The following is a 121896-nucleotide window of genomic DNA, read 5'->3' as shown; positions in this document are numbered from 1 at the left end:
GCCTTTGGCACAGCCAAAAGGTGTGAGTCATTTGTTGCTGTTCGCTGTTTGGTGATGTTACAATTCCTGTATTTCAATCTTAAACTCACTAGCCCCTTTATAACCTGTACCCAATTTTCCAACTCTAACTGTGCATGAAATGTCTGTTGATTAACTGTATAACCTCTCTTCATTTAATGTAACCATGTATTATCATAACTCTGTGCCCAGGGCATACTTGAAAACGAGAGGTAACTCAATGTATTACTTCCTGGTAAAACATTTTATAAATAAATAATTATTAGGGGACTGAGTATTGCTAGTACTGTATATTGATTTAAACTCAGCCTGTAGTGCTTATTAGGAAGCTACTCCTCTTAGGCAGTGATACCAAAAATCGCCGGCAACGCCGTGTGGTGCCGCGCAGCTGGAAAACAAATTGCTGTAATCCGCTGATGGTATACATACCAGCGCGCCGCCTGTAGCTGCAGGGCGGCAGTCTCCTGAAGAGATTTGTAAAATTGCTTCTGGCAGACGACGGCCACGTCACGTGAGCGGTTCAGCCAATGAGGGTGAACCGCTCACGGCCATGCATCCACCATTTGCAGAAAATCTGTCCTGCGCTTCTGTGTTTAATACAAGTGCCACCCAGTGGGTGTATGTCAGACACTGGAGCTAAATGCGAGGGAGCTTGGCATGGCCAAAGAGTTGACCGGTTGCAGGGGGGATATCAATCTTACCTCACCTGCTCCTCCGGTCTGGAACCCGCTCTCCTCGCCAGCTCCTGCGTGCCGCCGTCTGGGACGTCAGGAAAGAAGAAATTCGGCGCAACTGCGCATGTCTGAAGAATGAAGCTCCCGGATGTATCTTCAAAAAAACTTTATTGCACACACAAGGGCTACACCGTGATCTCCCCCTCAACGCGTTTCACCCTTACACAGAGGGCTTCGTCTTGGAGTCGACCTCCAAGACGAAGCCCTCTGTGTAAGGGTGAAACGCGTTGAGGGGGAGATCGCGGTGTAGCCCTTGTGTGTGCAATAAAGTTTTTTTGAAGATACATCCGGGAGCTTCATTCTTCAGACATGCGCAGTTGCGCCGAATTTCTTCTTCTTTCTTTTCTTTCATGCATCCACCATGCCTCCTCTGCTACATTCTCTCTTGTCTCCCCGGTATAATCAAGATGCCGTCTGCGGCAACGCGGGGTGACGTCACAGGATAGCGCTGCCGCCCTGCAGCTCTTGGTATAGTCGAGGCATTAGAGATTGTAGGCGATCTCTGTCCTTGAGACAACACTATAATTTGTAATTGTTTATTTATTACTAGTAATTCCTTTTTATTTTTCATTTTGAGTTTCACCCCTTCCTTTTAGATATTGATTATCAATAAAGATTTTAGTATTATCACCAAATTATTGGCAGTACATATTTGGGATCACATAGTGCTTTGTGGGATCCTTTTGTTTCTTTGTGTCTACATATATTGCTCTCATTTGAGCATCTTCCAAACCATACTGTACATGTTAGGCCGAGCAAGGTGCTCCGTTTTTGTTTATTGATACTGTACATACAAAAAACTAAGGCTGAGTCCATGGTGTGGGAGACCGCGCGGAAGCGTCCGCATGGGGCGCGATCAGATTGCCTGAAGGCAGTGATCGCGCCCATAGACCGTGTGGGCGCACACGGGCGAAGGCAGGAGGGGGCACGCGTTGCGTAAGAAATCAATTGAAACTGATTTCTTGGAGCAACATGCGGGTCATGTGTGCGGTTCGCCCGATGAGAGCCCCTAGGAACGCCCCCATGGCCCATTGACCATGGCCAGGGAAAGCACCCGCTTTCCCACAGTCTACGCGCGGGCGTAGGCACCATGGCACGGGCCTAAGTTAACTAACATGAGGTGGGAGAGGGGTGAGGCACTGCTGTTTCTTAAATCTTGTTACATAATAAAATGTATCTATTAACTTGTCTTTAATAAAATATATAATGTATCTAAATAAAAAAGATTCCACTTACCACTGGCATAACCAGCGTCCCACTAAACCCCTCAATGCAGGGGGGTTTGAGATCATGGGGGGGGGCAGCTGGCCAGTTGCTGGTACTGGGCCTTCTGTTTGCTGCGGGGCCCTCACTCCTCCTCGGGCAATTCCTCCCCCCCCGTCTGTTTCCCTGCCCAACCACACGCCCGCGTCACCCAACAGCATTGTCGGCACCTAGCTCCTTTCTCCCACTGTCCTACAATGACGCAGCCAGGGCCGGAGAAGACCTATCTACACTCCCCAAGGTAAAATTCATTCTTAAAGGGGGTAGGAGAATTGAGTGTGGGGGACGGGCGGGGAATTGAGTGTGAGGAGGGGGATGTGTGAGATAATGGGATTGAGAGGGAAATAAATAAATAGGGGGTGAGAGAGTGAGGTGTGTGAGAGGGGGAAGTGTAGTAGAAAAGGGGGGGGGAGGTTGCAAGACCGCCTCAGTGAAAACTAGATGTATTTTTTGTTATTTGGGGGCCCCTTTAAAATGTTTTCAGGGGGGCACAAAAAATGTAGTTATGCCACTGCCACCTATTATTGTAATATTAAAATTCAGGCTTAGAGTGGGTGTAAAGTAAACAAACATCCAGCAGCGGATTTCGATATCCGCTGCCCCATGGCACTTAAATATACCGTCTGCCTCCTCCTTCCGATTCGCGACGTCTGACATCACCAAAGTGACATCACACGGCGTCTCATTGCCATGGTAACACGACATCACTTGACGCCACAAGGTCACGTTGTCATGGCAACAAGCAGCTGTCTGACGCCACGTTGGTGACATCCGTGCCGTTATGTGACGCTGCGAATCGAAAGGACGGCAGAAAGTAGACAGCAAAGAAGCGCATATGTAAGTGACTTCCCATTAGGTCCGATAGTCCTGAGAGCCGGGCAAATGTTTATGGGGGCGGACATTTTTGCCGACCTAGGCCCGGACCTAACGGGAAATCTGCCACTGCAAACATCTCCAGTAGTGTAGCAAGCAAAAAAAAAACTAGTAAAAGCTATGTAAGTGCATTTAGCAATTTTCCACAGGGTCCCAAAGCCTGTGTCGTTTCCATTGTCACATCATACAATGAGTACACTGCAGCTGTGAAGTGCAGATGAGCACAGCGTGCCAGCCTGTGACACTTTGCCAGGACTTCACATTGACCACGGGCCGCGCTCTTTCCGCCAGTGCTCAGCAGCTCCCGTGCTCCCTCTTCCGGCCGCTCCCCCGCACTGCAGCCCGCGGTGACGCGCCTGCAGGCGGAATGTCAGGGCGGCTTTGTGACGCTCATCCGGTGTGTATGCGCGTCGGTGTGTGCGGGACAGTGCGCAGCCGCCACCAGGGAGGAGGCCGTAGAAGTGTGTGTGTGTGTACGAGGGATTTGCGGGGAGGTCCATCCGGGCCGGGGTTGGATTCTGGATCAATTACAGAAGGAGGAGGAGGGGCGGCCGGGAGAGGGCACCAAGCCTGCACCCCGGGGTCCTGCATCAGCGCCAGGCGCAGCCGTGTACAGACCTAGGGAGTGGGCACCCGCACACCCTGCACCCGGAGTGTGTGTATCCGCACATCTTGCACCCGGGGCACCGCCAGCATCCACAGCTGCAGAGTGTGTGCATCCTGTGGCGCTCTTTCCCAGAGTAGCAGAGGGTGCATGCCAACACCTGGCATCCCTGGACCCTGCTCCCGCCCGCAGAGCAGCAGCACAGGGTGCATACTCGCACCCTGCACCTGTATTCATTGCAGGCTTTTGCACACCCGCATACCCCGCACTCTTGGACCCTACAGCACTCTTGGCTGCAGAGCTCGCCCCCTTGCACAGGGAAGCCGAGTACACCCACCTCTATCCTGTGCCCTTGTACCCTGTGCCTGGATACAGAGGAGCCGGCAGTGCGCCCTTATACATACCAGAAGAGTCTGTGTCCATATACCCTGCTGCCCCATCACACAAAGCGGCAGCACTGCTGGTATCCTCAAACCTCACTCCCACCCCAGCAGCGGAACCTACCCCTGGCTGCGAGCCAGCCCTGGGGCCCACCCTGGAAGGGGCAGCTGGAGGTCCCCTGACAGTGTCCCGAGTATCGGTGGTGACCGCGGCCAGTGGGCAGGATGATGACAGCAAGCTGAGCCAGGAGAAGAGGGAGAAAAAGACCAACCACATCATGCTGGTCAGAAGGATCATCATGAAAGTTGGGAGCGCGGTGAGTGCAGCTAATAGTGTGCCCAGGGCTTTACAGGTTTGGTGCCCAGGCGTATGCAGTGCATCTGTTCCGTGGTTAAGAAATATAACCATCACCTGGTATATAAAGTGCACGGTGTAACTCCTGCTTTTAGGATCTCACGTTGGGGGCAAAATTGCTATGTGGTGTTCTGCCTAGGGCAGGCTAAATATGGACTGTGCTCCTAAACTGTGCTATTCATGTACTTGCACCCATAGGTGAGCAGCACACCGGGGATGTGCAGAACACAAATACTTCACATCTTGCAACCACTTGCTGTGTTTGCTGATGCTTGATTCGGTAACATGATATTTTAGGGGTAAGGAGATGCCCCAGGTATGTGTGCCAGGCAATGTCTTTCCCTCAGGTGCTCTGACAGCCCAGCCTATGCACGAGACGCATTCATATGTAAAAGAGGCATCGCATACTGTACGTAATGGGCATAATATGTCTTCACTTGTCAAGGCTGAACTCTAGTAACCTGCTCACTGCCCGGGGATACCTGCAAGTATGTCGCTGATATGATGGAGCCTCTGTACCATGCTCAGTTTGTGCATTGGAGGGTATATAGTACATGGTTTGTTAGTTTTACTTTCATATTAGAATAGCTGAAGCTTGTGAGATTGTCTGGTGCTAAGGAAATTTCACATAGTGTGTGTGTGTGTGTGTGTGTGTGTATATATGTATGTGTATATATCACATGTGTTGCGTAATGAAGCATGTATGGATGCAGTTTGTTAAATAACTCTCTTCCTGTACTAATGTATTTATGCCAGTTCAGTGCTCAGTGTGACATTTTTGGGTAAAATCTTGTACATTTTAGAACGAACAGCACAGTTTTGCTAGAAATAGGGGGACAAAAAAGTACTTGGCAAATCAAATGACCCCAGATTCCCCCATGATTCAATTTACTTGAACCTTTGTAAAGGAAGTAAACTGCAAAAGTGCAGAGCAATTGATAAAAAAATTAAATAAAAAATGGATTCACATTTTATATAAGGAATACCTGCTTAAATAATATTTATGATAAAAAATACATGACACAGTCGTGTGGGGGTGTGTGTAAATGTGTTTTACTCCAGTGTTACCAGTAACCGTTATTGAAAGTTATGTTGTGCATCTAAAACTAGTTTTTACTATTCTGCCACATTAATCACCTTGTCTCTATAATTGAATAGATGTAAACAGCTCAATGTATAAATGCTAAACTCAAAATAATAATATATATTTTCACAATGTTTTGAATTTCGACGCAGCCACTTAAGTTAGTACATACAGTATAACGGATATAAAAATGCAAAGTGACATTTTCACACGCAACCAGCCTGGCAGGTTCAATTTAGGATACATAGCCCTTTCTAGCATGAATTAGGATGTATTTTACTTTAGAAAGGATTTCTAAACACCACACACACATTACAGCGGCGCGAAATCGTTCTTTTCCCTGTCTTCTCCCCGATTGGCCTGCTCCACACTCACTGCCGTGCGCGCTCGCGGCCCTTTTATAGAAAGGCTGACTAACCACAGTCAACTAGAACTGCCACGCGTGCGGTGGTTAGTCAGGCCCACTATAGAGCAGCCCTAAGGCCGAGTCCATAGACGGACAGGCCGCGCTGAGCCGTTGCGGACGCTCCGCGCTGAGCCCCTGCATCCTCAATGAGGATGCATTGAGAGGGGGCTCACGCGAGCGTCCGCAGGCGTGCTGACGAGATGGAGTTTTCAGCCGAGCGCCAAGCTGTTTTTCAGCGCGCTGTCGGCTGAAAACATCCAATCAGCGCGAAGCTGCGTCAACGTCACAGCGCCGTGACGTTGACGTCAGTGTGTCGCGGGTGATTGGCCCAGCGACGTCACTGCCCCGCCTCCCACCACCTCCCCCCGCATCCCTATCGCTCCCGCTGTCTCGCCTGTATGTGCATAGAATCGCACAGCTTCAGCAGGCGAGCCTCAGCGTCAGCGCTGTTCAGCACGGCTCCCCCCTCTATGGCCCGGGCCTTAGATGTGTGAATCAAATCTTGTGGCCACCCACCACAACACAGTAAGGAGACAATTAAGCAATATATCTACATATACTCATCAAAGGCTGAACTTGGTTATTTTCAACATATTCGCGTGTGTAGATATATACATTTTTTTTTGGCAGACATTGTCCTGTGACACTGACTAAATCCCCTCCAGCAGTAAATTGGTTCTTTTTTTTTTCTGAGGATAGGCCCGTACACTGTCATGAGCATCTTCCCACAAGACATTCATGGTGCGTCCCCAAAAGCTGATGCGTTGGTGCTGTGCAAACATTGACATCAAAGTGACATATTTCCCGCTGGGTTCTCATTTACCTGTGTCTGTCAATGCTTCATTACTTCAGCATTGTTATATGTTTGGTTAGTTTTGAAGCTGGATATTGCAGTGAAACTAGCAATTGAACTTTGGTTTCCTAGTTGTCTCCTGTACAGTTACTTATTTCATATCCACTGGAGACTGGTGGCACTAAAAACAAATTCCAGTTATTACTTAATCCTGAATTAAAAATAGAAGTCCTTTCATAAGCACAGGTTATGTGTAGTTAATCCTAGTTAATGCATCTTTTAGCAGGAGTGGAGGGAGGGATTAAGGCAGCAATTCTGACTGCATGTTTATTTAATCTCACTTCGTGGGTCCCCTGAATTTGGTGGTCTCCCAACATCTGGGCCTCCCTGATTTCGGCAGCAGACTACAAACATGGTTGCTGGGATCACCAGTAAAAAATCAGTTGCAGCTTTTGTATTGGCTGCAGGAGCGGGCCCCGAGTCCGGTGGCCATTTTGTTCTAGTTTGCCTGGTGGAGCCTTGGTCCATCCTTGGATCGCCGCTGTGGAACAAGGTGGTCCTCGTATGTAAGGGGCACCTTCTTTTATCAAGATTTGGTTAAAAAAAAATAAAAAACATCTTTAAACCCAGGATTGCTGCTTTCAATTGCTAAATATTAGCAGATGTGTATTGTTTTTTTCAAAGGGCTCAAATCTCTTAAAATAATCTACCCTCCTGCAAGCCTCCTTCCCCCTCAACTTTCAGGAGCTTTGATACAATAAAGGGAAAAAGGTTCCTTCGAAAACCTTATTGCGTGTGATACAAAAACATGGCAGAATAGAATCGGATGAAGCTTTAATTTCAGTCTAATGGTGTCACCGCCCTCCGTGTGTGCAGAATTACTGTGGAGCTTCCAGAGTCACTCCCCAAAATGTCTTGCCACGGTGGATGCAAAGCATTGTGGGGAGTGACTTTGGGAGCTCCTACTGTAATTGACAGCTATACCACGCATGCTAAGGTTCAGATGGGGGCCTTACTAAGTGTGCAGTCCTCCTACGGGGTCAGGAACCCACTATACTGCCTGGTATCCACCATTACCATTTTTTTTTTGGAGACCCCTCACGACCCCATGTTCCGAATTATTCTTCTAGATCAGTGTTTTTCAACAGGTGTTCCTAGGAACCCTTTTGGTACCCCGGGCATCCCTGAAGGATTCCCTGCAATTTTCAGGTCACTTTAAAATTGTACCAAATACAGAAGAAGTTACAATGCATCTGATCTCAGACACGCTGTTAGAGAGGGTTGAAGTTCTTTAAAATGAATCTGATCTCTGACACTCTATTAGAGAGGGTTGGGGTTCCTTTGGCTGCGCTTATAGTGTCTGGCGATGCGACGTCGCTCCAAAACAAATAACAAATACATTGACTCCGTCGCAAGCGCTTATAGTAAGCGCGACCGAGCGGCCAAAAATTTTGAAGCCGGGTAAATTTGATTTTTTAGAAACCTTCGCCACGTGACTGTCTCTAACCAATCAGAGAGCCTTGCCAGCCTCCTTCGTGACGTCACTGGCCTTGTCGCCAGCGACGTCGCTTAAAACTAAAGTTTAACTTTCGCTAGTGGCGACGGGTGACGTCATCGGTCGCGTCACGTGCACTATAAGCGTGGCCTTACAATGCATCTGATCTCAGACTCGTTATTAGAGAGTAATTTCACAAAATAAATATAGGGCTCCTTAAACAAAACATTAAAAAAAAATATATATATATATATATATATATATATATATAATATAGTGCTGCTGAAGTATTGGATGCAATTCTGCTCCTTTTTTTAGGGTGTGTTTTTTTTAAAAGCGGTATAAAGTGCTAATAATAGAAAAGTTGCTGAAAGTCACGGTGCTGTAGTCTTCGTGATTTTTGTTGGTAATATCTCTGCTCGTCTATAAGAAAACAGGCCACCATGGAAGTGAAAGTTCTATACTGTAGCTGGGCACATCTACAGTATGTAATTTACTTCCTTAGAAAGATTCACCCTTAAAATGCAATGTTACTTCTTTATATTCTGTAATCAATTAAAAGTTTTTTTTTTTATTTTTGTTTTTTTTTCCAGTGGGGCTACTGAATTCTGGCTAATTAGCTGCTTAAGTTTCTGTTTATAAAGCCATTTTTATACCATTATTATTCAAACAAAGGACAACTAATAAAACAATTTACCTGTAGATGTGAGGATTGTCTTATCACCAAAAGCATTAGTTTATCATAGCAGTATTACAATTTCATTTGGTATGAAGCCCGCCCCCCCACATCATGGCCATGCCCCCCCACATTATGGCCATGCCCCCCCCCCCGACCCGTTTTGGCCATGCCCCCCCACGCGTGAAAAATGTCACTGCAGACCGCAGATTACGGTGCAGTGACTTGCACGCGCCGCCGGCAAGCAAGGCGGCCGTGTGCAGCGGGACCTCGGCCTAAGATAGAAAGCTGTGAACAAATCTACCTAAACAAAAGTCAAGGCTGAAAGTGGGCTCGTTATTTATTATATACACAAGTGGCTGACAAAAACAAAACGAATAATAAAGTATAGAAAGGGAACCATAAATTGCATTACAACCGGATTGTAAATATGCTTTCACCTTTTAAAGCCATGATGTGGGGGGGCGGGGCCATCACACAGACACAAACGCACAACAAAGCCCCAGCTGGTGTACCCTCAGTTCATCATTAGCTCTGTTTGGGTTTTCCAGGTGGAGGGTTATATTTGTAATATTTCATTTTGATACAGCCTGCTCCCTTCTGCCTACGTAGCCTTTCCCCTGCTTCCCATCACATCCAGCGAGCTCTGTATGTTGTCCTCCCTCCCTCTGCTCAGGGAAACCCTGTTCCGGCGCTACCATTCCTCTGAAAAAGGGGGGGGGGGAGACCGGCGAGCGCACTTTATAGTAAACCTATATCCTCAACCCTGCGTTGGCCTCTGACATCATGACTACATCTACTAAATTAACACAAAATCAAATGCAGTGTTTACATCTCGCTATTTAGTAAATGTATGTGCGTGCATAGTCTTTTATTCTGATAACACCCCCGCTGCAATAGTGAACCCTCCCGGGGTTTATTTTGTGGACGTCAGTGTGTTTGTGATGTAATTTCCCCCCCCCCTCATTCCCTCCTCACCTCCTCATTGGCTGACTCGTGCACCACGTGACGCGACAGCCATTTAATCACCAGAAGCTTGTAGCTTCGGCTGGGTGATGCGTTACAGCACTCAGTCAGCCACGACGGAAGTAGCCATCGGGGACGTCCATACTGGAGGCAAGGTACTGGTGGCCCGCGTGCGCCGCCGACCGCAGCGGCTCCTTAGCCGTAGGCTGCGGCCACGTGACCGCGCACTCTCGTCCATGTGCATGACGTAACCCGCTTTTTAGCTCCAGTGATTGTTTCCAGGGTAGATGCGACGGAGAGGCGTGTCGGGGGACTTGGCTGTGACGTCACGGAGCCTGGTTCACTCTCATTGGGCGGACCGCTCACGTGATCTGGCTGTCGCGCCGTGGAATCAAATGTAACCGATTCCTCGCGCACCGCTGTCATACACGAGGGCTATGGCTGCGACCATTGCCATAAGGCATTGTGATTGCTCCGCGCGCACGCCTCCGCGCTGTTTCCTCGACTGCGGCCGCGGCCTTAATCTTGAATTTGGGCATTTTATGAGACTATTGTGTTTTTTTTGTTTGTTTTTTTTTTTTTAAACCATTTTAGTTCCCGGTAGATTTTTAATGCACTGCACCCCTTATCATTTATTTATATTGCGTCAACATATTTCTCGGCACAGTACAATGGGGTGGGGAGACAGTAACAACACATCCTAGCCGCTGCACTGAAAGGAGTAAAGGTGTCCCATAAATGTACTTCATACGGTTGGCATTCATTGGAGTTTTTAGTTCTAAACAGGTCATTTTTATGCAAGCATCTGTATCCAAGCAAGTATTGCAAGAAACCAAAGAGCAACAATATACCAGTGTAGTGGTTGTTAATTCTTTATGTACATATTGTTTTGTGTGGTGCAGAGGTGATTCAAGTTTAATGTAAATGAAATATTTTACAATTATCTCCAGTCCTAGAATATCCTCTTGAGAAACATTTTTTTTTCCCCTTCATTGTGTTTTTTTTATGATTTAGGGTTATATAAAAAGGTCAAATTTGTATATTTTGTAAAGTATACTGTGGCTGGTAAATCTAAGACGTACAGACACATTTCTGTGTGAGCCTTCATAATAACAGTCAAAGAAAAAGCGAGTGTGTTTTCATTGATGGAAAAGGGCTCAATCTCTGACACTTGCTTAGCAATGTTTCCTTATCACATTCAGCCAGTTGTTTGAATGTCTGTTAACGTTAGTTTCTGAGAAATAGCGCGCCAAACTGTAATATCATTGAGTAATTGGGAGTGAAAGGGATATTCATCATACTTCTCTTGCCAACCCTATTGCTTTAATTACTCATTTTTATATTATTGTCTCGTAGGTTAACCTACCGATTGGCAATAATGGGTTCCTGAAGGGTTCAGAAGATGCGTGAGATGCCTCTTGTTTTTGAGAGCTGTAGCGGCATGTCTTTGAGTGCCTGTTGGGTTGTTGTGTCATGAGGCCAAAAGAAAATAGGTCATTGGAGAACTGTCAGTCTAGTTTTACCCTGGCCCACATTCTTCAAAAGGATTTGATGCTCATGTGACTCACTGTCAAATCATTCCCAGTGCAGGATAGATGTGACGTTGCACACAGAAAATGAATAATGCTCTCAGTGCTGTAGGCATTATTTTAATAAACACAGCAAGGGACCTGGTAAGATTGAGGCCCAGATTGAAAACACCGGAGTACTCCTGCATGACTTTCATTGCCTTTATAAGACTGTTGACCTGTGGGAATATTTCAGTGTAGAGTAATGACGGCTTCCAGATCCCTTCCCATGAACTTCCATAAGGCTTTAGCTATGCGAATATCAAAGCCTGACCTACAGATGTGTTTTTCCACTGGAATGTCCTAAAGAGTTTTACGATACAAGGCGCCTGGTTGAAAGAGGGGAAACGCTGAAGTTCACAATAATACTGGCTATCCCTCTGATTTCTCCCATGTTAGGATGAGGACCCACTGCGGTCAGCGGCGCGCGCGGGACACCAGCCCTTACCTCCAGTCTGGTTGTCCCTGCTCCCTCCTTCCGATGTGGCTCACTACGTACTGTGACGCGTCAGCCGGCCAGAGCTCCAAGGCTCTGGTGTTTTGGAGCGGTGACGTGTCACGTGGTGTCGCAGTGAGCCAATGAGGAGGAGAGCTGTCTGGAGTTATGTGAGGGAGGCTTCAGGGAGGTGAGGGGGGGGAGGTGCAGCGATTTTTCTGGGTATTTTTCAGAAGATAGGGAGTGCTTTAATTTGTGCGCACAAATCCACATGTAGTAATGAGATAGTGAACACACTAAATGTCCTCAGATCAGTGTACGATGTGACAACCCATAGATTTCCAGGGCTGCATAGTGTCCTTGACTGTGCTGCCTTGGTACAAATGAACTCTGCAGCACCAACAAAGGGAGCCCCCCTGCTCCCTCCCAGGCCGAGGACAGACTCTCTCTCCTCATTATGTTACTGTGTGAGCCGAGCTCCTCTGCAGGGCGAGGGAACCCCTGGCACAGAAAGTGTGATGGCCCCGCACCCTCATGTCATTGCCGCGCCCACCCAACCCATTTTGGCCACTCCCCCCGCTACCAAAAAAGTTTAGCGCAGATCGCGGTGCAGGGATTTGCACGCTCCGCCGGGAAAGCCTTACAAGCCAAAGCTATAGGCACAGACCTCTTGACCGCACATTTTCTTTGTGAGGACCCAATTAAGATTTATTTGAGCGTTAAGTCAGATATTTAGTGTGTGCGTACAGTATTGGATTTCACATAAATCCAGGGAGAGACTGATGCCTCGCCTCACTAAATTCATGATGCTATGCCCCTCTTTAGTTTAATTAAAAACAAAAACTGTAAGCGAGGAAGCTTATTAATATAGAAAATAATAATAATGCTTTGCCTTATTTGTTCGGCCAACTCTCCAACCATGGTTGTTGCCTCTGTGCCTTTTTGTCTCGGAGAGAAACAATTTGTGTGATCCCTCAAGAAAAAAGGGAGAGTGTTATCACATGGTTGCCTGTGAATGAAAGAAGGAACAGTTACAGTAGAGGAAGTGATAAAATAATAAACAGGAGGGGGAGGGGGGTGGGAATGGAGGGATATGAGAGGAGTGGAGGAATGTTGGTGTGGGAGGGAGAGAATGGACATTAAGCTCCTTTTTGAGAACACCCGAACCTTCTCCAGATTGGGGGGTAAAGACGACTTTTTTTTTTAAATCTATTCTTGATAGTCCTCTTAAAGGTGCAATCCAAGCAATAATACTATGTGTTTTTTTTTTTATTTTATTTATTTTTTTAAATTAAAGCAGTTTTGTAGTACAGACAGTCTTCGCTTTTCCGACAGAATGTGTCCTGCAAACCCATGTCGGAAAGCGGGACCCCATGTTAACCGGCGCCGGATAATGCGTTTTTGGACTGCATTATGCGCCGTCGGAAAACGCATCCGACGGAAAGTGGAACGTCGTAAAGCGAGGACTACCTGTATTAGATAAAACTTACTACTTTTTTTTTTCCATACAACTCTTAATGCCATTTTGAATAAGTTTTAATATACTCTTATCAATATAATCATTTGATTTCAATAGCAGGCTTTATCAGTGCAAGAACTTTCACACACTCCTGTTTTGTGATCATTTTTTGCCAATATTCCCAGCAGTTTGAGGTGTAAACTGTAACATTAGATAATGGCAGCATAGATAATTAATTTTCAATGAAGGCAATCAAAGCCTGCATATATTAAAACCCCAAATATCTTTTTTTATTATTTTTTTTAAACTGCTTGTATTGCCACCTTTAAGTTTTGCTGGTTGCAGTATTCCATATTTAAATCCAAGAGATTAGAATTCTTCTCTCACATGTTTTGCAAGGTCTGCTGTGATTGTAATTTCCTTGCCCTCCAAGGAACTTATGGCTTTGATTTTTAGCTTCTTTTAATATCAAACTTGTGGGTGTCCTAATATGTTGCCGATTTTATTGGACAAAGTCTAATCTGCCATATTAAATGCAATGTGTACTTTTTCTATTTCAAATGGTTTGCTAAACTGTATGTCTAACAGTTTAGGTATTAGATTTTCAATAAAAGAGGTGTAGTCATTCCTTTCAAGACCTTTGATGCCTAACTTTTGAATATTAGAGCACTGGTCCCTCTATTTTCAGCATCTTCTGTGGCATCCACAAACATTTTGAGGTCTTTAATAGCTGCTGACCAGCTGATTAGTATGTCCTCCAATTTGCTTCCTACTTCACTCACCCTGCTGTTGAAAGAGTTAACCTCTGATCTTAATTTTGATATATCCTCTTTAATTTCAAGGAAGAAAGTAGAGAGATTCATTATGAATGTTTTCAAGCAGTGCAGCTCCCTAAAGATTGCAGACTTGGAAGAGATCAGAGAAGATTGTAGATAGGCTTGCTTTTCTCACGTAGATGAACTAGCTCTAGACCTTTTGGGTCGGGTTTTATCCATGCGTGTGCCATCTGACCTGTGTTGCTTGGCTGAAGTCATCTTTATAAAAAAAAAGCTGTGTGTGCTGTGCACGCGCATAGTAAGTGAAACTTCATTGACTTTTGTCACAGAAATTGACTTATAACGCGCGTGCTCGGCACACATGTGTCAGTGTGTCAGTCAGTGAGTATGTATGTGTTTGTTTGTGTGTGTGTGTGTCAGTCAGTGTATGTATCTGTGCCGGTCAGTGTATGTATCTGTACCGGTCAGTGTGTGTATTTGTGTCAGTCATTTTGTGTGTGTGTGTGTGTGTGTGTGTGTGTGTGTATGTCTCTCTCTCTCTCTGTGTTGTGTGAATGTCTCTCTGTGTCGGTCAGTGAGTGTATGTGTGTCAGTCAGTGTGCGTGCGTATGTGTGTCAGTCAGTGTGCGTATGTGTGACAGTCAGTGTGCGTGCGCGTGCGTCAAAGTGTGCATGCGTCAGTGTGTGTGTGTGTGTGTGAGTGTATGTCTCTCTCTCTCTGTGTTGTGTTAATGTCTCTCTGTGTCGGTCAGTGAGTGTATGTGTATCAGTCAGTGTGCGTGCGTATGTGTGTCAGTCAGTGTGCGTGCGCGTGCGTCAAAGTGTGCATGCGTCAGTGTGTGTGTGTATGTGTTTATTGGCAGCAGTACCAGCATCATGAATGTTGAGCGGGTGGGGGAGCTCACAGTGGGGGGGAAGGAATAGGCACATCATTCAGGGGCGGTGTTCGGTACATCACTGGGGTGTGCGTGCGTGTGTCAGTGTGTGTCAGAGTGTGCGCGTGCGTGCGTCAGTGTGTGCGCGTGCGTGCGCGTGCGTCAGAGTGTGTGCGCGTGCGTCAGAGTAAGTGTGTGTGTGTCAGTCAGTGTGTGTGTGTGCGTCAGAGTAAGTGTGTGTGTGTCAGTCAATGTGTGTGTCAGTCAATGTGTGTCTGTCAGTGTGTGTGTGTCTGTCAGTGTATGTGTATCTCTCTGTGTGTACCGTATGTCTCTCTGTCTGTGTCCTGCCCCCTCTCTCCTGACTCCCCCCACCCCCGACGGAGCTGCGGACCCGGGGGGCTCAGTCTAAGTCTTGTGAGCAGATACCCCCCCCACCCCCCGGCGGCGCGCTCAAGCTCCCCCCTTCCCCACCCCCCGGCGGCACGCTCAAGCTCCCCCCTTCCCCACAACCCGGTGGCGCGCTCAAGCTCCCCTTCCCCACAACCCGGCGGCGCGCTCAAGCTCCCCCCTTCCCCACAACCCGGCGGCGCGCTCAAGCTCCCCCCTTCCCCACAACCCGGCGGCGCGCTCAAGCTCCCCCCTTCCCCACAACCCGGCGGCGCGCTCAAGCTCCCCCCCCGTCGGCGCGCTCAAGCTCCCCCCTTCCCCACCCCCCCCCCGGCGGCGCGCTCAAACCACCCTATTCCCAGGCGCCGCTGCCAGCCGCTTCTGCGCATGCGTGGCGCGCGGCATGGCAGTGGGCGGGGAACGGCGCCGCAGAGGAGTCTCCCGCCCGGCGGCAGAGGAGTGTCCAGCCCCGCGGCAGAGGACTCTCCAGCCCGTGTATCCTGTGGCAGCAAGCCCACCTGCGGAGGTATGTGTATGTAATTATGTGTGTTTGTTTGTGTCAGTGTGTTTGAGTGTGTTTGCTCCGGGGGCAGGGGGACTTGCAGGGTGACAGAGGAGTGCAAAGCCGGGGCCATGAGTGTTTGCTCCGGGGGCAGGGGGACTTGCAGGGTGACAGAGGAGTGCAAAGCCGGGGCCATGAGTGTTTGCTCCGGGGGCAGGGGGACTTGCAGGGTGACAGAGGAGTCTGTATGCTTCTGACATAAGAGGAATAACAGCGGTGGGACCGGAGCAGCTTCAGACAGCTGACGGAGTTCCCCCACCAGCGCCTGACGTCACTGGGACGTATAGTAGCGTTAGGAGCGGCGGCGGCGGCTATCGGCGCCGCCGCCGCATATGTCTGCGGCCGTGTGGGGGGAGCGGGGGCCATTAGGAGCGGCGCCGGCGGCTATCGCCGCCGCCGCCGCATCTGATTTGTGGAGCGGGTGTGATGTCAGTGTTGGGGTCGGGCTGAGCCAGAACACAGCCCGGCCTCAACTGCCAGCACTGACGTCACATCCGTTTCATTTCTGTCTCCACAATTCTTTTTTGCCCTAGTTTGAATGAGGTGCCACTAAGGAAGTTTCACTTCAAAAAGTTGTAAAGTAAACCTGTATCTGCAGTAAATAATGTTTATAGCACTTTTTTGTGGATTGTTTTGCTGCAGCTCTGTCTCTAGACATCCATCTTGGCGCTGGCTCACTAGCCTCCCTCTGAATCTACATTTGAAAGTTGTGTTGGCACACTCAAGAACAAGGAAGGGAACGCTGTGCTTGGGGTCCAACGAATCAAATCGCGTTATAAGCGGATCGCTTTAGAAATAATTTACAATTGTATGCATTGTACAATAAAGTATTTAAGATACCAATAATCGTGTTGTAAAGTATTCATAGATACGGAAATTTGGAGCCACGCTTGCATCGCGTTGTAAAGGATCGCGCTACAACTGGGTTGAGCTGCATTAGTACTTCTAATGCTGGTTCGAGACTGGCAAACCTATGTGAGACATGGGGGATGGCTTGATTATGCTCTTGGCAAGGCAGTCATAGTAAAATTGAGAAAATGTCACCCAATCGTGCTTTCACTGTTATTGTATATTTATGAAACATGATTATCACAGTGGCTTTAAAGGTACTGTCTCCGGTAGCTGACCTATTTACAACATTCTGTAAAGAATGAAACAGCTTAGTGGTCTTCACACTTCCTTAGACAAATGTAACCTTGCTTAAAGCAAACACTTGGATGTTTTCTGTTTCTTTAGAAACTAAACATGATTTATTTTTAATTTTCCCTCTGAGTGGGGCTATGTCTGCCAATTAAGTGGTTCCTCTACCATTATGCCACCATGTCCTTCCGAAAGCAAATTTTAGGTAAAGCAGCAGGTGAAAATGGGCGCTTTTTGTTTTGTTTGAACACTGACATCAGACTAAGGCTGAGTCCAGCGCTGACCCGTGCTGAGGCGCGCTGACGCTTGTCAGTGAGCCCCTGCAGCCACAATAAGAGCGGCTTTAGCAGGGACTCGCGCAGGCGTGCGGAGGCGTAGCTCTTAATTATTTTTTTAGTTTCGCCGCTCACGGGAGCGCAGGGCCGGTCACATGAGCGGTTTGCCCAACTGGCACACCCCTAGACACGCCCACGGACGGCGTGCGTACCATGGCCATGGAAAGCACCCGCTTTCCCTCAGCCTCAGCGTGCCTCCGTACGGCTGGAGTAATTTCATCCGTGCAGAGGCATGCAGAGGCTGAGGGAAAGCACGTGCTTTCCATGGCCATGGTACGCGCGCCATCTGTGGGCGTGTCTAGGGGTGTGCCAGTGACGTCACAGGGCTGGTTCGCCCTCATTGGGCGAACCGCTCACGTGACCAGCCTGACACGCCAAGAAATCAGTTTCAACTGATTTCTTGCGCAACACGCGCCCTCTCTCGCTTCCGCCTGCACGCTGCATAGACGCGAACACTGCCTAAAGGCAGTCTGTTCGCTGAGCATGCGGACGCGTCCGCACGGTCTGCCATACCATGGACGTAGCCTTAAGGAAGTAGCCAGAAGATAACAGACCCCTCCCAAGTCTAAGCTCCAACGTGTTTACAAACTAGCTTTAAAAATGATTGAATACAATTTATTGGTGTCTGATTTCGATAAAAAGGTATTAATCACCCAGATTTACTCCCGTAACACCTAGTATTGCTACTTCGTGTACACTTTGGTCCTAGGAGTTAATGCCCCTTTAAATAAAACCCACCAGGGTAACATATATTTGTGCCTAATAAAAAAGGGAAAAGCTTGTGTCTGAGGGATTAGCTTTATTTTCATAAATCCCTGTTGAAATTTAGATCTAAAGACTTTAAGAATGCAAAGCTGTTTTGTTAAAGGCTCCTTGGGCTAGAGTTAGTGGTGCAAAGCAATAGGACAAGCAGGGGTCCATTCACTAGAAGTGGCTATCAGGTGTTTTATTGCACAGTGTCTTATGGCTTAGCACTGCAAATAAAATCTAGCAGTAGTGCAAGTCCTGGCGGCAGTGAACAAGTTAAAACATTACATTTTATTTACATAGACAAGGAATCGCTATCAGGATGTAGTGGTCTAAACGAAATAAGTGAGTGCTGCATGGATGAAACTGTTCCCAGTTTCAGTTAAGTAGTGTCCATAAAAAAACGGCACACCTCAAAAAATGAAAAAGAAAAACACAATAGTGAAGCAAGTTCAAAAAAGAAAGCTCATATACTGGCAAAGGTGTGATATGCCTGAGCCTAGGCACTGAATGGTATCTTTTCCTCCTTTTCTCCATACAAAGTAGGTATGTAAGGAAAAATGTAGCCTCTTCATAAAGGTAAAAAAAAGAAGCTTCTTTATATATGTAACGGTGTTTCCCCCCACCCGATGGGAGATTTGTCCATTACTACTACGGTGTGTGTGTGGTGCATATACCTGCTGGTAACAGGAGGGCTGAATCGTCCGCCGATGGTAGTGGGGAAACAGGAACAGGCTTCTGGGGTTCATACTCCACATATCTCTTTAGCAGTGCAGCGCCTCCATCTGCCGTAGGCTCCAGGAACTGAAGGTTCTCTCCCACGGTAGAACTATTACCTGTTCCCCCAGTAAGGTCACGCACCAGGCAGGAGGTATAACAGGAACGGTTTATTATCTCTTCTGTACAGCACAGTTACACGGCAAGCTTCTGCCCGATGCAGTACTCTCAGCTCTCACTGAAGGATGGTCCCGGGACCGCCACTGCAGGCTAAGGGCACCCGCAGCCATCCTAGCTCTTCCCCACCTCCCTAGCAGAGGCAGAGGGTATGGTCCACACTCGCTCTCTCCCCCGGAGGGAAGAGGATTGGAGAAGGCCCAATCTCTTTTCCACTGTGTAACCTGCCTTCCTCACTGGGTGAAGGACACCAACGAATTTGGGGTGGTACTGCCCTTAAGTACTGCCAAGAGGAGTGCACCAGGTCTGGCTCATGATTGGTCATGCCCAGGCCTGATGTCACCGCTTCCCGCTGTCACTCAAGTGCAGCTCCTTGGAGGGGGAAAACCCCATATCAACTACTGGCAACCTGATTGTACCAGGGTTTACTGCCAGCCCGAGGACAGAATAGTAGCCATCAGGTGACCTGGCTACATATATAAAAACAAGTTTTAAATTTTTTGAGGTGCGCTGTTTTTTCCTGGACATTCAAATATTAAATGACTGATATGGAAGAAAACTGTTTAGTATTTCAGAACCGGTGCAGGCAGTTTTGGCTAAGATTTTGAAATACCAGGAGAAGGACGCCTTAATATTTGTTTTTCTTCTTTGGTTCGCTCTTTAGACTGGCAGGTTTGATGGAATTTGTAAACCCTATTAATGTCTGATATATTTCAGTGACGTGCTATACTAAGATTCTAAACCTGGTTAACTTTTTTTATATGTACTCTAGCATGCAATATTGGTATGAAGTACCTCTGCGCACTGCAAGACTGGCCAGCCCGCAGCCGCATGATTTTCATATTTGAGTGATGTTTGTAGCAGACGAACAGCCAAAAATTGGCTGCAAAATGAAGTGTCATGTCTACACTATTGTAGCCAATATTTTGCAACCTAAAATTATTATTCAGCAACCTTTAAGGCTTTGGCCATGGTGCCTTCGCCCGCGCTGAGGGGTGCGGAGGCTGGAAAGTGACCCACATGAAGCACCCCCAAAAGAGCAAACAAAGAACAGCACTCAGTCGTAAGATGCAAAGAAAATCCTGTATTAAGGTTCCGCAGTACATCCCTGAGGAAGGTCCTTTCTGGACCGAAACGTTGAACTAAGTGTGCTCGTGTACCATCTTAATACAGGTTTTTCTTTGCATGTTACGACTGAGTGCTGTTCTTTGTTTGCTCTTTTGGGGTTGACAATTTTTACTATTGATATCTACAATATATATATATATATATTTATTTATTTATTTATGAAATATTTTACCAGGAAGTAATACATTGAGAGTTACCTCTCGTTTTCAAGTATGTCCTGGCACAGAGTAAAACAAATAATACATGGTTACAAGTACAGTTACATAAATGAACAGGGTATACATTATATACAAGACATTGCGTGCACAGTTAAAGAAAATATATATTATGAGCGTACGAAACAGTTACAGACCAGGTTAAAATGTGAGACGGCCTTAGATTTGAAAGAACTTAAACTGGTGGTGGATGTGAGAGTCTCTGGTAGGTTGTTCCAGTTTTGGGATGCACGGTAGGAGAAGGAGGAACGTCCGGATACTTTGTTGAGCCTTGGGACCATGAATAGTCTTTTGGAGTCTTATCTCAGGTGATAAGTGCTGCAAGTGGTAGGGATGAGGAGCTTGTTCAGGTAGCTGGGTAGCTTGCCCATGAAGAATTTAAAGGCAAGACAGGAAAGGTGAACTTTGCGCCTAGACTCTAGTGTTGACCAATCTAGCAGTGATGTGTGTTGTAGTTGCATTGGAGAACATATATATGAATCTATTTTAGTGTTATGACCCTTGAGACCTGGTCTGCCTTGGAGGGGCTCAAGGGCTTACAACACTTTGGCCAAAGGGCTAAACTAAAAGACCATTTTATTCAAAAGAGATATATATATATATATATATATATATATATATATTTTGGCACTGTACCGTGTATTGGTGTCTTTGGATGTAGCACTGAGCTCTGTCTGTGTTTCATGTTTCGTCTCTGGTTGAGAAAGGTCCCACTGGGGGACCGAAACGTCGTTTTTTGTGTCTTCTATCAAATATAGAAAATTTATGATTTACTTACCTGCGTGCTGTCCCTTGATGTCGTGTTGCAACCGGTATCGTATGGTCTATATATCTATGGTCTATATCTATCTAGATATATATATCTATATATATATATATATATAGATATATATATATCTATATATATCTCTTTTGAATAAAATGGTCTTTTAGTTTAACCCTTTGGCCAAAGTGTTGTAAGCCCTTGAGCCCCTCCAAGGCGGGCCCACGTCTCAAGGGTCCTAACACTAAAATAGATTCTTAATAACCTGTACATTACCAGGAAGAATGATTTATAATAAATCTGTCAAAATTAGTTGCAAAGTTCTAAGTCTGATTGAAGCTTTTATTAACCTGTATAATACCAGGAAAAGCACTCTGTATTAGATTTGTCGCAATCATACTGGATGCAAGTTCCCATGGGTGTGGAAGGTGCAAAGGAGTGAGCTTTTAACCAGAGACACATCTATAGATATCTCAGGCTACCCTTTATCATTTTGCTGCCTGGAAAAGATGGCTGCCATTTTGTAATGAACATAACCAGAGTAAGACTAACATATTAGGTGATTAGACTAATAATTTATAAGGAGGGTTGAAATCAAATGTCGAATCTATTTAAGAGTTTTAGTACTTTGCGTCCGTGGAAAAAAAGATATAGATGTGTGTATAATATACTGTATGTATACTGTATTATAATTTGTAGTGACTGTTGCTTGAAGTTTGTACAAATGTCCATATGTTTAAAAAAAAAGTAAAAAATGAACCTGTCTGAATTAAGGTTTTAGCAAGATCTTAAGTTTTCTGATGTCTAGTGGGGTTCAAGTCTGTTATGGCACCCTCTCTGCTGAAAGCTCCCACCTCCCATCAGAGCATCGTGGAGTAAAGAAAGATTAGCCTGGATTGAGTCTGTGCATCTTCCTCCTTGTTGACCCTTTGTGTTTGTGTTTAGTGCATTTAAGTTCTTTATTTCAGTGGCGATGCCTAGATCTAAGTAGTATACCAAGCAGTTCATTTATCAAATAAATACAATAATCCTCATACTGTAAGTTTGTGTTGTGATGTTATTTCTTAACTGATATATTTGCACTTTGCATCTGTCAACCTGTTCAATAAGAGGTAGTGCTCATAAACCCTTAGAAATATTATTTGAAGGAACTAGGACTGGCCTTCCTACAGTACACCTGCCATAAATTGGACACAATTTAGAAAATCTATACAAGTGTATTTTATAGCTGAACACCTTATGTTATATAAAAGAATATCATTAACAAAGGGAACAAAAGGTGACATGCGTATGTCTTTCCTGCATCATCTGTGTTGACACAGCCCTGCAGAGTTAATACAGCCTGACACAGTTTTGTAGGTCAGAAGTTGCTGCTTAGCAACAAACCACGTCACAGGTTTCTTTAAAGCAGCAATCCCTCCCCAAAGAAGCCTACAGTATATACGGTTACTGCATCTACTTTAATGTTAGTATCTTGCCCCCTGAGCATGTCGTGCTTCTAAAAGAGAAGGTACTCCCTGCTTTTATTTTTATTTCATTTCCTCCCCCACTTCCGGCATTTTTATAAAAAGATAAGAAGCATGGGATTTAGAGCTGAACAAGGTTGATTTTGGCTCTAGGGACCCTCTTGTTCCCAGAGATGCATATCTGTAAAGCTAGCGTTGGTACGGTCTCCTCCACGGGAAATAAATTGGCGGTTTAATTAAGTCTCCCACGTTACGTGCGCCAATAGAAAGCAAACATCTTATAAATGTATTTTCTTTCGAATTTTTTACTTCTACATTGAAGATGAAAATCTATCCATAAGAAACTATGTCCAAATAATGATGTATAGACAGTAGATAATTGGTAGTACATGACCAATACATTATACAAAAAGTATAGGCCGTAGGCAGCACTGAAGGTATGATTATAAATAACAAAAGACAAGTATGGTGCACAGGGAACAATGGAGGGACCCTAGACCCTCCCAAATTCTAAATAGAACACCCAACTGGGTTCACTGCACTCAACAGTAAAAAAATCCTTTATCATCATAATTACAAGCCTGGCTTGTATGCAACCATTTATTGTGGTTGTGTTGCCTTACACTTTCTTGGGTAAGCCTACTGCCTGATACGCCTGCCAAGTGTGTCACCGCTTCCTCTTTTGGCATTTCCCACCAAGATTGATCCTAGTACTGCAATCTATAAATTTACACATTTTGGTCATAAGATTTCCCTCATCTCTTCAGTGGTACATTCATTTTGCCAGGTCCTCCCGCTCTAGTCTCTTTCAGCAATATTTTTAAAATAAATTCTCCCTAAAATAATGTAGAAAATTGGTAAAATGTCAGTCACTAGACTAGTGTTTTTTAATTCCTCTCCTTGGGACATGTTAGCTAGGTCATTTTTTCCCGACAAGGGGGGGGGGCAATATTTTGGGGTAAGGGTGTGAGCCCCTTATGGCCCGTTCCCACAGACCAGGAGGGTGAATGGTACTTCCCTTTAACCTTCCACACACTATATTCCCTATACAGAAAAAAATGTATAATACACATTGTCTAGTGTAATGTCTAGTAAATGTGTTGACACAAAAAACAAATCTGAATAAATGCAGATGAGGATGAAGTCACACTGACATAATCTGAAACAGTGCAACCTCCCACTCTACCATGACCCTGTAAATGAATGCTGATATAGAAAAAGCAGTCACTATAAACTATCAGGAGGATACAAATCCCATAAAGGGTAACAAAGAATGCAAAGCAGAATCAGTCAACAGAACAATGTGCAATGCCAGCCAACAATAGGTGTCTTTAGCAGCACTGGGTGGTCTAGGAAGGCATCTCCCTTCCATTGCACCTTGTTCTGGAAAAGGAGTCCCTGCCCGAAATAGCGTACAACCAAATTGGTAAGAAGGAAGAACGCACAGAGACCGTAAGAAGGGGCTCTGATAAATGCGTCTGCAAGGGGCCAAAGTCGAACATAAGGTCTTTAGGTGGACATAGTTGCTTATGGATAGATTTTGATGTTATAAATGTATATTCTTTAGGATGTTTTCCTTATACATTGCATTTTAAGAAGTTACATGTTGATTAGTTTACACCAGCACACTCCGGCGTATACATATTCGATTTTTATAGTTAATATTTGTTATTTGTTATATTGGTAAACACAGCACCAATAATGTTTTTTTAGAATGTAATACATTATTCAATGTATTACATTTTTTGTTGTACTCTTACTGCACAGTCACAATGTTTTTACACTTTGTTGCTAAGTAACTCTGTTACTTAACAACGTTACCTATAGAAGGTTTTGGCGCCAAATATGCCTGTTATTGCATCCACTTCCTAGGTAGGCATGTCTTACATCCTGATTGCTGTGAGATTTGTATACATACGTACATACTTACTGCACTACAGGCATACCCCGGATTAAGGGCACTCACTTTAAGTACACTCGCAAGTAAGGGAGCGCAGACACCAGGATAAACATGAAATGAAAAAAAACATAACACAAATAATAGTGCAATACTGTATTGCACTATTTATTCGTGTTATGTTTTTTTCCTTTCATGTTTACCCTGGTGTCTGCGCTCCCTGACTTCTCGACACTGCAACAAGTTAAGGATCTACAAGGAAGATCCATTGAAGGTTGAGCTGCAATTGAACACTGGTTGTATATTTTCATTTTAATATTTTTATTTCAGTTTTATTTGTTGATTTATTACAGTTTGTAATTCCCCCAACCTGGAACACCCTCAGGAGCGCCTGGTGATTTCTGTGTTCTTACTCGTGAGTAAGGCCATATCGCCCAATAGGCAAACGGCAGCTCACGCATGCGCCTGTCAGCATGTCCTGAACAGCAATACCAGCTCCCTACCTGTACCAAAGCTGTGCGCAAGCGGGGAGGCTATAGAGCCAGGATGGGCAACCCTGTCGCCATTCGCCACTTGTGGCGAATTGGCCGTGAAACTGTGGCGAACAGGCCCGCCGCGACTCCTGGGGGTGGGGGGCTTTCTATCTTTCCTATCAGGCGGCAGGGGGAGATGATATGGTGGAAGATGGTATGTGGCGCGGGAGATGGTCTGCGGCAAAGTATTAGCCTGTAACATAATTACTTGAGTCAGAGCAGGACTGCAGGGTAGGTGCGCCATCTAGCAGCCTGACCCGGAACTTCCTGTCTGCTGCTACCTCACTGCTCCTCTCCCCGTGCTGCGCCTGCTCTGACTCGAGATTCTACTACCAGACAAAGTAGGCATGGATGGGAGGACTGGGAGAGATGTGAGGGGGTGAGGGAGAGATGTGAGGGGGTGAGGGAGAGATGTGAGGGGGTGAGGGAGAGATGTGAGGGGGTGAGGGAGAGATGTGAGGGGGTCAGGGAGAGAGGTGAGGGGGTCAGGGAGAGAGGTGAGGGGGTCAGGGAGAGAGGTGAGGGGGTCAGGGAGAGAGGTGAGGGGGTCAGGGAGAGAGGTGAGGGGGGCTGGGAGTGATGTGAGGGGGGCTCTGGTCTCTCTCCCCCCCCCTCACGCAGTCCTGTTCAACTGAATAAAAACATAAATATAATACATAAACACAAAACATCTCCCCGTCTCCCTTCCCCCTCCCCCCCTGGTGGGAGATAATCTGTTACTAAAAATTTTGAATCCCACCACTGGGATGGGGGGGGGGGGGGTGCTTGATAATGGAGGAGATCAAGGGTGCTGCGGGAGATGATGAGGGGGGTTAAATGAGATGGTGATGATGAGGGGTTGAGGAGATGATGAGGAGGGTAGTGGTGGTGGCGTAAGAGGGGGGTGAGAGGATGAGGGGGGTTGCAGTCTGAGGGCCGTTCTATAGTGCGTGCGCTTGCTGTGCCGTGCGCGCACGTGGCAGTTATAGTTGGCTGAGGTTAGTCAGCCTTTCTATAATGGTGCCGTGTGCGGCAGTGAGCGTGGAACCAGCCGACAGGGGGGAAGATGAGGAAAATAAAGATTTTACGCCAGTACCACCACTGAAGTGTGTGTGTGTGTGTGTGTGTGTGTGTACAATGTTAATAAATAATTTATTAAAGCATTTCTTTATTTATTTCAAACGTATTTATAACACACACACACACACACACACACACACACACACACACACACACACACACACACACACACACACACACACACACACACACACACACACACACACACACACACACACACACACAAGACTCGCTCACAGTATACACACAAAAAGCATGCGCCATGTGCACGGGCGCACACACTATAGAACGGCCCTGAGAATTTATAGACTTGTTCAAACAGTGTGTCTTTAAAATTTTCGCATGCGCAACATAATACCTCAATTTTTACATTGTGTGGCTATTTTCACTTATAATTCGCCACACCTGAGCCTGTTACAAATGCGTTATTTACATCAGTTATGCACGTATATGACATGCATCGATTAAAAAGGTAGTGCTTCACTTTAAGTACATTTTCGCTTTACATACATGCTCTGGACCCATTGCGTACGTTAATGCGGGGTATGTCTGTAGTTCACTCTATTTGTATCTTGACAAAGGTCCAAGACAGGACTGAAACATCAATTGTTATCCCCTCCTTGCTGTCTCTCAGACTCCTCCCCTCCTTGTTCCTTTCCTTGAAAAAGCATTTCGGTTGTTGCAGAAATCCTTAACTATAGATAGATATTTCAGAATGTTTGTGTGTCAAATCGGCCACTGAGTGTTTTTAGCGGAATTACCAAGCGCTGCCCGGGGTGGGGGGAGGGAGGATGTCCTATATAGGGAATTTTTTGATTTATTTTTTCAATTTCTATTAATAGCTGGACTGCTTCAATCTATGTTCAAGTAAACTACTCTTGTTCTTCCATTTCAGAATTTCTCACTGCTGTACTCGGCGCAACATACGCCGATATAGCAGATCTTAAAGGTTATTAATTAAACATTCATCATCCATGTGCACCTAGACCTGTCCCCCATCTTCAGTGTGCGCCCTAGAGCACTCCTCTCCATCGCTCCTACACCTCTCCTCTATCGTCCCCTACATCTTTCTCGTCCCCTCCTTGCTGCCGCTCGTCCCCTCCTTGCTGCCGCTCGTCCCCTCCTTGCTGCCGCTCGTCCCCTCCTTGCTGCCGCTCGTCCCCTCCTTGCTGCCGCTCGTCCCCTCCTTGCTGCCGCTCGTCCCCTCCTTGCTGCCGCTCGTCCCCTCCTTGCTGCCGCTCGTCCCCTCCTTGCTGCCGCTCGTCCCCTCCTTGATCCTTTCCTTGAGAATGCATTTCGGTTGTTGCAGACATCCTTATCTATAGATAGACAAACATTCTGAAATATATGTGGCAAGTCAGCCACTGGGTGTAGTACCTACTAGGCTGTATACCTTGCATGTGGCATCATACTTGTGACATAATGAGTTGCAGACATCCTTAGAGATATAGATATATTCTATTCACACCAACATCCTATCTGTAAGGCAGGGAAAGAAATATTGTAACAAAATGTATGTATGTCTTTATACAGCGCCATTGTGACGGTGGGGGTAGCTGGCCTTCTAAATAAAGGTCCAAACCCAGCTGGCTGCCCCTAGGAACCGTGGGTAATGGGCCATGAGGGTTAGCTCTTGGGCCCAGTATAATAATACACTATGTTTCCATGTGATCATGTTCCCATATACGGTACCCTGCAGGGTTATGGGCTGGGGATACCATGTGTGGTTATGATTCCCCATAGAAGATAGCGGCAGGAAAGGGACTTTGGGAGCGGGAGGTGAAGGGTGGATGTTGGGGAACACATATAGTTAGCCCCATGTGTATTTGGGCAGCACTCCACTGCCCCAGAATGTATTACCAGTATTTGTTGTGATTTTTCCCTTTCCGGGCATGTATTTAACCAGGGATTTTGGGTGCATGAGTTTTAAAGGGGATTTCACGGGGAAACTGTTGTCAGAATGTGCATACAGGGTCGGGGACCAAAGTGCCGGTTCCCCAGGAATATGTATCCTACAATTAGGCATGTTTTGTGGATACATGTGTGCACATTGGCCCCATCAATATCTCCCCTTAAAAACGTAACCGTGACTCACCACTAGGGTACCCTGCTTCAGCACATCCCAGGAAGGAAAGTGAGCCATGGTGAAATGTGTTATAGCAGGGTTGAGCAAACTTTTTATGCCGAGCCCCCCTTTTCATCAATGATATTTGTCGGGCCCCCCCTTCCTGATGTGAACAAAAATCACATGAAAAAAAAAAACTAGTTTAAACGGTATACAATACAAATGTGACTACAAATACATATAAATACTTACATATTTCAACATTATATCGATATGTACGATATCATGTGTGACAATCTCAAATAGATTCTCATAATCTCCTCTCCTCAACCCCCTTTGACTGCGGCCCCGCTGGTGCTGAGCGCGCAGTAATTGCCGCTTTTACTTACATAAATCTATATGTGTAAGTCCCTGCTCATGTGCTGTGCGGGCACGCACGCTCACTCAAGTTAGGTGCTTGAGTAAACAAAAAATTAACTTTCAAGCGTGCTCAACTTGCCTGCAACAACATCCCCACCTCCACGCGCGCTTGCGAAATAGCCAGGACACCCAGCGCTCATGCTTAGAGAGCTGGTGACATCACCACTTTCAAGCATGAGCGCGGTCAGCGCCAGCGGGGCCGCAGTCTTTCTATTGACGTCTATAGACGCCTGCTGCAAATGCATTCTTTAATATTGTTTACATTTTCAATGCTTAGTTAGGGACATTAATTATTATCCCCCATGGACTGTAAAGTGTCTGTAGAACTGCAGGGTTATAGCGACCAGAAGACAGTAGGACAGGGATGAGAGAACCATGAATGCACTACAATCTTATTCTCAAATTCATTGCACTTATCATAACATTTGGAGCTGTAACATGTTTATGAGATGGATCACTATCTGTTTATTTGGCTGGTATCTGGTAATATTTGTTTCTTTTGGTGCACTGTCAATATCACACAGGCAATTATTTGGGGGGGGGGGGGGGGCATTCATTCCAACCCATATCTACCTCCCTTCCCTCTTCCCCCCCTTTTTGTCATCCACCCTCCTACTTAGCAGTATTATTTTGTATACCTTTTTTTACTGTTATGGGGTGTTTTTCCTTGTGTTTCAGTAATATTAGAGTACATTGGGTAAAATTCAGATAGCCTACCCTTTCTTGCAATTTCAGCTGTGCCTCCTGTCCTGTGTTGCTGAAGAGAATTGCAAAGCAGGGTGCCAGGTCAGGAGCATTAGTGCTACAGGGCAGACACAGGAAGCAGGGACATTCCACGTCAGACATGCCTGCCCCTCCCCTGCAGTCCTCCTGCATTCTTGCCCTCTTCTTCCGATCCACCAGCTACTCTAACAGGGTTCTTTTGCAGCTGGCTGTCATGCCCTCATAACCAGACTAATATATCCCCCCTTATAGACCAGGACTACAAAACACTGTGAGCCAGAACATACAGCTACATACATATAGAGAGGGTACATTCCCTGATATATGAAAAGTTAGTAGATGTTTCTTTAATCCTGAAACAATCGGTGCACTTTGTGCCTGTTGAGTGATTTCACTTTATTGTAGTGGATCTCTGGACTGTGACTGCACCTTTAACTGGATGCCGTAAGGGCGAGGGGGGGTGATGGAGTTTGAGTTTATTTATTAGCAGTCTGTGCTCTGTCACTGACTAAACAACTCTTCCAATTCCACACAATGTACACAGAATGCTGACCTACCTTATGCAGCAAGCTCAGTACACACAGCCCTGCTACACACACCTGACCAGCCCCTGATCTGTCCTCTTCCTGCTCTGTCTGCACAGCGCTGCTACAGGGCAGACACAGGAAGCAGGGACATTCCACGTCAGACCGCTGGGGCCTGCTCCTCCCCTGCAGTCCTCCTGCGATCTGGCCCTCTTCTTCCGATCCTCTAGCAGCTCTGACAGGGTTATTTTGCAGCTGCTGTACCTCCGCCCCCCCCTCCATCATGTTCTGCCGCCGCCTGCACACAGCATGTTTCGCCGCCCCCAGGCTGCAGCGGCCCTGCGACCCCCTTAAAAGATCTTGCGCCCCCCCAAGGGGGCGCACCCCCCAGTTTGCGCACCACTGTGTTATAGTATACTTAGTAAAGGGGGTCCCTGGTTTAGGGGGGTAACACAGGTACTGCTATGGCCCCCACGAACAGTGTGGGCTTTGTGGGTACCCGTCTGGGACAGGGTGGGCTATGGAAGTAATATGTAAAAGTATAGCAAATACCTGACCTGTTGAGGGGCTTTTGGGGTTCCCTGTGTTGTAGAGACATTAGCTTTTGGGAGTGTCAGTTTTAGGTGGGATATTTGGGCGAAAATGTATTAGTTTTGTTTGCTGGAGTTCGGGGGGGGGGGGGGGCAAGATACTGGTAGTCCCCTGATTCTCCCCGGCATGCAGGCACTATTTGTGGGTACGCGGGGTGAATTACATTGGGACTGCAGTGTCCCCCAGACTCCTGCTTTTCGAGTCTAGGTATCCCAAATTAATTTCCCACACATACTGTATATAAGGTTCCCCAAGGTTTATACTTCAATAAAGTATGGTTTATAGTGTGTTATACTGTATGTATAAATATTTATGCAGTCAGCCTGAGCATTTACATAGGTGCCAGAGTATCTGCATAGACATCTGAGCTCAAAGGAGAACCAGGATGTCCAGAGGTGTCGGACCGTTTGGGGAGGGGCAGAGGAACAGGCCCAAAAGCCATCTTTGTTCTCTGAGACACTGTGGGGCCTGCCCAGCAGGTGGCCATGAGTAGGCTGGGGGGCAGGTGCAGCTTGGTGCGCCCTTCCTCTGACATCAGCAGCCAGATGTACCTCCGCTCTGATTTGCTGGTGGGAAATGTTCCCACGCTCTGATTGGTGGGAAGTCCCTGTCCCTGTCCATGTTAAACATAGGACATAGAAGTCTATGAAATGGGCTACCCGAATCAGAGCTCTCTTTCTCAGTCTTCAGACTTATAGGTAATCTTCGGACAGGTCCAGTGAAGTGCTTGTAAGGCTGCGTCTATAGACACTTCGCCCATACTGAGGCTGAGGGAAAGCGGGTGCTTTCCCTGGCCATGGTACGTGCGCCGTCTGTGGGCGTGTCTAGGGGTGTGCCAGGGGGCTGACGTCACGGAGGTGATTCGCCCTCATTGGGCGAACCGCTCACTTGACCGGCCCGTCGCGCCATGAAATCAATGTTAACTTATATCTTGCGCGTCCACTTCCGCACGCCGTATAGACGCAATCACTGCCTTTAGGCAGTCTGATCGCTCAGTGTGCTGATGCGTCCGCGCAGTCATCCATACCATGGACGCAGCCTAAGGGTACCCAGGGGCTTTCCTTACTATAGCAAAGCACTAGGCATTGAGGTGCCAGGGAATCCTAGTCTAGCTTAGAGCCGGTTTTGAGGAATAAGGTTACTTGTTCCATGCATAGACCAGTGACGTGGAGCGGACTGGGTAAGCATTTTGCTGAAGTACGCGCCCTGCAACTAGGAAAGTCTAGTTTTCAACCCCCAGACCCCAGTAAGTGTGTATATTCCATCTGTATTTTGTATTTCATTGTGTGTACGTGGGTTTACCCAAAATAAACCTCATTTTATTCCACCATCTTGTTTTGTCTAGTGAATGATCCCAGATATAAATTTAAGTCCTGGTCTCCCGTGACAACCATTAATATTCATAGCGCTTCATAGTAGTAATACACATGCCAATCATATATAACAAATACAAATAACAACATGGGAATAAGTGCTTCCGACATAAAAATGAACACTTGGGAAGAGGAGTCCCTGCTCCAAAGAGCTTACAATCTAATTGGTAGCTTGGAAGAACGTACAGAAACAGTTGGAGGGCATTCTGGTAAGTATGTCTGCAAGGGCCCAAGTTTTATGTATCAGGTATATAGTATTAGCCACAGAGCTACTCATATGCTTCGTTAAGGTGGATAGAGAGGGTGTTAGTCTGGTATTGAGGGGAAAGGCATTCCAGAGGTGTGGGGCAGTCGGTGAAAAAGGTTTAAGGCGGGAGAGGGCTTTAGATACAAAGAGGATAGAGAGAAGACATCCTTGAGCGGAACGCAAGAGTCTAGATGGTGCATAGCGAGAAATTAGGGCTGGGATGTAAGGAGGAGCAGAAGAGTGTAAAGTTTTAAATGTGAGCAGGAGAATTGAGTGTGAGATGCGGGATTTGATAGGAAGCCAGGAGAGGGATTTCAGCAGGGGAGACGCTGAGACAGATTTAAGAAAGAGTAGAGTGATTCTGGCAGCAGTGTTTTTTTAGGATAGGTTGTAGGGGAGACAGGTGAGAGGCAAGAAGGCCGAACAGCAGGAAGTTAAAGTAATCGAGACGGGAGAGAGTGAGGGCCTGTGTCATAGTTATAGCAGTGGAGCAACAGAGGAAAGGGCGTATCTTTGTTATATTGTGGAGGAAAAAGCGACAGGTTTTAGGTACGTTTTGAATGTGAGAGGAGAGAAGAGTGTGACCCCTAGGCAGTGTGCTTGCGCTTCAGGGTGAATGACAGAACTTCCAACAGTAATGTGGAAGGAGGTAGTGGGGCCAGGTTTGGTTTGAAATATGAGGAACTCAGTTTTTATCATGTTGAGTTTAAGTCGGCGGAGAGACATCCAGGATGATATCGCAAAGAGACATTCAGAAACTTTGGTCTGTACAGCAGGTGTAAGGGCAGGGGTTGAGAAGTAAATTTGTGTGTCGTCCGCATAGAGGTGATATTCGAACCCAAAAGATGTGATTAGGTCATACACATACACGCACCTCCAATACAGCAACCTCCTTCATTGTGGTCCCTAACTGAGCCGGAGTGCAGGTAAGGGGGAACGGGGAGATCGGGCGCGCCATCAATCAGCTGCTATAGCAGTGATTCCGCCCGCACTGCAGCTCCTGGCTTTTCTCCCTCCGCTCTCCTCCTCCACCCTCCTCAAAGCTCCATCTGGCCTGCTGCTGCTGCTGCTGTAGAACGGAACTTTGCATGTGAGTTACAGGCTACGGGGGAGGAGGAGGTGCTCTTCTACTGCATTCTGTGCTTGTGTGTGTGTCTGTGTGTGTGTCTGTGTGTGTGTCTGTGTGTGTGTCTGTGTGTGTGTCTGTGTGTGTCTGTGTGTGTCTGTGTGTGTGTGTGTGTGTGTCTGAGTGTGTGTGTCTGTCTGCGTGTGTGTGTGTGTGTGTGTGTGTCTGTCTGCGTGTGTGTGTGTCTGTCTGCGTGTGTGTGTGTCTGTCTGCGTGTGTGTGTGTGTCTGTCTGCGTGTGTGTCTGTGTGTCTGTCTGTCTATCTGTCTGTCTGTCTGAGTGTGTCTGTGTGTCTGTCTGAGTGTGTCTGTGTGTCTGTCTGAGTGTGTCTGTGTGTCTGTCTGAGTGTGTGTGTGTCTGTCTGAGTGTGTGTGTGTCTGTCTGAGTGTGTCTGTTTGTCTGAGTGTGTCTGTTTGTCTGCGTGTGTGTGTGTCTCTGTCTGCGTGTGTGTCTGTGTGTCTGTCTGTCTGTCTGTCTGTCTGTGAGTGTGTGTGTGTCTGTCTGAGTGTGTGTGCGTCTGTCTGCGTGTGTGTGTCTGTCTGAGTGTGTCTGTCTGAGTGTGTCTGTCTGAGTGTGTCTGTCTGAGTGTGTCTGTCTGAGTGTGTCTGTCTGAGTGTGTCTGTCTGAGTGTGTCTGTCTGAGTGTGTCTGTCTGAGTGTGTCTGTCTGAGTGTGTCTGTCTGAGTGTGTGTCTGTCTGTCTGAGTGTGTGTCTGTCTGTCTGAGTGTGTGTCTGTCTGTCTGAGTGTGTGTCTGTCTGTCTGAGTGTGTGTCTGTCTGTCTGAGTGTGTGTGTCTGTGTCTGTCTGTGTGTGTGTGTCTGTCTGTCTGTCTGTCTGTCTGTCTGTGTCTGTCTGAGTGTCTGTGTGTCTGTCTGAGTGTGTGTGTGTCTGTCTGAGTGTGTGTGTGTCTCTGAGTGTGTGTGCGTCTGTCTGCGTGTGTGTGTTTCTGTCTGTCTGAGTGTGTGTGTGTCTGAGTGTGTGTGTGTCTGAGTGTGTGTGTCTGTCTGTGTGTGTGTGTCTGTCTGTGTGTGTGTCTGTCTGTGTGTGTGTGTGTCTGTGTGTGTGTGTGTCTGTGTGTGTGTGTCTGAGTGTGTCTGTCTGAGTGTGTCTGTCTGAGTGTGTCTGTCTGAGTGTGTCTGTCTGAGTGTGTCTGTCTGAGTGTGTCTGTCTGAGTGTGTCTGTCTGAGTGTGTCTGTCTGAGTGTGTCTGTCTGAGTGTGTCTGTCTGAGTGTGTCTGTCTGAGTGTGTCTGTCTGAGTGTGTCTGTCTGAGTGTGTCTGTCTGAGTGTGTCTGTCTGAGTGTGTCTGTCTGAGTGTGTCTGTCTGAGTGTCTGAGTGTGTCTGTCTGAGTGTGTGTGTGTGTCTGTCTGAGTGTGTGTGTGTGTCTGTCTGAGTGTGTGTGTGTGTCTGTCTGAGTGTGTGTGTGTGTGTCTGTCTGAGTGTGTGTGTGTGTGTCTGTCTGAGTGTCTGTGTGTTTCTGTCTGTCTGTGTGTTTCTGTCTGTGTGTGTGTGTGTGTGTCTGTCTGAGTGTCTGTGTGTTTCTGTCTGTCTGTGTGTTTCTGTCTGTCTGTGTGTTTCTGTCTGTCTGTGTGTTTCTGTCTGTCTGTGTGTTTCTGTCTGTCTGTGTGTTTCTGTCTGTGTGTGTGCGTCTGTCTGTCTGAGTGCGTCTGTCTGTCTGAGTGCGTCTGTCTGAGTGCGTCTGTCTGAGTGCGTCTGTCTGAGTGCGTCTGTCTGCGTGCGTCTGTCTGCGTGCGTCTGTCTGCGTGCGTCTGTCTGCGTGCGTCTGTCTGCGTGTGTCTGAGTGCACGTGCGTGCGTGACTGAGTGCGTGCGCGACTGAGTGCATGCGCGACTGACTGAGTGCGTGCGCGTGCGTGCGCGACTGACTGAGTGCGTGTGCGACTGAGTGTGTGCGCGTGTGCGACTGAGTGAGAGTGCGTGAGAGATTGTGTGACTGAGGGAGTGCGTGCGTGCGTGACTGAGGGAGTGCGTGCGTGTAAGCCAAGCTGATCAAGGACCTAAGTAAGGCCGTGCGTATAGTGCCGGCGATGCCGCCCAAAAACAAACACATTGCCGCCGCCGCGTGCGCTTATAGTAAGCGCGACAGCGGCAATGCGACGGAGCGGACTTTGGAAGCCGGGAATATTTGATTTTCAAGGGCTGTCACCTCATGTGACAGCCCCTGAACAAATCAAATGTCCGGGAGTCTGCGATGCCGCCGCAAAGCGAAATATAACTTTCGCTAGCGGGGATGGGTGACGTCGCCGGCACTATACGTGCGGCCTAAGCAAGCACAGCATTGTAAAACAATGTACTGTACAGTATTGTACTGTACTGTTTTCACCAAAGTCACAAAAAATAAGTCCCAAAAATATATCAGTCAGTCAAATAAATGCACCTCACCTTCATGCCCTTTCAGTAAAAATACTGTACAGTAGAAGATATGCCCTCTCCTTCATCCTTCCTACATATTTTTAAAATAATTTTCCATTCATCCATGTTGTATCTGTCAGCACATAAGAAAAATCAGCTGACATTAAAGATTTTATTTCAATAAAGCCTACTGTATTTATTTTGGTTACAAATGCATTATTTACATCAGTTATGCATGTTATGACGATTGCAGTACAGTACATGCATTGTAAAGTGGAAAAAAGCTGTGTGTGCTGTGCACGCGCATAGTAAGTGAAACTTCTTTGACTTTTGTCACAGAAATTGTATTTGTATTGGTGATGTTTTAATTAAAAATCAAAATACAATTTCAGTGACAAAACGCAAATACATTTGACTTATAATGCGCGTGCTCGGCACACATCCCCTGTATTAGCTATTTGCACCAAGTGTGAATTCCTTGTGTGTATGTGTCTCAGTCAGTGTGTGTGTGTGTGTGTGTGTGTGTGTCAGTCAGTCAGTCAGTCAGTCAGTGTGTATGTGTATCTGTGTCAGTCAGTGTGTGTGTGTGTGTGTGTGTGTGTCAGTCAGTGTGTGTGTGTATGTGTGTCAGTCAGGGTGGGTCAGTGTGTGTGTATGTGAGTCAGTGTGTGTGTATGTATGTGTGTCAGTCAGTGTGGGTGTATGTGTGTCAGTCAGTGCGTGTGTGTGTGTCAGTCAGGGTGGGTCAGTGTGTGTGTATGTGAGTCAGTGTTTGTGTGTGTGGGGGGGATGTGTGTGGTGTGTGTGTGTGGGTGGGGTGTGTGTGTGGGGGGGTGTGTGGGTGGGTCAGTCAGTGTGTGGGTGGGTCAGTCAGTGTGTGTGGGGGTGGGTCAGTCAGTGTGTGTGTGGGGGTGTGGGTGGGTCAGTCAGTGTGTGTGGGGGTGTGGGTGGGTCAGTCAGTGTGTGGGGGTCAGTCAGTGTGTGTGGGGGTGTGGGTGGGTCAGTCAGTGTGTGGGGGTGTGTGGGTGGGTCAGTCAGTGTGTGGGTGGGTCAGTCAGTGTGTGTGGGGGGGGGGTTGGGTGTGTCAGTCAGTGTGGGGGGGGTGTGTGTGGGTCAGTCAGTGTGTGGGGGTGGGGGGTGTGGGTGGGTCAGTCAGTGTGTGGGTGGGTCAGTCAGTGTGTGGGGGGTGTGGGTGGGTCAGTCAGTGTGTGGGGGGGTGTGGGGGGGTCAGTCAGTGTGTGTGTGGGTCAGTCAGTGTGTGGGGGTGTGGGTGGGTCTGTGTATGTGTCAAGCTGCAGCCAGGGGCGGGGGTGTAACATTGCGCACCACCTCTTCTCCCCCCCCCCCCTACGCAAATTCTGAGCGCGCGCACACACACACACACACACACACACACACACACACACACACACACACACACACACAGACACACACATCCCGCATGCAATCTGCGCACACACCCCGCACGCAATCTGCGCACACACACCCCCCGCGGGGGTTACATACGCCCGGCACGGGCATGAGTGACCGAGGCCCTGTGCCGCGCGGGTTGCGCCCGGGTTTGCGCCGTGTGCCACCGCTTCCTGCGGGCGCAAGGGGCCCGCGAACGCCCGCGGCAGTGGAAGGCTAAATGGCGCCGTGAGGAGCGTGTGGGTGGGACGCCGCCGCTGCCAGCCGCTTCTGCGCATGTGTGGCGTCCGTCAGCGGCGCCATCACAACTGCGCATGCGCGTCATGGCAGCGGTCGTGGAACAGTTGGGCATATTTCAGCAGCCGGGTGTGTGTGGGGGGGTACGGCGGAGTTTAGGAGCGGCGGCCGCCGCCGCCACATGTGACATGTGACAGGGGACAGGGGACAGGGGACGTGTGAGCGGAGCGGCGTCCATTAGGTGACGTCACTTCCGTTTCACATTTCGCCCCCCATCTATCCAGTTTTGCTCTATCAGGACTAGGTGCCACGAAAGAAGTTTCACTTCAAAAAAGGGAATGCTTCACTTTAAGTACATTTTCACTTTACATACATGCTCCGGTCCCATTGCGTATGTTAAAGCGGGGTATGCCTGTAATATGTATACTGCATTTAACACAGCAGGGCTCTCCAACTTCTGCAATATAACCATTGTGAAACCCTTGAATAACGCTATGGTTTCTCTGTCACTTCTCCCTCTGTTAGTGGAGTATTATCACAGTTGGAGAGTAGTGGTTGAGGCAGATGAGAGAAAAGTACATCAGTGGAACACTCGTAACAAATCACATTATTTGTTCATACACCACTAAATAAACTATTTTTATTTTAGTCTTTGCAACTTTGTTTTAATTACAAACAATTGGAGTTACTCATCATAGAAAAAAACGGTGTTTAAAGGGGCAATCCAAGCAGGTTAAAAAAATTATAATAATCTCTTTCTATTATTTGAATGCAGCTTTTGATTATCTTTATTGAATTCATTCACGTAATTCTCAGGCTTGGTGTGTGATTGCAGCAGTTTGTCCTACTGTTCTAGTACTTTTATTAGACATCAGTGCCGGAGTGAAAATATATGGAGTTTTGGTACAGCACATTATTCTTTTTCTTCATAATGATTTTTGTATTTTTCTTTTCTCATCAGCAACAAGGCATCGGAAGACCTAGCGTGTATCATGCTGTGATTGTCATCTTCCTAGAATTCTTTGCCTGGGGCCTATTAACAACTCCTATGCTAGTAGTGAGTATGAACATCCTTGTATTCCTATTAAATGCTTTCTTTTATAGCACTACTGGGCTTGCATGTTTGTTCTCAGATGTTTCAATGTTAAAGTTCTTTAAGGATTTTGCCATTAAAGAAGCGGAGGTGATGTATCTGTAGATACCCTTTGTGTTTAATGGCAGCATGCTTTTGATATTTCAGTCACTTTCATACATGACACCTACTTGATGCCACAACTGCTACTTTCTTGTCCAATTCTGCATTATAGCAGCAAACTAAATTACCCCAAAAATACATCCTCTGTAAATCTTAGGTTTTATGTTCTTTGCAGGATTTTTCTTATTATTGTGGCTCTTGTGGTTGGTTTTAAATCTTCTGTAATTTTGGATTTTGTTAAATCTGGTTAATCTAGTTGGAAGAATCTAGCTGCAGAAGATAGTTTTACTGATGGAAAGTACACCTCAGCTTTATAGTCCTGTTGTTATCTTATGGTGTGGAATAATAGTCCCATGGTCTTTGTCATCCTGAGGAAAAGCACTGTTTGTGCCCACAAGTTTAAAAGTTATTTAAGGTTCACTTTTTTCCTTTTAACTCGTACATTTTAAAGTTTCTGTAAAAGGTCACAGCCACAGTACGGACAGCTAAATTGTACTTAAATAGCTTCACTTCAGTATAACCGTAACCACATTTTTCTCCCGTTGATAGGGGGAAAAAAACTAAAATAAATCATGAAAATATTCGTTCATTTTCACCAGAAATACAGAAAATTGCAGTAACATCTTACTGTATGTGAGTTTCTTGTTGAACTAAAACATTTTATTAAATCCTATCTAGTTTTTACTAATCTAAAAATGTTAATCTATGCTGTGTACGTGAGTCATATCAAATATTCCAGTTATGTTAAAGAGGAACCGACCAAGGTCAACTTGTCATAGTTAACAAGTACAGGATCATTGTTCCATATCTGGATTGGATACATTAATGATGTATTGCCCTGATTGCAATAATTTGGAGAAACAATTGAATTTGGAGAAACAGCCAGTGTTATTTGGAGGTTATTCAAAAGTCCGCCTTCACTCCCTTTTCTGTAAAACATGGAGTTATGGAGTTGAATTAGTCTAGTGCAATCTTACTGTAAGTGGCTCCATATGTACTGGCCTGTGTTGTGTGGTGGCATAGTTAGAGCTGGTAGTTTGAATGTTTTTAAGTGTACTACAGAAAGCTTTCGTATGAAGTTGGATTATGGTGGTGTAATATTAGTTTTGCATAGTTTGTACAGTATGTTCAAATACCTTTACATCTGAACATTGGAGGCCAAAAATAAGGTTTTATTTTTATAAAATACTAACATTTCTTTAGAGAATTAAGTGCAAAGCTTTGCTGTTATTAAGTGTCTACTTGTTTTGAAGGGCACCCAAGTTCAGCCCGAGGGCTACCAACAGGGTAGACTTTCATCATAATACATACCTCAGCAGGTTGTCTTAGGGTTACTTAAGGCTTGGATAATTGGTTATTTATGTATTAATTATGGATATCTTGAACCCAAAAGAGAAAAAAGCATAGTACTACATCTAACTTGACGTATTATATAGTTATTGGTATATCTTCTCATAAGCAAAGGTCATTTAGTTAAATTCTGTGGCCAAAATATTTTAAGCCTACAACCACATCACAGTATGGCCCCTCTGTAGGTCTTAACACTGCTGCACCTGCTAAAAGCTTTCATATCAGAAGTTATACCGATGTATTTAACTATATAATATGCCACGTTAGATGTAGCACTCGGTTTTTTCACTTTTGTTCTATACATGAGGTCACAATCCTAGTAGCACTCTTTTTAACACTATGGGGCCTATGCAGATACGTTTTGACGTTGGCGAATTTAATACAACATATGCAGAGAGGTGGGAAACTTGAATAACAAGGCTAGAGCTGAAGTGGCGAAAATTTGTCCGTTTTAATCTCGCCATGTTCAGCGGAGTGACTGTGCATTAGCGATTTTTTTTTCCCTTCTACTTGTGGCACTGTGTTCGCGCAACTCTCGCGCGACTTTGAAACCATTTGCCGCCGAAAATTAAAGTTACAGGAATCCATTCCAGTCACAGCGAAATCACCTACGTGCACTGGTGGGAGGGAGGGGGCGGGGTTAACAGAAACGGAATATAGAATAGTGGCGCGAGCAAAGTAATTGGATTGCAGAAAGCGTTAGACGGTAAAGAAGTGTTTATTACAATTTTACATTTACATTTCCACAAATCTTCCACATTAGCAATTACAATAATACAATAATAATAATAATAAAGTACACATAACATGTAACTACACAGTCAATGCCAGTATTTTCTGGCGATCAATTTTGGCGTTTATAGCGCACATAACGGAGCTGAACGTGGCGGAAATGTCCAACATTGCGTCCCTGCATTTGGCGAAACTGGGAAAATTGCGAAATGCCTGAAAATTGTATAATTCGCCACCACATTTGCTATCTCAGTGAACCTAGCGCATTTTTTTGGCGATATACTGGAAACTCGCCACTAGTACACTATTCTCTGCATAAGGGAAGCTAATTTTGGCAAATACATGGCGTTATTACTGTTAAACGGCCTCTCTGCATAGGTCCCTATGTATTTGTATATGTGTATATGTGGTGTGAGCTTACAGGAGCTGTATATGTCTTGAATCTAGGCCTTTTGGTAGCCCTTGATTTTAAAGGTATATTGTTAAAAATGCGCTTATAATATTGTTAAAAAATGCTGGATATTTTCACTACTGTCTAATGAATGACCCTGCAAGTGTCTGTTGTGTATATATATTTTTTTTTTGTGCAGACAAATGTCAGGTATGAAATGAGCTTGTGAATCTTGAATCTGTGTTCTATAATTGTTTTAATTCCACTGTCTGGGTAAAAAAGTGATCAGACTTTGATAGTGGTGCCCTTGGTATCAATATATCATTTAAAAAGACTTTATAGCGCAGATGTTCATAACTCTTGGTGTATTTCTGACGTCATTCTGCTTCCAGTCCACATGCAATCACTTCTGGCATGTAAAGTTAACCAATAATATCAGCCGTCTGATGCTCATCACCTTTTTATGGGTCATCTGCTTGAGCTTTCGGCCCTTTCGGAGGCATTGCATCAACCCCATCCATCCCCATACCTTTTAATCATGAATAACTGCAAATGTTCATCAATTATCCAAGGTCCCAGGAGGGAAAAATGCTGCAAGCCAACGTGCGTTTTGCATCCCAACCAGGGGTGCTTCTTTTTACACCTCACCCAGCAGTGTGGCCTAAATTCATTAGAATATTCAACGATAAAATCTTTACTGTAACATCTCTAGACTGAACTGATTATTGTGCGCTGTTCTTTTTCCCCCCCCCCATTAGTGTAAAGCAAATGTAAAAGTGACAGTACTATTGCATAACACTAAATTGTCCCTGCAGCTGAGGTTTGGATCTCAGATATCAGATATCCAAGGCGGCAAACCTATAGCACAAAGGGTAAAGAAAATAGAATAGTGTGACCTGTAAGATAAAGGGTCAATGTCCACTCTAATCCACACTCAGAAAATCTTCTTGTCAACCTTTTGGATAAAAAAAGATCAGGCACCGATACTGTTGGGTTTATCCCTTGATCGGATGTCATCTCTGAGGTTGGTATTTGTATATATGAAATGATATGGCAAAAGGCAAAACCATAGTGTAACCTGAGACAAAAATACCCATTGCTACATTCAATGTGACAAAATATATAGTTAAATACTTCAATGTCAGTATTCTCATGAGTAAGGGTCATTTAGTTAAACTCTTTGGCCAAAGCGTTATAAGCCTGCAAGCCACGCCAAGTCATGCCCAGTAAGCAGGTCCAACACTACCTATGCAAGTGTAACCTGGTTTTAATATAATTTAAAAAAAAACTTAACAAATGAACATTGCACTCACAGATTTGCGATACATATTGCGCAGTTAGAGTATGCTGAAAAGGTCTGCTCTGCTAGTGTGCTCTGGCGCCCATGGCATCTAGCGCACACACCTTCCGCGTCACGTTAGATTCAAATCTCGTCTCGTGATATCTCTGTAGACTCGCTGGTTTAGGGTCTCGCACTCTTGCGCAGTCTCACGCTATAGGTTTGCTTTCTTGAACTGATACCTTTTTTTTTTTTATTGGGTATATTGATTTAACTGGTTGATAATTTGCATACAATGAGTGTGATAATGATGTTTGTTTACTGGCTGTATATTGCCTTTTTAAATTGCTGAAGCATTTTATTAGCAAGGCAAAATAAAAAAAATGTTTTGCTTGTAACTTGCCTGTTTTCTCTTCTAGGTTTTACATGAAACTTTTCCTCAGCATACATTTCTAATGAATGGCCTAATTCAAGGAGTAAAGGTAAGGAAATATTTGAGCCTTGTTTTGTTGTGTGTATTATCTACTCATTAAAGAAAAAAATAATTTGCTTATTATGGTTTTTATTTTTAGAAAGTGGACACTGTAGATTGTATGTAATGCAAATAAGGGAATACATGGGCCTTTATTCAACGTGCTGGAAAATATCTGAGTCCCTTTCAATATACTGTAGCTGTACTTTTCTCCAGCATTGACTCACGGCATATTGAGTAGGGAGGGGCCTAGAGCTGGGGAAAACGGTTCGGTAAAGCAGTGGTCTCCAAACTTTTCCGTACGAGGGACACGCCGTATATTCTACACATTTTCGCGGGCCTAAGAAAAAAAATCCTTTTTATATATTTTATAAATGAATGAATACGTTTTATTTGGGTCTTTTTGGGGTAATCGGCATGGTATGATTCAGAACATAAGAGAAATGTGACATTACAAAGAGGATGCCGTGCTTACACTGGGAAATGAGATGTAATGAGCAAAAACAGTTGCTGCGAGCCGGATAAAATATTGTGGGGGGCCTTATGTGGCCCCCGGGCCGTAGTTTGGATACCCCTGTAGTAAAGGTTTAACCATACAGTAGTTTCACAATGTGCTTAATGCAGCAATTCAACGTAAAAAAAAAAAGTTATACGTGATTCGATTTGCTCAGTCTTTATCTTTTAAAAACATCAATCACCTATATTTTGCTCATTGAACATATCACAGCTGATAGTTACAGCTGATAGTTACAGAATTCTGGAGCTTTCTACTTTTAAAGGGTATATCTAAAGGGGCAGTTTCTGTACCACTATTTTGTTAAGCCTTTCAGCAAATCTGTTTTAATGCTTTTTGTTCCATTAATATGGTGTGGCAGAGATTCTTGCTTTGAAATTCACATATATATTTGGCGACTCACTTTTAAAAGAACAACTTTCTTCTCATAGAACTAATAGTAAAACGGATTAAATCTTTATTCAGTTATATCTAAACTGAAAGTGAAACAATATTGCATTTGTTTGTCTCTGGCAGGCAATAGAAAGCAGGAAAATCATCAGTAGATGGCCTTCTGGCTTTCAATTGGGTGACCCCAGCAGCGTTGGGTTATGGTGCCGCTTTGTCATCAAGATGGAATATAACCATTTAAAAAATATATAATAATACAAAAATAACTTGCTTGTCCGCACATTCACATGTCTGCAACCCTGCTTTTCACCATTATCTCCTAACAGTGTTTCCACTGCAGCCAGGTATTCTGGATAATGACCTGCAAATGACCACACAATGTCACCTTTCATGCCCATTTTAACATGGATCCCTATAAGCTTTTTCCTGACAAATATTACACAGACTTTCAGCACAGCCTTGGTTAAAAGACGTGCGTTGCCAGTAAAACCTACTCACAGGCAGCTGTCACATTTTTTTTTTTTAATGAAATCATTGACATCTGGCATCACATTTTTAGGTAATGTATTTTTCAGGAGAAACATAGCTGGAAAGAATGTTTAAAACAAGTGAATGAATAAACTCTCCAGAACATCTGCTGCATAATTCTTGGCATACATGCTTAAGAAGGCACTGAGGAACGATACTGGTTGAAATAAATTAACCACTGACCAACTGATTTATTTATTTTATGGTTTAAAATGTAGGAGCAAATGTATAAAAGTATTTACATCTTTGTTTGTGTAAAAGAATTGCTTGCGCAGTTCTTTTGTGTGCTAATATTTAGTGAAAATGGGGAAAAAAACTAGCCAATTCAACTTGGTTTATTTTTATTTTTTAAATAAAGTTAATGTTTCCTGTAACATTTTGTCATTAATGTATTTTCATCAATGACTGATAGAGTAAGTTTGTAATATTTGAGAGAAATTAGATTGGGAAGTTATAGCAGCTGTTTGCTAATGAATGAGAACAAAGGCATTGGTTGTTTTATGGTTCATGTTGTTGACTTTCACAAAGCTGATATGCACAGTGTTGTAATTAAACAGGATGGTTTTTATTAGGACCATTTCAAGACTGGGGATTATTCATTCAACTGCTACAGTCCTGACCGACTTATCTATTGCATGGAAACTCCCATTGAAGGGAATAGGCGTTTACATGCGATAGAGCCCCAACCGGCACGATCACAGTTTAATGAATAACCCGCTCTGAGTTTCAATTCAGCCTGTTGATGGTGGCATCAAGTCTACAGCCACTGACCATAGTCTAGTTTATTTTCAGCCGGGGAAAATGTGCACTGCAGCTTTGACTTTGACTACTTGTAAAGCGGTTGTAGGTTTAAGGATGCAGAATATCTCGATATATTTCATTGGTACCCAATATATCTTCTCCCAGCCCCCCTCACCCCCCCCCCCCCACTCTAAAGTAAGTAGAATTTAAATCCGCTTTTTTTTTTTGCCAGACTCCCGATTAGTGTGTAGTGCAGTTGGCCTCCTAGCAATTAACATTTATTTTAAACTTGATAATGGAAACCAAAACGATATGCTAAGGTTGTGATTTCTTGAGCCAGATCTGAAATAGGCAATATCACCTTCTCCAGGGCGTATTAACTCTATTAGTGTCCTTACGTTTGTCAGAGCATTACTCGCTGTTTACCATCTAAAAATTAATTTTGTATAAATGTTTTAATTCATGGTAATTTTTCAGCTTTGAGTGGAAGGATGCATGAATTAAGTGTTTAATTGTCAGTTTAGTTTCTAGCTAATAAGATGGACAGGAAATGTTTATTAAAAAAAAAAAAACATTTACTAAGTGTTGCTAAGCAATTGGCTATGCTATATCTCTTGTGGTTTAGCGCTGTCCTGAGTGTACTAATACTACTTTTGATTTTGATATTTGGCAAACATTAATGTTGCAGAACTAGTCGCACACACATTTATACATCTATATATATTTAAATGTAGAGAGAGCTATGCAAGGCATTGTGAGTTGCAACTTTGACAAGCATTGCAGTGATTGCCAGATCTGCTTCCAAATAAGGCTGCGTCCCCGCTAGCGCTGAGCGGGCGGTGCTTGCCGCTTTTACATACTGTACATATATCTATATATGTAAGTCCCCGTTCACTCGGGCACACACACTTTTTTTTACCCCCCACCCCCACGCACGCACGCTTGCAAAATAGCCAGAACACCCGGTGCTCATGCTTGGAGAGCTGGCAACGTCACCGCTCTCAAGCATGAGCGTGGTCAGCGCCTGCGGGGCCGCAGCCTTAGTTCTTCAAGGTGTGTGTGTGTGTGTACCTGGGTGTGTAATTTAACATTTAATCAGCAGGTCCTAGTACACACAGGTAATTGTAGTAGTCATTGAGAGAGTTCTTCCCCAGGTGCAAGGGGTGATAACCTTTTTGCTGTAGCAATAAGTTTGGGAAGTATATATTTGTTTTTTCTTCCACTTCTGTGGGTTTTTTTTTAATCGGTTTTAACTGTAGCTCACACACACACTGCTTTTAAATTATAACCCCTTAGGCATTGCATGCATGTCACGCCCATGCTAGTGCCTATTATCATTATTTTGTTTCCTCTTTCCTCTATGCAGTAGAGGATATACTGTACAAAGGACACAGTATAACATTGGGAGTGTAGGAACCTGCAAATGGGGTCTAACCTTGGTGTGGTTGCAGGTTTAACATGTTTTGCCCAAAAGATTGAACTAAATGACCCATACTTATGAGCAGAAAAACCATCTCTCACACACGTATATGTGCATCTAACCTCTTTTGTGTCTGTGCACACAGCAAGGCTCGCTGTCCAAGCGAAATTTTACGGTGCCAGGGACTGGATCTGCCGCAGTCGTGCTGCGGGGGGGGGGGGGGGTTAATGCTTCCAAATTGGACCTACCACAGCGTCCATTCTCCTGTGTGTCATGACCACATGTAACAGCGGCCCCAGAGGCAATAAGGTTTGCTACAAAGTGTGTGTGTGTGTGTGTGTGTGTGTGTGTGTGTGTGTGCACCTACACACACACCTGCACACACACACACCTGCACACACACACACCTGTGCACACACACACACACATACCTGCACACACACACACCTGCACACACACACACCTGCACACACACACACACCTGAACACACCTACGCACACACCTACACCTACACACACCTACCTACACCTACACACACCTACATATACCTGCACACCTACATACACCTGCACACCTACACACACCTACACACACCTGCACACCTATACACACCTGCACACCTATACACACCTGCACACTTACACACACCTGCACACCTACACACACACCTACACACACACCTGCACACCTACACACACACCTGCACACCTACACGCACCTACGCACACCTACACACACACCTACACCTACACACACCTACATACACACACCTGCACACACCAACATACACACACCCCTACACACACACCTGCACACCTACACACACACCTGCACACCTACACACACACCTGCACGCCTACACACACACCTGCACACCTACACACACACCTGCACACCTGCACACACACACGCACACGCGCACACACACACCTGCACACACACACCTGCACACACATCTACACCTACACACGCACCTACACACCCCTAAATACGCACACCTGCGCACACCTACGCACACCCGCACACCTACGCACACCCGCACACCTACACACACCCGCACACCCACACCTACAAACACCCGCACACCCACACCTACAGACACCCGCACACCCACACCTACAGACACCCACACACCCACACCTGCACACCCACACACCCATACACCCACACCCCCACACCTACACACCCGCACACCCACACCTACACACCCGCACACCTACACACACCTACACACACACCTACACACACACCTACACACACACCTACACACACACACACACACACACACACACACACACACACACCTACACACACACCTACACACACACACACACACACCTACATCTACACACACCTACGCCTACACACCTACGCCTACACACACCTACACACACACACCTACACACATCTACACACACCTACACACATCTACACACACCTACACACACCTACACATAGACACACACACCTACACACACACACACACCTACACACACACACACCTACACACACACACACACACACACACACACACACACACACACACACACACACACACACACACACACACACACACACACACACACACACACACACACACCCCTACACACACACACACACACCCCTACACACACACACACACACCCCTACACACACACACACACACACACACACACACACACACACACAAAGTCCTGTATAAAGCACTCAAATTGATGAAAAATAAGATAGATTTTATTAACACAGAATAAACAAACATAAAATATAAGTAAAACAACGAGAACTGCTAAACTCCTAAATACTAATGCTGCAAATCATATACAAATGTATATAACTGAAATAAACCAAATCAAATAAATATGTATACTTGTAATAACTTAATACTGTACATGAAGAATACACTTGTGCTAAAAAGCATATACATGGGTATGCATTCTAATGGAGACAAATACAGACCAGGTGAAAGGAATATTCCCTTAGGATGTAAATAAGACTGGCCAGTCGGTAAATACCCCTACCTAACAAGGTATATGGTGGAATATATTACTTGAAAACGTAACCAACGGGTAGATAGGATGATCAAACGGTAGAAAAATTAGGTTGAGATTCAACCCCAACTGCTCAGGATCTGAGTTAGATTACCAAAGAACAGTCCCATATCAGTTGATATTAGTAAAGATAGTAGAATGTCCAGATCCCAGATACACTTGTGGCATACATATGCTTGTAGTAAGTTCATAGTACTATGAATAATAAACATATCACAGAATTATAGCACTTAGTGAAATTCATGATTAAAATCCGCAGCAAAGAAAATTTGTGTGATACTCATCAGTTTGGATGGTTTCCTCCGGGTTACCGATAAGCGGGACAGCCCAAAATAGGGCAGACTCGCAAACTGGAACCGCAATGCTCTGCTACCAAATGTGAGGCTTGCTACTTGCATGGCGCTGGTATTCAGAATGAGGGAGCGAGGAATCCACAGCAAATAAATGCAGCTGAGAGCGGTCAGCACCCGTTTTTTTCCATCGCATCCAGACCGTACGCTAATCAGCCAAGAAGAGTCAGCGGAGCAGCGGCAAACATCCAATAAGTAAATGTCACGCAAGAAGCCTTGCGGTGAGATGGGCGTCAGAGTTTCTGCCCGACACCGCATCTCCGCTGATCTCATCAGGTGTTTGCTGCTGCTCCTCTGACTCTTCTTGGCTGATTGGCGTACAGTCCGAATGCCATGGTGAAAACCGGGTACTGACCGCTGTCGGCTGTTGTGGATTCACGGCTTCCTCATGCTGAATATCGGCGCCATGCAAGTAGCAAGCCTCACACTTCATAGCAGAGCATTGTGGGCTCAGTTCCTTGAGAGGTTGCAGACCCCTGGAATAGGCAAACGGCGTTCCAAAATATATAGTGGATGTGTTCCCACATGGAACCTAACGTTCTTCTAAATTTGGTTGTTTTAGATCTTCTAGTTTGGGCATGCATAATCGACACAGATAAACATTCTGATATACAGTACATACATACCCCAAACCCAAGGCTCAAAGTAAAGCAAGAAGCAGCACATTGCAGGTAAAAGCAAAAGTAAGTTTGTTAGTAGTACAAAAACAGCCAACGTTTTGGTTCTCAATGTAGGGTTTGGGTAATGTATGCCCTATCTGATTTTTATGTTGTGTGCACTTGACTCTATTAACGAATGCCTAAATTAGGTGTGCCTACTATTCTCATTTTTATATATATATATAAAATATACATTACACATATATATTTGTATTTACATATGCAAGTGTCATATTTTGGTTCTGATATCCTACAAAAATAGCGAGCTCTCCAGAAATCCATGCTTGATATGGTAGAAGCAAAAATAAGTACACTGGGATAGTTATTCTGACATTATCCTGTCTTGCTTTGGACAGCTGTTTTCTATAAATGTGTAAAATTTAGACTGCATTTGAATTGCTAAGATTCAATTAGGAAGAGAAACCCTTTTTAAAAAAGAATTATGTTACAGGAGCGCTCTGATGCCATCAAAATAACAATGAGCTGGAAAAAATTAGTAAGGCAACGAAGCGGAAAAGAACAATGCCTTCGTAGAGACTTTTTTCTGTCCTTCTAAACAATTGGAAATCCTGTACCCTAGTAGAGATTTTCTGCATTTCTACTTTTACCCACCCCTCATTATTCTGAAGTCTCTGGAAGCTATATCTGTAAACTCAGGTGACTTTTTTTAATGCAGTTTTAAATGTAATGCATGTACTTCCTCAGAATAAATTTGCTATTGTGTAATTAAAAAATAATTATACTATCATTTATATTCTTCAAAACATGCTTTTGAGGTTTCAGCACACATTTAATTCTTAACACTTCTGCTTTCTTAAAACAACTTCTGCTTTCTTTAAATTGAGGATATGACGGTGTTGGAACCCATAGTTAATGTGTCTGTTGCCACAGGTTTTCTGTTTGTGGTTTCTTTATGTTCCTGGTAGAGAAGTCTGTCATTTTACTTCCAAAGATATGGAAAGCAAAAGTGCCGTACATGGAATTGACTGACTTCTGATTTAGTAGGTTCGCCTTTCTGCTTCTCTCTAGACTGAATAGTGCTAGGCGATGAAACACGCAATGAGATATTAATGATTAAACTCTAGTTAAAAAAAACAAAACCATAAATCATAAAGTTATTGTATAATAGTAAAGGGATCTTGTCAGCCCAAGTAAATGTCCTTGACATGTCAAACTTCTTAGTGCAGTGGTAGATGGCATGATACTGTATATTTCAAGGGCTGCATGCGTGTCCCTTGAGCCCTGAAGAGGACTGCACATTAGTCACATTTATTACTCCAGTCGGCTACATATTGCCGGTGCGCTGGTGAATACTGTCCTTCTCTTCTTACCCTAGGAACTAGTGATTAGCACAGGAGAGGAGCAGTATTCATCAGTGCACAGTCCTTAAGAAGCTGAGGGGTGTGAAGCTATGATACATGGCAGAAAAACAAATAGGTAGCGCTATATCCCACAGTGAGCTGGCAGCCGGTGATATAACCCTGACCCCTAGTCAGGCTATAGAAGTGGAAAAGAAGTTATATCAGTGGCGCTCAACACTGTAATGATCAAAGCAATTCGAATAGATATTATAAAATATATATTATAAAATATACAACCAGAGCCACGGAAATCGCCCGTCCGATTGGATGCTCCACGTGGTAAGGGTGAACATGTAAATATACAAAGAAATCAAATCATAGCATAATACTGTAAAACATACACATACATAAACAAACAAAACTTAACAGACGCTGAGAACAACAGGTAACTACTCACAATGGCATTTAATATGGCATATCATTAATATCATAAAATACACTTATTACACATAAAATAGTACATAAAAACATATATTAGGTTCAGGCAAGATTCTCCAACTCGGGTGGGGGTACCTGCTTACCGAAAACAGGATGTAATCAGGCAATGGATAATTCAAAGAGTATCCCCTCTTATGGATAGCTGCTGCTGCTGCTGCTGTTGTTAACACCTGGGCTCAGACGAGGAGTCTCTTGTGGACAGGGACAGGTTTTTCCAGCTAGCTGCGTCTGCCTCAGTCCTCTCCCAGCACTGCAGAAGCTCCAGGACCACACACAGAGATACTTCCTGGTCTGCCCGCACCACGTGCACCAAACACAGCAATGCTGAAATGTTGGATATTCCTACGCCAGCATGTGCTTTCCCACAGCTCACAGCTCCCAACTTCGGAAGGGTACAGCACTCACACCCGAGTAGTAGGGACCTCACGGAACCACCCTACGCGTTTCGAAAGTCTTGCTTTCTTCCTCAGGGGTAAAAAGTAATGACTTTATTTATATGACATTACTTTTTACCCCTGAGGAAGAAAGCAAGACTTTCGAAACGCGTAGGGTGGTTCCGTGAGGTCCCTACTACTCGGGTGTGAGTGCTGTACCCTTCCGAAGCTGGGAGCTGTGAGCTGTGAGCTGTGGGAAATCAAATGCTGGCGTAGGAATATCCGGCATTTCAGCATTGCTGTGTTTGGTGCACGTGGCCCGGGCAGACCAGGAAGTATCTGTGTGTGTGGTCCTGGAGCTTCTGCAGTGCTGGGAGAGGACTGAGGCAGACGCAGCTAGCTGGAAAAACCTGTCCCTGCCCACAAGAGACTCCTCGTCTGAGCCCAGGTGTTAACAACAACAGCAGCAGCAACAGCAGCAGCAGCAGCAGCTATCCATAAGAGGGGATACTCTTTGAATTATCCATTGCCTGATTACATCCTGTTTTCGGTAAGCAGGTACCCCCACCCGAGTTGGAGAATCTTGCCTGAACCTAATATATGTTTTTATGTACTATTTATGTGTAATAAGTGTATTTTATGATATTAATGATATGCCATATTAAATGCCATTGTGAGTAGTTACCTGTTGTTCTCAGCGTCTGTTAAGTTTTGTTTGTTTATGTATGTGTATGTTTTACAGTATTATGCTATGATTTGATTTCTTTGTATATTTACATGTTCACCCTTACCACGTGGAGCATCCAATCGGACGGGCGATTTCCGTGGCTCTGGTTGTATATTTTATAATATATATTTTATAATATCTATTCGAATTGCTTTGATCATTACAGTGTTGAGCGCCACTGATATAACTTCTTTTCCACTATGATACATGGCAGCAACATCTTTGCTCCCTCAGCACCAGGGACATAAAGGGGGTAGCTGGGGTGGCCAGCAGTTGGGGATCACAGATAAACCCCTGAGGACCACATGCTGTTGCCCACCAATACCCTAGTGGCTCAGCCTCAAACCATCTGAAACTGCAGGTTTAAATATTTTCTACTGGCAGTGACACATGTAGAGGGTTCAATCGGGGTGATTAATACTGCTGCCTTTTTGTATCAAAATCTGAAGCATCTATTTCATGTTTTAATGTTGGTTTGTAAATGTAGGAAGTAGAGACATGGGAGGGGTTTGATTTCTTCTGGCTGCCCCCTTTTTCTCTTGCTGTGTTCAACAAAAGATTTAGCACAGGCAAACCCAGTCTCTCCCTCCCCCCCTTTGTTTCTATTGGCTTTGTGAAAAGGACAGAGTGGGATAAGGGTGGAGGAAATGGTCTAATTAACAAAAGTCCTATTTGCCTGAATTACTCTGATTCCCTAAGGCTTTTCCAATCTGTCATACATTGTGCAGTATTTTAATATCTAATCTCACCAAAGGATATTTTCTCTAAACACAGTGTGTGTGTGTGTGTGTGTGTGTGTGTGTGTGTGTGTGTGTGTGTGTGTGTGTGTGTGTGTGTGTGTGTGACACAATAATCTCACGATTTTATTGTTGGATCACACATTGCACCTTTTAATTTGCAATTATCCAGATAATACGTGTGGACAATGTGCTAATACTGTAGTATGAACTTTATAAGGAGCTGGGTTTGACTGAGGCAGTAAAAGGGTTGCTCTTCTAAAAACAAAGTGAGCTAACTAATGATAGTGATACATTGCATGGGTTAAATGTCCCTACTTACATTTTTGTTGTTAATTCTTGGATCCTATTGTGATTTCTGGGGACCCGATGTATTAACTTTTTTTTTTCCTTTTTATTCCCACTGTTTCTGGTTCCTTTTGGGTAATTAAAAGGCGTGGGGCTAATAGGGTGTTTGATTAAGAACGTAGGCAAGTGTGCTGTGTGAGTAGGGGGGATACATGTGGAGTGTGTTGATTATGATGTGTTGGGGTGAATGTAGTGTGTGTAAGAAGAGAGTGAGTGTGGTAGGTGTTTACATGTGAAAAAGAAGGTCTAGTGCGTTTGCGTGTAAGCGAGGAGGGGGATGAGTGAGGTCCTGAAGAGAGAAGTGATGCACCGAGATTTAAAAAATCCATCAGGGGTGATTCCATGTCAAGAGAAAACAGGTTGATAGCTACTGCCATACTGTATTTTATGAAGGGTAAAATTCTGTGCCATTGAGATTTGCTCATTTTCTGGGGGGTGTTGGCAATCCTGCGCAGTAGTGACTGCAAACTGAATAGGAAGAGGACCATCCCTTCCTTTGACTTCAGCGTGAGGTGAGCGATTCCGTGATTGGCCAGAAGGACCATGTCCATGGAAGTTGCGTGACTCTGTGGGAGTGATGGGGTTAGCTTGCTTCAATGCATATGTCATTTTTCTCTCTCTCTCTCTCTCCCCAGGGCTTCTTATCGTTTATGAGTGCTCCGCTGATTGGGGCTTTATCAGATGTGTGGGGGAGAAAGTCTTTCCTTCTTGTCACTGTTTTCTTTACTTGTTTCCCAATCCCATTGATGAGGATAAGCCCATGGTGAGTGAAATAATTTTTTTGCTCTTAATCACTGCGTTACTGCAGTTGTATAAGGATGGTGCTGGTTCTAGCAAAGACCTAAACAATAAATAGTGAAAGGAAAACTGCAATGATAAAAAGGTTTGCCATACGGTGTGTAAAGGAGTTCAAAAATGTCTGCGCCTTTGGCTAAGCAAATTTCTATACTCTTAAAAAAGAGCGTTTCACTTGTTCTTACTGATCAGTTTAGATTAGGTACAGATTTTGAGCGTAAGCGACGATCCTTTATTTCTGTATGTTTCTCATTATAGGTGGTATTTTGCTATGATCTCTGTATCTGGAGCTTTCTCGGTTACGTTCTCTGTCATTTTTGCCTATGTTGCTGACATCACACAGGAGCATGAAAGAAGTACTGCGTATGGACTGGTGAGTACAGAACCAGTCTGAATCCAATCTGCTGATCCCCCTGCAATGCAATCCGCCGTCAGATTACTTCAGTGTAAGGCCGCCCGCACTGCTCAAAACTCAACTTCATTCCGAATCCGCGGAATGTCTTCAAATTGATATTTATAATCTCCTTCCATAATTATTCAGTTTTTATGTATTCAGATTCAGAATCCGTTGGTCGGATTTTAAGTAATGTGGGGGGGACCCAAATCTGTCTTTTGAAGACTGATCCGTGGCGGAAACTAATTTATAGTGACCAATACCGCAGAGCCTAATACTAATATCAATAATAGCATATAACAGGGTGCTATAGGACAAACAATCGTCGTTTTAACAAGGTGGGTTCAGAGAGAACCCAAAAAGGATCCTATATCAAGCACTCACTGTGGAAAGTAGAAGGTGAGTAATTATTCCATGAGATACAAAATATCTCTAACAAGTGGTCTGTGACCAGAAGCTAACCATCAGCTGATATAGCTCATACATATATGTCCACATAGGACTAACACACATTCCCAGATAGCTCAAACTCCCACACCCACCACATCATGAATATATATTTATGTCAACAAGAGAGCTACTGAGCGTGGCAATTGTATATAACAAGAGACGGGTGCCCAATGCTACATCCCATTGACAAAACATATATGGTATAAAGTAAAATACTTCAATAATAATAATCAGTGGTTGACAAATCACCAAAAAATCTACTCGCCACACAAAAAAAATCTACTCGCCACCTAGTACCAAAGTGTGCTGCTTGGGCCAATATTTACTCGCCCGGGGGTTAAATCCACTCGCCCGGGGCGAGCAAATGTATAGGTTTGTCGAACACTGATAATAATAAATACTTGGTTATTTAGTTAACCCTTTGGCCAAAGCATCATAAGCCTGCATATCAATGCCAAGGTATAATCAAATTAATGCTGGTCCTACACTACACTGTGAACACTTCCTTTTACCTCTGTAAGATGGGAAGAACCATCATAGGTCCTGTTCCTGCAGCAGAATGAAAAGACCTCCCAAGTTAAAAAGGTGAAGGAGGAGGGGTGAGCCCTGGGGGGAGGTGCCACCAGCCTCCAAGTGTTCTCAGTGTAGTGTAGGACCTGCATTAATTTGGTTATACCTTGGCGTTGGTATGCAGGCTTATGACGCTTTGGCCAAAGGGTTAACTAAATAACCATGTATTTATTATTATTATTATTGAAGTATTTAACTTTATACTTTTTACCATATATATTTTGTCAATTGGATGTAGCATTGGGCACCCCCTGTCTCTTGTTATATACAATTGCCACGCTCAGTTGCTCTCTTGTTGACACAAATATATATTCATGATGTGGTGGGTGTGGGAGTTTGAGCTAGCTGGGAATGTGTGTTAATCAATTTCTGACTGGTAGCAGTTGTTTGGAGGCTGGTGGCACCTCCCCCCGGAGCTCACTCCTCCTCCTTCACCTTTTCATTCTGCTGCAGGAACAGGACCTTTGATGGTTCTTCCCCTCTTACAGAGGTAAAAGGAAGTGTTCACAGTGTAGTGTACAGTAGGTAACAATGGGTCTGTCGTGCGCATCAGTGCAGTTGACCAGGTCTGGATGCTTCAGACACTGGAGCCATGCGAGGGAGTTATGCCAGGCCACGGAAGTAACCGGTGCAGGGAGAGGGATATGATACTTCACCTGCTTTCCTCCGGTTTGGGGCCCACTCTCCTCGTTAGCTCCTGCGTGCCGCCGTCAAGAGGTATCAGGAAACTGGAAGGAAAACGGCGCTACTGCGCATGTCCGGAAAAAAGCTCCCAGAGTTATCTTCACACAACTTTATTGAACACACACAGGGCTACACCAGTGTAGTGTAGGACCTGCATCAATTTGGTTATACCTTGGCGTTGGTATGCAGGCTTATGACGCTTTGGCCAAAGGGTTAACTAAATAACCAAGTATTTATTATTATTATTATTGAAGTATTTTACTTTATACTTTTTACCATATATGTTTTGTCAATGGGATGTAGCATTGGGCACCCCCTGTCTCTTGTTATCCACACAGGACTACAAGTGAACAAAATAATAAAGTTTTAAGAAACATATAAGATTTACAGTTGAACATATAATGTGTGGTGTATTAAAAAATCCTCTGTGTGCAATTCCTGCGAACTGAAAACAGCTGGTATTCCCTTGATGTACCCGGACCATGTGTCTAGCCACTGGGGTATCCTTTGCGTTCCTAACGGATTCAATGTGTTCTAAAATACGTGTCTTAAGATGCCTAAATGTTTTACCCACGTATTTCATACCGCAGTCGCACGTTATTAAATAAATAACCCCCCTGGTCTGACAATTAATGAAATCATGGATCTTATACGTCATCTGATTCCCAGAGTCTGTTATCTCTTTAGTTGTTTTCATAACGCTACAAGCCTTGCAGCGCCCACATGCGAAGGATCCTTTAGGTTTAGTACAAAAGCCACATCTTTTTTGGTGTCATACTGTAGTGACTGTGTACTAACCTATCACGTAGGTTACGTGGTTTGGGGGTGCTTAAAGACAATTATATGACCCAATTTATTGAGGAACCAACCAGGAGAGGGGCAGTACTGGATTTGGTAGTATCAAACAATGTAGAAGTAATAACAAATATTCAAGTCCTGGATCATTTGGGTAACAGTGATCATAACATGGTCTCATTTGAAATAAATGATCAAAAAACAGATTACTTGGGTTCAACAAAGACCTTAAACTTTAGAAAGGTGGATTTTAATAAACTGTGGTCTAATCTAAATGTAATTCACTGGGATTATGTTTTTGCAGGGAAAAATGTAGAAGATAAATGGGCAGTCTTTAAAACATAGTTAGAAAAGCACACTTATCAGTGTATTCCCTTGGGTAATAAGTATAAAAGAAATAAGTCAAAACCAATATGGCTAAATAAACAGGTAGGGGAGGAAATGGACAAGATGAGGAAGGCATTTAGATTCTTTAAGTCAGAAGGGACAGAGACATCGTATCAGAATTATAAGGAATGTAACAAAAATTGCAAAAGGGCAATCAAATTAGCAAAAATGAATAATGAAAAAAGGATTGCAATAGAAAGTAAGGTCAACCCTAAAAAATTCTTTAAGTACCTTAATAACAAAAAAATGACAACAATATATGAGGGTACCCCGCTACAGCTTAAGGCTAAGGCCCCGCTCCCAGAGTCAGCGCGCCCGCACTGCAGACAGGCGGGGCGCTGACATACACAGACCGCGATATGCGGTCTGTAGGGAGCGGGAGGTGGGCGGGAGTGGGAGGCTTGACAGGGAGGGGGGCGTGGCTTGAGCGGAGGAACCCGCTACTCTCCCCCCCTCCCTCCACGGCTCGGGTAAGTAAAGCAACACACACACACACACACAGACAGAGGCAGGCACTCACGCACTCAGGCACACACAGACAGGCACACACACACACGCAGGCACACACACACACACACACACAGACAGACAGACAGACAGACAGACAGAGGCAGGCACTCACGCACTCAGGCACACACAGACAGGCACACACACACACGCAGGCACACACACACACACACACACAGACAGACAGACAGACAGACAGAGGCAGGCACTCACGCACTCAGACACACACACATACACACACATACACACACACAGACAGGCACTCACGCTGCTTTCTCTCCACACTCCTCCCCGCTCCCCGAAGCCTCTCCTCCTCCCGAAGCCTCCCCTCCCCATTGGCTCACAGCCACACCACGTGACGCGTCAACGCTAAGGATCACCATTCTCTTGTATCCCATAGCGGCTGACGCGCCCCAGCGTGTAGTAAGCTGTGCAGCCAGGGGGGACCGGCTCCGCAGGATTCCCCTGCTGGTGGGGAACTTGCGTGTAGCCGCCCGCGCCACCGAGCGCAGCGGGACCAAGGCTTAAGGCCATTCACATGCACGCGCACGGTCAGCATTGACGTGGCAGCATTCAGCATCGCATAGCGATCAGCTGTCAGATCTTGCAACTGCACAAACTCACTTGAGTAGGAGAAAAGGTGTTCATTTATCTTCACAGTAAGTGTGGACAAGTCTGCTGTTACGTGTACCCCTGTTATTGTACGGTAGTGTCCATTCATTAATATGGACATTGGCATACCCGCAGCCACACCGTGACATTACAGCCTGTCTGTGTTAGTGTATGCCAGTTCTGTCAGTGGCACCATTTCACTCGGGGACCATCCACGTTGTTCATCCTTACTGAGCAGAGTACCAGCGGTTGAGTCCATTTATTAATATGGGTGTAGGCATTCTTACAGCCACACCGCACCTTGGTATTTCTGTTTACAGTTATAGCTGAGTCACCTTTCACTTATGATCAGCTTCACGATAGGATCCCTCACATTATCACCTCCTGCATACACCACTGCAGTCTCTCTACCTTACCAACTGCAATTCATTACACTGGTGCAGTTGAGTTGGTGTGTTCAGAGTGTTCACTTGTTCCATCTGTAACACCGCTCATACCATTGGTACAACCTGGTGTTACACAAAGTACACATCTGGACACTATTGGAGGGTTAATTTCCCCCTCCCCCTACCCCCCACCCCCTCTTACCTGGTGTCACACAGCCCCAGGGGCCAGTCCATTCACACAGGCTGTTACATGTCTCATTCTGTCTCTGTATGTGGATAGGAGGGGAGAGATCCCTTAGTGATGCACTCTACTCCACTAATCAAAAACAATAATTTTTTATTCAAACATGGGTAAACATTAGAACTAATTAAAACCTAAAAGGATGCGCTTTGAGAAACCGAATATATAGGCTTCTCTGTTGTCAAATGGCATAGGTATATTAACCTCAGAAAGCCAGATATGCAAACATTAGTACAGAATATACATATAAAGAACACTAGATGGCGCTCAAACACTATACCTATGTGCAAATAACAGTGAAATAAACAATCAATTAAAATAAAACAAATTATATATAAACTTCACCGTGCAATAAATAAAGATAAAAACACTCAAACCCTTGTAGGACTGTTTCAGGGTCCACACTCAAAGTACAATGGAACGGAACCAGGGGAGCGTCAATATCTGAAAAAATACATACAAACTACCATAGTGTATACTGTATATAAAGCAACATATAAACGGTAGGGCTCCAAGGAGCAACAGAGTGCTGGATTAAGGAATATAGTCCATAAACAGCATATAATTAGGGAGAATGATATCCCAGAAGAGAGACAACAGAGCCAAGAATAAAAAAGCCAAATCAAATTTATCCGGAAATGGTAAAATTCAAGGCTTACAAGATACCAGATTCAAACAGGCGTGGGTAACAGGTTTAAAGATGGAACGCCGAGTCGCGACCTCGTGGACCTCCTGCACGTCTGACTTCTCCACCGGTATCTCCTGTACTGCAGACTGGATGCCGATACGTCACTTCCGGGTTTCACGGAACAGTTGGCGCCAACGGAACATCAGCTGGAGACTGTCTCCCTCAGGATGGCACGTTGAGGGTTACGCTCTACGCGTTTCGCCGTATAGGGTGGACGGCTTCGTCAGGAGTGACGTAGACCCATGGGAGGATACTATATATACCCTTCCCAATTAAAGTGACCTTTCTCCCCATAGGTCACCACGTATGATGGTCTAATTAGTTGGGTAAATCATTTACACTCACCGCTATAACAGATCTCATCAGAATTTTATACAGATATATTAAAATACAATTTATTCTTTAATACAATATATAACAATAAAAACCATATTTTTACTCAAAACTAAAAATATATAACAAATGGTAAAACACATCTAACTCAATAGAATTAATAAAATAATCTCCACACATTTCTCTAATTATGAAAACGTCGATTGATGTATCTCCAAGGGAAAGAAAAAGAAGAGGAAAGACACAATGAGTGTTACTTATAACAGTATATATAATCTATCAAATTCTTTACTCTTTAGTGTACATTTCATTAGTAAGTTTTTGTATATACAAACTTATACTCATAATTAATGTACATCATTCATAGAAAAGCATTTAATTCGAAGTCTACATTAAGTCCCAGTGGAACAAGTGTTTTTAGGGTGAAAATCCAGAAACTCTCTCTCTTTTTCAGAGAGATGATTCTGTTCCCACCTCTCCAGTGTGGTAACACTTGTTCTAATACAGTAAACTTAAGACCTGATGTGTCTCCGTTATGCTTTTGAATAAAATGATTAGACAGAAAGTGTGTTGTAATACCTCGTCTTATATTTCCAATATGTTCAAGTATACGTGTTTGTACTTTTCTTGAAGTTTGACCCACATATTGTAGCCCACATGGGCAAGAAACAAGGTATACTACATGATCCGTTTTACATGTTAAAAGTTGTTTTATACCAAACCGTTTTCCTGTTACGTGTGATATAAAACTAAATTTATCATCCGTCCTGTGTTTACAGGCCGTACATGTAGTGCAACCGTAAAAGCCTTTATTTTGTGTTAACCACCTGTTTGCAATAGGATTTAATTTTTGCAAAGCACTAGGTGCCAGTTTTTCTTTTAAGGCTTTAGCTCTTTTAAAAATAACATTTGGTTTATCTGGTACAATCTCTCCCAGTACAGAATCATTTTTAACGATATGCCAATACTTATGAATAATTTTTGAGATTTTTTCTGATTGACTATTATAGTTTGTAATAAATGAATATTCAAAGTTATTTTTTGAACTCAACTGTTTTTTACTTTTTTCACACAACAAATCTTTTCTGTCTAGATTTTCAGCTTTTATTAAAGCATTTCTTATATCCTTATCTTTATAGTTTTTTTCTTTAAATCTATTCTTTAAAAAAGCTGATTGGGTATGGAAACTGCGATCGTCAGAGCAGTTTCTCCTTATACGTCGTATTTGCCCATATGGGACATTTTGCAGCCATTTGGGATGATGGCAACTATCCATAGATATATAGTTATTGATATCAACACCCTTGAAAAAGGTCTTGGTTTTGATCAGACCATCCTCAATGTAAATTTCTAAGTCAAGGAAGTTTACTTTTTCCTGACTGTAATCACATGTAAAATGTAGATTTAGCAAATTATCATTCAGATAATGGGTGAACTGGATAAGTCCCTTTTCGTCACCTTTCCACACAAAGATGATATCATCTATGTACCTTCGCCACAGGCACAAATTTTCACCCAGCTCCGCAACAGACCATATATGGTCTTCTTCCCATGCTCCCATCAGGAGATTTGCGTAGCTGGGTGCAAACTTCGTGCCCATGGCGGTACCACATTTCTGTAGGTAATATGTACCCTCGAACAAGAAGTAGTTGTGCTCTAAGATAAATTTGATACCATCAAGAATAAAGTTAGCCTGTTCATTTGGCATCTCTAGATCTTTGGCTAATGCTCTGTCAACTGCCTCGTGTCCATCTCGGTGGTTTATACAGGTATATAGTGAGGTGACATCGCACGTCACTAAATACCATCCCTTTTCCCAGACTTGATTGTCCAAGATACGCAAGATGTCAGTAGTATCTTTAAGGTAGGAGGGAAGTTCTTTTACATATTTTTGTAAGTAGACGTCTATGTAGGCGGATAAATGGGACGTTAGAGAGTCTATGCCTGCAATAATGGGCCTTCCTGGGGGGTTAGTGATACTTTTGTGTAATTTTGGAAGGTAATAAAATATAGGTTTAACGGGGTTATCTCTATACAGGAAATTATATTCGTCATTGTTTATTACTTCTTCCATTTTTCCTTTATCTAGCAGAATTTTTAGATCTTTTAAGAAATCTGCCGTTGGATCTTTTTTTAAAGGTAAATAGGTATGGCTATCTCCCAGAATCCTATTGGACTCAGCAATATAGTCTTTTCTATTTAGGATAGCTATACCGCCCCCCTTATCAGCTTGTTTTATCACTACAGATGTATCTTCCTGTAAAGTTTTTAAAGCTGTTCTCTCAGAATTTGTTAGATTATTTTCAAACATTTTTCCTGATTCTACCAATTTTTCAAAATCTTTTTGTATCAGATTCGAGAATACCTCTAAGTTGTTACCCTTTGCAAATTTAGGGTAAAACACAGAAGGTAATTTCAAACCGGAATGGACTAAAGTAGGTGTTCCTATAGACATATTAGTTGAGCAATTCTCTGTAGAATCTTTTTTCAAATTGTCAGATGTTCTCTGCTCTACTTCTTTTGTTCTAAAAAACCTTTTTATAGTGAGTTTTCTAAGGAACCTTTGTGCATCCACAAACAGGCCAAAATTACTGGGACCTACAGTTGGGGCATATTTCAGTCCCTTTGCCATTAATGATTTTTCTGGTTCAGTAAGTACTTTTGAACTAAGGTTGAAGATGTTGTTCCCTATCTCTTGCTTTTTTTGAGATATTTCTTTTTTTCTTCTTCCCCGTTTTCTTCTACTCTTGTTCTCTTCCTTTCTGATGAGGGATCCCTCCTTGCCAGTGGAGCATATTTGTTTGCTCCCTGAAAAGAAGTGGACCCCCCTCCCCTAAAAAATCCTTTTGATTTTCATTTTTAGGGCCAGTTTTGGTAAACAGTTTTTCTTTTTGGACTTCCCTTTGTTCTTTTCTGTTGTTAGTCACTATTTCTATTTCAGAATCAAAGTCTATACTTATAGTCCGTTTGGGAGTTTTTTTAACATTGATCTTTATGTTTGACTTATTAGGAGTATTCTCTGGTTTAATAGGAGTTCTACTTTTTTTGTTTCTCCAATTCTCCTGTTTTGGACTTTGTCTATATTTAGTTTGTGCCTCTTTTGTATTTTTAAAAGGTTTTTTCTTTTCCCTTGATTTATCCCTCTTAGAGAATGATTTTTTATTTTGGGGTTTTTCATGGGTTTTTGTGGGGAACTTCGCTTCAATTATTAAAATCTCTTTGGCACTGTCCCTTTCGTCAAGATCAGGTTTTCTCGGAGGCCCATCTTTATAATCTTCTTCATCTCTAAGAAATTTTTTAACTTTCTTAGTGATGGTCTCCTTTCTGATCTTGTCTAATTTGTTCTGCAGATTGGTATCTTTTTCTCTGAACAAATTTGTTTGGCTCAGATCCCCAATCCTTGATTCAATTTCATTGATTTCAATATCAATCTGCAGAACATGATTTTTCTGCTGTTCAATTATGAGATTGATTAGATCTCTTGAACATCCTTCCAGCAGATTGTACCATTTATCAATAAACACCTCATCCTCCAAATCCATGGATGGGTGTTTCTTGATTCTTAAGCCTCTTGGGACTCTACCACTTATTATGTACTGTTCTAAAAAAGTGTAATCCCAAAATTTCTTAATATCTTTAACAAAAAGTTTTTCTAATTTTTCAAATTCAGATTCTAAAGTGTGTGACTCTTCAGCTATTGAATCGGAGTCTAAATTAAGTTTTAGAATATTACTGAAATCCACAACCCTTGTGTGTCTTCTAGAAAAAATATTAGAAACATTATTGTCAATTTCTATATCTTCTATTTCTAGTGGTGCTGCCATACTAGTGATTGAAACAAACAGAATTTACATATAAAGGACACTAGATGGCGCTCAAACACTATACCTATGTGCAAATAACAGTGAAATAAACAATCAATTAAAATAAAACAAATTATATATAAACTTCACCGTGCAATAAATAAAGATAAAAACACTCAAACCCTTGTAGGACTGTTTCAGGGTCCACACTCAAAGTACAATGGAACGGAACCAGGGGAGCGTCAATATCTGAAAAAATACATACAAACTACCATAGTGTATACTGTATATAAAGCAACATATAAACGGTAGGGCTCCAAGGAGCAACAGAGTGCTGGATTAAGGAATATAGTCCATAAACAGCATATAATTAGGGAGAATGATATCCCAGAAGAGAGACAACAGAGCCAAGAATAAAAAAGCCAAATCAAATTTATCCGGAAATGGTAAAATTCAAGGCTTACAAGATACCAGATTCAAACAGGCGTGGGTAACAGGTTTAAAGATGGAACGCCGAGTCGCGACCTCGTGGACCTCCTGCACGTCTGACTTCTCCACCGGTATCTCCTGTACTGCAGACTGGATGCCGATACGTCACTTCCGGGTTTCACGGAACAGTTGGCGCCAACGGAACATCAGCTGGAGACTGTCTCCCTCAGGATGGCACGTTGAGGGTTACGCTCTACGCGTTTCGCCGTATAGGGTGGACGGCTTCGTCAGGAGTGACGTAGACCCATGGGAGGATACTATATATACCCTTCCCAATTAAAGTGACCTTTCTCCCCATAGGTCACCACGTATGATGGTCTAATTAGTTGGGTAAATCATTTACACTCACCGCTATAACAGATCTCATCAGAATTTTATACAGATATATTAAAATACAATTTATTCTTTAATACAATATATAACAATAAAAACCATATTTTTACTCAAAACAAAAAATATATAACAAATGGTAAAACACATCTAACTCAATAGAATTAATAAAATAATCTCCACACATTTCTCTAATTATGAAAACGTCGATTGATGTATCTCCAAGGGAAAGAAAAAGAAGAGGAAAGACACAATGAGTGTTACTTATAACAGTATATATAATCTATCAAATTCTTTACTCTTTAGTGTACATTTCATTAGTAAGTTTTTGTATATACAAACTTATACTCATAATTAATGTACATCATTCATAGAAAAGCATTTAATTCGAAGTCTACATTAAGTCCCAGTGGAACAAGTGTTTTTAGGGTGAAAATCCAGAAACTCTCTCTCTTTTTCAGAGAGATGATTCTGTTCCCACCTCTCCAGTGTGGTAACACTTGTTCTAATACAGTAAACTTAAGACCTGATGTGTCTCCGTTATGCTTTTGAATAAAATGATTAGACAGAAAGTGTGTTGTAATACCTCGTCTTATATTTCCAATATGTTCAAGTATACGTGTTTGTACTTTTCTTGAAGTTTGACCCACATATTGTAGCCCACATGGGCAAGAAACAAGGTATACTACATGATCCGTTTTACATGTTAAAAGTTGTTTTATACCAAACCGTTTTCCTGTTACGTGTGATATAAAACTAAATTTATCATCCGTCCTGTGTTTACAGGCCGTACATGTAGTGCAACCGTAAAAGCCTTTATTTTGTGTTAACCACCTGTTTGCAATAGGATTTAATTTTTGCAAAGCACTAGGTGCCAGTTTTTCTTTTAAGGCTTTAGCTCTTTTAAAAATAACATTTGGTTTATCTGGTACAATCTCTCCCAGTACAGAATCATTTTTAACGATATGCCAATACTTATGAATAATTTTTGAGATTTTTTCTGATTGACTATTATAGTTTGTAATAAATGAATATTCAAAGTTATTTTTTGAACTCAACTGTTTTTTACTTTTTTCACACAACAAATCTTTTCTGTCTAGATTTTCAGCTTTTATTAAAGCATTTCTTATATCCTTATCTTTATAGTTTTTTTCTTTAAATCTATTCTTTAAAAAAGCTGATTGGGTATGGAAACTGCGATCGTCAGAGCAGTTTCTCCTTATACGTCGTATTTGCCCATATGGGACATTTTGCAGCCATTTGGGATGATGGCAACTATCCATAGATATATAGTTATTGATATCAACACCCTTGAAAAAGGTCTTGGTTTTGATCAGACCATCCTCAATGTAAATTTCTAAGTCAAGGAAGTTTACTTTTTCCTGACTGTAATCACATGTAAAATGTAGATTTAGCAAATTATCATTCAGATAATGGGTGAACTGGATAAGTCCCTTTTCGTCACCTTTCCACACAAAGATGATATCATCTATGTACCTTCGCCACAGGCACAAATTTTCACCCAGCTCCGCAACAGACCATATATGGTCTTCTTCCCATGCTCCCATCAGGAGATTTGCGTAGCTGGGTGCAAACTTCGTGCCCATGGCGGTACCACATTTCTGTAGGTAATATGTACCCTCGAACAAGAAGTAGTTGTGCTCTAAGATAAATTTGATACCATCAAGAATAAAGTTAGCCTGTTCATTTGGCATCTCTAGATCTTTGGCTAATGCTCTGTCAACTGCCTCGTGTCCATCTCGGTGGTTTATACAGGTATATAGTGAGGTGACATCGCACGTCACTAAATACCATCCCTTTTCCCAGACTTGATTGTCCAAGATACGCAAGATGTCAGTAGTATCTTTAAGGTAGGAGGGAAGTTCTTTTACATATTTTTGTAAGTAGACGTCTATGTAGGCGGATAAATGGGACGTTAGAGAGTCTATGCCTGCAATAATGGGCCTTCCTGGGGGGTTAGTGATACTTTTGTGTAATTTTGGAAGGTAATAAAATATAGGTTTAACGGGGTTATCTCTATACAGGAAATTATATTCGTCATTGTTTATTACTTCTTCCATTTTTCCTTTATCTAGCAGAATTTTTAGATCTTTTAAGAAATCTGCCGTTGGATCTTTTTTTAAAGGTAAATAGGTATGGCTATCTCCCAGAATCCTATTGGACTCAGCAATATAGTCTTTTCTATTTAGGATAGCTATACCGCCCTGGGAAAAGGGATGGTAAAAGTCTGGGAAAAGGGATGGTATTTAGTGACGTGCGATGTCACCTCACTATATACCTGTATAAACCACCGAGATGGACACGAGGCAGTTGACAGAGCATTAGCCAAAGATCTAGAGATGCCAAATGAACAGGCTAACTTTATTCTTGATGGTATCAAATTTATCTTAGAGCACAACTACTTCTTGTTCGAGGGTACATATTACCTACAGAAATGTGGTACCGCCATGGGCACGAAGTTTGCACCCAGCTACGCAAATCTCCTGATGGGAGCATGGGAAGAAGACCATATATGGTCTGTTGCGGAGCTGGGTGAAAATTTGTGCCTGTGGCGAAGGTACATAGATGATATCATCTTTGTGTGGAAAGGTGACGAAAAGGGACTTATCCAGTTCACCCATTATCTGAATGATAATTTGCTAAATCTACATTTTACATGTGATTACAGTCAGGAAAAAGTAAACTTCCTTGACTTAGAAATTTACATTGAGGATGGTCTGATCAAAACCAAGACCTTTTTCAAGGGTGTTGATATCAATAACTATATATCTATGGATAGTTGCCATCATCCCAAATGGCTGCAAAATGTCCCATATGGGCAAATACGACGTATAAGGAGAAACTGCTCTGACGATCGCAGTTTCCATACCCAATCAGCTTTTTTAAAGAATAGATTTAAAGAAAAAAACTATAAAGATAAGGATATAAGAAATGCTTTAATAAAAGCTGAAAATCTAGACAGAAAAGATTTGTTGTGTGAAAAAAGTAAAAAACAGTTGAGTTCAAAAAATAACTTTGAATATTCATTTATTACAAACTATAATAGTCAATCAGAAAAAATCTCAAAAATTATTCATAAGTATTGGCATATCGTTAAAAATGATTCTGTACTGGGAGAGATTGTACCAGATAAACCAAATGTTATTTTTAAAAGAGCTAAAGCCTTAAAAGAAAAACTGGCACCTAGTGCTTTGCAAAAATTAAATCCTATTGCAAACAGGTGGTTAACACAAAATAAAGGCTTTTACGGTTGCACTACATGTACGGCCTGTAAACACAGGACGGATGATAAATTTAGTTTTATATCACACGTAACAGGAAAACGGTTTGGTATAAAACAACTTTTAACATGTAAAACGGATCATGTAGTATACCTTGTTTCTTGCCCATGTGGGCTACAATATGTGGGTCAAACTTCAAGAAAAGTACAAACACGTATACTTGAACATATTGGAAATATAAGACGAGGTATTACAACACACTTTCTGTCTAATCATTTTATTCAAAAGCATAACGGAGACACATCAGGTCTTAAGTTTACTGTATTAGAACAAGTGTTACCACACTGGAGAGGTGGGAACAGAATCATCTCTCTGAAAAAGAGAGAGAGTTTCTGGATTTTCACCCTAAAAACACTTGTTCCACTGGGACTTAATGTAGACTTCGAATTAAATGCTTTTCTATGAATGATGTACATTAATTATGAGTATAAGTTTGTATATACAAAAACTTACTAATGAAATGTACACTAAAGAGTAAAGAATTTGATAGATTATATATACTGTTATAAGTAACACTCATTGTGTCTTTCCTCTTCTTTTTCTTTCCCTTGGAGATACATCAATCGACGTTTTCATAATTAGAGAAATGCGTGGAGATTATTTTATTAATTCTATTGAGTTAGATGTGTTTTACCATTTGTTATATATTTTTAGTTTTGAGTAAAAATATGGTTTTTATTGTTATATATTGTATTAAAGAATAAATTGTATTTTAATATATCTGTATAAAATTCTGATGAGATCTGTTATAGCGGTGAGTGTAAATGATTTACCCAACTAATTAGACCATCATACGTGGTGACCTATGGGGAGAAAGGTCACTTTAATTGGGAAGGGTATTTATAGTATCCTCCCATGGGTCTACGTCACTCCTGACGAAGCCGTCCACCCTATACGGCGAAACGCGTAGAGCGTAACCCTCAACGTGCCATCCTGAGGGAGACAGTCTCCAGCTGATGTTCCGTTGGCGCCAACTGTTCCGTGAAACCCGGAAGTGACGTATCGGCATCCAGTCTGCAGTACAGGAGATACCGGTGGAGAAGTCAGACGTGCAGGAGGTCCACGAGGTCGCGACTCGGCGTTCCATCTTTAAACCTGTTACCCACGCCTGTTTGAATCTGGTATCTTGTAAGCCTTGAATTTTACCATTTCCGGATAAATTTGATTTGGCTTTTTTATTCTTGGCTCTGTTGTCTCTCTTCTGGGATATCATTCTCCCTAATTATATGCTGTTTATGGACTATATTCCTTAATCCAGCACTCTGTTGCTCCTTGGAGCCCTACCGTTTATATGTTGCTTTATATACAGTATACACTATGGTAGTTTGTATGTATTTTTTCAGATATTGACGCTCCCCTGGTTCCGTTCCATTGTACTTTGAGTGTGGACCCTGAAACAGTCCTACAAGGGTTTGAGTGTTTTTATCTTTATTTATTGCACGGTGAAGTTTATATATAATTTGTTTTATTTTAATTGATTGTTTATTTCACTGTTATTTGCACATAGGTATAGTGTTTGAGCGCCATCTAGTGTCCTTTATATGTAAATTCTGTTTGTTTCAATCACTAGTATGGCAGCACCACTAGAAATAGAAGATATAGAAATTGACAATAATGTTTCTAATATTTTTTCTAGAAGACACACAAGGGTTGTGGATTTCAGTAATATTCTAAAACTTAATTTAGACTCCGATTCAATAGCTGAAGAGTCACACACTTTAGAATCTGAATTTGAAAAATTAGAAAAACTTTTTGTTAAAGATATTAAGAAATTTTGGGATTACACTTTTTTAGAACAGTACATAATAAGTGGTAGAGTCCCAAGAGGCTTAAGAATCAAGAAACACCCATCCATGGATTTGGAGGATGAGGTGTTTATTGATAAATGGTACAATCTGCTGGAAGGATGTTCAAGAGATCTAATCAATCTCATAATTGAACAGCAGAAAAATCATGTTCTGCAGATTGATATTGAAATCAATGAAATTGAATCAAGGATTGGGGATCTGAGCCAAACAAATTTGTTCAGAGAAAAAGATACCAATCTGCAGAACAAATTAGACAAGATCAGAAAGGAGACCATCACTAAGAAAGTTAAAAAATTTCTTAGAGATGAAGAAGATTATAAAGATGGGCCTCCGAGAAAACCTGATCTTGACGAAAGGGACAGTGCCAAAGAGATTTTAATAATTGAAGCGAAGTTCCCCACAAAAACCCATGAAAAACCCCAAAATAAAAAATCATTCTCTAAGAGGGATAAATCAAGGGAAAAGAAAAAACCTTTTAAAAATACAAAAGAGGCACAAACTAAATATAGACAAAGTCCAAAACAGGAGAATTGGAGAAACAAAAAAAGTAGAACTCCTATTAAACCAGAGAATACTCCTAATAAGTCAAACATAAAGATCAATGTTAAAAAAACTCCCAAACGGACTATAAGTATAGACTTTGATTCTGAAATAGAAATAGTGACTAACAACAGAAAAGAACAAAGGGAAGTCCAAAAAGAAAAACTGTTTACCAAAACTGGCCCTAAAAATGAAAATCAAAAGGATTTTTTAGGGGAGGGGGGGTCCACTTCTTTTCAGGGAGCAAACAAATATGCTCCACTGGCAAGGAGGGATCCCTCATCAGAAAGGAAGAGAACAAGAGTAGAAGAAAACGGGGAAGAAGAAAAAAAGAAATATCTCAAAAAAAGCAAGAGATAGGGAACAACATCTTCAACCTTAGTTCAAAAGTACTTACTGAACCAGAAAAATCATTAATGGCAAAGGGACTGAAATATGCCCCAACTGTAGGTCCCAGTAATTTTGGCCTGTTTGTGGATGCACAAAGGTTCCTTAGAAAACTCACTATAAAAAGGTTTTTTAGAACAAAAGAAGTAGAGCAGAGAACATCTGACAATTTGAAAAAAGATTCTACAGAGAATTGCTCAACTAATATGTCTATAGGAACACCTACTTTAGTCCATTCCGGTTTGAAATTACCTTCTGTGTTTTACCCTAAATTTGCAAAGGGTAACAACTTAGAGGTATTCTCGAATCTGATACAAAAAGATTTTGAAAAATTGGTAGAATCAGGAAAAATGTTTGAAAATAATCTAACAAATTCTGAGAGAACAGCTTTAAAAACTTTACAGGAAGATACATCTGTAGTGATAAAACAAGCTGATAAGGGGGGCGGTATAGCTATCCTAAATAGAAAAGACTATATTGCTGAGTCCAATAGGATTCTGGGAGATAGCCATACCTATTTACCTTTAAAAAAAGATCCAACGGCAGATTTCTTAAAAGATCTAAAAATTCTGCTAGATAAAGGAAAAATGGAAGAAGTAATAAACAATGACGAATATAATTTCCTGTATAGAGATAACCCCGTTAAACCTATATTTTATTACCTTCCAAAATTACACAAAAGTATCACTAACCCCCCAGGAAGGCCCATTATTGCAGGCATAGACTCTCTAACGTCCCATTTATCCGCCTACATAGACGTCTACTTACAAAAATATGTAAAAGAACTTCCCTCCTACCTTAAAGATACTACTGACATCTTGCGTATCTTGGACAATCAAGTCTGGGAAAAGGGATGGTATTTAGTGACGTGCGATGTCACCTCACTATATACCTGTATAAACCACCGAGATGGACACGAGGCAGTTGACAGAGCATTAGCCAAAGATCTAGAGATGCCAAATGAACAGGCTAACTTTATTCTTGATGGTATCAAATTTATCTTAGAGCACAACTACTTCTTGTTCGAGGGTACATATTACCTACAGAAATGTGGTACCGCCATGGGCACGAAGTTTGCACCCAGCTACGCAAATCTCCTGATGGGAGCATGGGAAGAAGACCATATATGGTCTGTTGCGGAGCTGGGTGAAAATTTGTGCCTGTGGCGAAGGTACATAGATGATATCATCTTTGTGTGGAAAGGTGACGAAAAGGGACTTATCCAGTTCACCCATTATCTGAATGATAATTTGCTAAATCTACATTTTACATGTGATTACAGTCAGGAAAAAGTAAACTTCCTTGACTTAGAAATTTACATTGAGGATGGTCTGATCAAAACCAAGACCTTTTTCAAGGGTGTTGATATCAATAACTATATATCTATGGATAGTTGCCATCATCCCAAATGGCTGCAAAATGTCCCATATGGGCAAATACGACGTATAAGGAGAAACTGCTCTGACGATCGCAGTTTCCATACCCAATCAGCTTTTTTAAAGAATAGATTTAAAGAAAAAAACTATAAAGATAAGGATATAAGAAATGCTTTAATAAAAGCTGAAAATCTAGACAGAAAAGATTTGTTGTGTGAAAAAAGTAAAAAACAGTTGAGTTCAAAAAATAACTTTGAATATTCATTTATTACAAACTATAATAGTCAATCAGAAAAAATCTCAAAAATTATTCATAAGTATTGGCATATCGTTAAAAATGATTCTGTACTGGGAGAGATTGTACCAGATAAACCAAATGTTATTTTTAAAAGAGCTAAAGCCTTAAAAGAAAAACTGGCACCTAGTGCTTTGCAAAAATTAAATCCTATTGCAAACAGGTGGTTAACACAAAATAAAGGCTTTTACGGTTGCACTACATGTACGGCCTGTAAACACAGGACGGATGATAAATTTAGTTTTATATCACACGTAACAGGAAAACGGTTTGGTATAAAACAACTTTTAACATGTAAAACGGATCATGTAGTATACCTTGTTTCTTGCCCATGTGGGCTACAATATGTGGGTCAAACTTCAAGAAAAGTACAAACACGTATACTTGAACATATTGGAAATATAAGACGAGGTATTACAACACACTTTCTGTCTAATCATTTTATTCAAAAGCATAACGGAGACACATCAGGTCTTAAGTTTACTGTATTAGAACAAGTGTTACCACACTGGAGAGGTGGGAACAGAATCATCTCTCTGAAAAAGAGAGAGAGTTTCTGGATTTTCACCCTAAAAACACTTGTTCCACTGGGACTTAATGTAGACTTCGAATTAAATGCTTTTCTATGAATGATGTACATTAATTATGAGTATAAGTTTGTATATACAAAAACTTACTAATGAAATGTACACTAAAGAGTAAAGAATTTGATAGATTATATATACTGTTATAAGTAACACTCATTGTGTCTTTCCTCTTCTTTTTCTTTCCCTTGGAGATACATCAATCGACGTTTTCATAATTAGAGAAATGTGTGGAGATTATTTTATTAATTCTATTGAGTTAGATGTGTTTTACCATTTGTTATATATTTTTAGTTTTGAGTAAAAATATGGTTTTTATTGTTATATATTGTATTAAAGAATAAATTGTATTTTAATATATCTGTATAAAATTCTGATGAGATCTGTTATAGCGGTGAGTGTAAATGATTTACCCAACTAATTAGACCATCATACGTGGTGACCTATGGGGAGAAAGGTCACTTTAATTGGGAAGGGTATATATAGTATCCTCCCATGGGTCTACGTCACTCCTGACGAAGCCGTCCACCCTATACGGCGAAACGCGTAGAGCGTAACCCTCAACGTGCCATCCTGAGGGAGACAGTCTCCAGCTGATGTTCCGTTGGCGCCAACTGTTCCGTGAAACCCGGAAGTGACGTATCGGCATCCAGTCTGCAGTACAGGAGATACCGGTGGAGAAGTCAGACGTGCAGGAGGTCCACGAGGTCGCGACTCGGCGTTCCATCTTTAAACCTGTTACCCACGCCTGTTTGAATCTGGTATCTTGTAAGCCTTGAATTTTACCATTTCCGGATAAATTTGATTTGGCTTTTTTATTCTTGGCTCTGTTGTCTCTCTTCTGGGATATCATTCTCCCTAATTATATGCTGTTTATGGACTATATTCCTTAATCCTGCACTCTGTTGCTCCTTGGAGCCCTACCGTTTATATGTTGCTTTATATACAGTATACACTATGGTAGTTTGTATGTATTTTTTCAGATATTGACGCTCCCCTGGTTCCGTTCCATTAGTACAGAATATGTCTCTGCCCACACATAACTGTTTAAGTTACACCTCCACGTTAAAGGTTAACTGTATATCAACCCCTTTCGAAACATTGATTTAGTTTCACACATTTGTTTCGTTCTTAATTAATCCAGAGTGCAGCCAGCACTTGACATAAGATTCATGTGTGTGTTCTTTATTTGGATTTAAACCCCCATTCTTTTAATTTTTGATGATCAATAAACAATTATTTTAATACTATTCATATACCATTCAATCTAGGGAATTGAGTGCTGAAGTGGGTTTCTTGTTCTCCTTGTTTACGTAACACAAAAATTAGAAAAGAAAATAGAGGACCCTTTCAGTGTGAGATGGGTAGGCAGATTATTGGAGATAAGGAAAAAGCAGAGGTATTAAACAAATTTGTTGCCTCTGTGTTTACCAGGGAAGAATCAATTTCAATAGTAGTGCCACAGGAGGAAGCCACAACCTCCATATTAATGAACAATTGGTTAACTGAGGAAGAAGTTAATAAGCGGCTTGAAAAAATTAAAGTAAATAAAGCACCTGGCCCCGATGGCATACATCCAAGAGTTCTCAAGGAGTTAAGCTCAGTAATAGTCAAACCATTATATTTAATATTCAAGAACTCCATTTCCACAGGCTCGGTACCACAAGATTGGCGTAAAGCAGATGTGGTGCCTATATTTAAAAAGGGAGCTAGATCACAACCGGGGAATTACAGACCTGTAAGCCTGACTTCAATAGTGGGGAAACTGCTTGAAGGTTTAATACGGTATAATATTCAGGAATACCTAATGGAAAACAAAATTATTAGTAATAGTCAGCATGGATTTATGAAGGATAGATCATGCCAAACTAACCTTATTTGTTTCTTTGAGGAGGTAAGTAGGAATTTAGACCAGGGTAATGCAGTTGATGTGGTCTACTTAGATTTTGCGAAGGCTTTTGATACGGTTCCACACAAAATACAAAATAAAGAAATTACAAAATAAAGAAAATTGGAATCAGTAATAATATATGCACCTGGATTGAAAACTGGTTAAAGGACAGACAACAGAGGGTTGTCATAAATGGAACTTTTTCAGGTTGGGCTAAAGTCGTGAGTGGAGTACCTCAGGGATCGGGACTGGGGCCCTTGCTTTTTTAACTTTTTTATTAATGACCTTGAGGTTGGCATCAAGAGCAAAGTCTCCATCTTTGCTGATGATACTAAATTGTGTAAGGTAGTAGAATCAGAGCAGGATGTAATTTCTCTTCAGAAGGACTTGGAGAGACTGAAAACGTGGGCAGGTAAATGGCAGATAAGGTTTAATACAGATAAATGTATGGCTATGCATTTGGGATGCAAGAATGAAAAGGCGACTTACAAATTAAATGGGGATATATTGGGGGAATCCTTGATGAAGAAGGATTTAGGAGTGCTTGAAGACAGCAGGCTTAGCAATAGTGCCCAAAGTCATGTAGTAGCTGCAAAGGCAAACAAGATCTTGTCTTGCATTAAACAGGCAATAGATGGAAGGGAAGTAAACATAATTATGCACCTTTACAAAGCATTAGTAAGACCACACCTTGAATATGGAGTACAATTTTGGGCACCAATCCTCAGAAAAGACATTATGGAACTAGAGAGAGTGCAGGGAAGAGCCACCAAATTAATAAAGGGGATGGGCAATCTATCTTATGAGGAGAGGCTAGCTAAATTAGACTTATTTACATTAGAAAAGAGGCGTCCAAGAGGGGATATGATAACTATATACAAATATATTCGGGGACAATACATGGAGCTTTCAAAATAACTATTCATCCCACGGGCAGTACAAAGGACTCAGGGCCATCCCTTAAGGTTGTAGGAAAGGAAATTTCAACAGCAACAAAGAAAAGGATTCTTTACAGTAAGGGCAGTTAAAATGTGGAATTCATTACCCATGGAGACTGTGTTGCAGATACAATAGATTTGTTCAAAAAAATGTTGGACATCTTTTTTAGAAAGGAAAGGTATACAGGGATATACCAAATAAGTATACATGGGAAGGCTGTTGATCTAGGGATTAATTAGATTTTGTAGTCAGGAAGGAATTTATTTTTCCCCTTTTGAGATATCATTGGATGATATCCCACTGGGGTTTTTTGTATGCCTTCCTCTGGATCAATAAGCAAGTATAGATATAGGATAAAGTATCTGTTGTCTAAATTTAGCATAGGTTGAACTTGATGGACGTACGTCCTTTTTCAACCTCATCAACTATGTAACGTAGATTTTAGTTCCGTCTAAGTCATATCAGGAGAAGGATTAAGTATTTGTTTCAGATCATCATCTTCCAGCAATAGATGCCAGTGTTTTCTGAAGATGCGCTGAATGCTACTCCATTGACTATTAAACGTACTGTACTAATAAATCGTATTGTATCCTTCTGATTATTAAGAAGGATACAATACGATTTATTAGTACGTTTAATAGTCAATGGAGTCAACTGTATATCTCATATGTTTATTAACATGTTATTATTTTTTTTCACTTTTAGTCCTATGTGGACATTTATGTATTATATATGTCAGCTGATGGTTAGCTTCTGGTCACAGACAACTTGTTAGAGATATTTTGTATCTCATGGAATAATTACTCACCTTCTACTTTCCACAGTGAGTGCTTGATATAGGATCTTTTTGGGGTTCTCTCTGAACCCACCTTGTTAATACGTGGCGGATTCATATTCCATCTAATATTTTTCCCAAATGGTGAGATCTATATGGAAGCCAATCATATAAATGAAATCATTGCTGTTTTGGTGTTACTCCTAATAAGGAAATAATTGGGAATATTGTTCACAAAGCTATCATGACCATTTCAACACCCTTCTGTCGCTTTTTATTTTAGATTAAATGTATCTGTCGCTACCTAGTAGTGCAATAGCCTTGATCCTACATTGCAAGTTTCCCTGGTAGTAAATGGATCAACTAAACCAGGGGTACTCAACCTGTCCTCAAGCCCCTCCAACAAATTTGATTTTCAGGATATCCCAGCTTCAGCACAGGTGGCTTAATCAGAGGCTCAGTCTATGACCGAGCTTCTGATTGAGCTAATGTACCTGTACTGAAGCAGGAACAGATTGAGCCACTGGTGCTAAAGCAGAGATCCTGAAACCTGACCTGTTTGGGGGAGGAAGGGGGGGGTCTTATTTTGCAACTAATTTTCATTTCTAACTTTTAAGGTATCGGCAACATTTGCAGCAAGTCTGGTGACCAGTCCAGCAATCGGCGCTTACATCTCTGCATTTTATGGTGATAACCTAGTTGTCCTTGTGGCTACCGTAGTAGCTCTTCTAGACATCTGCTTCATCTTGTTAGCCGTGCCAGAATCTCTGCCAGAGAAAGTGAGACCGGCTTCCTGGGGAGCACCGATCTCTTGGCAGCAAGCTGACCCCTTTGCAGTAAGATGCTACTTTTTTTTTGCTTTTGAATACTTTTCTTTTCAGGGCATTTATTTATAACTTTAAAAGCTAAATTGATTGCATGCTTAAGGCAATCATTTTATATAAATGTACTACTTATAATATATAGTTATCAATTAAAAAATGTTCTAAATAGGTTTGAATGAGCCATGGTTGCAGGGTAGCTGTTCTCAGAATATTGTAGTATTGTTTGTTTCATTCTGTGCATTCTGAACTATTAATGTGATATTTGCCCTTTGCGTTTCATATAAAGTGAAGGAAAACTCTGTTAAAGGCAAAGCATGCATTTCTGTTTAGGTTATAAAGAACTTACTTGATTTATAGACGTTTCACACTCTGATTTGTAATTAAGGACCAGCAGAACATCCAGTAGTAGGCACTAAAAAATAAAATCATTTAATTTTTTTTGGCTCTTCCAACTTTACATTTTGGGGAAGCTTCACCTTCACTTGCAGGACACTTTAAAAAAAAAAATTAGGGGTGAATTCATAAAATCACTGCAATAAATCATTAGGATTAAAGGTGCAGTTCAATTATGATTACATGTATTCATTTCAGCTGCTGTGACCCCCTTGTTCCTAAGATGCACACTGGGAAAGGTGGCTCCAGTACTTCTGCATATATAAATCCCCTGGTCATGCAGGCCAAGTGCGGCTTCCTATTGGACCGCGTAATGCAGGAGATTTAATCCGCCATTTTGTTTCCCTTGGATGTGACGGTACAGGTGCTAGCTTTATATGTATCTCAGGAACCAGGTGATCCCTGGAGCTGAAATTAAAGTGGTTCAGCTCCGGGGACCCCCTACTTCACATACAGATGGAAAGCGGGGGGGGGGGGGGGGGAGAAAGGTTACTGCTCCTTTAATTTGCTTCCAATATGTCAAGACTTCTAGGTTTCTGCTGGTTTTCTCACTGGAATCACAGTAGAAATGATTAGCATTTTTATTTTGACAGTGTTTTCCAGATGCATTGTGTATAACTTTACCATTTGGTGTGGTCATTTACCGTGAAGCCTTTTGTTATCCGAAAATAGTTGTAGATCAACAAAAGTTATGTATAGAAAATCAATATGCAGATAGGGAAAGTTAGGCACACCTAAAAAATATGCAAAAATATCAAATATTTATTCATGCCTCACAAGTAGCACATAAAAGGGATCCAATGTTTCAGTGCAAAGTGCACCTTCATCAAGGATACAATACAGGGCAAAGTATGACCCACACCGCCTCTGAGAGACGTCGCTGTGATGGCCTGCGACAATGTTGGGCGTGATTACGTCATGTTTACTGATCTTTGTTCAAGATTTGAAAAAGCCACTGATAGTCTACAGACCTATATAAAGCATTGACTATGAAACAAAAGCCCTATAAAAAGCAGATTACATTTCATTCGTTATTAAGTCCTGTTGTTTTTTTAAGGATTTTTAAAGTGAAAATCCAAAATGGCTCACATTGGAGGAGTAATTGTTCAATATCATATTTTGTTTTACAAAATCAATATCAAGTATATACAACTAGCAACAAAGACACTTACAATGAAGTGTAAAGTTTTTTTAACCCATGGCTTATTGTGCTGGATTTGTAGTGAAAGGTGCTCACTGGGATATCTGTAAAAAATGTATTCCAATAGTCCACACTTTGGTCCCTGCTGTGCCTTTTACACCTCTATAAATAACATTTATACACCTCTTCAGAACACCCACTCCTGAAATACTTTGATAATGTGAGCACCCTATCTCATAGGTGAGAAAGTGTGACTACCAAAGTATTTTTACCTAGAAATATTGAGCTACAAGAGCTTGTTACCCACTGAAAAACAGCTACTATTGTAATTGATGCCCTGACTATTTGTTAGTGCAGTTTTCAGAAAGGCGTTGGCAAACTCATCAATATTAATTGTTTAAAATTAATGTATTGTTAAATAGAGGAATACCTATCACTTGTAAATACATTTTTAAAAAGCAAAAGAAACTGGTGTCAAATTTGTGTGTGAAATGGGTTGAAGCACCACAGAACTTTAGAAACCCTAAGAGGTCAATGGTCTAGCTCAGCGGTGCGCAAACTGGGGGGCGCAAGATGTGCTAAGGGGGCGCGGCGGTTAGAGAGGCCTCGCACCCTTCTCCATTTAAATTAAATGCCGGGGGAGGCGTGAGGCCTCTAATGTCCCTTACCTGCTGCCAGCCTGGCCTTCGGCGACGTGGCGTCAAATGACTCTGCGGGGTCATGTGACGTGACATGAACCACTACGTCATTTGACGCCGGCTTCTAAACGAGGGGGGGTGCGAACGCGGGGGCTCCCGGGCAGGGGGGGCACACCAAAAACTTTGCGCACGCCTGGTCTAACTGACCAAATAGTGTGGCGCTGCTTGCTTTTCACGAACATTTCTGTGCTACAGGGACCTCTGGAATGAGCCATCATGTCACCTGACTTGTGCACACTATAAGGGATGCTTAAATGTTTTAATGACTGGTACAGTAAGTCATTTTGGATTTTTCTTCCTAGAGAAGCTTGGTTTCATTGAAAGGTATTCTATCATGGTGATTTCACTATTTTCAATAGAGAAATGACAACATATAGCAAACTGTATACCAACATGGAGCACTTAATGTTTGCAGAATACTAATTCTGATGATGTTAATATCAGCAGCTTGATGTGTGCTTTGTAGAGATCGGCAAATGCGTCAACTTGATTCCTTTAATTTATTTTTTTTAATTTAGAAAAAATAATGTAAATTCACAAATTACTTGAACGTTTTTTTTTTTTATTCAACAAAAGTTTTTATTTTCGCTTTAAAAAGATCAAATATTCTCTAATGGTCAATTTTTAAAGTGTTTGAATCTTAATAAAAAAACTAATGGCCGTTTTGGTTTATTTTTGGCATTTTTTAAAACCATCTAATTTGGGTATACCGGTATTTGAAAATGCAAAAGAAAAAATGCCCTTCTCAAGAGCACAGCTTCTTATCAGTAATTTCTCTTCTTGTAACCTTGCCTGGAAATTAGCTGTTCATTAGAAATCTGTCTGTATCTCAACATATAATAAACAATTCAAGTGCTTTAGTATTTTGTGAACTTCATTTTCACTTATGAAAATCTAAAGGCGGGATTCCCTGTTCTCAAAGGTAGCAAGCAGTACAGTACAGGGACTGTTGGGTATGAGCTACCGGTACATATTATAATTATTGAAAATCAACCGGTGCATTAAGAGCATGAGTATGTGCATCTAGGACATGGAGTGGCTCAGTAAGTAACACACTGACTGGCACTGAGTTTGAAGCAGAGGAACCTGGTTCAATTCCCGGTGTCGCCTCCTTGTGACCTTGGGCAAGTCACTTTATCTCCATGTGCCTCAGGCACCAAAAAACATGGATTGTAAGCTCCATGGGGCAAGGACCTGTGCCTGCAAAATGTCTCTGTAAAGCTCTACATAAAACTAGCAGCGCAATACAAGAACATGCTATTATTATTATCTACGGTAGAACAAATAAAATAGCCGGCTGAATGTGAAAATATTTTGAAAGACCTCTTAAAAAGACTTGAAATCTGTCTTACCCGTTTAGCAAAACCGGTATTTCTGGCAAGTGTTTTCATTACTACATTGTAATTTAGTTCTACCTTAGATTCAGAATGTTTTTGACCCTGGAATCATTAATGTTATTTTTTTAGACCTATAAGATCGCTCTCCCTATGCTTCTGTTTTGAACCATTGTTTGTGGATAATAATAATAATGCCCCTTTCTCTGGACTAGAAATCCCCTTTGTTTGTTTTCTTTAACAGTAGCTATGTAATTGCAAATTATATTTAAAAAAAAAACCACAACAGATCTTATGTCAATGTCTGCTATACATACTTTATTTGAAGTGGGATTTATTTATGAATAAATGTTTCAATCTTTTTGTGACCTTTATGAAGATACAGAATATGATTAAAATGTCAATGCATAAATAAATCACTCTTCAACTTGTATGTGAGTGCCTGCTTTACATACACTATTTGATGAATATATTAGCGGTATAGGCGTGTGCAAAGTGTATCAGTGGTGTAGCTATATACTTGTCCTTTGTTAGTGCCACTATATCCACATGTACAGCAATGCATTGATTCATAGATTTTTGTCTCTTTCAGTCATTGAAAAAGGTTGGAAAAGACTCCACGGTGCTTCTGATTTGTATCACAGTATTCTTTTCCTACTTGCCAGAAGCTGGGCAGTATTCCAGCTTTTTTCTATACTTGCGACAGGTAGGTGTTTGCAAACATTGGTCAATGTTGCCTATTGTCTTTGTGTGTGTGTGTCAGTCACAATCTAATTTATTTAAACGTAGACCAAGAAGGTAAGTATCCGCATTAAGTTTTACTTATATTATATACGCTTTTATGTTACATAAGCTGTTGACGTTCTGGTCCACAGCATGGCGTAAACTCCTGCGGATCCGTAGTGTTTGGGGTTCTCAGTAGAGCAAATCTACTTTTATTGGATTATTTGTATGCAGTATTTGAGGAAGATCATTGTCACACTCTAAGTTTAGCTTCCTCATCTAAATTAATCTGTCCCCAATAAACTGCTCTGTTTTCCAAAATACTTGAGCTGCTCCATGTTTGACGCTGTCCTCAGTGCATGTATGATATTTTGGGACTGTACCAAAGTTAAACAAAATGAGCAGTGTGATTCTGTACAAAACATGGTTAGGTGCTATGAAAATACTTTTGAACTTTTGTTTGCCCGATTTCATGCTTTGTGTTGATTGTGGTGTATTTATTTGTATGAAGCCAGCCACCGCATGCAGTGCTTTACAGAGGTGGTATACAAGGAAGGATAATATAAATTGTAGTTAAGTGCATAATGTATACAAGTAAACACTTGGGAAAAAGAGCTTACAATCGAACTGGTGTATTGGATGACATGCAAAGGCAAAGGGTATATTGAAGTGCAAAGTTTAAGGCAAGTGTTATGACATTAAGGTGACCTTTTAGGGGTATTTTGACTATGTAGAAAGAGGAATCTGGTAGATGAGGGAAAGAGAGCAGTAGTTTTAACGGGGGCAGAGAGGATAGCCCGGAGGAGGCAAGCGGGTACATCGTGAGAAATTACAGCAGAAGATACCAGGAGGGGCAGAGGAGTGATGAGATTTGAAGTAGAGGAGGAGAATTTTGTTGATATGGAAATCTATGAATGGTATCCGAGGAGCTTAGCAGAGACTGCTCTCTATCTGGATAGAGCTGTGAGGCAGGTATTCCACATAGCAGAAGGTCGCAATAGTAAACGTATGAAATTGAGAGTATGCATTGGTGTTGGTTGTAAAGAGATTTGAGGGAGGGTGTCTTATGGTGTTGGTTTTAAAGAGATTTGAGGAAGGGTGTCTTAGGGTGTTGGTTTTAAAGAGATTTGAGGGAGGGTGTCTTAGGGTGTTGGTTTTAAAGAGATTTGAGGAAGGGTGTCTTAGGGTGTTGGTTTTAAAGAGATTTGAGGAAGGGTGTCTTAGGGTGTTGGTTTTAAAGAGATTTGAGGAAGGGTGTCTTAGCAATGTTGGAGAGGAAGCAACGGCAACAGTGTCAATGTGAGAGGCGAAGTGGGAGAAGTTAAAGGTAGCACCCAAATGATGTGCTTGGGAGACGTCATGAATGGTAGTGTTATTAAAAGTAATGGAAAAGGTGTCAATACAGCCAGACTTGGTAGACAATATTTCCAAACCCTATTTCCTCATAATAACTGTTGGGTGATACACAGCCACCTGTGATGATATTGCTGATATGTATTCTGAACCTTGGCCTGGACTGCCAGTGTGAGTGGGCGAGGTGAATAAATATTTATCTGCGTGTCGTGAAAAGATGATACTTTATTCCAAGGGAGTTAATGAGGACACCAAGTGTAATTACATAGACCGTATACGAGAGTACATAGAGTAGAAACCTGAGGTGCACCCACAGATTCATAGGAGAAGAAAAAGACTTGGCCAAAAGAACAGTGAATCAGCAATGAGAATGGTAATAGGAGAACGCTTTGTCTCATACACCAAGTCAGTGAAAAATGTTAATGAGTGCAATGATGGCTGACATTTTTGAGTACCAGTTAGGGAATATTTTAACTCCTGCAGACACTAAACTTTTGAGGTATCAAAGTTTAGGAACTATTTACTAGCTCAACCCTTACATTTCGGTGATAGCAGATGTTTATGTAGTGACATTTACTAAAAAGAATAATTCCATTTACCTATCTTGTCCGTTTTAAAACCAACCATAAAAAAGTATTGCATGCAGGTGCCAGTTATTTTAAGATCTAATCCAAATGCACCCACTTCAGCATAAACTTCAACATTTTTAGTAACCAAAAAGTACTTCAACTATGATTTTGTTGTTTTTTTAAGCATCCAGACACACGGTCTTGCAAAAAAAAAGTTGATTTAATGACAATACCAATTGGTATTGCCATTAAATCAACTTTTTTTGCAAGACCGTGTGCCTGGTTGCTTTACCTTCTGCTTCGTGATCTCTCTCGGGTAGTACATGATCTTCCCCATCTTCAAGAGCACCGACAATTTATTTATATTGCTGCTATTACAGTGTGCCAGTGACCCTCTGCGTTCTTTGTTTTATTTCTAAAACATTCAGAAATGGGATTTGCTGTTTCTGTTTGTAATTTTTTTTTCTTCTTCTTGTTTTAACTCTTGCAGGTCATAGGATTTAATCCAGGAAGCATTGCAGCATTCATAGCAGTGGTGGGGATTCTGTCCATTTTAGCTCAGGTAAGTTGTATTTCTGATCTTTTGTTATACTGTATTGTGCAGTGCCTCTATTGTGTGTTTCTATGTCATCTGTTGGGTGGGGTGAGTCAGTTAACCTTTCCAATTCAGAAATAGAAGACATCTTATGAAATATTGATGTTGCATTTTACATTGCTGAAACTATCCCAAATCACTCTATTATACTATAGCAATATTATTTGTAACCAAATAATATGTGAAGGACAGGCATTTGTATTCAATACACAATGATCTGACATTTTAACTGAAGAGGATTGCGTCAAATTGAAGGCAGTAGCCAAACTAACTGATCGGATGGTTGATCCACGTCAGATACTGTAATATTTAATGGTGCAAACCCTCCAAATTTGTTTTAAAAGAGAACAGAAAAATAAAGCGCTCTTAAAAATATTTAGCTTGGTTTCTGTACTTTCCTAAAGGGGATGAGTTAACCTTTCAGCATGAACTTCAGGTGTGCACAGATTTTACAGGTGCCTTAAACAGCACATCCATGTTTCCATCATATACAAAAAGATCATCTCTCAACAGCACATTAAAAACATCACAGAGAAAAAAAAAATAACTAGTCTAACTTTAATAATTCTAAGATGTCAACATGAAAGGCTTTGTCAATGAGAGACTCATATTGGGAAAAGAAATGCCTGCATGTATACTGTAAGCATTAAACCGCAAAATGTAGCTGCGTTAAGGGTTTGCATAATTAATTAAAGAGAAAGCTCATTCTAGTAAAACAAAAAAAGACATTGTAACGTGCATATAATGTGTTGCAATTTTTGTCCCTGAAATGCTTGGATTCAATTCTTGTAGAATGCAAAAATGTGAAGCAAGTACAGGGGAGCACTGAAAAAAAAAAAAAAAAAAAAAACCTATTTGAAACATGGAATAACTGATACAAATAAGAATACAACATGTATCACTAATATAGAGATAGAAAGATGCAATAAAAACCGTATGTAGACTTTCTCCCACGGCCAGCTTCTCACAGCAATTATGCAAGAATAGGTCTCCTCTATGCCAGACAGCAAATCTCCAAAAAGAAGAAAAGGAAGACCAATCATGCAGATCGTAAGGTTTATAAAAACAGAATTAGATTTAAACAGTGTGTGCACTCACACTTTCTCCGTTCTTTGAAACATTGAGCACAGTATTGTGCTCTTTCTCTCTGAGATAGGTAGAGGAGGTAGGAGTCCTCTTGCAAGTGAATCTCACCACGGCAGGATGCCATCTTTGAATTCACGGATCCGCCTCCCCTCCGGTCTCGCGATCACTTGGCTTGGACTCAGAACGACTCTAGCTCCGTCTCCTCTCTCTTCTACCTGACCCATAACGACAACGCATTTCTCTCCACTCCTGATGAAGTATTTCATGCAAAATGCGTTGTCGTCATCGCGAGACTGGAGGGGAAGGTAGACGTGTGAATTCAAAGATGGTGTCCTGACCTCAAGTGCATAGTGTGGTGTTTCGTGAAGACAGAGCAAGGATTATGCTCGTTATACAACATATTATTCAAGAGTGGGAGCAGCTGTATCAATGCGTTATCGATTTTATGCAGACAGTGGTGTTCATGTCTTCGGACGTGCATTTCAGCAGAAGGACATTTTGAATACACTTTTTACTTTAGAATAATTTTAATCATTCAGATTAGATTACAACAATGTAACACATTTACGAGCGGCAAAGGAAAAACTCCTATTTCTCATTTAATGAACACGAACCAAACGCAGTGTATCTGGTACTTGTTTACATAATACAGTGACCTCCTCAATTTAGTGACCGTCTATATTGTCCTTCTTATATAGTGTTAATCTACATAACAGACCTACAATTGTGAACATTTTCATGGGGATTGAGCAAGGAACATATAAGAAATTATGAAAAAACGAAAGGGGTCAGTTTGTTTCCTGAACACGGTTATATATAAAGATTTATGTGAGAAAAAGAAGTGACCCCGCATCCATGAGACAAATAATGGCAACTATACAACCGACAAGGTAAATTTAGATGTAGTCATCTGTCGGTGGTGCTATAAGGGCATAAATTATTGCAAAAAAGAAAAAAGAGCCCCAATAAAAGCACTCTAGTATGCCTGACAATACAAAACCACAATGTTTATTGAAAAATGTCACAGAACATAAAGTAAAATTAAAGCACAGAAAATTTAAAACAAGGCATGGATCCCCTGAAAAGTCCCGACTTGATTTAACCTCTGATCAGGGAGTTACCCTGAAAGACAATACAAAAGTCTAAATAGACATAGGAATGCTGGAAAGTACCTGACAGGGTGTATAAAGTATAGCTACTAACAGACACAAAACGGTGGCTAAATAAGGTGGCTGATACACTGAATAACAGAAATGCTGCAATCTCCCTAAATCTGGGGACAAGTGTAAAGCATCACAATATCAGCAGTCTCACTGTGAAAAAACACATGAATAGTCCAATAGAGCACACCTTAGTCTGTAGCAGCAGATAAGTAATACTTCACCTCATGTCAGGTACTCAGCACAGTCTGTGGAGGAGTCAAGGAGCAAAGCTCACAGCACATGAATATGTCCTAGAGAGGGGACAAAACAGGGGATCCTGCCAACTGGACCTGCTCCTACACGTCCTACAGTAGAAAGCTAAGGTCGAAACGCGTAGGAGCAGGTCCAGTTGGCAGGATCCCCTGTTTTGTCCCCTCTCTAGGACATATTCATGTGCTGTGAGCTTTGCTCCTTGACTCCTCCACAGACTGTGCTGAGTACCTGACATGAGGTGAAGTATTACTTATCTGCTGCTACAGACTAAGGTGTGCTCTATTGGACTATTCATGTGTTTTTTCACAGTGAGACTGCTGATATTGTGATGCTTTACACTTGTCCCCAGATTTAGGGAGATTGCAGCATTTCTGTTATTCAGTGTATCAGCCACCTTATTTAGCCACCGTTTTGTGTCTGTTAGTAGCTATACTTTATACACCCTGTCAGGTACTTTCCAGCATTCCTATGTCTATTTAGACTTTTGTATTGTCTTTCAGGGTAACTCCCTGATCAGAGGTTAAATCAAGTCTGGACTTTTCAGGGGATCCATGCCTTGTTTCAAATTTTCTGTGCTTTAATTTTACTTTATGTTCTGTGACATTTTTCAATAAACATTGTGGTTTTGTATTGTCAGGCATACTAGAGTGCTTTTATTGGGGCTCTTTTTTCTTTTTTGCAATTATATATAAAGATGTTGGCAGGATTGGCTCAAGAAATGTGCATAATGATATTGGGGAAGCTCGCTTTTACATGGTTTTAGGAATTCTGTTTGTGAGTAGATGTATGCAAAATATTCTTGGTAACATATGTTTGAATGTATGTGGAATAATCTTTAGTCTATATTGTCTTATTTTGCAGACTGTATTCCTCAGCATACTTATGAAGTCAATTGGAAACAAGAATACTGTCCTACTTGGCCTTGGTTTTCAAATGTTCCAGCTGGCCTGGTATGGCTTTGGCTCACAGCCATGGTAAGTATTCACACTAACCGTGTTAGAAAAATACCATTTCTAAAGGCTTTTTTCTCAAAACTACCTTGAAAGATGCACCCAAAAAATAAATACCATCACACACAAATTACTAAAGTGGTAAAAATAATTAGAAGTGCTCGGGTGCTCAAGCTGATGCAACTCAGATTAATAGAGCATACTGTTTTCTGAAGGGGCCGGATCAGCAAAAAGTATTTAATATACTTTTAGTACATTTAAAGAGACTTAAATTCATGTACTCCAACATTTATCAAGCGTTTATACCATGTATCATATATATTTACATTACCTTGTCTTAAGGATGCATTTCGTTAAGCAGCCAGTCTGGTGGCTACTTGAAAATCCCCATAGGCCTGCAAGTCACAGAGCCCTGTTATAAAGCATCAGAAATAGTCTAAAAGTCTACACCAATCAATACGTATGCAAATATACATTATATAAAAAAAATAACATTTATTTGATTGGAGATCTCATACATGCGTGTATAGTCATTGGTGTGCATATGTATTGATATCTTTACAGATATCAGATTCGAATGTTAAAAAGAGGACTCAGAAGTTGGCAAATATGTTTTACGAAATCAAATGATTAATGTGCAGTAGAAACTGAAATACCTTCTGTACCTGGCAGATATTTTTAGCATACTTTATATAATGAATTCCTTATTGGGTGGTTGGCACTAGATAAGATTTTCACTTAAATCCGTAAACTGCTTGTGATCCATAACTCCGCCACCTGCCTCATTGCTCAGCCTGACATCATTGATGACGACAGAAATGTAATGTAAATACGTCAGGTATAATTATGGAAAATGTCACGTTTACAATTTGACTGGATGGTTTCATTCTACGTTACAAAATAGAGGTGTGCTTGTGTCTTAAAGATATGTATGTATATATTCGATGTACATACATATTTAGACATACACAAACACAAACCTCAGTCCCATAGTTTTTATATGCTACTGGGAGTGCTACTGGGAAATTTACCTAAAATATACAACAATAAACAAAGCAATCCCAATGCACATCCAATATGACAAATTATTTGATTCATTTTTACGTGTTTTTCTTATAATTATGGGCCATTTAGTTAAATCTTTTGGTCAAAACATGTTAAACCTGCAACCACGCCAAGGTTAGACCATATCAGCAGGTTCCTACACTCCCAATGTTATACTGTGTCCTTTGTATATCCTGCAGTGCAGAGATAAAAGAGGAAACAAAACAATCATATAGGCAAAAGCATGGGAAGTGTGACGTATGTGGTTCCTAAGGAGTTAATATTTTTAAGCACTGTATGTGCTGCTTTAGATGTGAAATACAGTGCAGTTAAAAAAAATAAACCCACAGAAGTGCCCTAAGAACAAGATTAAAAAAAACATTGGGGCCAAAAGATTGAACCAAACGACCCATACATATAAGAAGAAAAACATAGAAATTAATTAAATAATTTGTCATATTGGGGCTGCTTTGTTTTTTGTTGCACACATATTTGGAAACATAAATATATTTTTGTGTTTCTGTTTGTTCAAGCAGTGACGCTGCCGATCTCTGACGTCACTTTTTACAAATATTTTATTACGTTTAAATTGGTAAAAATTGCATATTTTGCCATTATAATTATACATTGCCATTAGATTCAATGTGTGATATTAACAATGCCATTCAAAGCAACAGAAAAGTAGAGCTAAGTATCCCGGACCCATAACTATGACTTTCCTAACTTTTTTTTATTTCATTTTTATTTATTTTTTAAAGGTTTTGTAGTACATTTCCTTTTTGTTCTTTTTAATTTCTTACAACACTGAGTACAGATAGCCAGACTAAGTCTCCCTGCTGCGGAAGGAATCATCATGTTCTTGCCTTTCCTGAACCTCTCCGTCCTCCCCTTTGGCTCTGGGGAAGGGGCGTCTGGCTATGTAATTACGATACCTTCCCATTGTGCCAAATTTGGTGTAAATCCATCCAGCAGCCAATCATGATATAGCAGATATCCATAACCATGTCAGCACTGTTATCATATGTATGTATATATATCTATATCTATATATCTATATATCACCAGAAGACCTAATTTAGGTTTAAATTGACAGTGATTTCAAAGGCATGGTATTAAACACCAATGATTAATAAGTGATCAGTATCCTCCTCCCATTTCGTACGCTAAGCTAAGTCAAAAACAAATCCATATGCTTGTATGAGACACTTAAAAAAAAAAACAAAAAAAAAAACAATTCAAATATTTTACCAGTAAAAATATTTTGTTCTCATTTTCAAGTATATCCTGGATACAAATCATATGTTGAAAACATTATACTATCATTTAAAGTTACACACCTGTATTAAATGTCTTTAGAGTTTTGCTCTCAAACTCCAGGACGTCCTGCCATGAGCAATACAATCTTTTCTTCAGCAAAATCTGAGTGCCCACTCGCATTAAAGTGCACAACAGGGTTCCTCGTTGATCAAGTTTTAACGCCACTTTCTTGCCACCTTTTTAGGGAAGTCCGATAACTCCCATTGTCATTGACAGTACCCCATGAGTTCTCTGGCGCCAAGCCAAACCTCTGGGGAACACACGTTTCACTAGATGTACTATAGTTTCAGATTCATAGGTGGAACATTTGGTAATTTACAGATATTATCTGTCAGAGAATTTCAGCACATTGAAGTGGGATGCAACGATGAGTCGCAAACCCCCTGTTCCTGCTTGTGTCCTAACTTCTCGTGGTTGAAGCAAAAGTTCCAATGTTATCATTTTTGCTAAAGAAGCAGTTGGAGTTGAATTAGTGGCAGTATTCTCCATTTCATGTTGCCAACCATTTAGCTCAAGATTTTCTTTGCTGACTTGCAGGATGATGTGGGCAGCTGGAGCCGTAGCAGCAATGTCAAGTATTACATTCCCTGCAGTGAGTGCTCTTGTTTCCCGTAATACTGAATCAGATCAACAAGGTGAGCTGAGGGAAAAATAACAAACATCGGCGCGCAGTGTAATTATCCTGTCCATAATGTTTGAGTAACGTTTTCTAAATACGGGTAACAGAATATGCTTGTGTTGAAAGATTTTGTTGATTTGATATTTGTAGAATCATGATGATGGAGCAGAATGTGTTCATTTATGTAACGTAACATGTACAGTATATATGTTTTATGCTTTGTTATTTAGACCAGAGGAGCGCAAACATTTTGCTGCTGTGTGATGTGCCCCCCGGTCTTGTTTTCCCTGGTTCACGCGCACCCCCCCCCCCCCCCCACCTTGCATCCGCGTCAAATAACGCTGCGGGATCATGTGACGTCACGTGACCCGCAGTGTCATTTGATGCCGCATTGCCATGGCGACGCGTCACACAGACGGCAAAATCAAAGTAAGCGGAATGTTGCAGTGGCCTCACGTGATCCCCCCGCATTTAATTTAATTGTCTTGGGGAAGAGCGCAGGGCCTCTGCAACCGCCCGCGCCCCCCCAGAAAAATCTCCCGCCCCCCACTTTGCGCACCGCTGATTTAGACTATTATGTGCATGCTATATGGCGTATGTTGTAAAGTATGCGTAGGCATTCCCATATATTTACAGTAGTGCAGTTCATAAATTGCAAATTTGGGGGTAATTAGCGGTATGGACTGTAGTCCATATCCTTTCATTGTAATGTTTAGGTTACTGGTCAGGGGAAGTAAAACATGCTTTTGGGGGAAGTAATTAATAGAAACTTTTTGGCAAGCTTAACCAAATCAAAAAAATGTGGCTAAATGACATAGTAATTACCTGACAATTTCTAGGGAATTACTATATGTGCAAAATCAATAGTAACACAATACAAATTTTTCCACAACTGCTAAACCGGACCCTACTTTAGAACGCATTATAAACTTCTTAATTTGCTAGAAGTGTTTTTCTTGGATATTTGGGGCTGAAAATGGAAAATCTGCCACCGTGCCTCAGTAAAACCTAAAACAGCCATGTACCTTTTAATATTTACCATCCACAGCTCATGATTTTAGTTATCGCTCATGCTTATGGAGAAGAATATCAGGTACTGAAAATATCAAAAGTGGGCTTTATATCCTACCAGCCAGGAAACATAGGGATGAATCAGATTTGTGTATCAGTAGAAACAGCCTCAATCCACTTCCATTCTTTTAGACAAGCACATACAGCAAGCACACATACTCCATTGGAGTATAGCATAATGTTGAGATTGCATTGATTCAAGTCCAAACATGCTTTATTACATTTCTGAATGTTGGGGAACTCTTCAGAGTTGGGGAACTCTGCTGGTTTGGACTACTGATTATCCCGTTCACTGCGCCAAAAAATTGTAGTGTTCCCTGAGAGTTTAAAAGATATTGTAATCACCAGGTAGGGCACCATCACTCGCAAAAAGAGGCAGAACGATGACCTGACATGGCACTGTAAACATTTATAGGTGCGCCGACGAGTATTCTAAAACTTGCCTTAAACTTGCCTTGGAAAATCTGGGGCTATAACCAACAAGATCCAGGTACATGCTGGGTACATGCTGCAAACATTTCAGTGACCTTTCTGCAGAGACTAATGGCCCATCGGATTAACACAGCAGGGGTCCCTGGCAGTCCCATTCAGTTTGAATGGGACTGCCAGGGACCCCTGCTGTTAATCCGCTGGGCCATTAGTCTGTCTGCAGACATGTCACTGAAATGTTGCAGCATGTACCCGAGTCTTGTTGGTGATTGCCCCAGATTTGTTTTTGAATACTTGTCGGCACTACAGTATACGTCTTGGAGACCCCTAAGATGATCGGATACCCATCAGTCTCAATCCTGTTTTAACTGACTCCACAACTGACCCTTCAACGTTTCACTTTTGAATGCATAGTATTGCCAGGCAGAGCTGCCATCGGGGGGGTTGTCAGGACTACTGACAACTGGGCCAGTCGAGGAAGGAAGCCCAGCTGGAAGATGACCCATCACCCCTCCTTGATCAACAGTCCATATTTACCTCTCCATCCCCACACCCAGTTCAGCAACTGTGCCGGAGAAAGGCTCAAATCTCAGACCACAAACCTGGGGATGGACCTGTTCGCAGGTCCCCAGTGCAACCATAACTGAACTTGCATGGTCACCTAACAATTCTCACTCATGGCCTGCGCCATTTTCTTTGGGGCATTAGTTACTATGTTAATATCAGTATGTTGTATGCTTGCTTCCCTTTAATTCTCATTTGACCCACTCCTTAAATAATCTCCATTAAATCAAATAGATTTTGTTAAGTCATGTAGATATATAAGCAAAAAAGTCATGTTTTATATTTCTCACACAGATAAAAAAAATGTTGCTCTGCAATCAAGAAGAGGAACAAGGAAATTTACATGTATCAAAATTTTTATGTAGCTAAAAAAATAATACATAAACATGTATAAAATAACCAGACCTATCACCAATAAAATGTATTTACATAGTTGCATAGTAGATGCGGTTAAATAAACATGTCCAGGTTCAATCTATGCTAAATTTAGACAACAGATTCTTTATCCTATATTTGTAATTACAGCGTATTGATCCAGAGGAAGGCAAACACAAAACCCCATTTGAACCATCATCCAATGATGTCTCAAAGGGAAAATGAATTCCTTCCTGACTCCAAATAAGGCAATCAGATTTCTCCCTGGATCAACAGCCTTCCCATGTTTACTTATTTTGTATATCCCTGTATACCTTTCTTTCTGAAAAGATGCCCAACTTTTTTTTTTTTTAAAGATATCTATTGTATCTGCTATCACAGTCTCCATGGGTAATGAATTCCACATTTTAACTGCCCTTACTGTAAAGAACCCTTTACTTTGTTGCTGGTGAAATCTTCTTTTTTCCAATCTTAAGGGATGACCCAGTGTCATTTGTACTGCCCTTAGCATGCATAGTTATTTTGAAAGCTTTTTTAGTTTTTGACAGCATCTCTCAGGATTTTCTTATTAAAAAAAAAAATCCTCATCATATAACATTGCATAGCCGCTAACATTTTTCATTTTATTTCTGTCATACAGGTGTTGCCCAAGGAATGGTGACTGGTATTCGAGGATTATGCAATGGTCTGGGTCCAGCACTGTATGGATTTGTCTTCTTTCTCTTTCACGTGGAACTTAGTGGACTGGTAGCAGTGCCTAGTTCAGACAAGACCACTTTGGAGGATTCCACTGATGCTGTAAGTAGGGATAGTTTTGAGGGTAGCATAGTTAAGCAATATGTTGATTCTGTGCTATGCTGTTGATGAGTTGGTGTCTAGAAATGTAACCAGAAACAAAATCACAGAATACAACGTTTAGTAAATACAGATTTTTTTTTGTTTTGTTTTGCAGAAAGCAATCATCCCAGGCCCACCATTTTTGTTTGGCGCATTTGCTGTACTTCTCGCCTTTCTGGTTGCCTTATTCATCCCTGAACACGGCAGCCATTCAGCTAAAAACATAGGTGTCGGGAAGCACAGCATCAGCAGCACTCAGGCAAATAATCCCGATCGTGGGAGTGATGAGGACATCGAGCCACTGTTGCAGGACAGCAGTGTATGAGAACATTTCCCAAGGCAATGAACAACGTGAAGGCAAAGAGAATGTAATGAGCTCAATCCAAGACAAAAGAAACATTGCTCCATTGGATCCCAATGCAGGCTCTTTATCAAAAACTTCTAAGACTGCCATTCATCTTTTTCTTGTAAATAATATCAGTTTGTTACCTATTCACTGCATGGGAGGTTGCATGCACAGCAGAAATCTCCAGCAGTAAAGCAGCTAAAAGTTTGAGGTTTCAGATTTATTTTTTCCTGCTTTGGCTACCTCGAACTTTGTCATTGCATTGTAAATTGACTGTTATGAAAAACCTAGATATTGCAGTGACGGTGTGTTGATCTCTGAAGGGTACCCCATATGCAAAGTGAGCCAGTGTTCTGATGTACCTCTCAGTGCCTGCCAGTACATTTATTTTGTTTGTTTTTTGGGAGGGGGAGAAACTGGGTTTCACCTTCCTTGCTGCTCATTCTGAGGGCATGTCTTCTGCATTCTAAAGTTAACATTAGTTTGCTTACCAGAGACATGATTCTTGTGATGAAAGAAAGACTTCAAGAATCCCCAAATTTCTTTTTTCTTCTTAAATAAAAAATGAATAAAAACGCATATCTTTGCCATTAGTTCTAAGAACAACCACACAATCCAGTGGCAGGTCATTGTACATGTCGGTTTGCAGTGAAAGGCGCAAACGCTGTTGTGTAAAGGAGTGCATTGTCCCTTACTTTGTAGATGTTCAGGATCATTGGGAAAAGGTGGTGCTAAGCAGCCATTATGTGGGAAATGGGGGGCCAGCATTTTCTCTTTCACAGGTAAGAGCCATTTAGCAATTGGGCCCATATTTACCTAAACTGCTTATTCCAAAAGACATCTACCAGCGCAGGAAGACACCTTATGGTCTGTTCAAGTGAAAGTGCGGTAAGGTGTCTTCTGGCGCTGGAATAGTGCTGCTTATTAAATGTGGGCTTAATTACATGGACTGCAAAATCATAGTTTCTGTGAAATGTCTAATTCATCTTAAAACCAAAAAAAAAAATACAAACTGATATTATGCAACTGCAGCAAAATGAATAGGAAGGGACAAAAATAAATATTGCAATCAAAATAGCTTATTTAAAGGTTGCCACAACAAGTGTGTTGCCATGTAGAAGAATGTTTGCAGTTTCTGCTTTCAGTGATCGCCATTCCCGTTCATTTTAGACCATACCAACATATCTCATCTACAGTAATCGTATGTGGCCCTTAAATTGAAACACCTATTTGCATTCCTAGTTACAGAAGATTAATACAGTGCTTGAATGATCTCCTTTGTAAATAAAGTACCTAACAATTGTTCCAAAAGGAATAATGATGAGACCAGTGGGCATTGATAAAAATGGGCGCTTTGATGATGTCAACTGAACTTTACAAATAGTGATGGCGTCCTACATTGTATGACAACATTCCTCATTCGAAAAGCTTCTGACCGTAATGCGGGGCGATGCTATCCAGCTCGGTTTATCTCTGAGACTTTTTTTCCCCCTTTGTACCTGAAGACCCTCTAAATACTGTATGATTACCACGTTGAGTGCACCCCAGCCTTAACTGCTATGTGTACAGTGCGTTTGCCACAAGTCATAGCCTTCATATCGAACACTATTTACTGCTTTGCTCAAAGATATGCAGAATATTTTTTTTTTTTTTGTAAAACAAAGTGGCACTTTGTTACATCAGTTTCTCAAATATCACTTGCTACGGTTGAGCAAATTTATGAAAATATTTAGATTTACATGTATTTTTCTGATGTAGAAATAGACCATTAAAAGAAAAACACCATTAACTGAGCACTGCTTTTAATGTTTTATATGTAGATATTTGTAAGAAACTTACGTTTTTCCCTTATTAGAGGCTGTGTATATCTTGTATTTATAATTGTGACAAGATTCTCGACAGAAAATATACTGCTTTTATAAAGGATTATCTATGACTGAAAAAGTTTTTTTTTCTTTTTTTCTTAATATATATATTTTGAGATGTTATAACTTCAACAGAGATAACATACATTTTGTATTATGCAGTTGGTTTTTATGTTAACAAGATTCATAATACATAATAAATGGGCAAACTATACTCCAAGTGTGGAAAGTGTTTCAACATTTTTGTAACATAAACGGCAAATCCGTTGAAGGCCCATTACAATAAATAAAAAAAAATATTGTTTCTTCGCCCAGGAGATTGTGACCAGTGTCCCTGTAAAGAAGGTGTCCGGACGTCAACTGTGTGGAATCTTGTGCTGATTCTCGCCTTTGAATTTATAGCTACTTAGAAAGTGCACAGGTGGACAAGACATCAGGAGAGAGGAACTCGGCTGCCCGTCTCTGCATGTGTACCAGGAGGGTAGCAATCTGCTTCCTTGCACTTTTCTCTAGTTTCTCATGAGGATTGTGACCCAATTTACCCTCTTTCCTCACACTGCACTGGGAAAATTACCCTTCCTTTTATTACTTTCTACAGTACATCGTGCTCCATTGCCATCACTTCTCTGAATACTTTACTTTTTCCCCCTCCTGTCTTTTCTCAGAGTCATCTCTTAAGTGTTCAACCCCCCTCTCTCTGCCTCCCCCCCCCCCCCCCCCCGTCCCATCCTTTCTCCTTCCAACACAATCCTTTGTGGAAACAAAATATATGGTAATTGACATTCTTCACATTACTATTTGATGATAACGTAATTGAAGTAACATGGGGTACAGTGGTTAGCCTCTTCGTGACTAGAAATTGCATAAACGCTTTGCTGTGTAAAGTTAGTGTGATTTTTTTTTTTTTTGGGGTAGCAAATATGCCCTTTCCCTTTTCAGTAGTGCAGCATCGTGATTGTATACAGAATCGTGGTATTTGTGTGTCCTGATCCACTTGCTGGATTACACACACCGTTGACTAGATTTTCACCATTCATAATTTTATCCCAGGTCTTCTGTTTTGTACTGGTCATTGCTGACTTCGTTCAAGCTTTCCAGAGTTGCAATATTTATTGTCTTTGCAACATAAACCCTTTACTGATTTTTGTGGCAAGATGTGGGAACAACCGTGGCACTACTGTCCTCCATCCCAAGTGCTGGGGCACCGTTATCTGAATGATTGAAGCACAACAAGAATTATGGTCCAAAATGCTTACATAAAATGTTTCCCGATAAAGGATAGTTGCAAGGAGGACTGAAGAAAATGAATTTGTATTGTTCATGAGTGAGAGCAGCTGGATCAACACACTATCAATTATGACATCAGACTGGTGTTCTCATCTTCGGGGGCGTGAACTCAAACTTTCTAGTAATTTTAGTGTTTCAGATTAGATTACAACAGTTTAACACTTTAACACATTTATGAGCTAAGAAGGAAAAACTCCTATTTCTCATTTAATTAACATGAACCCACAGCAGTGTATCTGGTACATGTTGCCAAAATACAGTGACCATAATTTATTTATCAGTTGATTGTCTACATTGATCTTCTTATCTAGTGTTAATCTACATAACAGACCTACAATTGTGACAAATGTAATGGATATTGAGTGAGAAATATGTATGATAAGATAAAAACTTTGTGTTGTGGTGAGAACTCACAAAAACAATGAAAAGAGTTTTAGAGATCTAGTGTGCTAAGTAAACTATATATATTTATTATTTATTTCTACAACACACTATTATATTTAAATGTATAAAGGGCCTTTTTTAAATGCATTTAATTTTTTATTTTTTTTCGCAATTCACAAATACTATTATATATTTTTATTTAACCCCTTGGGTGACATTCCAGGGACGCCATAACATAGTAGCTAGGTCATATGCTATTTGCTCGTTTTATTGGGGGGATGACATATTGCGCGTCTGGTTTTCTGAACACAATTTGGCCAGCTAAGGGACAGAAGATTAGGAGAACTTTTTAATTCTGTCATCGGTGACGCTGTGATTGCGAAGTGCTGCGGGGGCTGTGTCAAAGCCTTAATATACATGAGGGGAAGTGAATTAAGCACCATCTGGCCAAACCTTGAGCAATAGTCCAAGCGGGTATTCCTTTAAACGTATTCACTATCAATAAATTGCAGATGTTGGGGCCCTTACCCGGACCTTTATCAAGACAGATTATTGTTCCTTCAGTGTGACTTTAAACAAAGATTTGGCATTTACGTGCCATGCATGCTAAAATACTGCTGCATATTCGCAATGTCCCAGTAGTCCATTCTATTATTTCAGCATTTTCACAAGCTGATTTCCAAGAACCATTGCAACAGTGTTTGTGGGTAATGTAAAAAGCTACGGTGGGAAACTGAACTGCTTCTTTAGCTGCACAGTCGGACATTTTATTGCCCATTTTTTTTTTTTTTCTTCACAATTACCCTTTGTTTTCACCATGCTGATCTGCTCAACATATTGTCTAAAACCAACCATTACTGCAAATGTAACAACCTGAGCAATGTCTTAGCACCACTGTATACCTGCAGAAACATAGTTCTGTTAAAACAAAGGTTGTGAGCTCTCCAGGAACCAAACGCACTACAGTGTTGCATGTATATCCGAATCGCTGTCTTTCTTACCAACCTTTTTATGTTTTTTTTTAACCAATTGAAGTCAGGAAGGTGCATTTACAAATCCGAAGGTAAACCGCCACGGCTGCCCAAAAAGTCCCGACGTGATGAGGGACAGCAAACTCCTAACAGAAGAACGGTGCTCCTGTACAGGAATGCCATTCTTCTGTAGGTTTAACCAATGTCCGGATTTATAAAGTGCTGAGCGCTGTGTCAATGCTTTATAAGAATAAGGAAAGATATGTCAGTAGTCCTGCTTTCATTATGACCCGTTTGCTGCAAGAGGGACTGGCAATGCAATGCTAAGCCAAAGACCAGGGTCTCATTTAACTACTGCCTATTTTCTTATGTGACGTGCCATCTAGTGTCCAGTTTGATTAATTCAAATAAAAGTTGCAATTTCTGCCAGTTTGTGTGTTTTTTTTTTTTTATTAAATATAAATATATTTATTTTTACAATGTTTGTGCTGGTAAATGTTACCACCTCTGTTGGGAGGCTATTACATGAATCCACAACCTTTTCAGTGAAGAGAAGTACTTCCTCACATTTACACTCGCTAGCTCCAGCGCATGACCCATTGTGTCCTATCACCGTTTTATCTGAAATATGCTTCCCTCCTGTATCCGGTTTAAATACTTTTGTATGTTTTATGTCTTCATTTGGTAAGTGTGCCTTTTTCGTTCTGTATTCTAAATACAATGAGAAGGTTATCTTAATACTCAAGTGCGTTCACTGCTCCTCCATTCTTCTCCATGCATCATTGGTTTATTTGAATATCACTGGCCTCATAGGCTGTACCCATCCTGTGTCAAATGTCCCAATCCCCTTGCTCGATCGTCTCTCCTCGGCACTGCTACTCTATATATCTGCTTCATGTACAGACAGGTTTGTCTTATTTTGGTCCCGGTAATATAATCTGCTATATATATATATATATATATCTCAAATGCAATTTGTGACATATTCAGTATCTGCTATGATTCCAAATGTTCTAGTATTTTTGCCAACCCTAATCAATCAAACACTTTTTGTCCATATGACCTCCTCCTGTCTTAATTATGGATACTGCCTAGTTCTTTTCCGTGGGGTTGTTTTCAATTATCTTGCCTTCCTTAATGTTGTACTCCTTGAACTGGAAGACGTGTTACTGACTTTAGTCAGCATTATGTGTCATAGAAGCTCTAGAAAAGTCTGTCTCTTTAAACCTGGACAGACATAGACCAATGTAAGAAGGAGGTCCTTTCATGTTTGTATAAGTCCAGGGCTGCCAACATTGCAAAAGCTGGCCTCTTCCTCCGATGGTCTCAAAGGTGCCCTAGGCCCGGTGAACCCCTTCTCAAGAACTTCTCAGCCTCCCCCCCATAGCTCAAGGACTCTGTGAATCTGGGCCCAGATCAAGACTTTAGTTCTGGGCACCAGGAAAGTTGTTTGCAGCCCGGTTTAAGACTAGCTGATCTTTACTTCACTACTTCAAGTAATAATACTATTACATTTCAGAAAACATTTCATTAGCCAATTTTTCCTGTCATTCTGAGCATTGTAACTGCAGTCACCAACATTGTACAGTACATACAGTGGTGTGAAAAAGAAAGTGCACCCTCTTTGATTTCTATGGTTTTACATATCAGGACAGTTGTTCATCTGAGGTTGTATTTACCTAATTTTAAGGCCTGCTAAGGAACAGTTGATTGTTATTATGTCCTGATATGTAAAACCATAGAATTCAAAGAGGGTGTACTTTCTTTTTCACACAACTGTATATTCTCTCCAGGCTTCCAATGCACTTGCACCTTATTTATAATGCATTGGGATTTTTCCTATTCTCTTTCTTTTACTTGAGTAACATGGTTTCTTCCCAGTCAATGTCTCTTGTAAATCATTTGTTTCATTGCTAATGAACAACAAAGTTTCAACTGAGTCTATAAAATATTTTACCAGGAAAAATTGATATATTAATACATAGAGTAACCCATATTTTACAAGAATGTCCTGGGTAGCAGTCTAAGACATTTTGCCACCGCTAGTTTTACCACAAAGATAACCCCCTAACCTCTTAGCCAACACCCTAAAACACCTAATGCTAATCTTTACCCTATAAACCTTAACCCCTTGCCCTAAAACTTCTAACCTTATCCCTTACCCTAACATGCTTAACACCTTACCTTAAAAGCCCTTAAATTAACCCCTAATGCCAACCACTTACCTTAGGAGCAAAACGTCTGGCGGTTGCACGACAGTTGCAGAGTGGCGACCGTGAAAGGCCCCATTCTGCTGGGTACAGTATATTAAGATGACCACATTATATATTACATACCGTACAGACACCTGTAAAGCAAGATCCAGTCTTTAATACGGGTGTGTGCTGCGCACACACATTGATAGAGAAATTGTGTTTGCGAAGGTGATGTTTTTAGTTTAATAAGAAATTTGAGTATAATTCATTTTATTTATTTTTTGTGTTGAAATGTCCATACTATCACTTAAAATACAGTACATGATATAATTGACATGATAACTAAAGTAAGATACATATATTTTGGATTGCAAAGTATCTAAATGCCATTGCTCTTAAAAGTCAATGTAAATCATAAAAATCAAAACAATTTCGGTGACAAAACGCAAAGAAGTTTGACTTAGAACACGCATGCTCAGCATAGGTAAGGGTTGGTAAAAACACTGGTGGCCAATCATACATGAACACAAACTCTAACAAACACAAAATAAAAAAACTATGAGGGGAAACTCTAAATGTGTGGAGTGGATACCTAGGCATATAGGTTAGGGCTACAAGATCTTATTGCAGCCCACAGTGCTTCAGCATATATGCTAAGTAGAAAGGTCAGGGCATCAGGGGATTTGAAAATCTGCCGCCTCTAGGCACTTACATGTTGTGGCCGCCTCCTTGCTGCCGTCCTCCATTCGAATCCCAGCATCAAATGACGCAAAGGTCACCAACGTCGCACAGCACCGCCTTGCCATTGTACCGTGACATGTCATTTGGCGGCACGTTGCCATGGCAGCAAAATGCCGTGTGACGTCCATAATACAGGAATGTATTTCAGTTAACTAGTTGAATGTTGAAGATTGGCACTGTAAAAAGCAAAATTACCTGATAAAGTATCTAAGTACCACTTCATTTTACTATTAAATCCTGCAGGGATGTGTTAGGATGTTACAGGTAAGTGCTGTAAATGGTAACATTCCCTGTAGTGACAATGGGAGTTCTCCTATAAGTTTAGTAAAACAGTGTCGATTGCTGCGTATGCAATCTGTCTGAGGTTCAAACTATAACAGCTCAGACTGTGATGGTGAGGGGGTAGTCAGGATCACAATAAAGGTATAAGCCTGCTTTATTACCTCTGTTCCGTGTCTTGGTGTTTGAGAGTGTCAGCTCTTGAGCCCAGTGATTGTAAATGCATTGCTGTAAACTAAGCAACACTAAAGAATGTTTGTGTTTTTACCTTTCGAGGTTTGCCAGCAAGCAGAGATCGATAGGCTATGAGTTTCACAGTGGGTTTTGCGGAGAAAGTCTTGTCATATTGCGCCTAGTTCGTTGGGGTCCAGAATTGCTGGATACCCCAATAAAGTACCCGGGAATCAGGTCAGAATCACAGATACATATAGGCACAATGCTCCGGTCAAAAATCCTCCATGAAAACAGTTACGCAACTCACCACCAGGCTTCCCTGTTTCAGCACAGACCAGAAAGGTAAATCGGGCATTGGGATGTGAGGTGTCCCTGAACATGGCAAGGGGTGCCTACTGTAGTGCAGACGAGTATTCTAAACAAATCTGGGGCAATCACCAACAAGACCCAGGTACATGCTGGGTACATGCTGCAACATTTCAGTGACATTTCTGCAGACAGACTAATGGCCCATCAGATTAACAGCAGGGGTCCCTGGCAGTCCCATTCAAACTGAATGGGACTGCCAGGGACCCCTGCTGTGTAAATCCGATGGGCCATTAGTCTCTGCAGAAATGTCACTGAAATGTTGCAGCATGTACCCAGCATGTACCTGGGCCTTGTTGGTTATAGCCCCATATTTTCCAAGGCAAGTTTAAGACACGTTTTAGAATACTCGTCAGCGCACCTGTAGGTTAGCGGGGATGCCCAGATCACACAGACCCTATATGGGGGTTCTGGGATGCTCCAACTATACATAAGGCTGTGAGATATTTTTTATAAGTCCCTGTTATAAGTGTGTGGGGAATATGGCTAGTAAGAATAAACGTGCAACCACTTATTCTATTCCCCATAACCAAGAGACTTAGAAAGTTTAAAGTGTATAGTTTATTAAACATTGTGTTCTAAAAGTTATATGTTTGTGCACTGTAGTATGAGCTTGGACTTTCAGTGCCAAAGTACTGAGAGACCATTTGGCTACCAAACTTGGTGCCAGCAAGTCTCTTCAGACTCTGGACATGAAAGCCACAGCGGCTGTCAGGTGTGAAAGCCATTTGAGGACCGGAGTTAGCCTCAAGTACTTATGTCCTGGGGTGAATGGAAGTCATTGGACCACCATTTGCCCCAATCCAGACTTTGAGGAGCCTAACTCCACAGGTGGCTTCTGCATGACAAGTGGCAGAGGTGCCAAGTTGTCGCATGCCCTTGTCAGATTCTGAATCCATGCTTGCCCGGCTTCAGTAGACTGGCAGCGGCAGGTAAGAATATTCCCTGGCTCGGATTGGCTGTAGTATTTTGTGAATGAACTCAGAAATACTATAAGAAACCCTCAGCCAATCCGGACTTCAGATTCTAAGCGCCAGAACAGCAGCAGCAAATTTGAAACGTCCAAAAGATGCTCTGACAGAAATAGCAAAGTCACCGGCTCCAGAAATGCGAGGTGAAATATTTTCAAAGTCCAGCTTTTTGCAGCCAAGTTCTGAGAATTGAACGTAGCGGTTGCAGCCAGGATTGCAAGCTGATTTTAGTTCCAGAACGATCAGAGCTAACTGCCGGTGAACTTATTTCAGCACCTCCGGAGCAGATACAGCGTTGGCGTCAGGAACTTTATGCCGATTTGAGGTCCAGGAAAATTAGGGCTAAGTCCCAGTCAACTAAAGACTCTTGTATTTCGTTCTATTTTATTTTGGAAAATCTATTTTTTGCTCAGGTCCCAAGTAAGTGTGTTCTTCTGTATTTTGTGTTCCACTGTGTGTATGCCTTATGCGAATAAAGCCTCAATTTATTTCACTTACAGTATCTTGTTTTGCTCAATGTATGATCCAGAAAAAGAGGTGTAAACACCTGGTCTCCTGTGACAGGCTTATTTACTGTTGGCAGCGGTGGGATCATTGAGCTTTATGTTTTAAAATCCTGAGGGGTCTTCTAACATGTATGATTGCAGGTATACATTAACCCCTTCATGCCCGTTTACCTTGTCTGGAACATGCTGCTGCAGGAATCCTGGCGGTGAGTCGTAATAGCGTTTTCAGAGTTAAAGGTTGCCCTGAGCAATGTGCTTGGCTGCATCCGAGAATCTCACTCGATTCCCGGATCCAACTCCTGGTGTATCCCATAACTCTGGAACCCCTGATACATAGACACATTCTGTAAAGACTTCATCTGTCAAACCCACCCTGAAACTTACAGCCTAGAAATCTCCCGGTCCCAGCATCCCAGGAATGGCAAAACACACAAATCTTTAATGTTGCATAATTTGCACACAGTCACAGTAATGCATTTAGGACATCTGGGTCCAAGAGCAGACACTCAAGGACCCCAACACATGGATCAGAGATAACCAAGTGGGCTGAACCTTTATTAGTGAGCCTGGTTAACCCCTTCACCGTCACAACGATATCCTTATTTTTTTTTCAATTCTTTGTCCGAACATCGGGCACAGGTTAGACTTTGGGTTCACTCCCTCTTTGCCAAGCTCGTGAAATGTCAGTTCGAAAAAAAGAAGATTTCCTTCCTTGGATTTTTCATCTCTTCCCATGGGTTTGAGATGGATCGTGTGAAAGTATCGACAGTAGGGGATTGGCTTTTACGATAGGCCTTAAACCAACTCAAAGATTTCTTGGGTTCGCCAACTACTACCGACGTTTTATTATGAACTTCTCCAAGGTGGTTGCACACAATACGGCTCTTACTAAGAAAGGGGCGAACCCTAAGATATCGCCCTCTGAGGCTTTTCTAGCTTTCATGAAGCTCAAGTCCTCCATTTCTTCCGCACCTGTGCTGATCCGTCCAGATCCTACGAAGCCCTTTGTGCTTAAAGTAGACGCATCTGATCTGGCAGCCAGAGCCACCCTTTTTCAAAGAAAGGTTTTTCAGGGGAAACTCCACCTCTGTGCCTTCTTTTCCAAAAAAAAAATCTGCCTCAGAGAGAAATTATGATGTTGGGAATCAGGAACTTCTGCAATGAAAATGGCTCCAGAAGAATTGAGACATTTGCTTGAGGGTTCACCTTCGATCACAATCCATACAGATCACAAGAACCTCAAATACATTTAAGGAGCAAAGAGACTCAGGACGTGTCAGGCAAGGTGGGCTCTCTTCTTCACTCGGTTTAACTTTGTGATCTCTTATCATCCCGGATCCAAGAATGTCAAGGCAGATGCGCTATGCATGCAATTCGCTCTTGACGGTTCCGAAGATATAGAGCAGGGACCCTTCATTCCATTTTCACAGATTATCTCTGCCGTATCATCTTTACTTCTGCAACAAATTTCACAGGCTCAGACAGAGGCTTCTAGGTCCACGTCCACACGTTCTTCTAAACTATTTGTTTCCCCCCAATTTTGAAGTGAGGTTTTGCAATGGGGTCATAAGTCCAAGACGGCGGGTCATCCGGGGGTAAGGAAGACAAGTGATTTCCTTGAATTAATCTTTTGGTGGCCAGAGATCCACAAAGATGTGAAGGACTTTTTGGCAGCCTGCATTACATACACCCAGACTAAGGTGCTGAGTACGTTACTCTGTGGGCTACTCCAACCCTTACCAGTTCCCACCCATCTGTGGACCCACTTATCCATGGATTTTATCATGGAATTACCACCCTCCAGGGGTATGACTACCATACTGGTAGTAGTCAATCGGTTCACACGGAAAGCACATTTTGTTGCCCTTAAGAAGCTACCACACACCCTGGGCCAAGCCTAGCATCAAATCTTCAGCATTTTTATACACAGTGTGCACTATATTGTTTTTTTCTCTATTCTGCAGTAATCCTGCTCCTTCTGGAATCTGGAGGTGTAACTAAAGAAGCTACCACAGCTTCAGAACTATCTGAAATCTTTATTAAAGAGATATTTCGCCTTCATAGAGTCCCAACGGATATAGTCTCTCGGACGGCGGATCCAAATTCGTCTCAAGATTTTGTAAGGCCTTTTGTCAAACAATGGGCATCTCCCTCCATTTTTCTTCTTCGTACCATCCCTAGTCCAACGGACTCACGGAAAGGGCCAATCAGTTCTTAGAACAATTCCTGCGATGTTTTGCATCTGAACTACAGGACTACTGGGTTGATTTGCTCCCGTGGGCCGAGTTTTCCCGCAACTCTATGAAGCACGATTCCACACTGGAATCTCTGTTCTTTTGTGCCTACGGGTACCATCCTGCTCTTCCTTCTTCCAGTCCTCTCTCCAGAGTACCTGCAGTGGATGATAAGATTCAAGAACTGCAATCACTCTGGAAGAAGATCCAGACCAATCTGACCAAAGCCACCCTGTAGCAAAAAACCCAGGCAGATAAATGTCGACAACCAAATCCCCCGTTTCAAGTGGGAGATCAAGTTTGGTTGGGTACAAAAAATATCCAAATTAAACTGCCCTCCTCCAAACTCGGGCCCAGGTTCTTTGGACCCTACAAAATTCTGAAACAGGTCAATCCAGTGGTATTCAAACTGGAACTTCCAGATAACATAAGGATACATCCAGTGTTCCACATCTCCCAACTCAAACCGTTCATCCAGAATACTTTCTCCCATCTTATTCTCCCTCCTCCTAGACCATTTCTGGTGGATGACCAGGAGGAATTTGAAGTAAGGCAGATACTGGATTCCTGTAGATCCCGTAGCGGGCTACAATACTTGGTCCATTGAAAGGGTTATGGACCCAAAGAGAATTCATGGATCAAATCCGGTGTTGTTCATGACCCAGACAGGTCCGGGCGTTTCATCTGAGATTCCCTGCCAAACAGGCTTAGATCGCCCAGAGGTCTCTCCTAGAGAGGGGGTTGCTGCAAGGATTCTGCTCAGCCCATGCTGGGTTTTGCTGCCAGTTCATGTTTTCCAGACTGCCAGCCCTTTCTACTTAACCTAGCCATTTTGTGTACTGGCAGCCTGCTATATTTGCTCTTGTTGATCTTTGCAGTCACGCTTTACCATTTTGCCTATTTTGATTCCCCTGTTGCTTGTTGCTGACCCCGGACCATGACCCCGACCTCGCTGCATTCTGCCTCTCCTGACCTATACCTGTCTCCTGCACCTTGCAACTCTGCCGCCAGCCCTGACCCCTGTCTGCTTACTGACCACGGATACTCTTACAGGATTCTGTCCCTGGGCTCTGGTCGGTTTATTTTCATCCGTACATCAGCCCTGCAGGTCAGCTTCTTGATTTGAGATGAGCACTGTCACATATAGATTGCAATACTTATGTTAATCCCTATGTAACATCCCTGAAGATGAGACTATTAGAGCTGTTTATATATAAAGTATATAAACAGAAAATATATATTGATAGTATTCTCCTTTTTATGTTTGTTCTTGGATATAAAACAGCAGCTGTACAGATGGACAAAATCAATATTGCATATATGCTTGAAGTGCGATAGTGCTGAAGTGTGGTAGAGCTTTCCAAAAGGTCCCTTTTAGATGAAAATCCAGTGATTTTTATTTTTAGCTGGGGACAGTAAACATATTTCTGGAGGATGTCAGAAAGGGTACATGGGGGGAGATTAACTAAGCTTCAATAGTCATTGTAGTTTAGCTACAGTAATTCAGACATTTAAAAACTCCCTGAAAACTCACTCAGCGGGTCCCCTCCTGTAGCATTGCATCTTCATGGCGACCTGACGACAAATGATGCCGTCATGTCACATGATGATATGTTGCCATGACAATGTGGCGTTCCGTGATGCCACATTGCCATGACAACGTGGCATCGCATGCCGCTTTCACGTCATGACACTACTACGCTTGTGAAGAGGACCGCCGCCGAGCGGCAAACAAGTCTGCCACCGATTGTACCGCGCTACTTAGGCAATTGAACAAATGAATTATGAATTCTTTGAAGTCTACGGGTAACCTCTCGGCACACATCACTGTGATACAGCAAATGTCATCGATGTCTAACAGAATGAAATGGCATATAAAGTGGTAGAGTGTGTCCATTGCCCTAATGTGAATCTTAGATGCAGTGCGAACACATCATTTTACCATAGTTGAGTATTGTCATTGATATCTGTTGAACTCTTCATCTTCTTTCCAAGGTATTTAGGCATGCCATTTCTATTGAGGTTGCCTAATGTTGTATTTGTAGTGAAATCATGTAACTTGGGGAAATTGTGCTTTAGAGTTTATGAATATATTTAGTTATATGCTTGGTAATTATAAAATTTTGCATTTGTTCTGAATAGCTTTGAAAGGTTTTGTCAGTGTTAAAATACATTTTATTTGGAATAATTCGTTTTAAGCATTTAGTATTCTGATTGGAATACAATGCCAGAGTCCTGGATGTTTGAACAATCTCTAATACATTGTGTAATAATTCCATTATAAAATCTATGGGGGACAAATACAGTTAAAAAAAAACATAGTAAAGCTATCACACTTTAAAAAGATTGCATATAGTCATAGCAATTAACGCTTCACCATTGTTTAGATCATCTTAAGGCTTCTTAGGTGTCTTTTTTGGCTTTACACACATACACAAACTTGCACCAGATTTATTTACAATGGGATATTGTTTTGCTCAAGCAGTTATACCATAAATTTTAAAACGTGTATTAATATCCTTATGGCTAATGATATTATTCTATCCGGTGAACGGAAGAATTTCTATTTCCCAAATATTCCCTACTAATAGTATTCTGGCATCTCTTTGAATACCAGGCAAAAAGCAAGCAAGGTTTAAGCTCGCCCCTCCCCATTTTCCAAGTTGGCAGGTCTGTTTCATTTTGCTGGATATCGATAGATCCAATGCAGATCATTCTTCCTGTAATTATACAGGTAAATAAGAATTTTAACTCAGGTAGTGTTAGGACCTGCTAACGGCCATGCCTTGAAGTGGCAGCAGGCTTAAGACACTTTGGCTAAAGGGTTAAACTAAATGACCCTTTTTCAAGAGAATATATAGGTATTGCACTGTGTATTTTTGTCACATTGGAAGTAGCTTTGGGCATCTTTGTTTGTTTTGTGTTGTTTACATTTAGCCACTCCCATGAGCACTCCTTTTGACACTTATATATATATATATATATATATTATGTGGTAATGTTTGGGGTTTCTCAGAGCTTGTTGGGTATCTGTGTGTTTATTAACTTTGTGGAGATGGTCTCAGCTATTTTTGGGAGTTTAGTGGCCTCTCCCCCCCAAGGTTTAAGCTTGCCACTCCCACTTTCCAAATTGGCAAGTCTTTTTCATTTTACATGGTTATGACAGATCCAATGCAGATCATTCTTCCTGTAATTATACAGGTAAATAAGAATTTTAACTCAGGTAGTGTTAGAACCTGCTAACGGTCATGCCTTGAAGTGGCAGGAGGCTTAAGACGCTTTGGCTAAAGGGTTAAACTAAATGACCCATTTTCAAGAGAATATATGGGTATTGCACTGTGTATTTTTGTCACATTGGAAGTAGCTTTGGGCATCTTTGTTTGTTTTTTTGTTGTATCCCTTGTGTTCCCAGGAAAATTACAAAGCTTATATCAAGGAATCACATTTATCTGATATAATTATACATGCAATGCACTAGCAAAATCAACAATATATGTATAACAGCAGCAATAATTAGTACTATCAATGTAGGGCTGGCCTGTAATACCGTATAATACTGTACAATAATTAATACATTCGGACATTATGCCTGGATGGTGTATTAGCATAACCATACTTGTTCAGCTACCAGTATGTACAGTATAGGTGTATTCCCTCTTTATTTCCCTAGATGTATTAACATGTAGATACTGTACTAGGGTGGGGGCCTGAGTCCACCTACCCTTTACTTAAGAAAAAAATATTCAGCTGGCTGGGGTCAGACAACGCTACGAGGCACATATCTTTGAATAACATGCACGCCGACTGGAGTCGACCTCCATAGAGGGCTGTGGGTTCTGGGGTTAGAGCTTGCTGGGATTGTGTGTTTGTTCATTTCAATTTTCAACTGGCATCAGTTGTTTGGAGGTTAGTGGCACCTCCTCCTAGGGTTTAAACTCACCCCTCCCCACTCTTTAAACTAGTAGATTTGTTCATTTTGCTGTATGGACAGACCCACTGCAGTCATTCTCCCTCCAACAGAGGTAAAGGAGAAGTTTCACAGTTTAGTGTTAGGACCTGCAAATTTCGTTATGCCTTGACACGCCTTGCAGGCTTATAACGCTTTGGCCAAAAAGTTTAACTAAATGACCCTTACTCATGAGTATATTATTATTGAATTATTTAACTATATACTATTTACTATATATTTTGTCACATTGGATGTAGCACTGGGCTTTTCTGTCTTTTGCTAGCAATAAAAAGGTAAGTTAAATCATACCAAATAATGGACTTTATGGTTTTCCCCTGTATGCTATCATGCTCTATGTTCACCATCTCAATGCTATTAAACTGTTATAGTACAACTTGTATATCTGTCATTTATGACTCTTCCTTTGAGAGGGATGATTCGGTACCAGTAAAAGGGAATGTTTTAAAAGAGTCTGATTTCAACCTTTACAATGCCCTTATTACATTCCCTGAACAGCACAGGAGTTGGTAGTTGTTGAGCACTTGTGACTTTCAGGGAATATCATTCTACTTTTGCTATTTTTCTATGCGGAGATCATTTTTTATGACGTGATCCATTGGAGTGGTGAATGCAAATCGAAATGGAAGTAGAGGGGGCTACACATTCATTGCAGTCATCAAGGGGCTGGCTGCGACCATGTGATCGCACATAAAACCTGTTTTAATTCCAGTTTCTATCATGAATGCCCCAAGTTCTGTAGCAAGGGAATATACAGTACAAAATAAATTAATGTATTGTTTACAATCATAACTTTGTTATATCAATGAGCTCCAAAAATAATACCATATGGTTTTCTGGAGCCAGAAGGTTTCTAATAGAGTAGTTAATGAAATATAACAGGCACAAAGCCCAGAAAAAACGCTGCACCACAAAACAGCAAAAGGGAGATGATTAAAAAAACAATTTAATGTGCCAAAAAAAAGAGAGAGGGTTACACTGACATGTTTCACCAACAAATGGCTTTATCAAAGTGCATGATTTCTTACCTCTTAGATGGGTATTTGTATGTCCGCCGAACCAGGAAGTGACTGACCCGTTTAGCGCCATACAATATCACGTGATGACGTCAAAAGCGTCATCACGTCAACCCATTTTGTTAAAACAACAACAAGAACAACTTTATTTAATCAAACAAATTAACACAAACAAATAAAGTTTAAAATGCAAAAAAAACAACTAAAAAATCTTTGTGGAATGAGGGATATATCCCAATACAATTTTTATCGATATTGATGATCATAATAATATCATTACATACAACATTAACCTAGCAATAATGATTATAATAATAATATCACCAAATAATATAATAAACCTAACTGCTATGCACAAGGAAAATATAAAAATTAAACACAAACCTTTATGAGTAGAAGTATCATTAAAGGTATGAATTCCTCAAAAAACATGGTCAGAACCTACACACACCACATATTTTTTATATAATTATATACCTAACTATGCATATTACAGAAATAGGAACATTCTGGGCATGAGGGATATACTCTTAGTGGATGAGTGTGCAATATAAATAAATATATGTGTGTATATATATATATATATATATATATATATATATATTATATATATATAGTCTGTCCATCATTTTGATTGCACAATCATACCACCAGATTACTAACAGGCAAAGATATTAACATCATCATGCAATATTGTCTCTCGCAGATGCAACCGCAAACAAAATTAGTTGTGAGCGCAATGAAGACGCAGGAGCTGGTAGCAGTGTGTGTGCCCAGTACTACTCATGTCTCAGGCACTACTAAAGTAAAGTGGAAGACATAAAAAAGAAGAGTGTTTCTCAACTTATAGAGAAAGTTACAGAAATATTTGCACTTGCGATGTCAGGAGAACATGCATCAGAAAGGAGCCGAGATGTGCTACAAACCAGATATGCAGCAAACAAAAAAGGAGGACCAAAAAAAACATAAATCCTTGAACCAAGATAAAGATACCTTAACTCCTGCACTCCAATGTGTCAGCCATGATTATGATGTGCTCCGTGAATGATTGGACAAGCAACAAGAGACTAACACCAAGCTAGAGAGGTGTCTACTCCCAGCTTTACTTGAGTATGCATCTTTGGAGAATCAAGAGTGTCTCTTGCGGAGTGAGTTGGAGGCTATGATGACTAGTCTGGAGAGGCAAGCACTGTGGTTGCCACCATGGAGTAAACGCAGAGCAAGTCTGGCAAAATGATTGCTAATCTAAAACAGAAATATGAGGGGGCACAGACAGAGACCAGAGACTCTCAGAAGGAGACCTTTGATCTCTACACAGAGCTGTGTTCATTGAAAGATGCCTACGAAATGGTCCTGAGTGATATAGAGACTGTAAAAAGAGAGAACAGAAATTTGAAAGAGGAGGTTTCACATTTGACTGACCAGGTCAGTGAAGGAAATGAGCAGCTTCAGCACGTCGAAAAAGTGAGGAAACAATTAGCCCAAGAAAAGTTAGAAGTGCAGGTAGCACTGGAGAATGCATAGAGAATGCTTAGAAAAGAATGTGTCTCCCTGGAGCAACGCACACAAGCAGAGCATACAAGTGCGCCGACGAGTATTCTAAAACTTGCCTTAAACTTGCCTTGGAAAATCTGGGGCTATCACCAATAAGATCCAGGTACATGCTGGGTACATGCTGCAAACATTTCAGTGACCTTTCTGCAGAGACTAATGGCCCATCGGATTAACACAGCAGGGGTCCCTGGCAGTCCCATTCAGTTTTAATGGGACTGCCAGGGACCCCTGCTGTTAATCTGATGGGCCATTAGTCTGTCTACAGAAATGTCACTGAAATGTTGCAGCATGTACCCAGTATGTAGAAAAAAATGTGTGATGCTCTCAAGACAAATGTGTAGTTTGTGAAAATGAGCAATAAATTGGAAAACAACCTGTTCATATGTAGATGTCCTATTGGATCAGGTAATGAGCTATCCCACAAGGCAATGAGGTTAGGATAGTTACCAATTGATGATCCCTGGATATTGATTGAGGCAAAGCTGGAATGGACTCACTTGGGAAAGCAGATTCCACGATGAACAGAAAGTCCTTGTAGATATCCAGCACCTCCAGGTTGATTGTGCCTCCGTTGTGGAAATCTTCACAAAAAGGGAGAGGGAAAAGAACGGAGCACTATCTCCAGTGCTGTAAAAAACAGCCAATAAACCACAGGGTATGCGTTCCCAAAATAAAGCTATTTAATGGGTCAAAAAATCAGTAACAAAGCACACCAACGCGTTTCAGACCTTAATGGTCCTTTATCAAGGTGAATATACAAGTTCTAAAAAGAGTGTGATTTATACTTACCCCCAAGCCGCGCGGACCAGTTGCGAAGACTTCCGGGTGCGTCACGTGTCACGGGTGCTGACCCCGCGACCTGCGACGTCATCCCGTCGGCTGCTGCAGTGGGATGCATGGCTGCACCAGGCGCGTGTCGTCACTACGCACAGGCTCGTGTGGGGGGAGCAGGGCGTCTGTGTAACTGTCCACAAGAACTGCCAATGCTCCTCCTCCCTCGGCCTGGAAGGTACAGTGCGTGTGACGTCACCACGTCGCGCGCGTGACGTGAACACGTCACAATGCCTCCCATTGCTAGGCAACTAGGTAAACTCGGCTCTGGGGAGGTACAAATCAATAGAAAAAAACTTTATTGACATAAACAATGACACTCTCCAAATAGCAGTGAAATAAAAACCAAAAAGGATAATAAAAAATGATTAAAACATAATGGTAACTTTTTTAAAAACAACATATCATGAAAGCAATTGATCAATAAATGATCAATCCATGATTGAATGACAACCTTGGAGAATGTAATTTCAATTCGATCTTTATGAATTGTATAATGTTTGTAGTGTTGGTATCAGAAACTTTTATGGATAATAATAGTATGTCTTGACATAAACAACTTAATATTACAACTCCAGGTACAACTCCAGTGGGCCAACGGAAATTAAGTATCGAATAGAAGAGAACCTATATCCCAGTCTGAATTTAGACCATACGGGATACGGGTTTGAAGAGTGAATATCCAGTAAAGCTCTCTTCTATTCAAAATACTCAGTCTGTTGCCCTCTCTAGTTGGGTTCGGCACATGCTCAATGCCCATAAAGGACATGTTGGTAGAATCGCCCATGCTACAATTACTAAAATGTTGAGATACAGGATAGTTAATATCTTTTTTTTAAATCAACCTTAAGTGTTCGAGGATACGAACCTTAAGATTTCTTATAGTCCTTCCTATATATTGTTTACCGCACCCGCAGCTTAACAAGTACACCACATAAGTGGTATCACAATTGATAAATTAATTTATGTGATATTTTTTACCTGTTTGTTTAGAACAAAATTCTGCCTTGCTATTCATATGTTTACATATCTTACATTTGGAGCAAACGTAGCTGCCCTTAGGTAATTTAACCGTTGGAATCTTGGTAGATACAAATAGGCTGCTAGAAACATGGTTGGCAATAGTTTTGGCTTTCCTGAAAACTATTCGTGGTCCCTCCTCATAGATGGATTGTAACATCGGATCTGCTGCTAAGACCCCCCAATGTTTCTTAACTATAGCTTTGATCTTATTGGCTTGGTTATTGTGTTGTAAAACAAGAAACGGGGAGTTTGGGTATGTTTTTGATTTCTTGTGGACCCTGTCCAGTAGATTGGATCTTTCCATGTTAACAACCTCTGTAAAAGCTTTGTTTAAATCCTTTATCTGGTAACCCCTGGCTTCAAACCTCTGCATCAGATCCTGGGATTGTTTGATGAAGTCATCGTGATTGGTACAAATTCTTCTCAGTCTAATGAGTTGACTCTTTGGTATACTTTTAATCAACGTTTTTGGGTGGCAGCTGTCAGCACGCAAAAATGTGTTACGTGAATTTAATTTGCGATAAACCGTAGTGATAATATTTTTGTGCATATCAACAGAAAGTAATAAATCTAAAAAGTGAATGTGATAAAGATTGTGATTAGAGGTGAAATTTAAATTAAGTTCATTATTATTAAGATAATCAATGAATAAAGTGAGAGAGTGCTCATCCCCATTCCAAATAAAAATCAGGTCGTCAATATAACGCCTGTAGAAAGTGATAAAGTGTCTAAAGGGATTTCTATCTCCAAACACATGGATCGCCTCCCACCAACCTAAAAATAGGTTCGCGTAGGAGGGGGCAAAACTTGTACCCATAGCGGTACCACGCGTTTGGAGATAAAAATCCCCATCAAACATAAAATAGTTATGAGTGAGTAAAAATTGAATAGCATTAAGAATGAATGTGCTCTGTGCTGGTGGAAGATCTGATTGCTGTAAATAAAACCTGACAGCTGCCAACCCATGATGGTGTGCTATAACTGTGTAGAGGGACGTAATGTCCAAACTTACCCAGATGAAATTTGTTTCCCATCTGATGGAGTTGAGTTGAACCATGAGGTCCCCACTGTCTTTAATGTATGACGGTAACTGTTGCACGATTACCTGCAAAAAATGATTGAAAACACAGGAATAATCAACCTCTCTGATTTTACCTTGACACAAGATGAGTTATCAGTTCTTGACAAAGGTCTGAAGTTTGCTCCCTGTAATGACTTTAAACTGTTTGATACTATTATTGACCTTCACAAGTACATCCGCAAATTAACATTGAAAAGATTTTACCATCACAAGGATTCTGCTGTTGTTATTGACAATATGGTTCCACCAATTATTGATGAATACATTGCTAAGAATAAGTCTTTAAGTTTCTATGAGAACTGTTGTGTACAGGATATGAGAGACCTAATTGTTGAAAATATGGATGACTCTGATGTTCCGTCCACCTTTTTAGGCAGACGGCCTTCAGGGCTTAGAAACAAATCTGTGTTTTATCCTCTACATATGAAGGGCAATTGCCTAAATACATTTGAGCAACTCATTGAACGTGACTTAACTCTCTTAGCCAAGGGCTATTCTTTTTCAATTATGCCTCTTTATCACCAGTTAGACAATCTCTCCCAGGGTGAAAGATTGGCTATTAAGGCACTGAGGGCCAACAACTCTTTGGTTATCAAGGGGGCAGATAAAGGAGGGGCCATTGTTGTGTTAAATAGTCAGATTATAGGACAGAGGCACTTCGCCAATTAAATGATAATACCTCCTATATCCAGTTACGAGGAGATCCTACAACAATATTCATTAAGGAACTTAGGAACCCCCTTGACGAAGGTTCCATTCTCGGCGCCCTAGATGCCAATGAGTTGGAATTCTTATTCCGTCCGTATCCTATCATCCCCATCTTTCACCATCTCCCAAAGATCCACAAGACATTGGTCTCCCCTCCTGGGAGGCCGATTGTCTCCAGCATTGGATCTTTGGGAGATGGTGTTTCTAAATATGTTGATCATTTTTTGCAGGTAATCGTGCAACAGTTACCGTCATACATTAAAGACAGTGGGGACCTCATGGTTCAACTCAACTCCATCAGATGGGAAACAAATTTCATCTGGGTAAGTTTGGACATTACGTCCCTCTACACAGTTATAGCACACCATCATGGGTTGGCAGCTGTCAGGTTTTATTTACAGCAATCAGATCTTCCACCAGCACAGAGCACATTCATTCTTAATGCTATTCAATTTTTACTCACTCATAACTATTTTATGTTTGATGGGGATTTTTATCTCCAAACGCGTGGTACCGCTATGGGTACAAGTTTTGCCCCCTCCTACGCGAACCTATTTTTAGGTTGGTGGGAGGCGATCCATGTGTTTGGAGATAGAAATCCCTTTAGACACTTTATCACTTTCTACAGGCGTTATATTGACGACCTGATTTTTATTTGGAATGGGGATGAGCACTCTCTCACTTTATTCATTGATTATCTTAATAATAATTAACTTAATTTAAATTTCACCTCCAATCACAATCTTTATCACATTCACTTTTTAGATTTATTACTTTCTGTTGATATGCACAAAAACATTATCACTATGGTTTATCGCAAATTAAATTCACGTAACACATTTTTGCGTGCTGACAGCTGCCACCCAAAAACGTTGATTAAAAGTATACCAAAGAGTCAACTCATTAGACTGAGAAGAATTTGTACCAATCACGATGACTTCATCAAACAATCCCAGGATCTGATGCAGAGGTTTGAAGCCAGGGGTTACCAGATAAAGGATTTAAACAAAGCTTTTACAGAGGTTGTTAACATGGAAAGATCCAATCTACTGGACAGGGTCCACAAGAAATCAAAAACATACCCAAACTCCCCGTTTCTTGTTTTACAACACAATAACCAAGCCAATAAGATCAAAGCTATAGTTAAGAAACATTGGGGGGTCTTAGCAGCAGATCCGATGTTACAATCCATCTATGAGGAGGGACCACGAATAGTTTTCAGGAAAGCCAAAACTATTGCCAACCATGTTTCTAGCAGCCTATTTGTATCTACCAAGATTCCAACGGTTAAATTACCTAAGGGCAGCTACGTTTGCTCCAAATGTAAGATATGTAAACATATGAATAGCAAGGCAGAATTTTGTTCTAAACAAACAGGTAAAAAATATCACATAAATTAATTTATCAATTGTGATACCACTTATGTGGTGTACTTGTTAAGCTGCGGGTGCGGTAAACAATATATAGGAAGGACTATAAGAAATCTTAAGGTTCGTATCCTCGAACACTTAAGGTTGATTTAAAAAAAAGATATTAACTATCCTGTATCTCAACATTTTAGTAATTGTAGCATGGGCGATTCTACCAACATGTCCTTTATGGGCATTGAGCATGTGCCGAACCCAACTAGAGAGGGCAACAGACTGAGTATTTTGAATAGAAGAGAGCTTTACTGGATATTCACTCTTCAAACCCGTATCCCGTATGGTCTAAATTCAGACTGGGATATTGGTTCTCTTCTATTCGATACTTAAGTTCCGTTGGCCCACTGGAGTTGTACCCCTCTTTCAAATATATTTTGTGCTTTAATATTTGTTAGCAGTACGTGCACAGATTGTGTTGCTCAGTTGGTTGCAAACCCTGGATAGCGTAATTACATATACAATATAGGGTATATAGCCTTAAAAAGATTTTATCTTTATATGTGTACTTAAATAATTATTCGCTATGTAACTTGTTTGCAATCCTAAATTCAGTCTCATTCCCTAATAGGTTCAGAACTTACCTGTACTATGGTAATATTAAGTTGTTTATGTCAAGACATACTATTATTATCCATAACAGTTTCTGATACCAACACTACAAACATTATACAATTCATAAAGATCGAATTGAAATTACATTCTCCAAGGTTGTCATTCAATCATGGATTGATCATTTATTGATCAATTGCTTTCATGATATGTTGTTTTTAAAAAAGTTACCATTGTGTTTTAATCATTTTTTATTATCCTTTTTGGTTTTTATTTCACTGCTATTTGGAGAGTGTCATTGTTTATGTCAATAAAGTTTTTTTCTATTGATTTGTACCTCCCCAGAGCCGAGTTTACCTAGTTGCCTAGCAATGGGAGGCATTGTGACGTGTTCACATCACGCGCGCGACGTGGTGACGTCACACGCACTGTACCTTCCAGGCCGAGGGAGGAGGAGCATTGGCAGTTCTTGTGGACAGTTACACAGACGCCCTGCTCCCCCCACACGAGCCTGTGCGTAGTGACGACACGCTCCTGGTGCAGCCATGCATCCCACTGCAGCAGCCGACGGGATGACGTCGCAGGTCGCGGGGTCAGCACCCGTGACACGTGACGCACCCGGAAGTCTTCGCAACTGGTCCGCGCGGCTTGGGGGTAAGTATAAATCACACTCTTTTTAGAACTTGTATATTCACCTTGATAAAGGACCATTAAGGTCTGAAACGCGTTGGTGTGCTTTGTTACTGATTTTTTGACCCATTAAATAGCTTTATTTTGGGAACGCATACCCTGTGGTTTATTGGCTGTTTTTTACAGCACTGGAGATAGTGCTCCGTTCTTTTCCCTCTCCCTTTTTGTACCCAGTATGTACCTGGGTCTTGTTGGTGATTGCCCCAGATTTGTTTTAGATTACTCGTCGGCACTACAGTATACTGCAGAGTCAGAGCAGAGTACACATCTATTGCTGCAACAGCTTTTATTCTAACAAATCGCCGTTTTTTCCCTGGCTTTTTCCTGGAATGCGACGCTCTTCACCTGGCGCATGCCGCGTTCCTTTTGCGTTCCCCGCCACGGGTCATGCGCGGCTGACGCGCGGTTGATGCGTTTATTGAGAATGGTTCGGATTTAATAGGTTGCAATTCTTCGCGTTTCCGCCAGATGTCAGATATTCATGAATTGTATTGCGCATGCGCTTCAGTAATGTGTCGACTTGCAGGTGTTTTGTTTAAAAAAAGATACCACAGTGTGCTATTGTAACTTGGCCTTAAGACTGAAGGAAGAGGTTGCAAAAATGTATCAATTTAGGCTTTTCATATTAAAGAAAGACAAAGACCAGTTTCGGTTACAGTATTCTCCAGAGACCCGCCGCCCGCCAAGAGTGTTCAAGTGCAGTCCGCTTTCCAAAAACCCGACAGAAGTTACGCGTATTTGATATGGGCCGCGATTAATGCAACAGAGGATAAGATGGCAACAGTTGTTCAAATTTATCAGTATTTTGTCGAAAACTATGACTTTTACAAATTTTCGCCAGCTCCTCATGCGTGGAAGCGTGCAATAAGGAAAAGGTTATGTAGTGATCCCTGTTTTTATCGTATTGAGCCACAATTTGTTGAAGGGTATTGGTGTGTATCACCGGCTTTTTCCTGTATCTATGATCATGATGCCGGCAAAAGGCAAAGGGTCGTGTTAAAACCAACTAAGAAATGACAGTCGCTGCCAAGCAATGCACCAGCACCGGCTTCCAATGACGGTCCCGCCGTCAGTGACAACCCTGAGCCTGAGCCGGATTTCGCGTGCAGTTTCGATCAAGCTTGCATGTACCTAAGCAATTTCCAGCCTCATCAGCTGACCACAGGTGGACTAGTCCTGCTGCAAACTATCGACGTGGATGATCAAGAATGCTGGACTGGCAGTGGACCGGCGCCAGCTGAATGGGAAATTCTATGGTGAGTATTGTTGCCGTATTATTTTCGGTGTTTATTTTATTTTGACAATACAGTATCAATATCGGTGCGATTCAAAAGTCAAGCGATTCTCCTGTAAGCAATATTATTGGCTGAGCGGCTTCTACAGTACTGTACTGCAGATACTGAACTATTAGTGGAACGCTAGGCGCATGCGCATTGGAACCTTCTTGAAACGCATACAGTATGCGTGTCATTACATAGACGGTAGGCGAATGCGCATGTGAACAGGAGACGCCCCCCGAGAAAATTATTGGTGGGACTGGCTGGGAACTTTTTTAGGGGGCGGACCATTACAGTAAAACTTTTCTTTTTGTTTTTCCTCAGAAAAGAAAACGGCTAATAGAGGGATTTCGATGGATAATATCGTTTTGTGTAACAATGCCTGCTGAATCGGATTTAAAAACCCACGTACCGGAGTCTACAAGTTTAGTGGCCGTTGTTATTGATTAGGATAGAATACTGTACCTGAAACAGTATGCTGATGTTTTCCGGCCGTACAGTATACTGTACAATACTTTTTTATATACAGTACAGTATACTGTGTAATAAACCCGAAAAAATAAAAACTATGCATTTTGTGTCTTCTATTTTTTTTTAATACTCTTATACTGAGCATGCCTACAGTATACAGTGCAGTATGCCTCGACATTCTAGAAACACTGTATTTTGTTACAGTAGCAAAGGAGCAAATGGAACAATGTAAAACAAATCGACATGTTCTTTTATTGGTGGAGTAAGTACAAAAACATTTATTTACAAATACTGTACAATGCAGAAACATTTTAAGTGCACAGCAATTCAAAACATCAACAGGTGTATGGTTTACTGCTACATTTGTGAAAACATAAGTGTCAGTCAGTATGGTTTACAGTCACATGTTTTAAAAACAAATTCTTTATTCATAAAATAAGCAAAACGCAACATCTCCTTTATTAAAGAACGACAAGTCAAAACATATACTGTACAGTGGGATGGTGTGCAAAACAGTCTGCACCAGTACAGTCCTTGAGGGCAGCAAACAGGGCGGGTTTTCAGGGTAACCTTTGAAAACCGTGCCTGTTTGCGGCCCCCAGGGACTGGAATTGTGCATGTCCTGTGTGTGTGGACAGCAAGTTAAAACATTTCTGTATAAATACAAGTAAAAAAAACACACAACAACATCTCCTTTATTTAAGTACAGCAGGTCAAAACATGTAGAGTACAATACAGTTCAGCACACCAGTATGGTCTTACAGAAAGTCCTCCACATTGTCCGTCCATGGCCTTACCTGTGATTACAAAAAAAACTTTATTCATAAAATACAGTATACAAACGAAACATCTCATTTATTAAAGAAATATATAAAGTACAGTGGGATGGTGTGCAAAACTGTCAGTCAGACCTGCACCACTACAGTCCTCGAGGGCAGCAAACAGGGCAGGTTTTCAGGACAACCTTGAAAACTGTGCCTGTTTGCTGCCCCCAGGGACTGGAATTGTGCAGTTCCTGTGTGTGTGGACAGCAAGTTAAAACATTTCTGTATAAATACAAGTAAAAAAAACACACAACAACATCTCCTTTATTTAAGTACAGCAGGTCAAATCATGTAGAGTACAATACAGTTCAGCACAACAGTATGGTCTTACAGAAAGTCCTTTGCATTGTCCGTCCATGGCCGATTCCTTGCATGGCGCAAAACACCATTAATGTAGTCTCGAACGCCTTTCATTACAGGATCTGTAATTGGA

General features: G+C 41.7%; 1 protein-coding gene across 1 annotated transcript; it reads left to right on the top strand.

The window, feature by feature from the left end:
* Window positions 1-2705: 2705 nt before the first annotated feature.
* On the top strand, window positions 2706-99011 carry LOC142490977 (hippocampus abundant transcript 1 protein-like). Its single transcript, XM_075593355.1, has 13 exons — window positions 2706-2775; window positions 3180-4189; window positions 37938-38033; window positions 42343-42405; window positions 53667-53794; window positions 54085-54199; window positions 77010-77228; window positions 81375-81488; window positions 83918-83989; window positions 87385-87497; window positions 90372-90469; window positions 93533-93690; window positions 93845-99011. Exons 1-13 carry the CDS (start codon window positions 2706-2708, stop codon window positions 94052-94054), a joined length of 2466 nt encoding a protein of 821 aa, XP_075449470.1. The 3' UTR covers window positions 94055-99011.
* Window positions 99012-121896: the final 22885 nt, after the last annotated feature.

Source organism: Ascaphus truei, chromosome 1, assembly GCF_040206685.1.
Source record: "Ascaphus truei isolate aAscTru1 chromosome 1, aAscTru1.hap1, whole genome shotgun sequence".
NCBI lineage: Eukaryota > Metazoa > Chordata > Amphibia > Anura > Ascaphidae > Ascaphus > Ascaphus truei.
The sequence above is the reverse complement of the archived record's forward strand: the minus strand, read 5'-3'. Positions and strand labels throughout refer to the sequence as shown.

What these genes read in the sequence shown, in the direction of transcription:
- LOC142490977 (XM_075593355.1), top strand. Translation starts at nt 2,706, where the DNA reads ATGGTAACACGACATCACTTGACGCCACAAGGTCACGTTGTCATGGCA. An exon ending in AAGCAGCTGTCTGACGCCAC is followed by an intron (nt 2,776 to 3,179) that starts GTTGGTGACATC and finishes TCTTTCCGCCAG; the next exon opens with TGCTCAGCAGCTCCCGTGCT. An exon ending in TGGAGGATTCCACTGATGCT is followed by an intron (nt 93,691 to 93,844) that starts GTAAGTAGGGAT and finishes TTTGTTTTGCAG; the next exon opens with AAAGCAATCATCCCAGGCCC.